The 144,179-nt window shown below is 47.0% G+C and overlaps 1 protein-coding gene and 1 pseudogene across 1 annotated transcript; one reads left to right on the forward strand and one right to left on the reverse strand.

The window, feature by feature from the left end:
• Window positions 1-8,012: 8,012 nt before the first annotated feature.
• LOC8027513 (4-coumarate--CoA ligase 1) lies at window positions 8,013-96,403 on the reverse strand. The gene is made up of 10 exons (XM_029995824.2): window positions 96,281-96,403; window positions 92,283-92,490; window positions 57,421-57,527; window positions 55,723-55,922; window positions 54,582-54,753; window positions 39,280-39,451; window positions 37,922-38,022; window positions 37,717-37,861; window positions 8,694-8,951; window positions 8,013-8,149 (listed from the first exon to the last, which is right to left on the reverse strand). The coding sequence occupies exons 1-10, from the start codon at window positions 96,401-96,403 to the stop codon at window positions 8,013-8,015; spliced, it is 1,623 nt and encodes a 540-aa protein (XP_029851684.2).
• A 39,629-nt stretch (window positions 96,404-136,032) lies between these two features.
• On the forward strand, window positions 136,033-137,638 carry LOC115333207 (annotated as a pseudogene).
• Window positions 137,639-144,179: the final 6,541 nt, after the last annotated feature.

Below are 144,179 nucleotides of genomic sequence, written 5' to 3' on the forward strand. Positions count from 1 at the left end.
ATGGCTATTTTTCACCAAGGTGCTAGTAATAGACAAATTTTAGTTATTTGTAACTTATATATCTAGAAGATACCATGTTTTGTATTTCTTTCTAAATGCTTAGATGCTTAGACATAAATAGAAACATCCGCAAATAAGCAATAAACTTCGACTATGCGCATGCTACACCGCATGTGATGATTCACCGTTTTCCTCTTTTTGTTTAATATCTTTGACCTGGGGCATTTGGTAATGGCTGTCATAGATATGTAATATACCTCTTCCTCACGGCCATCTCATATGGCGTTTATGCAGAAGGCTTCGAGATATCGTAATTTTATTTCAAGGTTTTCTTACTGGACGATCTTTGCGATTGACTGAGAAAATTATATCATTTATTTATTGATTCATTGATTGATACTACCGACAGCCGTACGGCAGCCAAGGTAGGAAGATACATCGTTCAATGTTAACAACAAAGCATACGCAAGGCGGGGTAGCGCCTTGCGTATGCTTTTGTGTTTGGTGATTGGTGAACCACCAAACAGCTTGGGCTGTTTGGTGATTTGTAGTTAAGAAGGTAAAAGCGCTAAAACACAAGGGACAAGTGAAAGAGACCGACACCGACTCCAAAATAAACTACAAGAGAGATACCCGATGCGTTCTTCATAACGAAGTGCGTTGAAGGCACGTGTATCAGCGCTCCACCGATAGCCCTGTTTGGCTCTGAGGTAGTGTTTATAAACTCTTTCGGAAAGTAAATGGTAGATAGATAAGCATTGGTGTGATAATGTTGTATTCTTTAATCACATGTCTTGATTTCACAGTCTGTATATATATATATACGTTTTTCCACGAGTAAACTTCAGCTGCAAGGAGTGAACTGTGGGTCCCTTTCACTTCTCCGTTATTTTTAGTGTCTTTACCCTCTAAACATTCCCACCCTCTTGGAAGGACGTATCGACCTTAACGTCGTCCTCGAAACCGTCTTCAAGGTCGTCTATGAGGTCGTCCTAAAGGTCGACCTTAACGTCATCCTTAAGCTCGTCCTAAGGTCATCCTAGAGACCAAAGGGCATCCGCAGGTATTCGTACAAGCCAAAGGGAGTGATAATTGCGTCTTTGGGATGTCAGATGGCTCGACCGGTATTTGATGACAGGCTTTCACCAAGTCGATGTTTGAGAAAGTTTTAGCGTCTTGTAAAGAATTCGTGAAGTCCGCTATGTATGGCAGGGGATATCGGTCAGGAACGGTGGCGTATTTAAGAGCCCGGTAGTCCCCAAACGGCCTCCAATCTCCAGGCGCTTTTTAGGCGCCATTTGGAGGGGTGACGCCCAAGGACTTGAAGATGGTCGGATAATTCCCGTCTTGAGCATGTGCTTGAACTCTTTGCGAGCTATGTTCAGGCGATCTGGAGTTAGCCGTCGTGCACGGGCATGAGTGGGTGGTTCAGTTGTAATCATATGGTGAGTGATGTGTTTACCAGGGCGCTGAAAATTGCTCGGGCGAGTTAAGATTGGGAACTCTTGAAGCAGTTTCTAGTAGGGGGACCTAGGGGTCAGGCATCCCACGCATTCAATGACGGGGGCGGTTCACGCAATTTCCGGCACACGGCAGCATTGTTGTAGCATTTACAAGAGGTGTTTTTTCTTTGTGTGTGTGTATATCAATCATCAGAATAAAGTGTCTGAGAAAATCTGCGCCAAGGATAGGATATGACACGTCTGCTACAAGAAATATCCAATTAAATGCCCTTCGTAGTCCGATGTTAAGGGTCATGTGCTCTTCGCCGTAACTGAAGACGGTTGTCTTATTTGCTGCTTATAGCATCGAATGCGTTAGATTCGGTCTTCGTGCAACCGCAGAGGGGGGTAGAGTGCTTACCTCCGCGCCGGTGTCTACGAGGAAACGGAAACCAGAGTCGCGATTAGTCACAAAGAACAAGCGGCTGGCATGGCTACCGACACCACTCGCCGCCTCTAGTGGTGGGACGACGCATTTCCCGAGGCTGAGCAGGGGAAACACAGTTGCGGGCGAGGTCTCCGAAGGTCAGGTGATACCAGCACAGGCTGGCGTTGTGTAATCTCGCTTGAGGTGCGGCTGGAGACTTGTGGCGAGAACGTTGCGAAAACCATTGGTCCGCTCTTTAAGTCGAACGGGTCGCGATAGCAGCTACTTGCGCTGAAAGGTCTCGGAATTCACGGCGGAATCCTTGTTGTATGTTATCAAGGCTGCAGGTGTTCGTAGAGGTGGTTTTTCGCAGGTGGATGGCCCGTGGTCCGTAAGAGCGGAGATCTGGGATGATGTTACAGTGGCGACATACACGACAGTTTCCGCCAGTCGGGAAAGTTCAGGTAATGCGAGTCCCGATGTGGATGCGAGGACCATGCGAACGTTGACAGGCAGTCGCTGAAGAAATGGCTCTCGTAAGACAGCGGCGTCGAAGTTCCGAGCTTTTTCTCCCAGTAGCTGTTGGAGACACCATAGTAACGGCAAGGCTTTCGGTCTCCCAACTCTTCCAATCCTATGAGTTGTTGGAGTCGTCGTTCTTCAGACTCGGAAGTTCGTTTCACCAATTTAGCACATCGAGGCAGCCGGTGGGTCAAGAATGATGTCCCGGATGTCCATGGAGATCCCGGGTGGCAATGCTGCCTCAACGCAGTGAAATCTTTGTGATTGCGAAGTTATCCTGCTAATGTTAAACTGACTTTCCACTTGGGCGAACTATACCTGCGGATCAGAGGACCAGAATTTCGGAAGGCAGAGCTGATGAATTGCTGAGATGTGGTCCGACGGGTGGAGGATCTCTATAAACGTCTATAAACGTTGAGCCAGTGCATGCAAAGTTTAACGCGATTATATACGCATTTGACCGCAACGCCCTCTCCTGTATAGACGTTGAGCGGCTACATGCAACGTTTCATTCATGAGAGAAACCCCAGCTTTTGAGTTACTACCACATCTCAGAGCGCCCTACTCGTCCCTCAGTCGTGGCCGAGTGGTTAAGACGATGGACTAGAAATACATTGGGGTCTCCCCGCACAGGTTCGAGTCCTCTCGACTGCGCAAATTTTTTTTCTTTTTATGTGAGCACGGACGCCGGACGGATGGACGGACGGACAAGGCTAGACCCTAAAAAGCTTCGCCACTAAAAAATTGACTTGAGCTTGTTCCCACGGTGGCGGAGGGTTTCAAAGCTAAAGAGGCGTATATGAGATCTCCGACACTGCGGTGGGTACAATAGGTCATAAACGGACCGATACAACCGGATAGTTCTAAAGACGTCGTCGTACCGGACAGTGAATGAAAATACAAATGGAACAAATAAAATCATAAAAATAAAGCTTAAAATAAATACAGATGCCTAGGGTCAAGACCGAGTAACGTTGTATGCAGCAGGACAGCATGGTGCGGAAGGCACAGATTTGCACCGCCTTTCAATTAAAAAACATAATATTAACGGATCTCGCATATGATTGGGTAAAATGAGCAAAAAGGAAGCAGCGGGTAGAGAAGCGCGTGTGGCAGGCTCACTGTTTGGCACACACACACACACACACACACACACACACACACACACACACACACGCGCGCACACGCACACACGCACGCATACACGCACGCACGCACAAAATAATGGTCCACTTCCAACTGCAAATACAGTGCCATTTGGTCAGGGTGATTATTGGTGTTCCCTGTTGATTTTTAGACAACGTTTTAATCACTGCAAGTGTTCCTGGATTTTTATTTATTCCTTAATCGATCGTATTGAAACGGTATATGAGATACCATTCGCGCTGCTCCCGTTCGCGGTCTGACTTAAATCCGATTTCAAGGATCTTTACCGAGAGTTTCTCGAACGATTGATGTGAGAGGCTAAGGTGTGTTGAAAGAGGTAGGCTTGGGAGCGAGTTTGAACGAGATTTGTGGTTATTAAAGCGTTTCCTGAATGTTGTCTTCGTTTGCCCCATATATTGCATTTTTCAGACACTGCACTCAAGCAAATAAACCACATTTGAAGAGTCACACGTCAGCTTCCCTCAAATTTTTAGGGAGCATTTCGATTGTGTGCCGCTAGCGCTGCTAGTGTGTTGCATTTGTTTGCAGATCAGACATCCCGGATTCGTGCACGGCTTGCATTCGTCATTTGACAATAACGAATTCAGTCGAGAGTTTACAAGTGAGTCTCTTAGGTTACGTGATCGTCTGTAGACTACACCGGGGGCGGACGGAAACGCACGTTTAAAACTTTTATTATAGTGCCGTCTCAGTATACCATTCACATTAGGAAAGTTCGCGCTGTAAGTTAGACATAGATTCGTGCGTTGTAGGTCGGGTTTGTGTGTGTGTGTGTGGGGAGGGGGGGGGGGGGGCGTTCGCAATTAAGCCCTCGCGGTTGAATTCCTTAGCTTTTTAATTGCGTCGTCAATTACATGTAATGCATTTTTATTTTTTCCCAGCATGGTCTCTATAGGTTCTGGGCGCTCGCATCGAAATCTTCCTCTTTCGTGCAAATTCGTTTGAAACGGTGGGCTTGGCTGTACGGGACGTTGTTTTTACATTCGCGAGGTTGGTCGCTCTGGTAATGAAGACAATGTTGTCGATCTGTCGGGTTTCGGTAGAGATTTGTGGATAGTTTACCATTTTCAAGTTTTACAGTTACTTCTAAGAGGTTGATATCCGTTTGAGAGTAGGCGTAAGTGATGTGAATGTTCGGGTGTACAGAATTGTAAATCTACGAAATCCAGCAGTTCCTCCTTGCTGTGTGTCCAAATAAGACAGATATCGTCTCTGTATCTCTTGTAAAAAGTTGGCGTTAGGGGGAATTCAGAAAGAAATTTGGACTCTAGCTTTCCCATAAATAAGTAGGCATAACTGGGGGCCACCTATTGTCCATAGCGGTTCCGCTGACTTGCCTGAAATATTTAACATTAAATTCAAATGCATTAAGTTCTAAGACCAGCCTCGTTAGACAGGCAATGACGTGACAATCCGGGGTATCTTGTTTCTTATGAAGTTCGTACATGTCAATTAGAACAGCTATTCCGTCGTCGTGGGGAATGTTTGTGTATAAAGAAGAAACATAGAGAGTGACCAGATATGCTCCCTTATGTACGCACATATCCGAGATTTCTGCTAGAAATTTGGTGGTGTCTTTGACATACGAATCGAGAGTTGTGGGAATATTGCTTATTAATTTGTCTATAAAGTCGGAGATAGGTTCGGTTATTGTACCTATGCCTGATATAATTGAGCGCCCTATCCACATATATATATATATATATATATATAGGTATATATATATATATATTTCTTTCTCAAATTTCTTAGCACGGTATAACGCAAAATCAAAATACTTCACAAGCTGCGCTCTAATTTCGCATTACAGAGATTTGATAACGTCTCATTTTTTATTCATATATTACCACCTTGCAGCCTTCTTGTCGAATATCTTCAAATGCAATTTAGTTACTTTTTCAAAGTATTTGTACCCTACTGAAGATAATTTGTAGCAAAAGTAACTTAAATACTACTCTAAATACATTTAAAATATGTGTATTTAATACATCTACTTAAATAATTTTGTTGAGTGCTTTGCACAGCATGGATTTCGACTGACTAAAAACAGTTTATCTACACACAGCAAAACGTTCCCTTCCATTTCCCTTACGCACCCTCTCTCCCTCGCGAGCAAGGACTTGGCGAAGAAAAACAGTAACAGGGGAGAAAGGGTGAAAACTTGGAACGCTGAAGTAGGGAGGAGCGACCTCCTTTTGAGAACGGCTTTTCTCGTGTACGCTCGTTTCCCCTTCTGTGCAGCCGCGTCAGGTTCACGATGGGAAGGGGACGGGGGAACGTCTCCTCATTTTCCAAACCTCGTCGCAACCACCCGGTACAAAGTGGCCAAGCGGCTTCCCTGACGCATATGTCCTGAAGGGTCACGTGGTATGTTCCACAGATCTTTTAAAACAATTCTTAAGAGGCACTGTTTTTTCGCGTTAAGGATTGGAGCAGAACTTACACGCCTCTCAAAAAGCCTATCGCGGATCTTTTACACCGTTCAGGAATTCTCAAAGGGTACGTCAGGCCACCTAGAATACTTAAACTGACATCACAAATACGTGAAACATTTTTGAAGCGGGCATTAAACCATTTCAAAAATCCTGGTGGGCCACGTACACAAATTTTCAATAAGGGTTTAAAGTCTATATGGGCAGAACTGTTTATCAAAAAAACTTCAGCCCTGTTTGAGACTTTGTGTTCTTCCGTCCCTTCTAGTCCCACTCTCTGAGGTTGAGTTAATAATGTTCATCCATTACCAGCTCGTTTGTGCCCTAACCTTCTGTACATGAATAACAAAGTTGAACAAAAATGTGCTATACACTCACGACAACGAAATCATTTGTATATTATTATTATTGTTTTCAAAATAGAGTACGATTGAGGAGACGCGATGGACATTGCAACTGACGGGCCAGGGCATCGCCTTACGGTCATTTGTATCGCAATCTTTTGGTTGTGAGGCTGCCAGGATGCTGTGCCGTCGTTTTTGTTTTCTTTTATTCCTCTGGCTAATGCAAAGGGTGCTTATAGGCAACATTTGGTACCGCGTAATTAAGCTGGACCTCACGGCAGCTTGCACGAAGCTTTCAGCACCTAATACGTATGAGGTTATACTTTAAAAAAAGGCAGAATATTGCGGAAGGGGCCTGCGTCGCATACATCCCCTACTCCTAGATTGAGAGCCATGGAATTTTGTTTACATATGCGAAGTGACGAAACGATGTGTTCAAATGAAGTGAAGGCCAAGATTTGCGTAATTAACTGCTTCCGAAGGCGTGCCATGTACATGGAGACGTCATTCGCTGCGTTTCGATTTTTGTTTGCATTCCTTTGCATACGTCTAAAGAACCAGAGTCCTTTGCTTTGGTTTGTTTAAGAATTATGTGCTCTAGTGGCTTGAGTGGAACTAGCCAAGCGGAGACTATCTTACTGGTAGCAAAGGTGGAGGGTAGGATTAATAAATAGCATATCAATTTCCTGGTGATTCTTAGGGCTGTAGATGCAACCACTCCGTTCCAAAAAGGCGCTCCCCTTACACAAGTATGAATTTTTAGAAACGGTCGCATTAAAAGGATTTAACTTTTTAAATGTACATCCACATCTAATGTTCAAATTAATTACACTCGCCGGGGGACGCAAACGGCTGTCCAAATGAAAGGTTTAGCAGTGTTCTTGCTTCAAGTTATCTTTCTTGGCTAACCCGTTTGTTGAATATCAGCATTCTTTTATGATACTTCCTCTTTTGTTTTGTTTGTACCAGCATAAAATTTTTATTATCTCTTCGTCGCAATTGACTTCTGAAATTACCTTGATTTGCATTTTGTTAATATCTGTGTTTACTCGGTGTATTCATTCCCCCTCCTTTTGACGTAGTTGTTCGTTGCATGTGTCTAAAGTATGAATGTAATTACATGTTTGCCGCAAAAACAGTTTTGGAGAAGTTTTTCAATATGTAGTTACACCGATCTTCTCCAAAGTGCACTTTCGTCCACGCACATTCATTGAGGATGTGGTGGTTTGATTTCTGTACTGACCTTTTAGATATTTTGCGTCGTTATCTGATCAAACGATCCCTTTTTTAAAATTAGAATAACATTGAATAAAAATATATTTATTTAATTGCTTGCAGGAACATTGTACGAATCAATGAAAATTTTACGTGAGAGTAATGCTTTGGTGTAGGTTTGAGTAGCACCACCCAATGCTTGCAACACCACTTGATTAGGAGTAAGATAGACCTGGGCCAGACCAATATGATTAATGGATTTTTATTAACTCAGCAGATATAGAGCAAATACTTAATGCATACTCGCGTTACTGATTTTTACGACGTCAAATATTATGAACTAGTAATGCTACGATTTACAAAACTTAAAGTATAAGAACAATCAAGTATAAAAGCGTAGCATCATAGGTATTTCACAAAGACTATGTTACTTGTGACATAAGAGAAATAGCTGACTAAAAAGTCAAATTCGTCCTTGAACGTGCTTCTTTACAAAGGTGTCCCTCAAGGCTCTCCGAAGGTTCTTGCCAGTTTCCGACTTGGGGATGCTGGACACGAATTCCAGCCCTCCGTGCAGATGCTTGTGGGGAGCCGATTGATCTGTTAAGAATGCAACGAACCGTCACATAAAAGTAAGAAAATAAAACAAAAACAAGTACATAAAAAATCTGGCTTAATTCAATTTTAACAATCAAGGGACCTAAATTTGGGTTAATACGGGTTTTTGTTAAGACACTACTTGGGGCCGAGGTCATTGTCTAAAATGCGCTACTTTAAGGATATAGTGCATGACAATCTTTTGTTGTCCTCTTGCTTGTAACCAAAGTGCCAAAGTGCCATATACGAACCAAAGTTTCAAGGTAACAACAGAATCACCAGTAGTGAAGCCTCACTGTGGCATTGACTCGGGGATTTATGCAAAAAGTCGGATGGTAACGTAACAACCAGACAAAGAAGCCTCACTTTGGCACTTCTTTTGTGATTTACATCTGTAGATACCCAGACTCTGACCTAAGAATACCAAGTTCGCCTCCTTGCCTAGTTCGATATTTCAAAGTCCTGAATTCTCGAACAAAAACTCAATTTCAATTAAAAAAAAAGAGGTCTACTTCGGAAGCTCTTGTCTTCGCAGAAGTCTTCTCACCCGCAACGAGCTGGAAAAGCCTCGTTCTGAGGGCCTCGCTCCCAAAATGGCCATTGGAGAGAACAACGAACGCCCTTGCAGCTTCGCCGTACTCCGGGTGAGGAACGCCGGCCACTGCAACTTCCTTGACGTCTTCGTGCTTGAGGAGCAGGTCTTCTAGCTCAGCAGGCGCCACCTGCTGATCCATGCACTTGATCATCTCTTTCATGCGGTCCACGACGTAGAACATCCCCTCTTCAGTGTAATAACCGATGTCGCCTGAGAAAATAAAATGAAATCGCTATCATACATAAACACAAGAGTGCAAAGGGCCGCGATCTTTTTCCTCTCAAATAGTTGTACGACAAAAGTATAGCTCAGCCAGGTATGTTTTTCAGAAACCATGCAGATGGCTGGATTACTTAAACTAGCGGTATATACAAGGATAACAAACCAAAGACTGTTTCTTCCCCTGTCGCGAGATGATGGAAGTTGCCCCACAATGCCAAGCATTTTCTAAAATCGGGCATATTAGTTATCAACCATTTTTTGATGGTCCGAAATATCTAAATCAGGTGGTGTCCAAACTTCAATTGTTCTTAGCGGGATAGACTCATCCGGACATCTCGTTTCTCATAGGTCTATAGCATTTTGTCTACATTTTGCACGAAAATGTCTGTATTTTAACCGGAATCAGTCAGTCATTTTATCTGCCAACACGCAAAAGCGACTACAGCGGTAAGCCGCAAATTTTACTTACTCCAGTATTTTTCTGGTTCACGTTTTACAGTGAGGTAGCTTGATCATGGTGGGAATTATGCCCAAGATCGCGCTGCCATTTTGTGTTTCTGAACATAGTGAACATGATAACAACAAATCTATGTTTACAAGCAGACGGACGATCTATAGTTCTTGTATTGCTCTTCCAGCTTCGTGATTTTTTTACCACCAAGGACGATTCGACAGAGCAGTAGTTAAGCACGTTCGTTATAGATGTAGTCAGTAGTGTTTACGTTCGCGCTCCCAGTGGAGTCAGAATCAAGACCACGATTAAACATGAAATAAAAAAGAAACACAGCACAAATATTTCTATGGCGCTACTGTCAAATTTTAATGACTACAGTCAGACTACAGTCACGCAAAACACAACGATGGGATTCAAAACATTCTCAGTCTAGAACTTTTCACGGCCCGATCACCTGAATAAAAAGTCATGAGCCATTCCACTCTGAGAAGGTAGATGACCACCGAAGCTGTTTCGCACACGACACAGACGTGACACAAAATTGTAAACAAAGGTACGAACACATTTTTTGTCTTGATCGGTGGTCATCGTGAGGAAAGCTACGCACACACATGTCGAGGACTATCGCCGCCCCGAGGAGCCGGAGGAAACTAGATACGCGCGCCGGGACCGCCAGCCGGCGGAAGGAAAGGAAACTAGGCACGCAAGCGGGCTTGGAACAAGGAGGATAGAAGGGGAGGAGAGGGCATGACGTCAGCCGCGTACACCCTTTTGTCCCATATAATTAGGGTGTGTACTTTCCGGTGTTTATTTGTGAGAAAAATCGGCGGATGTTTTTCGGTGTTTATTTATTTTTAAAACACCGGTGTATTTCGGTGGAACGTCTTACGACGAGGCTAAAATCGGTGATTATCGGTGAAAAAAAAGCGATTGATCACAGACGAAGAGTTACAGTTTTATTCACACAGTTCATACACTTCTTTTCTATGAAGCAACTATTTCTCACACTTGGTTATTAAAGTAGATTCAAGCATACTTTCATGCTTGCATCTACACGCAAGGAACATGCATCCGTCATGGCAGCACGTCCCTTGCGGTTCGAAACCCTCAATTATGAAAACGCACGCTCCTGTACGACACGGACGTTGGCAGTGTCTTCCAGGAACCACAGCAACCTCTGAATACATGGCTTGCACCGACATCACTTGGCCAGACACAATAAGGAAAAGTCACGTGAGAGCCTACCCTCCACTGCGTTAATTTTTCCACAAAAGGGGGCCATGGGAGACACAATAGGAGAAAGGCGTATGAGAGCTTAGCTTCCACTGCGTTCACTAGACGCTTTTGACCCCCAGAAAGGAGGGCGGACTGACGCCACCTGCAAGACCTGTATAAACACTGGAAGAATGCAGGATCCACGAGATAACACGTTTGATGAACCTCTACGGGGAAAGGGTTTCGCTAGGTCGGAAATATGCAACGACCGGTGTTTTTCGGTTTTAACCAGGGCGAAAATATCCAACCACCGGTGCTTTTCGGTTTTAACCGATTTTATATTTTCGTCACCGACGGATGTTTATCGGTGTTTTTCGGTTAAAACCGGAAAAAGCACACCCTACATATAGACCTTTTTCGCAAGGGCGCCGCCATCTTGAATTGTCGTCACTTCCAGTATGGGCGAAAACATTGTTTTGCCGTAGCCACGCCAACAAAAGCATTTAGGAGATAAGCGTAGCCGTCACCTGTTCTCGCTTTGCCTCCCCTCTATTTTTTTACTACTTGCAGGTTGAAACGTTTTTATATTTTTTTGTCGCCCATACCGGATATGCCTACTTGGCGGTCGGGGACGAGAGTAAGCGGAAAAGGTCTATAATGCACCCCAAAAATTCAAATTGACGTACAGCGCCCTATAGTCGAACAGTCGGCCCCAAATTTTACGAGGGGCTTGATAACGGTGCGACATAACTCATTAAACAGCTAAAGTACGCATCAAAGGCCGCGTAAAGGAAACACTGAGTTTTTGCAGTAAAGCCAAAAAAAAGATTATTTTTTTAGTAGTCAGTAATACGTACTGTAGTGTTCCGGGCCGGACGGCCGCGGAAGGGGAGAAACCCAGGCAAAAACCAGACTGTGTGCCGATCCGGAAGAGAATGAATTTTACTTGTCTCGTGCCGTGCTGCACATAGACAAGGTGGTGGCGCCATCTCATGGAAGGCGCTACAACTACGACTCGTCACAGGGTGTCGCTGTACGACACTACAACCACTCCCCCCTTGTGAGTTTATGTGCTGCTTGCACAACTCACATTAAAGCAGTTCTGTCTGCACACAAAAACAGTCGCTGTCTGCAAAACACTAGCAGTCACTGTCTGCACAACACTAGCAGTCACTGTCTGCACAACACTAGCAGTCACTAAACATAGTCCAGAAGACGTTGTGGTGGGCGTCGCTCTCTAGAAGATCGTCGCAGTACGGGCTCTCCGTCGCCTTCCTGGCCATGCATCGGTGAACTCTGTTCCACCTGTGGCGCTTGAAGTTCTGGTTGCGCACTGACCGGTGACTGGGGAGGTGTGCCCACTGACAACGTGGTGGGAGTCGACCCAGACGTGCCAGGTAACTCTGTGTTGTCATACCAAGGAGAACTCTGCAGCAAAGAGTCTTGATTCGGCCATGACTCCCTGGGCACTGCCGATGATTTCGACCCATTCCACGTCCGTCCGTCTTCTAGAAGAAACGACCAACGCCCAACGCGCTTGAGGACCTTCAGCGGTGGTCCGAAAGGGGGGGGTACCCTTTGGGCCATGAACTTGTCTTCGCACTCTCACATAGTGACCCACCTGGAAGCTCGGGGCCTTAGCAGCGCGACGCCAGTCGGCATATGCCTTACTCTTGGCCTGTTGGTCTCTCACTCTCTTGCGAAGGCGACGCATCTCCCGGGCAGGGTTGGAGTCGAGCTCAACAGTGGGAAGGCCAACGACGTCAAGTGCTGTCCTCATGGGGCGTCCGTGGAGCAGCACAGCAGGAGCCAACCCGGTAATGGAGTGTGGTGTAGCCCTGTAGATACCCAGACACTCGACGACGGTAGACTTGAGTGGACGATGTTCCAGCAGCACCAACTGGATATACGGCTTTAGCACCCTGCTGAACCTCTCCACCAGGCCGTTTGCCTGGGGGTGGTAGACTGACGAGAACGAGTGCTTTATTCCTCTTGCTTCGAGGAACGTCTCAAACTCTCTTGATGTGAACTGGCGGCCATGGTCGGAGACGATCTCTGTTGGGTAGCCTTCTCGTGCGAAGACGGTAGACCGGAAATTCATGACTGTCTGAGATGTGATGTCGCTGCAGAAGGCGACCTCCGGCCACTTTGAGTAATAGTCCACAACTGAGATGGCGAACCGGCAGTTCGCTGGTGCTTGCTCGAAGGGGCCTACGATGTCGATAGCGACCTTGCTCCAAGGTCTTTCGGGCAGAGGTACTGGCTGGAGCGGTGTTGTCGCTGTCTTGACACTCTTGTCAGCAGACTGGCAGACTGTACAGCTGCGAATGGTGCCTTCGACTTCCTTGTCTAATCCAGGCCACCAGAACTTCTCTCGAAGGCGCCTCTTTGTCTTTACAATCTCAGGGTGGGACTCGTCCGCATTCCGGACGAACGTCGCCGTTAGCTTGGCCGGAATTACGAAGCGTTCCGAGCGCAGAAGCAGACCGTCGACCACCGACAACTCGCTGCGGACCTCATAGTATGGGACCAGGTCTGCAGTCAGGTTCTTCCGAGCAGGCCACGCCGTCTGGACACAGTGCATGACGTTTTGTAACGTGCCATCCGCCTCCGTGGCACGTTGCAGGTCTTCCCGATGCACAACGGATGTCACCAGGGCCACGACCTCTTCTTCGGTTTGCTCTCCCCTTCAGTGCCTGGCGCTGGTAGTCGAGAAAGGGCATCTGCCACTTTGTTGTCGGAGCCGCGACGGTACTCAACCTTGAAGTTGTAGCAGAGTAACCGTGCTGTCCACCGTGCGATGCGAAGAGGACGCTGTCCCGTGCTTCGTGCAGAGAGCAGGGCCACTAAGGCCTGGTGATCCGTGAGAAGAGTGTACGGCCGTCCCCACAAGTATGTGTGCCACCTCTCGCAGGCCCACAAACAGGCCAAGGCCTCTCGCTCACCTGCCGAGTACTTCCGCTCGGCTGTGGTCAAAGTCCGTGACGCGAAGGCAACAGTGCGTGCACGAGGCCCGTCGACCTGCTGTAGCACGGCACCCAGGCCATATGCAGAAGCGTTTGTGGCAACTACGACAGGGAGCGCTGGGTCGAACATACTCAGCACTTGGTGCGAGGCGAGGAGTCTCTTCACCCTGGTGAAGCTAGCGTCCGCTGCGGCATCCCAGACGAAAGGAACACCTTTCCGCAGTAGTCGGCGCATCGGCTCTACCTCCTCGGCCAACCTGGGGACGAACCTGGCGTAATACTCAACGAGGCCCAAGAAAGAACGCAGCATGCCAGGCTCAGATGGGACGGCTGCGTGGGCGATCGCGTCGACCTTGGCCTGGAGGGGTGCTATGCCTTCAGCGCTGACACGATGTCCGAGAAACGAGAGCTCAGATGAGTTGAAAACGCACTTCTCAGTGAGCTTGAGTCCGGCCTGGGAGATCCGATGAAGAACTTCGCGGAGGTTCTCGGTGTGCTCTTGCAGAGTCTTTCCGAAGACTATTATATCGTCTATGTAGCAGAGGACGCCACTGCAGCCATGCAGAATTCTTGTCATCAGCTGCTGGAACGCAGCTGGGGCCGATGCAAGTCCAAAGCAGATTTTCTTAAAACGGAAGAGCCCCTCATGGGTTATAAATGCCGTGAGGTCTCTACTGTCTGGTTGAAGCAGGACTTGGTGATATGCAGCTGCCAGGACCAGTTTGGAGAAGTGACGGGCTCCACTGAGGGCGTGCAGCAGTTCTTCCGTATGCGGCAAGGGAAAGTTGTCGACGACTACGGCCTTGTTGGGTTCTCTGAGGTCGACGCAAACACGGATGCTGCCGTCTTTCTTGCGGACGACGACCACTGGGGAGACCCATTCGGATGCGCCGATTCTTTCGATTATGTCGGCAGCTTCAAGACGCTTCAGCTCTTCGGTGACTTGCTGCCGCAGAGTAAGCGGTAGACGCCTCAACTTCAGCGCGACTGGAACAACAGACTGCTTGATCTTGACTTTGTGCTGCACTCCCTTGGCAAGTCCCAAACCCGGTGAGAAAAGGTGACCAAACTCTGTCGAGAGGGACGCTGGTAGACCAGGGCTTGGAGCAAGCAGGGTCAGCTTCACGGTGCCTGAAGGACAACTGGAAGGTGTGGAGGCAAGCGTGGCAGCTCTCGGTTCTGCAGTGGTGCACAAACAGCGAAGTTCGCGCCCAAAATCTGAAGACCCAGAACTTTTACGGCGACCAGGCCTAGGAGCGATGTTCCACTGGGCGTGACGTAGAAGGTCAGCAGGGCCTCTTATTTCTTGTGTGCGACACGTGCACAGAAGGAACCACACACAGGAATCTTCTGCCGTGAAAAGTCCAGCAGGGTAACTCGCGGGCTGCTCAGCTGTACTTTGTTCTGGAACAGGCTCCGGAAATGCTCCTCCCCGATGATGGAGACAGCAGAGCCGGTGTCAATGAGGAACGTGACGACTCGCGGCGGCGACGTCGAAGCAAGTGGCGTCACGCGGACGTCGACGTAAATTCTTGTACGCTTGTCGGTGTGAACGGAAAGAATGCTGAAAACGCTCGCTGCATCCTCGTCCGGCACCACTTCATGAACTCGAGCTGAACTTCTCCCTCGGTTGTGACAAGCGCGTCGACAGACCTTCTGGGAATGGTTGCGGCGTCCGCGTCCGAAGCAGGTATGGCCACGTGCGGGGCAGCGAGACGAGTCGCACGTTGATGTGCCGCAGTTTCCACATGCAGCGGAACCGTTGGGGCCGGAGTACGGAACGACGCTGGCGGAGTTTCGTGACGCTGGCGTGCGTGCAGGGCGCGTGCACGTCGAACCGCGTGAACGGCTGTCAGAAAGACGGCTCCCTCGACCGTTGCGTCTGGTTAACTTCCGTACCCGTGAAGCTTGCGACGTGACGCGACGGACAGGGTTTGCGAGGGCTTCAGACTCACGTGCAGCCTGCTCGCGAAACTGCGCAATTTCCACTGCGCGGTCGAAAGCCAGCGTGTCTCCTTCGAGGAGCAGTCTCTCACGCAGACGCGGGCACGTGACGCCGGCGACGAACTGGTCGCACATGTTTTCGTCGGCTTGAGCGGCGAACTTGCAGGACGCTGACAGTTCGCGGAGCGCAAGGGCAAAGTCCGCTGCTGGCTCACCCGAAACTTGACGACGCTCGTGGAACCGTTGTCGTTCCACCCGGACGTTGCAGCGGACAGCGAAGTGACGTGTTAGGGTTAAAGGCCGACGTACAACCTCGGTTTTCTGCAGGGAAGATAATCTTGTTAGCGCTCCCCCCTACTAAGCTGCTAGGGGAGCCGAGTTGGGACAAGCTTAAAGGTGGAGAGGATACAGGAAAGGAGGGGACGGCAAAAGTGGAAAGCGCGAAGTGTACGTCGGCCTTTAAGATGGCGGCGTCGTACGGGTCTGGCTTGTCTGGTTTGCTGCTCTTTCCTGCCTCGTCGGCTGTTGCGGCGGCGGCTGGCGAGTTCGGCGTCGGCTGCGGAAGCGCGTCAAAATTGCGCTGTCCTTCTGGTCCCAGGCAGTGCAGGAGCAGGGCTTGCCGTCGTGCCGGGGGCAGCTCGTCGGCGCCGGAGGCGAGCAGAAAGTTCTCGAAAACTCGAAACCAGCGGGACCATGGCACAGCTGGCGTGCCGGGCGTGGCGAGGAATGGTGGCGGAGGCGCAAGTCCCGTGACGTTCATCCTCGTCGCCAGTTGTAGTGTTCCGGGCCGGACGACCGCGGAAGGGGAGAAACCCAGACAAAAACCAGACTGTGTGCCGATCCGGAAGAGAATGAATTTTACTTGTCTCGTGCTTGCTGTACATAGACAAGGTGGTGGCGCCATCTCATGGAAGGCGCTACAACTACGAGTGGCGCCATCTCATGGAAGGCGCTACAACTACGACTCGTCACAGGGTGTCGCTGTACGACACTACACGTACATTAGCTATTTTAATAAGTTTTACCACACGGCTGTCAAGCCCCTCGTAGAATTTGGGGCCGTCTGTTCGACTATAGGGCACTGTACGTCGAACTGAAGTTTTGGGGTGTATTATATGGGACAAAGGGTGTGGTAAATATATTATATATTAAAACTAATAAAAACTATAGACCGGATGGATGGATGGATGAATACGGCTGAGCCCTTTGGATCGGGCGGTAGCTTACGCCACCTAGCCATTTTGTTTTACCATTTAAGCTTACCCTTTTACAAATTTTACCCTTTTACAAATTCAGCGCCATCTACCGGAACGGTTGCGAAGCTTCGCAGGTGGGTGTGGCGCGGCGTGCGTCCGCCATAAGCATGTATGGTCGCATCGGCGCTTGCTCAACGTGCGCTACACCACCGACACCACTGCGGCCACAGAAGGTGTTGCGCGGCTGATACTTCGCCACACGCTGCTTCTGCGATGCCTTTTCATTGCTGTGTGCCGCTGCGTAAGCAAAAAGGACTCAAGGATGCTTCTGGCTCGCGGTTGGGCGGTGCGCTCGCGGTTGGGCGGTGCAAGTACGCGACCGCTGCGACGATCGAAACGGAACCGCCAGATTAGTAGCATGGAATGATATAAGCCGTCTCGTGCTGCTTCTCAAGCGCTAGCGTGACGGAAGGGAGCATGCACCTGCACCTTTTTCTTCTTGTAAACAGAAGCGATGTTGCTGGGGTTGGGGTATTGAGATAACGTTAACATTCGGGCATTTCGTGTGACCTCTCGCGAATTTGTATACTTTTTTCTTTAGAGATATCTTTGTTCGCCATACCATCCGACCCCGCTCTCCGAAAAAAATTGATTGTTGCGATAAAACGTGACGAAGGCAAGCACTTCTCCATCACGAAGTACACTAAGATTTGCTCAGGACACTTTCGAGAGGGTGGCTACATTCCGAACTTCGCTAGTAAACGTCGCTACCTCAGACAGGAGACAGTGCCGAGCATCTTCGCTTTCAACGTCGCGAAAAGGCCGCCCAGAAAAAAACCACGAGTACGACAGGCGCCGCCGTCAACGACGAAGTTTTCCGCCGCTGATGCCGGAGTGACGAATGACGCAATCGCCGATCCGAGCAGTCAAGACGCGGTGAGCGAACCCGCTAGTGAAGAGGCAAGCTACGCATTCGGCATTCTGACCGGTGGACACGCGGCACCTGGGGTGTCGAGCCAGAAAAATGCATTCGGCGAAATCGTCACTGTCAACGCTATGGAAGACTTCACCGCTGACTTCATGTGCCACGCAGTCGCAACTGAAGACAGCGTAGTGAACGATTGTAACATCGACGACTGCGTTAATGCTGCCACAGGCGCAGTCCTCGACCGGGCTGAAAGTCTGAAATGGGCGACAAACATGTGGTCCACGAAACTGTTAGACTGCCAGCAGCAGCAGTGCTCGTACTCGCGATGCCGTACATGCTCATGGCGGCGTTGGCGGCGTCTCCCTCGTACAATGTGGCCAGCCGCACTTTTGAGCACCGTCAAGATGACAATGATGATAGCTATTGAAGTGGCCAGACTGAATTTCGGAAAGGGTCTATTATATGGGACAAAGGGCGTGTAAAACCCTTTTACGCCCTTTTTTTAGAGTGTAGCCTCCACAAGCCATGCTCATTTGACGCCTCGCCTCTTTCCCATTTCCCTTCTTACCCTCCTCACTTATCAGGCCAACGTGACCACATCACGTGACCGTAGCTAGCTAGCCTTCGATCTGATAAAACCTACCGGACGGAGCGCCCGCAAGCCTGCAAGGAATCCTTCTGCAATCAACCATCCATCTCACACGTAACATGTCACCAATCGTCAGATAGATCTACGGTCACGTTGGCCACAACATCGTTTAAACATTTAAAACTAGGCTTCACCAATATTGTAACATGCCCCCTCCTAGTACATATAACCTCCTTGGCTTGAAACGATGACAAAGAGAGGGCGGTGAGAGCCCTCTGAGTTTTTAATTTTATTGACGCACAAAAAAAAAATTCCTCGGAACCCTAGCGATAAACAGCTTCGCTGTAAAAACAACACACCGTTAAAAGTTACAGAACCTATTTTTAAGCCATACAGTGTTCTTCGGCAACACAATTATTGAAAAGTGCAAAAACGGGAAGAAAAATAATTAGAACTGATATTTATATCCATCTTCGTTTTAAATTTTTTAAGCAAATCTAGAAAAAAAAATAACGTACGACAAAAACTAGAAAGTATTCAAAATAAAACATTCCCACATTTTCCTTCTTCCTACTGGATGACAAGATTAAGTCAGTCCCAAAAGTAACTCAAAACCTATAAAAAATGCTTTAAATGCCCGAATTCTCTCAATGTGTTTGTATGACAGATTTCCCTTGCACTAAAACGCAAACTTAAGAGCAAACCTGCAGCAGATAAACTGTTTCTAAGAACAGGCTTTCGCATTCGGTCTCGGGACAAAGCGTTGTGCACCTACTTCCCCATAACGCAGTTGGAAGAGCCAATCGCAGCCATGTAAGATGCACGACGCAAGAAACATATTTATATGCCACTAGTCGCCGGGTGGGAGGCGCAGACAGATCGTGGTCGGATCTAGCCTCGAACAAGGGCTAGTTCGTTCCGCGCGAACGTAGACGGCGCTCCGACCTGGAGGCACAGAGTGATATATAAGATGCAGAGAATACCTACCAGCGCACGACGTGCATGCGAAGTGCAGCCTTTGGAAACAAATGGCGGTGGTGCACTAAAATTAGCAACCTTTGGAAGCGAATGGCGGCGGAGCACTCGCTCGTGACACACCTGCGCGTTCCCACAACAATGATTGGCGGTACTTGTAAGAAACGCCATGCGAAAATTTTATTAAGCGTCTTTAGTGGAACACAGTCAAATAAAAAAAAAAAGAGGCAGAATAGGCTTACCCACGAAGGTGAGCAGATATCTAAGGAAGAAAATATTGATGCTGATATAATGACAAAGAAGCGCTCACATAATGGGGAAGAAACGGATAGATGGCCCCCGTGATACTGGCGCCATCTATCCGCGTTCAACAAAAGCGCCAGGCGCGCCGAACATAATCAGGACGCTCTGTCGGATTGAGTGACATCATCTAAACGTGTTTCTTGAATCATGCTAGAAAAAAAGCTCAACAAATGGGAGACTGAACATGTGTTTAGACTTAACAAAAGAGTCCGCGCTGTGACACTGAGCAGGGTGTTTTCCATTTTTGCGTCAAGGTAAGTGTGTCTATCTACGCAGCTATTTCTATTTCTATTTAGATTCCTCCTCAGGGCGTGAATGTTAGAGAGGGGTAAGTGGCTAAACAAAAATGAAGACACAATATAACAAATTTCAAAATACCTTAAGCATTGGTCAAGTAATAAAACAGTCTGAGACGCTTGTAACAAAAAAAAAGTCAGTGATTGAGACAACAGACCTTTCCTTTTTACCCTAGTCTCCAGCAACGTAGTTCCCACGTGGGCGCCAAAAACGAAAGCAAGGTTTTAAAACCTGAATAAAATAATTTAAGAAAATAAATAAAATAATTTTAAAGTAATAAAATATAGAAGAGGCAAAACAAAAAGGATTGACAGTCGCTACAAAATCATGAACACCTTCTAGTTACGTGGCGAGGTCAAAACGATGTTTTCCCTCATACCGGAAGTTTCACAATTCAATTTGACGACGACTACACAACAAAGGTGTGCACGAGAAGGGAGGTGATAGCAATCACAAGTCGCATATGGTATGAAGGTTTAACGAGAGACGTTGGTGCGAGCATATGGGATGCCAACTTTGTCTTAAAGGTTGTGGGCGCCGCGATGGCGCCACCGTTCAGTAGCCAACAGGCTGCGCCCTCATACGCGCTACATAACGCACCACGTGAACGAACTACGAAAAACAACGTCCGTTGCCGTCAATAAAGGTCTACCAACTCAGGTGGCACGGGCTTTTGAGCCGAGGGCGGCCATATGAACTTTCCCAAGCACACTTCTTCGATGTCGAACTAACCGTCACGTCCTTCTAACATATAGTTCGTTGTTTTCGAAATCCTGGCTTCTTGCTGGCCCTGTTTTGGGAATGCAGCAAGGCAACTTTTGCACATGGCGCCCAACGAGCTTTAGCTTTCCTCCTGTCGGAATGACATGGGGTTCGGATTTCTTCACACTGTGAGCGTTTTTTTTTTTTTTTCAATCCAATGTTTAATTTCTTGTCGCGACGAACCGCGTCGGCGTTATTTTGACTAGCGACTGCGTGACTATTAATCAACTCAGCGTCATGAAAGCCTATGTCGTTTTGGAGGCCTGTACTCCTTGCTAGTGCACGATTATTGCTCTCAAGAGCGAACGTTTGCTCGTCTGCTCGGTGTGTTTTGTTTGCTTCTTCCACCATGGATGGCTGACGAAGCGAACGCAGATTGCCCAGGTGAGGCAGACGTCCAAGCTGAGCTGCTCGACAAGGAAGCAGTCATGTGTGATGCCATCACGCAGGGTCTTGGCGTAAAAGCGGTACGTGAGCCGGAACTGCGTCTACAGCTGGCTGCAGCGAGCGCAGCTCACCCAAGAAGTCGGTCGCTGATTTCCTGGGTGAGCTAGACATCTACAAAGCCACCTCAGGAGCATCGAAATCCCTCATGATGGAGAGGATACTCCCGCTTGCGCTACTTTCAAGTGCTGTGTGCTGGTAAACGCTGCAAACTACGTTCAAAAACATAGCTGAGTTTGAGCGGAGATTCCGAGATGAGTTCCATCCCCCTGGTTCTGAATACAAAATTCTGAAGGAACACGAGTCTCGAACTCAACACGGCCGGCAGTGTTAAACCCAGCTTTACATTCGCCAACGGCTCGCACGTCTGGGAGTACAGAAGCTGCGACGCTTTCCGTTATATGTCGATTGCAGCCTACCATACAAATGATCGAAACACGCGTGAAAATTACCTTGCGTTGTTTTCCTATTGCTGCGCTTTTGGAGTCCGGGACAACTATCTAGCGTTAGGGAGGTTGCATACAAACTATGCAAATCGAGAAAAAAAATTACGCTTCCTTCATCTGACACGCCTCTGCAAGTATCTTCTTGTTTCGAAAAAACCTGCGGGGCCTAATATTTTGCTCAACAAGAAGACCCGGCGTCAGCGCTTTCCTTATCTACCGGGGCTTATTGTACACCCGTAACCCTTGGCCGAGATTTTCATAATAGGCGGGAAGACGACACTCGATTTACCTGGTGGAGGCCACCGGCTAGGAAGCCAGATGAAGCTGACTCCGTTTACCAGGCAAGATGGCTGCAGTACCGGCCCAACACTCCCGACCCATTTCACGGCAGCCCCAGTTATTCTGCCTGCAGGCATTCACGCTGCATGCTGTAGAAATTCCAGGGAAATAACTTTTAAAAGAAACAATTGAGCATGTTCGATGCTCACGGAGCGACCAGGAAAGACAGGCCTTCTGCTGCACCAAGTCGAAACCGGTGACACATCGTCCCGGAGGTGCAATCCGCGCCCCCATCAGCGAGCACAAAAGGGAACTCCTGGACACGGCACTTCAGGACATTATCGACACCGGTGCAGTACGTGAGCCAAAGAGCCCTTGAATGTTCCCGTGGTTCTCACTCTGAAGATCGCACAGCCAGATTTTGCGTAGACTACAGACGTCTTAAGGAGGTCTGAGTACGGGACAGTTACCCGTTGCTTATTATCTCCTCTGTAATGTACGCGCTCGGTAACGCGACCGTGTTTACAACGCTTGATTGGAGCCGCTGCTTCCTTCAGATCGAGATTCTCATGCTGGACGTGCAGAAAACGCCTTCATCTACCATAGAGGACTATTTGAGTTCACCCGCTTGCCGCTCGGGTTGTGAAACGCGCCAGCGAGCTTTCAACTTTTTACTTTGGGACGCGTGAAACGAAGTATTAGGGTCTTAACTGTGACCTGACCTTATACGGCTTTCGAAATATTGTTGTTTCTTTGTATTTTCCTTGTGATCGCGTTCCGTAACAGAGCAGGGATTTTTCTAGTGTGTCAGTTTGACGATCAATTGTGCACTACCCGACACAAGCATTAATACGTACCTTTTTGCAGCATCCTCTGGGGAACGCAGGAGGCCTTAAAGGCTACCTTTTGTCTGGAAGCGGTGTGTGAGTTTGCTCCTTTTGTTGGCGAGCGGACGAAAGTTTCACTGTTGTATCCATAGCGCGTTTGTCGAGGCCTCCGAAATTGTTGGGATGCTGTTGGTGTCGAGTATCATTCGGTGCCCAGGATGAGGGTGTGGAGTTCCGAGATGGCAATGGTGATTATTGATTTGAGCTTGGCCACAATTCGTAGAACGAGGGCCGTCAGGCCTGTAATTTGTTTGACCTGGATTGTTGAACGGAGCGTTTCATTCAGTAGTGTTGGGTGCGGTGATGTGTCTTGTCTGCAGAGGCCGGCGACTGCGATTGATGTTTTTCCGCGTGTATGACGCCAAGTCTTCGATGTCGACGGATGTAGACATTGCCCCCCACCCACCTCCACCAGGGGGTAGGGGCGGAAACTCTTCTTCATTTCCGAATGGTGGCTGGTTTGATTAAATGTCTGGAAGTTGTGGGACAGTATAAATATTGTCCTGTGTAGTTTGTCTTTTGTCAGATGTTCCCTTAATCTGTGGAGTAGGGTCGGAAAGACCTAAGTTCAATGCTTGCTGAATTTTGGCTATAGTATTCTGTTTTGCCTGTCGTTTGCCTCGATTTTTCGGCAACGCCAATTGCGCTGGAGGTGCCGTTGTTGGAGCATGTGGTGCGTCCAGTCCAGGGGTGTTCAACTTGTTTCTCAAATTTTGGTTTGTCTGCTAGCAAGTGGGGCAGCGGTGATCTGTAGTGATGAGCAGGCCGTTGAAGTTCTTGCAGACGGGCTTATCGGGAGAGCAGGCGTCACGGGAGCCTCCGCACTTCTTGCGGCATACTCGGCGGTGATTTGAGCAGAAGTCGTATTTCTGTGCGAGTTCATGACATTTGGTGCAGGCAACCACTGCGGTTTTGTGCTCGAACAGCTTCTTCTCGAGCATTTCGTAGCAGAGTATACCTGCTTGGGAAGTGCAGTTTCGTTCAAAGTAACAAGCACTGTGCCCTTGTTTTCCAGCGGGCGCCCCGATAGCAGGGGAGGTGATTAGCTTGAGCAGTTAGGCCGGAGCTTGCTCTCCAATGCCATGAATGACCCCATGCGAAAAGTCGCGTTGAGCTGGACGCTACAATTGCGTTTTCCTCGGAGTTTCTGCGGTAAGTAAAAATTTTCTACTCCGGAATGTTATTGCGCACATCTGTCCTCGCCGCGTCGACCGCGATGGTTAGTGATCTTGACAGGATACATACGCGGTAGTCTGACGTGAAGTGGAAAGAGTTTCTCGCACGTCGGATCAAAATTAGAATGGTTTTCAAAGGCAGAGCGGCGATGTGGAGTGTTTGCGTCGGCCGAAGAATGACAGTTTGTTCGATTTCTGAGCTTGGACGGAGGGTTGTGCCACTGGGGTTGAGGCGCGCGCGGTGTGTTACCATATTCCACGCTCCGCCGGCAGAGGAGGTGTTAAAAGCTAAAGGATGGTATTGGGAGCCGACGACATCTCTGTGTCGCTGAACGCCAGAAAATATGACTTGGTGGGTGCGTTAGGCTTAGCTTCCCCCGGCTGTCCGTAGGCTGGGCGACGGTTTTTGTTGCCAGACGGGGTGAATTGCTTCAGAAGCTCTGAGCAGGAAGCTGTGACCAATCGCTTACCAACAAAAAAAAAATGGTTTGAGGGTGCCATCCGGTGTTTTGCGGACTGCCGGCGTCGTCGGATAGGACCGATATAGGTTCTAATTCGAGCTTGCCTCGTCGGTGAGCTGGCTGACTGTCAGCGACGCCATGAAAGACTGCGGATGGTTTGTATGTCGTATAATACCGCTGTCCAGCGGTGACGTTTGGGTTGGGCCGATGGCGGTAATACTCGCAGGCCATTTCGGGGTCGGAGCCCCAGAAAGAATGCCAAATATTACTGTGCAGTCAAATAGAGACGTGAACGCGCGTACCTAGAACGCTCGTTTTTCAAACCCAGGAGAATCGGATGTGAAATAGCATATTTGCAGCTTTCCCTACCTAAACGGGACGCGCTAGTTCCTATCGAAATAGCTGCCACCAAGATGATCGCCGTAGGAAAGCAATACGAGGTTGCGTTTGACACGCGAAATGGACCTTTTTCCAGTGAGCTCCTGCGCATGCGTACACTCTCACTGCCGCCATTTTCGCAGGACACCGGGACGCGGTGCCCTGCAAAAATGGCGACAGCAACTTTGTCAGCATCTATGTTCGCGCGTATTTCGTCTATTTTGACGCATTGTTTTTTAGTATCGGTAGTATACGGTATAAAAAGAACTGAAAACCGATACAGCGGAACGATGCCAATCTGTTCTGACGGGCAGAGACATGTTTGGCTGCTCTTGCATTGCAGTTCGCAGACAACTCCCCAGACGGCACTCGGTACTCGAAAAAGGTCCATTCTAATTTTGTAAAGTACACGAGGGGGGGGGGGGGGGGGGGGGGTGTCACAAAAAAAAATTACACTCTAAAATGGCTCGCAAAAATCAAGATCTTGACGGATCTTGTAACAACTTTTCTCAAAAATGTCTTTAACTGGTCACATTGTTGTGGTAAAATTTCAAGTCGACACTCCGAGTACAACGAAACTAAGAAAATAATAACTGATTTTTTCCAACGGTGGAGCGCCAGCTGTCGGGGAGACACCGAACGACGGCCATGTTTCTTTGCCTGATCCAGAGATGGCGCTACAGATTCACTGGACGCTGACTGAACGAAAAAGCGCGCTTTTAACCGAGTTGTTGGTTGCACGGGATATTTATCAAAATAAAGTTGCTTGGGTTTTCAGTTAAGTTTCACAGAGCAGAAAGTGTCACGCCATAAATATGAATAAATATAACCGCCAATGTCTGCTCCAGAAATGACGTACCTTCGTCTGCGACGGTTCTTGTTTGTGCATCGTCTGCTTTTGCAGTTTGACGTATGAATGAGACACGAGAGGCAGCCAGGAGTGCGGCCGATAAAGCAGTGATTTGGCGGCTCTGAAGAGAGCCGTTGAAATCTGAACTGCGGTTTTCGTAGTTGCGGTCAAATGCCTCCTACACACGCACATACACTCGAAGAAAACAAAAACGTTCAGACTCCCAGCTCGACGTGCCCGCCGCGAACTTCGATGCATTTTTCCAGCGTCCTCTCGTAGTCCTGAAAGACGGCCTCCTGCATATCATCGCTGATGATCTCGGACGCGTCGATGATGTGTTCTTTTAGCTGCGGGTTGGCCCTCGATCGCAAGGGGTGAGGTCTGGAGACCGAGGAGGCCAAGCCATGTTCGGAAAACCGCGGCCCGTCCATTTGCCGGGAAACTTGTTGTTGAGCCAGGCTCTCACATTGCTTGCATACTGTGTGTGTGTGTGTGTGTGGGGGGGGGGGGGGGGAGGGGGGGCATCCTGTTGAAATATGCAAACTTCACGTTGCATATGTGCCGTTTCCAGCTCTGGAAAAATTTGTTCCTCCAGCCTCTTGAGGTACGTGTTACCGGTCACCGTTGAATCGAAAAAGAACGGGCCGACGACACCCTCTCGCCATATGCCGAACCACACGACGCTTTTCGGCGACTGAACAGCATGCTCCGTCGGCCAGTGCGGATTCATGCCAGACCACAACCTGCAGATCTGCTTGTTGACGCGGCCGTCGAGATGAAAAACAGACTCGTCTGTGAACAAGAGGAACTGCAGCTGGCTGGGGTTGGCCTGAATCCGCGCCAGCTCGTCCTCACAAAACTGCACTCGCCGTGCGTAGTCCTCCGGGTTCACTTCATGAAGGAGCTACGCTTTGAACGGGTACATTCGCCGGCGAAGCTCACACCACACAAAGGCCCGGCTAAGGCTGAGCTGACGAGCAGCACACCTGATCGAGAGGTGGGGCTGCGCTTCGAAAGCGTCGAGAACGGCTTGCTGCTGTCTTCATTTCGGCGACGTTTCTACACGGTTCGGGTACTTGTTTGTCAAGTTCCCGTCTTGCGCAAACCTTGTCACCCACTTCATGATGGTTGGCTGAGAGGGTGGTCTGCTGTTGAAGGCGGCCCGGCACTTTGTTCCGACTTGCTTGAAGCTTCCTGACGTTGTATACCAAAGAACCACCTGGAACCCCTCCTTGGAGCTCACTTGTCGCATGATGAGGCGTTGGACAAAATAAAGAAAAAAGAAACAGCAATAACAAATGAAGTTAATGGACTGAGGCAAGAGCACGAACGTCAAACTGCGAAAGGAGACGATGCACGAAACTAGAACCGTCGCAGACGAAGGTACGTCATTTCTGGAGCAGGCAGTGGCGGTTTTATTTATTCATATTTATGGCGTGACACTTTCTGCACTGTGGAACTTAACTGACAACCCAAGCAACTTTATTTTGGCAAATATCCTACGCAACAAAAAACTCGGATAAAAGCGCGCTCTTTCGTTCAGTCAGCGTCCGGTGAATCCGTAGCGCCATCTCTGGATATGGTAAAGAAACATGACCGTCGTTCGGTGTCTCCCCGACAGCTGCCGCTCCGACGTTGAAAAAATATTTTTTTTTTTTTGTACTTGGAGTTTCGATTTGAAATTTTAGCACAACAATGTGACCAGTTAAAGACATTTTTGAGCAAAGTTGCTACAAGTTCCGTCAAGTTTTTGATTTTTGCGAGCCATTTTAGCGTGTAATTTCTTTTTTTTCTGTGACATTCTGTAAAAGTGATATGAAAGCCGTACCTGATACTACATCGTTAAGGAAGGCGTAATCAAGCACCTTAGCTCGGCAGAGGGTCATCCAGGAGCTATACTCGGCTACAACTTTTCTTGGCAATGCAGTGGAAGGTACGTCCCGCGTCCCCTCACCCATTTTGAGTGTACGCAGGCTCTCCTCCTCTCCCCGGAAATGGGGGAGGAGGAGAGCCTGCGTACACTCAAAATGGGAGAGGGGACGCGGGACGTACCTTCCACTGCATTGCCAAGAAAAGTTGTCGCGGAGTATAGGAAGAGCGATTCTTACGCCGCGGTACTACTATCGCTGAAAGTTGCGAATTGAGTTAATGTGACAAGATCCTTCTATCTTGAAAAGACGGGAGCGTGAAATACAGCGTCCCCCTGAAGGTACTCGACGCTCTAGCGCATGTCGCTTATCTCCCTGTCACGTTCAACCGAGACGGACCCCGAAATAAGAGGACCCGGACGAACAGGTTACGAAATTTCACCGTATGTACACGTATTTACATAAATAAACAAAGCGAAAGGCATCAGAAACCGTGCGGTACAGTATTGTCTTAGTCCTCTAGACCCAAGTCTCCGCCCCTAGCACTCACAACCTTGAAGTGTCCCGGCTCTGGTGCGCTCCCAGGTCTCTTTCCTTGGGGAAGAACATCATCTTGCCGCTCTGACGGAGGACGCCTCGTTGGTTGATCCCGGTAGATTCCCGGGAGCGGGCCTCGGGTGGGCTTCCTCCGGAGCGTAGCCGAAGTCGCCCCGTTGGTTAACGGTGGACTCCCGGGAGCGGGCCACGGGTGGACTTCCTCCGGAGCGTAGCCGAAGTCGCCGTGCTGTCCACCGGACCAGTGCTGTCTCGTTCCTCTTGATGCTCGTTCCACACCTCTTCTTTTTTTCCTTTTTCCCCACACCACGCCTCGGTCTTTTTCTCGTCTTCTTCTCTTTCCTCCTCCAGTTCACAATCGTGACAATGCCCCCAATGTTTGAAAAATTCATCTTGTGAATTTTCTTCCTCTTCGTTTACACTTGCGTGTCCTTTCCCTGGTTGTCTTTTCTCGGCTGTCAGGGCGCGTGCCGCAGAACCCTTCGGGTATCGCTTTACTCACAGCACACGACCTGTCGTCGAAGCATCCGCACGCACAACACATTACCACACTCTTGGCACTGTACTAACCCCACCCTGTTTATCAACAGAAACCAGCACGTGTATAGCGCCACAAGATTTCCATGCCTCCCCACGAACCTCAAAACACAGCTACTCAATCGATATGCGATTGCCCTACTCAATTAACCCTGAAGGGACATTGTGACTCCTCCTCAGCAAAAAGAAAGAAAACTAATCCAACTGAAACACTGGGAAACGCTGTTTTCCTACCATTACCTACCCTCTGTTAATTACACGTTGATATCCGGCTGAAGTAATCGGCGCCGACGTTATCTTTTCCTTTTATGTACTCTATGTGGAAGCTGTAGTCCTGCAGCTTCAAACTCCACCTCATGATGCGACTGTTGTTGTGTTTAGCCTTGTTGATGAACTCAAGCGGCTGGTGGTCTGTCTGTACCCGAAAATGTTGGCCGTACAAATAAATCTTGAACCTCTCCACCGCCCACACCAGTGCTAAGCATTCTCTTCCTACGGTCGCAAAGTTCTTCTCCGCCTCGCTGAGTCTACTACTCGCGTAAGCCACGGGATGCCATACCCCATCTCGCTCTTGCAGTAATACCGCCCCTACGCTCGTGTCAGAAGCGTCAGTGCGCAAAGTGAATCCCTTCTCTACATTCGGAGCCAGCAAAATGGGTGGCTCGGCTAACGACTGCTTTAGGAGCGAGAAGGCTGCTTCATGCTCCTCACCCGACTCCACCTCATTACTTGCTCCCTTCTTCGTCAGGTTTGTCAGAGGAGCCGCTATTCCCGCGTAGTTTGGTATAAATTCTCGGTAATATCCTGTCAGCCCCCAAAATGGCCTAACCTGACGTTTCGTCGTTGGTCTGGGTGCGTCTTGTATCCGCGTTAGGATCTCTTGCCTTGGTGCGATAAGCCCCAATCCTATTCGGTGCCCCAAAAAGCTTATCTGTCGGAATCCAATTTCACACTTCCTCGGCTTTATTGTAATGCCGGCGGCGCGCAACCTGTCAAATATTTCTCTCAGCGTGTCGAGGTGTTGCTTCCACGAGTCTGTTGCTACCAGTACATCGTCGATGTAATGATGTGCGTCGGGGATACCCTCCAGCAGCTTCCGCATCAACTTAGTGAAAAAGGCTGCTGCCGTTTTCAGCCCGAACGGCATGAACTTAAATTGATACAATCCGCTTGATGACGAAAAGGCGGTCTTGGCTTTTGACACTTCCTCCATGGCTTTTGACACTTCCTCCAATAGCCTCTGGTCAAATCAAGTTTTGAGAAGAACTTTTTGCATCCCACATTCGCAAACGTTACGTCTAGCCTTGGTATGGGTTCAGCATCGGACACCAACACCTGGTTTAGACGCCTGAAATCTATGCAGAACCGGTTCGAACCGTCCGGCTTTCTCACCATTACCATAGGAGCATTATACGGTGACGTCGATCTTTCGATAACCCCCATCTTCAACATCGCGGTGATCTGTTCCTCCACTAGCTTATGTAGTTTCAATGGTAGGGGATACTGTTTGATGTGTACCGGCGTTTGGGTGGTCAACCTGATGTCGCACGTCATCAAGTTCGTCCTTCCCGGTAGATCTGAAAAGATCTCTTCGTATTCACTGATCAAGTCAAACACTTGTTGTCTTTTCTCCCTGTCCAAATCGGTATGGACTACCACGTCTCGTTTGTCTTGCTGTTTTGTCAGGGAGAGCATTGGAAATTCGTCCTCACCTCCTTCGGTGATGACGTCACTATCCTCGTCGACTTTTACGGCCACCCCACAGCTTAAGCCGACTTGTTCGCTCTCTTCCCTCTCCTCGTACTTCTTAAGCATGTTCACGTGGAATACTTTGCTTTTTCCTCCAATCCCAAGCTCATAATCTACTTCGTTTTTTCGGGCAGTGACCTCAAACGGGCCCTTCCATTGCATAAGCATCTTGTTGTTATCACTTGGAAGAAGTATTAGCGCCCTATCTCCAGCCTTCATTTCACGTTTGACCCGCTTATGGTCGTAATTTTCCTTATATTTTTCTTTCGCTACCTCCAGACATCGATGGGCCAGCTCACATGTTTCTTCGAGTTTCTCCCTCAACTCTAAAACGTACCCATACGAAGTCTTTGTTTCTTTCTTCATTGCTTCGTTGGACCAGACTTCTCTTAGGATGGCTAACGGTCCTCGTACTCTTCTCCCATACAAGAGTTCGAATGGAGAGAATTTTAAGCTGGACTGTGGTACTTCTCGGTACGCAAAAAGTAGAGCGGGCAAGTACCGGTCCCAGTCTTTAGGTCTCTCCTGACACATTCGTCTGAGCACTTGTTTTAATGTGCCATTGAACCTCTCCACAAGGCCGTTGCAGATAGGATGGTAGGGGGTAGTTAGGAGGTGTCTCATTGACAACAGTCGGCCCACCTCCTTCATAAGGTCCGATGTAAAATTTGATCCTCGATCACTGAGGATCTCTTCCGGTACGCCATATCGGGCGAACATGTTCATCAACGCCTCCGCCACCTCTGGGGCACCAGTGCTTTGCAAAGCTACCGCGTCCGGATAGCGAGTGGCTACGTCCACCATGGTCAGGATGTATCTCTTTCCCGAATCCGACTTCGGCGTAATGGCGCCAATGATGTCTATGGCAATCCTTTGGAAGTGCGTCGCTATGGTTGGCATGTTCCCCAAGGGTGCCTTACCCACTCTTCATTTAGGCACGGTGCGCTGGCAAACGTCGCAAGATCACACGTATCTTCGCATCTCACTCTGCATTCCGGGCCAGAAAAATTCTTCTGCGACCAGCCCTATCGTGTTGTTTATCCCCTGGTGACCCGACATTATGCTATCGTGGGCCAGGGCTAGCACGGTTCGTCTGAACTTCTCGGGAAGCACCAGCTGATCCGTTTTTCTTCTGGAGGTGTAGATGACACTCCTATACAACAACTTGTTTCTTATAAAAAACTTTCGCTTGGTCCTTCCTCCATGCTTAGGAAAAGTCTTACCGATGTTGTGGAAACATTTCTCGAGGCTGTTGTCGTTTTCTTGCTCCTTGAGCATCTCTTCGGCTGTCGCTTCCAGTGGCGAGACCTGCGGTACCCTCAGTTCGGCTCGCGGTTCTTTGGATTGATCTTTGTTCTTTCCTGTCTCTGTCGCGTTCGCGATGAGCATGGGCTCCTCCTCGCGCTGTCCCGAGCTCTGGGTGTTCTCCGGCAATGATTCGGAAGTGCCCTTGCGAGCTCGTTCTGCGCTTTTTTCTTGGCTTGTCTCCTGGTTTTGTTTTATGGACGTCTGCATGTCCAAATTTCCAGCTGGACTCGCCTCCTTCATTTCGTTCCACTTCGGGTCCGGATCATTAACGTCTCGCACCATCGGAACGTTACCGAGCACAAGATCGTACAGCGGGTTACTAACACACTTCGCCCTTATCCTTCCGGTGAAGTATGGTGTCCTCACCCTGATCTCCGCTTCGGGCACATACCTCACGGTCCTATCCAACAGATAGACTGGACTGGACTTCCCGGTAAATTCCTCAGGGTGAACCATCTCCTTTCGTACAACGACCGTATTACAACCGGTGTCCCTCAAAACCGTTATTTTGCGGTCACCTAGCCGTCCCTCCACTACCGGCATGTTTTCCACTAGAAACTTTGGAGCTCGTCCTACGGCCGCGTTGATCACTGGGATCTTGTCGCCGTTCTGAAGCGTGACATAGGCTTCATCAAACTCGGCCGCACTGCCGTCGCTTTGCTCAGCTAATACGCAGGACGCTTGAGGTCGATCGTTTTGTCTCGTACGTCCCACAATTCTCGGCTCGATGCCCGGGTCTTCCACAATTCCAGCACGTCAGATTTTTGAACGTAGGCGGGCGGTTCTTGCAATTTTCTGCCTTGTGGCCGACCTTATTACAGAGGAAGCATCGGATGGTTTTTCTGCTTGCACCGCTCGTCGCTTTGTCTGTCTCTCCAGCACTCGACTTCTTGGTGCAATCCTCCATCTTCGGCCTGCTCGCCCCTGTTTGCAACTGGGCCTCTAGATATAGATCCGCTTTGGATGCTACCTCATCTAAGGTTTTGCAGTCTCGTTCACGTAGAAATACCGACAAACGGCTAGAGCAACTGAGTAAGAACTGCTCCACTAATACGCTGTCTCGGAGGGCCTCGAATGTCCTCTCCACTCCAGCGATCTCGATCCACCTGTCGAAATACCCTGCAAGCCGGGCGGCGAACTGCCTCCTCGTTTCTCCGTTTTCCGGTTTAGCTTCGCGAAACCTTTCCCTGTAGCCTTCTTTAGTGTACCTGAATCTTTGCATGAGTGCAAGCTTGACTTTCGCGTAATCTAGCGCGTCTGCTCGGGACAGGCGGCCAACTACCGTCAGTGCTTCCCCGGACAAGCAAAGACTGAACGTCGTGGCCCACTTTTGCTGGGGCCAGTCGAGACCCGTCGCGGTGCGTTCGAAACGCTGTAGATACGCGTCTAAATCATCTCGGTCTTCATTAAATTGGGGAATCAACTTGTGAGGACTAAATTGGTGTCCGTGTCCTGGCGGCGCACCTTCCCCATCGCCTCGGATCCTTTCGCGACCCGACGCCGCTCCTTCCTGTACCGCTAGTCTAAGTTGTAGAACCTCTCGTTCTTTTTCCAACAGTTCTCCCTCCAACTCCCGTTCCTGTCTTGCCCTTGCCCTTTCTTCTCGAGCACTAGCCTTTTCATCCTCAACCCATTTCTTCAATTCTTCCCCTACATAACCTGACTTTTCCCCGGCCGCGATCAATCTGTCGTTTTCCATATTGTTACGTCCGGTTTCACAGATCCCTAGGTGTCCCGGTCGACGTGATTCAAGCAAAAATTTGATGGGAAAAAAGGGATCCTGGCAGGCTCGCCAATTTTTCAAGTTCAACCGAGACGAACCCCGAAATAAGAGGACCCGGACGAACAGCTAGGTTACGAAATTTCACCGTATGTACACGTATTTACATAAATAAACAAAGCGAAAGGCATCAGAAACCGTACGGTACAGTATTGTCTTAGTCCCCTAGACCCAAGTCTCAATCCCTAGCACTCACAACCTTGAAGTGTTCCGGCTCTGGTGCGCTCCCAGGTCTCTTTCCTTGGGGAAGAACATCATCTTGCCGCTCTGACGGAGGACGCCTCGTTGGTTGATCTCGGTAGATTCCCGGGAGCGGGCCTCGGGTGGGCTTCCTCCGGAGCGTAGCCGAAGTCGCCCCGTTGGTTAACGGTGGACTCCCGGGAGCGGGCCACGGGTGGACTTCCTCCGGAGCGTAGCCGAAGTCGCCCCGTTGGTTAACGGTGGACTCCCGGGAGCGGGCCACGGGTGGACTTCCTCCGGAGCGTAGCCGAAGTCGCCCCGTTGGTTAACGGTGGACTCCCGGGAGCGGGCCACGGGTGGACTTCCTCCGGAGCGTAGCCGAAGTCGCCCCGTTGGTTAACGGTGGACTCCCGGGAGCGGGCCACGGGTGGACTTCCTCCGGAGCGTAGCCGAAGTCGCCCCGTTGGTTAACGGTGGACTCCCGGGAGCGGGCCACGGGTGGACTTCCTCCGGAGCGTAGCCGAAGTCGCCCCGTTGGTTAACGGTGGACTCCCGGGAGCGGGCCACGGGTGGACTTCCTCCGGAGCGTAGCCGAAGTCGCCCCGTTGGTTAACGGTGGACTCCCGGGAGCGGGCCACGGGTGGACTTCCTCCGGAGCGTAGCCGAAGTCGCCCCGTTGGTTAACGGTGGACTCCCGGGAGCGGGCCACGGGTGGACTTCCTCCGGAGCGTAGCCGAAGTCGCCCCGTTGGTTAACGGTGGACTCCCGGGAGCGGGCCTCGGGTGGGCTTCCTCCGGAGCGTAGCCGAAGTCGCGCCGTTGGTTAACGGTGGACTCCCGGGAGCGGGCCACGGGTGGACTTCCTCCGGAGCGTAGCCGAAGTCGCCCCGTTGGTTAACGGTGGACTCCCGGGAGCGGGCCTCGGGTGGGCTTCCTCCGGAGCGTAGCCGAAGTCGCCCCGTTGGTTAACGGTGGACTCCCGGGAGCGGGCCACGGGTGGACTTCCTCCGGAGCGTAGCCGAAGTCGCCCCGTTGGTTAACGGTGGACTCCCGGGAGCGGGCCACGGGTGGACTTCCTCCGGAGCGTAGCCGAAGTCGCCCCGTTGGTTAACGGTGGACTCCCGGGAGCGGGCCACGGGTGGACTTCCTCCGGAGCGTAGCCGAAGTCGCCCCGTTGGTTAACGGTGGACTCCCGGGAGCGGGCCACGGGTGGACTTCCTCCGGAGCGTAGCCGAAGTCGCCCCGTTGGTTAACGGTGGACTCCCGGGAGCGGGCCACGGGTGGACTTCCTCCGGAGCGTAGCCGAAGTCGCCCCGTTGGTTAACGGTGGACTCCCGGGAGCGGGCCACGGGTGGGCTTCCTCCGGAGCGTAGCCGAAGTCGCCCCGTTGGTTAACGGTGGACTCCCGGGAGCGGGCCACGGGTGGACTTCCTCCGGAGCGTAGCCGAAGTCGCCCCGTTGGTTAACGGTGGACTCCCGGGAGCGGGCCACGGGTGGACTTCCTCCGGAGCGTAGCCGAAGTCGCCCCGTTGGTTAACGGTGGACTCCCGGGAGCGGGCCACGGGTGGACTTCCTCCGGAGCGTAGCCGAAGTCGCCCCGTTGGTTAACGGTGGACTCCCGGGAGCGGGCCTCGGGTGGGCTTCCTCCGGAGCGTAGCCGAAGTCGCCCCGTTGGTTAACGGTGGACTCCCGGGAGCGGGCCACGGGTGGACTTCCTCCGGAGCGTAGCCGAAGTCGCCCCGTTGGTTAACGGTGGACTCCCGGGAGCGGGCCACGGGTGGACTTCCTCCGGAGCGTAGCCGAAGTCGCCCCGTTGGTTAACGGTGGACTCCCGGGAGCGGGCCACGGGTGGACTTCCTCCGGAGCGTAGCCGAAGTCGCCCCGTTGGTTAACGGTGGACTCCCGGGAGCGGGCCACGGGTGGACTTCCTCCGGAGCGTAGCCGAAGTCGCCCCGTTGGTTAACGGTGGACTCCCGGGAGCGGGCCACGGGTGGACTTCCTCCGGAGCGTAGCCGAAGTCGCCCCGTTGGTTAACGGTGGACTCCCGGGAGCGGGCCTCGGGTGGGCTTCCTCCGGAGCGTAGCCGAAGTCGCCCCGTTGGTTAACGGTGGACTCCCGGGAGCGGGCCACGGGTGGACTTCCTCCGGAGCGTAGCCGAAGTCGCCCCGTTGGTTAACGGTGGACTCCCGGGAGCGGGCCACGGGTGGACTTCCTCCGGAGCGTAGCCGAAGTCGCCCCGTTGGTTAACGGTGGACTCCCGGGAGCGGGCCACGGGTGGACTTCCTCCGGAGCGTAGCCGAAGTCGCCCCGTTGGTTAACGGTGGACTCCCGGGAGCGGGCCACGGGTGGACTTCCTCCGGAGCGTAGCCGAAGTCGCCGTGCTGTCCACCGGACCAGTGCTGTCTCGTTCCTCTTGATGCTCGTTCCACACCTCTTCTTTTTTCTTTCTTCCCCACACCACGCCTTGGTCTCCTTCTCGTCTTCTCTTTCCTCCTCCAGTTCACAATCGTGACACTCCCACTGAAGTTTCGCTTAATTGCTGATATCCGGACTCGATTACCAATAGTCCTTCTTCAATAGACCTTTCGGAGAACTCCCGAGAGGCTTTGCAACGAAGGGAATTGTGGGGCTGTTCGAATGTACGTTCGTGCAGGCTCAAACGCTTCGTATATATCCTGGTAGCGCCACGATTCATTCTTTTCTATCATTAGTAGCTGAGAACACACACACAAAAGTAAAGCAGCGGAAAAGGTCGTCACACATACTCTGTTTTCCTTCCCTTCTGCCTTCTCTGCGTTCTGAAATCCCGAGTTGTTAAACCAATGTCAACTTCGTCTTCGCTTCTTGGACAATTTCAGCTGCCGTCCATCTGAACGTCACAATGCTCTAGCATTGTGATGCTTTACGCATCACATAAGCAGTAAAACAGAATGGGCAGAGCAGATGCCGAGGGCACCACATATTTCCGAAAAAGTCAATTTACCTGTTTTTCATAGCCAGGGAGCACGAACGCGCCCGTAAGCGCGACCAGGTGATGCTTCCATCGAGCGCAAGGCGTCACATGCTGCGTTCGATCGCGCACTAGTCACGGTCATTTACAAGCCTGCGTCGGCTTCTGTTCACGCGCGGTGATCGAGCGTCTAAAAGAAAAAACCCAAGTAAAATATTGAAAATAAAAACGCAGCTAGCCTTGTCCTGTCAAAAAAAAAAGAATACTTTTCAAGTAGCTTTCTTGATTTTGTTGTAATTTTTCCAATTTTTTTTATCCCCCAATTCGATTCTGCCAGCTTAGTGTAGGTAGCAACGTGAAAAAGCGCATTGACGTGCAACCAAAAGCAGCCGAAACGCGACCGAAAAATAGTAAATTTGTCTCGCAAGAGGCGCTTCCAAAACTTGAATGCTGCAGGACTACAGAGCTTAGTCTATGGATGGTCGTTGTTCGGATCTCCTTTAAAGGAGAACTCTGGTTAATATTTTCTTTTAAAATTTGACTTTGTGACTATTTTTAGCTAAACAAGTGTCCCTAACTTACAAGGTAAAATATATTTTGTTTTCAATATTGAGTGTAGTTTTATACATATCACGGCTCAAAGTTTGGTTTCGGGCGTCAATAGCGAAACCGAAACTATCTGCTAGAGGAATGGTAGGATTGATCAACAGTCGTATGGCCGCGATCTGACGTCACAAGGCTGCTGCGCCAGTGTTCCTTGACTAAAAGTTAACCCGCTTGCCGTCCGCTAAAGAGTAGCTGCTCGCTTCTTTAAAATCGGCTTAGTGGATTGCCCGGCCTCACTTTGACGTAATATTTCGGCTGTGATCACATATCGTGTCAGTAAAGCGATACCAGTAATTTATTTTTGTTTCGTTTTTGACCGTTGTCCTTTAGTTCATTAACGTAAATAATTGCTTCTGCCCGTTCTTCCAGAAATTGCATTAACCCTGCTTTAGACACTGTAGTAGACGCAACGTTTGATTGAACAGTATACATTGTGCCTCGGACATGGGTTCGGATTTCAGTTCGTCATATCCGGGTTGTAAAACTATTTTCGAAGCATTGAATCACTGGCATGCAATACACGGTATCATTTGTGGGCATGGAAATCATCCAAACGTCGTTCACCTTTACGAATATAAATGGTCTCTCCCAAGGACTGGCTTTGCACAAAACTAGACGCAACAAATTTCTTATTGTGCACAGCTACTCAACTCACTACGAAAATTTCAGTACCAGTGTGAAGAAACCCTTCCGAGTCATACAGCTTGGCGGTGGCTTCCGGATTGTTGAGGTATCCGCTCACGCAAGTTGGTCCCTTTACGCGTATCTCCCCGTGCTCACGGGGTCCTAGCTTCATTCCCGTATTCACGTCCACCACCTGGTAAAAAAAAAGAGCAAGTTTTTCCTACTGCAAAAAAAAAAAAAAAAGTTTACTTACTTTTATGCGTGTCATCGCGAGAGGTTTGCCTATACTTTCAGCATCTTCGGAGTTGAAAGGGGTGAGTGATACTGTTCCACAGGTTTCGGTCAATCCGTACCCTGGGTACGAAGATATGAATGGTTTGTAAGTGAGTACGGTGGTAACAACGCTATCGTCGCTTGTCGAACTTACAACGTTTTGGAAATTCCCTTCGCATTACTTAATTTACCCTTCCTCCAGCTGAAGGTAGTGTCTCTGAGGGCGGATATTCAGCCCGGTATAGTGAGTTGTGATCTCGTCCTTTGTAAGCGTGATAACGTTATCCACTTCGACTATATTTAAATCGATGACAAATTATCGTTTGTATTCTTCACACACGATTTTGTTTCTTTGTCATTTAAATAAGAGGAAATAAAGTAGTGGGCTAACCTACACCTTATTGTGACCATGAATTAATAATTTAGGATCCAAGTAATATCGATATTTTATAGTCAACGGTAAACGTTTGCTTCCAAGTGTAACAAAGTAGCCAATAAACATCTAAGCGACAACTGAATCTGTTTGAATGAACGCTTAGTCCATTTAAAAAAGCGCATAAGAAAAAAAGTAATTTGAAAGTTTTTTATTAATTATTGCCAAGTGAATCATAATCGTTTCATAATTTGTCACTCCCACTCTATACGTTTTGTATAATTGCGTAAGTTTGACCTTATCTTATATCATGATCGCCAGAGTGGGTAACAGGCAAAGCTTGCATGGCTAAGATACTTCGTCAAGCACACTGTAGGTGTAATATCACTTGATGAAGTTGATGGCATTAGGCTTGCTAGTGTTGGTCATACCGTAGGAGGGAGACGGGAGGTGGGGAAAAGGAAGTAGTGTACGTTTTACGCTAACACCCCCCCCCCCCTTACTTTCTACGGTCCGACAAACAAGAGCACATAGGGTCTTCGTAGGCTTTCGTTTTTAAGCTAAAAAACGGAAAAGGCGAACGCATCTGTTTAATCATGCTAGGACATCAGGTTAATAATTATTACCTATATTCATCACATAAGTAAAACATCTTTTATTTATGGGTAGAGCTCCCAAAATTAGCGAATATGCACCCCGAAGTCGTTTAAGTGTCTACGAAGAATTTGTAGTACATAATTTGTTTCATGACTAGATTTGTGGCAGATTCGCACAAGCTAAAATAACACAGCTTGTGCAATTAAGCATGTGATTCGCACAAGCTTCGATAATAACTAGATTCGGAAACAAATATACATCCAATAAACGCCACGCATGACATTTTGGTTGGCATTTGATCAGCACTGCGAAACAATTAGGACGGTCACGAACACGGCAAAACTTTCATGAACTAACAGTGTGGTTACCTTGTTTTAGGGCCTTGATATTAAGCTTGGTTCTTACGGCGCGTACGACAACAGATGGCATTGAACTGCCACCGCTGTAGAGAATCCGAACACTGCTGACGTCGTACTTCTCCAAAAGGGGACTCTTCACCAGCTTTTGGATGTAGGTCGGAAACTGGAACATCACAGTCGCCTAAAAGAAAAAAAAATCAAACGAATACACTTAAGACTGCTTTCGTGTAGAAAGGCGAAGCACGACGTCTAGGACGACCTTAAGGACGATATCTAAGACAACGTGCGACGTCAAGAACGGCATCTAGGACGACTTCTAGGGCGACCTCTAGGACGACGTCTCGGACAACTTCTCGGACGACTTCTAAAGCAACCACTAGGGCAACCTTAAGGACGACGTCTAGGACGACGTCGAGAACGATGCTTATAGCACGACGGCTAGGACGACGTCGACAACGACGCCTAGAGGAGGACACTTAAGGAGGCTGTGGCGTATTTGCCGGAGATGTGGCAACGGTCGCATCACAGTCCATCGCACGAAGCGCACGACCAGCACAGATGAAGTCCGAAGCGCACCTTTTGCACATAATGCTCCGGCGGTGACATCACGGTGATTACGTATGATGACGTTTGATGGCATCACGCTGATGACGCTTGATGACGTATTTTTATTACCATCTTTCGGGCATAACAACAACGACGCCGACGTCGCTTGTTTTATTACGTGTTTGACAAGTGAGGTCGTCCTAGAGGTCTAGGACGACTTCTAGGACAACCGCAAGGACGAGGGACGTCTTTGAGGATACGATTGAGCGGCGCGTGCCGCTCAGTCACATTTTATGGCCATTTACTCCGATATGTCGTTCAATGGGACAAATTAAGGCTTTCGCTTTAAAAGACAGTCACGCACATTTGCCAGGAAGAATTTCGACCACATCTTCTCATTCGTTCGTCGAGCTCTTCCTGCGAAGGAGCAGGAAGTACGGCGAATATGGTCTAGTCAGCATGTCTGGTTCGCAACCAAAAAGTCGTAATCGAAAACCGCCTAAAATTCTTGAAATTTTTTTTTAAGGCTAATATATCACTTTGCAAAGTGAAATCATTTGAGAATCCAGCGACTTTTCATTCGAATTGTATGTCATGTTTTTAATCACTTCCATTTCAAAGCGTGACGTCACGTTTCACGTGAGCGTTGTGGGTTGTTTGAAGTTCCAGCGCGAGGTCATGTGGCTGTGACGTCATAGCCCTATCGACCAATCAGGATTTTCCCGTCACGCCACTGACATCGGCTTTTCTTCTACACGAGCTCCTTAACCGTTTCTCGTTAAAACAGAAACAGAATAGTTGCGCTGCGCACAGAAAAGAACGGCTACAAAGATGCTCAAATTTTGTTCCCGACGGCTTTCAGTTTAATATAATTCGTTCTTTTGGTACCCGACCGGATAAGTCGCGAAACTTTTGAGAGTAATTATCCAGTGACCAAGGAATTCGGGCTGTCCCTCTTGTCGCTTACCAGTTTGAAACACGTAGTTTTCCCCTTCATCACGTCAAAAGAAAATTTAGAAACATGAAGCAAGACAGTATTAAAAAAAAAAAGGAACAGACACTGAAAAGTCACACGTTTTTGGAACGCAGATGATGAGCACGTCCAAGCGCGGGGCGTCTGCTGCTATCATTAATGAGAGGGAAAGAGAGAATGTTAAAATACACTTCCGGTTTGAAGTCATCCACAAAGATAAGAGGTGCGCCTTTTCCAACCAAGTAGAGGAGCTTAAAGCGATAAATCGAGTTCCGGTCCGCACACCGAAGTGACCATTCCTCACTCGATTCCAGGCCGCCGCCATAATACTCGACTATGACTACTCGGCACGTGACACAACCAAATACGTGATGTCATAATCAAGATGGCAGCACCAAGGCAGTGCTTGCCCCAACTGGGCCGGGGCTTGTCGGATGCGTTGTTCGTTCTTGTTTGTCCGAGTGAGTGAACGTTGGAGCGAGTTGATTTCAGATGCGGGAGCCGTAATATGAGGCCGGTAAAAAGTGACTTGAGAGTTCAGCTTGGTCTCCCACGTAGGTATAACGCGAAGATACCTTGGAAAAGTGGGCATTACGCTGTCACTCGGCGGAGATATTGCCATGAGAGAAACAGAACCGGGCCTGTGTTGCTCGGACCTCGGATGGATTCCGATATCGCTCGGATACAATTTGAAGGGGTACGGAAACGAAAGGTCTTGCCCTTATTTCTTTGTTTAGATGTGGTCTATGTTGGGCCGGCAGCCTAGAAACAGAGGACTAGACTAGTGTTTCTTGACTCGCGGCACAGAAGTAAAACAAAACCTGAATTTAAAACGAATGAGCAGATTTCAAAATTGCGTGTAATGGCGGTCTGTAACGCTCTGTTGTAATGCCGCGACGTCATGAGTTCCTAAGAAGCATCGCCAGTTCACGGCAGTATGTCTCGCTCGTGGAGTTACTTAGTCCTGGATATGACTTGGTGGAGAAGGCTGACGCCTTTACTATGCTCCCCTCACCAATAACCTGAGACTGCAGCCAAAGCTACAAGCGCGAGCTAGGCCGCGCTGCTGGCTTTGAGACATGCATTTCTAGCGCGAGCGCTCGTACTGCGGAAGAAAGCTTCGAAGCAGCAACCTGAATCGCTCGCCCACGGATATGACTACTAGGAGAGATTGACACGCGTTGACGCCACCAATCTGCAAGGATAGTAACTACAATGCCCTTGACCGTGCATGAACTATTGACGTCACGAGCACAATACGCATTGCGTTTTTCGCTGGCTGACCTTGAAGCAAGGTTCACAGCAGTGTTGTGCCCGTTACCGAAAAAAAGTAACGAAATAGCGTTACTCGTTATTTTGGTAAAAAGTAACGCGTTATCGAGCTAGGTTACTCTTTTACAAACGTAACGATATACCGTTACCGTTACTTTTCAAAAATAACGAACGTTACTTTTACTTTACTTTTCTGTTCAAGTACATATGTTTGGCAGAGATGTATGATAAGCCTCCTTAACAAGCTTGGATAAAGATAAAAATTTACAGAGTGGGTTTTATAGTATTTTGATGCGCGAAGCAGCTTAATTTTCGGCATGCAGATTAGGCATTGAAACTGTAAATTACCTGATTCTGTCTCCTTTAGTTGATACATTTCATTCACACCTGCTGGCCATGGCGACGGACTTTCGTTATTCATGCCCATCTCACGCGCAGAATGAGTCTGAGATGGTAGTCAATCGGCTTTTATAAACTACAGCATGCGAACGAGGACTGCAGGAACACAACCAGCCAACCAACACCCCTCATCTGTACGCCGGTTTTAGTAACAGTCCGGTTCATACTATTACCAGAGACTGATTTACTTCACTATCTCGAACAGGACACCGGTTACCAGCACACTGGCTATAATCACTTGCTGCCTCTTACCAGCAGTAGCTCTTAGTTTTTCTGTGAAAAAAAAAAGAAAAAAAAAAAGGTTTCGTGTTTGTAAGTTTTCTTTCCAGGTTTAAAACTTTTTTTTTAAATATTTTTATCATGACCTTAGGGAATTAAAGACTAATCAGGCGAAAGATTCTGCTGTGCACAAAAGTGGGTCAGGAACTTTCAGGCAGCGAGGGGGAGAGCGAGGGTAAAAATATTCCACAAAGGATGTTTTTTGTTTTTTTTTTGAAAATAGAGAATTGAGCAAATAGCTTCCACTGTTGTAAACAAATGTTGCTCCACGGCTCCCCCCCCCCCCCCCCCCCCGCTGTCCACTTCTGCTGCACAAAACAGGGGGGGGGGGGGGGGGGAGAGGAGGGAGGGGAGGAGGCTGTAACACAGTCGTTCGTTCAAGTCTTGCGGGTGGTGACACTACGAAAAAAAAAAAGAGGATGAACGGAATTAGCTGGTAGCCGAAGGTTTTTTTCGCCTGCGAGAAGTGAGTTTTTTTTTTTTTTAATCTTTACTGTGACGGATGCTGGTTCCGTGCAGCGATAAGCTGGTGCAGGATTTTGAGATAAGCTCGTGCAGGATTTCACCAGTTTTGGTCAAAAGTAACGAGTAACGAGTACCGAAATTTGACAGCCGATACCGTAAAAAAGTAACGGAAATACTTTACTCGTTAGTCATTCAGAACCCTAACGAGTACGTTACTGCGTTAGCGAAAAATGTAACGCGTTACCAGTAACGTCGTTACTAGTAACGCGTTACCTCCAACACTGGTTCACAGGGCTCGCCCTCACGTCATTTCGTTTCCTACCCCTTTAAAAGGGGTTATGAAGTTAAACCAGGTCCTGCTCCCATCTCGCCACACACACCGTCAGCCTCCAGGTAGATAGACTGATGAAAGCGGGCTACAAGTAAGACTTGGGGAATACTCTAAAGAGGCTTTTCACCTGCTACAACACACCTCCCTCTACACCTCGACCACGCCGGAAACAAATCGCTGTCATTCCGTACACGCACAGCACTGCATATCACCTCAAGTCGCTCGCTTCACGTTTCGACGTACGAGTCGTCTTCGAGTGTAAATTCAAACTAAAGCAGATGTGCGGGCCCATGTTAATATTCGTTCCACTCCAAACCCCCGCCATCGGAGAGATTAAAAGCAGTTCATCCGTTGCCGGAGAGAGGGAATTATTTCCATCCCTTTCTCTTGAGGAGGATGATATATAGACCGTTTTACTGAAAGAGGGCGAGAGAAAAAAGGGGCAAGGGCTACGCTTTCCCTCTTGCCGGTCCGTTAGAAAGAGTGAAAGTCCCGGATGAGAGCCTTCGCCGGTATTGGGTGTGTGCATTGCCCGAACTTTGTTCGCGCTTTCTTCTCTCTATTAAATTTCCAAACTCAATTAGAGCCACGAGCTTTGATGGCGACAGTCCCCCGGTCATTGGGACACCATCGCCGGGTTATAGGGTACACGAATAACGACAGAAAATGTATCGAATACTGTCCGATGACCTGTGTAGCTTGCACCGAACACGGAAGGTGCGGCTGCAATGTCGTTAAAGGAGCTGTGCAACGATATTCAGTTGGAATGTTTTTCTCTCTAGCCGAGCTCACTGGCACACCTGGGATTCAAGGATACTCACACGCAACGCCATTGGCCAAGACACTCCTTTGTTGCGGTGTAATTTCAAGGACAAAAGCGATCATTTTCATTCAATCTCTCCTTTGCAAAGTTTGATGACATAACGAGGGGATCGCAGTACACCCAAGTGACGATATTTGAATGCGGTTCATAGATTGGACCCGAGCATTGCGTGGGCACTCGACTTGGGCTCGTGACAATTGCTAGCTCAAGAAGCATTCGGGTTGTGACCCGTGTCCAATCGCTGCAACGACGACAACAGCCGAGCCATAACAATGTCTGGAACTCAGCGCGTGTCCTGCGCTTTGCCAACCCCAGCGCGTGGCTATGATCAACACTGGCGGCACATAATCGGCTCCAGATCACGTGGCCGCTTGTTCTGGCTGCGAGTTGAGGGGGTGAACGCTGCTCGTTTTTCTTAAATTTTTTCTGGGACTTCTATTGCGTCGGGTGAAAAACGAACGCGTGTTTCATAGGTCATTAACGTTAGGGATCCGTTTTAAGCGGTATTTGAGCAAAGTACAAATATTGTTGCATCGCTCCTTTAAGCTCTATCGCTTTCCACGTGACCTCGATATCCGGCGGCAGTGGGTTGCGTCCCTAAACCGAAAAGGCGTTTTCCCAATGCCATCCTCTCGACTGTGCTAGGAACATATTGCGCACACCGCACTTAACGTGGTACCGTCGATAAACATAAGGTACGCTCGCAAGGTGCGTGCAAGTTTTCTTGCTGTCTGATAATTGCTGTTTCAGCTTGTAAATTTTTGTAACTGAATTTATTTCAATATTGAAATTTTGAAGTGGTGGTGATCCTGACTCGATCTTATCAGCTACAACAACCGAAAATATATTTTCGGTTTAGGGACGCAACTTACTGCCGCCGGAAATCGGGGTCATGTGGAAAGCGATTGAGCTTAAAGACATTGCAGCTGCACTTACCGGGTTCCGTGCAAGCAACGCAGGTCCTCGGAGAGTATTCGACGTTTTCTGTCGTTGTTCGTGCAGCCTATAACCGAGTGATGGTGTCCCGATGACCGGGGGCTGTCGCCATTAAAGCCCGTGGCTCTAATTAAGTTTGGGAGTTTAAAACAGAGAAGAAAGCGCGAACGAAGTTTGGGCAATGCACACACCCAACACCGGTGAAGCCTCTCATCGGGTACTTTCACTCTTTCTAACGGACCAGCAACGGACCAGCTAAAGAAAGACAACAACACCCTAACAGCAAAGTTGATGAAAGCTGAAGCACGGATTTCTTAGTTGGAACAATACAGCCGGTTGAATAGCGCCGAGATTAAGGCCCTGCCTTCCACTGTCAAAGTAAGATCACACCCCATGTCTAAAAATAGCAGAGCCTATACAAGCCCCACTTCAGCTCGCTCAGACTGACATCGCCCCCAGTGTTCCAACCAAAAAAAAAAAAAAGAAGTCAACATAATTGCCAGGTTCATGTCTAGGTCAAAGCGAAACGTGTTGCTGGCAGCTGCCAAGAAGCCGAAACTGCATACCTCTAAACTCGGGTTAGAAATACCAGACCAGCGTGTCTATGACAATGAGCATATAATGCCAGACAATAAACAGCTTCTTGGTGCTACGATTTCTAGAAATAAAAGAGTCACTTGGAAGCATGTGTGGACAAGGAATGTCGCTGTTTTCGCACGGAAGACAGACGACTCTATTGTTCTCCGGATCTATTCCCTGACTGACTTGTCCAAAAATGACGTGAGTGGCGCCATTGTTTCATAGATTTAGTACTCGATTCTTTATACTCTCAAAGATGACACTCCTCTTTTTACACCTACTCAGTTTAATACGTCTCTGGCACTAGATACGAATAAATATTTTCAAGTTCTACACTTTAACTTGCAATTTGCCATGAATAAAGCTGATGAGCTAGCTGTTCTCTGAGACGATCTAACGGGTTCCTCGAGTTCTTTCGATGTCATTTTCTTGTCTGAAACTTGGTATCGGGCTGAGAGTGATGTTGTATGTATATTAGGGTATAATTGTTTTCATATCATACGCACAGAAACGCGTGGCGGGGGCGTTGCTATACCGATACAAAATAGCTATATCTGTGATATGCTATCTGACCACTTTCTTTCCACCTGTGATACTGAAATGCTTACGGGGAAATCTGGGCGTAATATATTTTCGGTTGTCTATCAATTCCACCTCATGGGAACTTCGGCGAAATTTTCTAGATATTTGAACGCGGAACTTTTTTTTATTTAGTTCTAAAATCTATTTATCTATCATAGCTGACGATTTTAATATTGATATGGGTAAGAACAGCCCAATAGGCAGCCGGCAACGGCCAGGCGGCGCCAGCAGGGTGAGAGGGCACGGTTATACCCTGTCTCGTTGTAACTTAGCAAACGGCGAACGATAAGCCCCACATTGCGTGCCGAAGGTTTCGAAATGCACGACGTATGCGAGCGCAACGCACACATATTGTAGCATGACGCGGCGAAAACCCAAATCCTTCTTCGGTGTTGAGGCGCGCTCCGGTGATACGCCGTCACGTTCCGATTGGCCCGCCAGGGCCGTAGCCTCCGCTCTACTGGCACGTTACGCGATCACGGCTTCCTGGGATACCCAGTAATTCTTGCTTCGGATACTAGACTAAGCGGCGCCACCAGAGTAATAGCTCATGTTTGAACAATGCAGCCGCCACTCCCAGGGGTACCCAATATTTCTTGCCTCAGTCGCTAGATGGCGCCAAACCAAACAGCATTGCAGGTTGCCTATACAGCAGCAAATGTTAGTCACACTTCATTCCACGGGTTTTCGAAATGTAATTAACAGTCCAAAGCGCATTACAGCTTCTCCTGGTTCTATTTTAGATTTAATTATTGCTAATAACAGCAACCCAACTTTTTCCAGTCAATATTCCCGCCGATTTTATGGATCACCTACCTGTCCTTTTACGTAGAGAAAAAAAAAAAACAATTTGTTCGAACGACATTGTTAAAATGAGACGTCAGCTAATGTCTCAGGAAAGACTCGGCCTTTTGAGAGTCGCATTTCCTTGGTGGATTGGAGCCTTGTTTCCAATGAGGCCGCTGCAGATGATGTCTTTAACAGGTTTCTAGAGCTCTTCACATCAGCATGTAATGAATGTTTTCCCACTGTAGAAATAACACCATACAAAAGTGCGCGTAAACCCTGGATGACTAGACGTTTAATTAGACCAGTTAAAAAGAAAATGCAAATTATTTGCAATGTTTATTAAAAAAATCCTACCTTGCTAGCAGAATATATATATATAACTCCTTACGCAACCGACTGAACAGGCAAATTAAATCGGCGAAAAGTGTATATTAAAATATTTTCCTTGGTCACCATTTTTCCAGTAATCTCAAGGAAAAATAGAGGCGTCTAAATCTGCTTCTGAATAGATATACTAATACTTAAGTGATTACGAGCTTAACAGTTAACGGAATTGAGTTATCGGGTTCAGATCTTGCTAATTCATTCAATTTTTTTTCGACTGTAAGTGGCAGCCACTACAATTCTGACATTTCTGGTTTTCTAAGTGATAGGATGGCGAAATCAATCGGGAAGTTTTAGCGAGTCGTTTTTCAAGCACACGGTTCCGAAATCACGAACGGTACAGCTGGTCCGTTCCGTGAAACCGTACGTCAAATTTGACATACTTTAGTAAATTGTGAAAGTGGCGCGATTGTGTAAACGATGACGATGATCGTGTTTAACGGTGGCGCCATCTTCTAGTAAACATGTGAAACATTCTGCAACGTGTAAATCCGTGGTGACGGTGGCGGACACCATGCATGGTGGCGGCTCGTGTTTCCGGCGTACGACTGATGTAAACGAGACGGCCGACGTAACATTTGCAGGTCAGAATTTCAAGAACTGCGAAGCTAGATAGAGTAAAAGGTATCTGAACGACCGTAAAGGTATGTGGTGTGTCTCCGTCATCTTGAACTTGAACGATCGTTCACGTTGTGTGCCGTCGAACCAAATCATTTCGTCTGCTCGCGGTCGCCACGGCAGCTAGCCTGCCCGCCGATCGCAAAAATTTACTAGCATGCGCAGTTTACAGCATTCGCGATCGCTTACCATTGTGAGCTGTCCTCGAAATGAATTGGTTTAACCTCTCGAATGAAGCAGAGTAACAGGGCGGCAAATCGCCTCCCGCTGTCCTAAGCCTAACGCTCGGCTGGGTCGGTGAAGGCGGTCGCCGTAACCACCGCCATCTTTTTTTTACCCGAGTCGTGAACGGTGCTGGTTGTGTTGCGGGGACGACTCCAGCGGCCGGGATGGGAGAAACGAACGAGAAGAGCCTCCCGACGCCCCAAACGACTCGCGCGCGCATGCGCAGTGGCGTCGCCGATGCGTTCGAGGGCGAACCGTTCGTGTGGAAACGACCTGCTAAAACTCCCTAATAGTCTGTAAACCGACTCACGAGCATAAGGTTTTTTTTTTTTTAATTTGCAAATATGGAATAGATACGAATAGCCTTGACTCCCATAAAATACAAAGTCGCCCGCTAAATATGCTTTGAGAATAATTACACCATGCCTGACACATATTTATAATGCAAGGTTTATGACAGGACACTTTCCAACAGCTATGCTGCCAGCTAGGGTAGCCGTGATTTATAAAAAAGAAAATAATAACGACTTCGATAACTATAGACCAATATCTGTACTTCCGTTTTTTGTTTCTAAACGGTACAAACAGATGATTTGTTGCCGCCTCAATAAGTTTTGCTTCAAGCACTATGTAATATCCGATAGCCATGCCAACAGCATGGGTTTACTCAAAATATATCGACGAAACATGCCTTGCTTGCCCCAAAATATTATATTTTGAACTGTTTTGAATTACAACGTCTTATCATTGGTATTTTTATTGACTTTAGTAAAGCATTTGATGCTCTAAATCATGAAATACTTTTCGCTAAGCTCGAGCGTTATGGCTTACGAGGAAAGACCCTCAACTAGAAAAAAGCATATTTAGGCTCGGGATTACAATATTTTGTCATAAAAGACTCTCGCTCCGATTCCCTTTAAATTTCCAATCTCAGGGTAGCATCCGTGGACGACTCTTGTTTAATATATATATATATATACAACGGGCATGGTGGCGGGAGGCCGAAGGCGTGGGTATATAACTGAGAAGAAAAAAACCCTTGGTGAAAACAGCAACAATGGACGATTTATTCTTCCAAGTTTCGGCCGGAGTCCGGCCGGAGTCAGGAAGAACTTTTACAGATGAACGCGGGTGGTATTTATACAATGCTATGGTCGAGTCCAAGTTTCAAAAACGGCGGGATGACGGGTGGAGTTTCCAAAGAAGCGTAGGAAGAGTTCCAGATGGGCAAACGTTTATACAATGCTACGGTCGGGTCCAAAGTTCGGCGTATTTGCGTATACGAGCCATTTCCTTTTCCTCCTCCGACGTTGAACAACTCACTGACAATGCTAACCGAGTATTTACATTGTTAGCGCAGTGGTCATTAGTCAACTCATTGAAAATAAACAAATGAAAACTGAAGCTGCAATATTTCGTCCTAAAGAAAAACTTGTAATGCACCCAACGCCCTTAGTTTTTAGTGATACCGTCATCGAGTACGTAGAAACTTTTATGGCGAATTCCACTGGTCGTTTTGGAGCGTGCCGGGATCGAATTTTCTGGAGCGAGCCTATTTCACTGGGTGATCTGGATCGAGACCGACGTGTTTCACTGGTCGTTTTGGATTAGCTCCCACTCCAGATCTCGATCTGGATCCGAAAAAAGTCGCTCCCACGATTTCGGCGGATTCAACCGGAAGCCAGCCGGGCCAGCCCTCGGCGCACACACGTGACTTCCTTTCTCGTGGGGAATCTCGCCTGATCTCGCCCATCTCGCCTCAGAAGAAGAAGATGCACGTCGCGGGCTGGGCTCCTAGATTGTCTCGACATGAGAAGAATTCGTAATGGCCGCTTGCTCACCCCTTGGCTCGACAGCCGGTTCGTTTTCCAGGAAGGAGAATTAGAGTAGGTATTTGCCGCGCTACGGGCATTGCGGCAATCTTTGCTAGAAGCGCCTGAGCCATTCCTGCCGCTCGTGCGTCGAACACGTGTTAGCGCCGCGATTGCGAAAACGTCTTCGAAACGACCCCGGCGGCCGGGGAAAGATGATTCCCGGGCAGTTGAATGACGGGAAGGCATCCGCCGATCCTGGAGCAGTGGTCATGTTCCACTGGAGATCCGTAGGCGGCGCGACCCCGTTCGGATCGTGTGCTCCAGTCCGGATCTGGTCAACTGATCCCGGCGCGCTCCAAAACGCCCCGTGGAATTCGCATTACATATCTCCGTGTTAGTTTTACTGCCTCGATGACATGGGACGTCCACGTAAAGGAGATCTGTTTTGCCGTTTCGAATGTTGTTGGAATTACCTCATGTAATAAACATGTTCTACCTGAAAAAAAAAAAAAAAAAACTCCGCATTGCGTTTTTTTTTTTTATTCGTATTCAAGCTAGTGTTTCTTTGTCTGGGGTAATACCACAGCATCCAATATTCAGACGCTTCTGATCTAGCAAAAGAAAATGCTATGTGCTATTACAGAAGCTCCATATAACTAGCCAGCCGGGCAGGCTTACCTGCAATTTAAAATGGTGGCTGTATATAATTTATTTGAATATAGATTTGTGTATGTTTACGAAAACAATAATAGCAAACAATTATATTTTTTTATATATTTCTTTCTACTGTGTCCCACAATACGCCTTATACAACCAGGGAAAAGGACACCTTTGTTTTACCTAGACGTAGAATTAACTATGGCTTTACTATGTTACGGTATATCTTGCCTAAGATTTTTGATACGGATCTATGTGATCACCCAAGTGATATGTCTTCTTGTGTCCTCCGAAACGCTTTTCTATAATTTGTCTGTACTTCAACCTCGTGTAACTTGTGCAAAATACGCGCAAAACTTTGTGTACCCCAATATGCTTTTCATTTGCTTTATATTTTATTTGTACCGCGTTTACGCTGCTGACCTGTAAGGGTGACGAGGCCCGTCAAGCAGTGGTCGACACTGCTTTTTTGCTCGCCACCCTCAGTTTGTGTTTCAAGCTGAAATAAACGCTGATTGATTGATTGATCGATTGACTGATTGATTGATATCCGTCGGAGAAGCCGCTTGACCATTTTATATTGGGCAGTAACAACTAGTGTTAAAAATTGAGGAGACGTTCTCCCGTTCGACCCTGTCATGGCCTTGGTAACGGCGACCCCACTGCTGCGTATGTGTATTCTGTGTATAGGTTTCACGGGCTGGACAAGGGACGCCCAAGGACGCCAAGTCCTCGTCCACGAGGAAGAGAGGGTGCGTACGGAGAGAATGGGAGCGGGCTTTTTTCTGTTTGTTCGAAGATAACCTGTTTTAGTCAGTCGAGATACAGCGTTCGTCAAACGCTGGTCTCTCTGTTTTTCCTCCATCAACGAGCACGAACTAAATGTGCCACAACGAGCGAACGCTCAGTGTCGGCCTCCGGTCCCATGCGTGGGACCTATCTTCAATAGTAGCTGGGTGTGAGGATCCAGAAGAATTTCTCTCAGTGCCCTGTTTCTTGCGCCTCTTCGTCGGTCCGGCTTCAGAATCATCCAGCGAGCGAAAAAGACACGGGAGAGGCCACCGCGATGGCACCAGAAACTACACCGCGATGTTCAGGATTTCTCAACTGCGGCGGACGTTGGTTTTTGGTAAACGTGCTAGTGAGGACGTGTACGTGAGCATATAGTTCACCTTCTCGGTTTTATTAATGGAACTACCATACACCTTAGGAATTTATCCAGCGGCACTGTGAGGACTTGCAAACATTTTTTTTTTTTTTTAAGAAAAAGATCTCAGTTGTGTTTATTTGGTCTGGGAAAAAGTATTTTAAGTTTAGGGACACAACCCCGCTGCCGCCGGAGATTGGGCTCATGTAGAAAACGATGGAGCTTAAAGGCATTGCAGCAGCACCTGCCGGAGTCTGTGCAAGCTACATAGGTCCTCGGACAGTATACGACGCGTTCTGTCGTTGTTCGTGTACCTGTAATTGAGCAATGGTGTCCAGATGACCTGGGGACTGTCGCCATTCAAGGCCGTGGCCTTAACCAAGTTTCGGGGGTTTAAAACGGAGAATAAAGCTCAAACCAAGCCTCTCATCCGGGACTTTCACTCTTCCTAACACACCAGCAAGAAGGAAAACGCCGGTAGTCCTTTCACCTCTTCTCTTTCACCCTCTTTTAGTAAAACGGTCTATAAAATGTTACATATCGCAGGAGATTCCTCGCTAAACGTTGCTGTGATTATGCGGTGACCTAGTGCTGAAACAACTTTCATGGGGCACTGCATGTGACGCACAGCTGTCGCTTCAATTCTCACAAATTTCAACGCTTAAATAAAGCTGGGAAAATACGAAAATCCCATGCTAGACGTTCTATAGATCCTGAACATGCCTGCGACTCCGAGCACCGCTATGGCGATACGACTGACGCTGTCTCACGAGTCACAAGTGATTTATCCAGAGCGATCTTGCGCAAAAACGCGCATAAAGTATAATTCTTTCAAATTTTCGTGTTACACTTTCGTCAAAGGTCACGAAGAACTAAATTGTCGACAACCTGCGACACATCACGACTGCCACCCACTGAACCAACTTGCATCAGCAATGTCTAGGTGCTGCCATCTTGCCGTTGACGTCATGGATTTTATGAGGTCACGTGACTAGTGGATATTTTTGCATACAACATGGCGGTGACCCTCCGGGAAAGGGGGGGGGGGGTGCCACTTTCGGACTTCCGGTGTACCTATCTAAGCCCCTTTACCTCGTTGGCGTTTTCGCAAACTACGTCAATAAATCCGGCGGGAGTTTCAAAACTAGATTGAATTATCTTTTTCTCTGAAAAGACACCTCCCAAACCCTTCATCTTTAGGGTGATAACAAGAAAACATTTCCAGTCGTTTGAAACAACAATTATCAATTAAGGGGTTTTCGGTGGCTTTTAGGCTTGATTTAGACATCCGCATTTGACTATGACTGAGAGCGTTAGGACCACCCGTTACAACTTCCGACCAGATGGTTGCTGCGGCAACCATGGTCCGGGCCTTCCACCGGTTGAAGCAGTGCGAAAAACCGAGAACACTACAGATTGCGCCAAGTGAAGAGTTGAGGTCTGGTGGCGTCAGAACAAGAATAATGTAGTTATTGTTGTTGTTTTTGGCATGAGCAGATAGACTGTTCATCCCGTACAAAACGAATAGCCGGCAATATCCGATCCAATCCGTAGTGTAAAGATTCGAGTCATAGCTCATCCGGAAGAAATTACACTCAAATATCTCATCCAGCTTCTAGCGACATTTGGTTTGGCTGAGGTGTCTGAATGTTAGTCTGTCCCCTCTGCTTACTTCACAAGCGCGCATTGCGCTGCGAAGTTAAGCGAAATTACGAAACGAAATGTTTTCCAGTGATAAGATGACGGCGCTGATTTCTATGTTATGCGTTATGTTGTTGTAAAATGCGTGTATGGCGATAAGGATACGAGCCATCAAGCGGTTGATAACAAAAAGTTAGCCGCTCTTACCCTGCAAAATCAGCCCCGTTGCCGATGTCCACCATTCTCCCGAAGCAGAGATTCTTGGTACCTCCCATGTCCCACTCAAACCTCATTGGCTTATCTCGAATTTCAAATATATATTCAATGACAAAATAAGCAAGATTCTACTGAACTACACCCAAGAACGAGGGGCGTCGTCTCACACCCTTTTGTCCCATACGATGCACCCCAGCACTTCATTTTGACGTACAGCGCATTAAAGGCGAACACACGTCCCGAACTCTAACAAGGGGCTTCGTAACGCTGCGATATAACTTATTAAAGTGCTAAAGTACGTATCGAAGCTCAATCAAAAAAAAAAAAAGGTTTTGCTACAGCGTTAAAAAAAAAACGATATTTGTTTTTAGTCATTGAGACGTGCATTAACAATTTTAATAAGTGAAACGAATCTGCTATCAAGCGGCTCCTAAAAGTCCGTTCCGTCGGTTGGACGTCAATGCGCACTACGTTGAACTGAAGTTTTGGGGTGTCTTATAGGGGACAAGTGGTCTAAGAATATAACCTTTTTTCTGAGAGTGTATATAGTATCTGATTTTTGTCGAAACGGCCAAACAATCAGAGAGCAGGCTTGAATTTATAATTAGAAAAGGTAGCGACTTTTCAGTGGTCACCTTGTATTTATCGATGGCTGGAAGAGTAATGCTAGGCTCGGATCCCGGAAGCAAGACCATGCAGGCTCCGACAGCAATCGAGACGTTGAACATGGTGAGCCCTGATACGTGCGTTAGGGGTGCAGTTCCCAAGACGATGTCGTTCCCGTCCGTTGCCCGGTGCCTGGGGTCACTGTGTTTCCAGCAAGACGAGAAGGCAATGATGCCAGGTGAGCAATATCTAGCGTTACGCGTCCCCCCGTCGATCGGCGCAAGCTCGCTGCCCTCCATGATGCTGGGGTTGAGCGCTTATTATGAAAGTTTACGCGGTGTCGAAGCCTCAGTGAACACAGCGAGCTCGAATGGAGATCTGTAATACCGACCGGCTGATGATTGAAACATGCAAATATTATTACTTAGTTCGATTTTGAGCTTTAACCGCCTCGTCAGCTCAAGGGGCAAGCGCTACCTTCGGGGTTTCAGGTGGCGGGTTCGAATCCCGGCCGAGGTGATCGCAATCTGCCGGAGAGTTATTGTGGTTGGTTGTATATAGGGAAATCCACTGAAGGTCGAAATTTATCTGCGGAATCTAATGTCTCGGTATTCCACCTTCCGCGATTTTTCTGCCGGTCCTCGTGTTTTCGTCCTGAGTGAGCTCCAAAGGAGCAACTTGTACCACGTCTGTAAAGAGCTTTGTTGTTCACAACGGTTAAATTAAAAGTTAACTTTTACAAAGGCAAACAGCACAGCACGCCTGATATAAACAGACGCACGCGCACGCACGCACGCGAACAAGCACGCACAAAAACAATATTACAAACGTACATCTCTATTATCAAACTGCTTTCTAAATTTTAAGGGGAAATTATATATATATATATATCTCACTGCCTGTATATAACAACATATTTATGACATTGCTTCTCATCGACTTCATCACAACAGCGAATTCCAGGGTATTGCACTCCTTGCAGTTGCAATCTGCAGTGCATGAGAGTGGCGGATTTTAGTGAACGCACGCCTGTCAAGATGACTGCAATCGTCGTCTCTCATTATAAACACTGTATATATACATCTATGAAGCACGTACAACTATTCCTGCGGTAGTTTGTTTTTAACTCTTGTAATGTACATATAGGACTGAAAAAGCGTAAACACTGACCTTATGATGCAGGCGCTTGCTACGATATTTTTACTCGATAGCATAACGCCTTTTGGAAATCCAGTTGTGCCACTCGAGTAGATCAGAGCCAAGAGCTGCTCTGGATCCCCACTGGGTACCGAGCGAAGCTCGCACAGGGGAGTGTTCTTGAGCATCGCGAAAGAGACCATGTTTTCTCGCTCACCGAAGATTACCAAAGTCTGCAAAATCACGAAGAAGGTTAGGTTGTTGGAACTCTTAGCTAGACTATACTGACGCATAAACTATTATGGTTAGATTAGTAGATTGAATTGAAAATACGTTTTATCCAGTTAAATATATATCAGAGGATGGGAAAAATTTGCCTAATATATTGGTTCGCTATGAATAGTATAACCTATACTTGTCAAAACAGTCTTAATATTACAAAGCCGCTTTCTCTGCGATTTGTTTGAGCCTGCGTAGCAATGGCGGTAAACTTAGCCTAAAATATTTAGCTTATTGCTTCGATACCTATATCCTTACGAAGACATTTTCGACTAGTAACGACCAGCTGCCGTATCTACTGGGCTTGAACGTAAACGTTCGGCAGCCCTCTGCCTGGTTAGGAATAGACATGAATAGAAAAATAGGGACTAAGCAAACACAAATAAACATAAACACAAAAATGTTTATTACATTTTTGGTTAGAGTCCCTATTTTTCGCTTTATATCTGTTGGGCGACAAAAGCACCGGTATAACTAGGTGCAGTAAGAGTTGTGGTGAACTAGCAACTTAAGGAAAGGCGTTGGATTACAGCAATAGTTTAAGCAAAGTATCAATCATTCATACACATCTTGAATGCATACTGGAAAACATTATTTTCGTTGTCAAGTACAATTCTACCTGCCAATAGAGTGTCCTTTTGTACTTTCTCAAAAACATACTAACCACCCGGGGAGCTTTGCATTTCAATTTTTATATTAGGGACGATGTAAACATTCATGGCATACCAGTTGAATGAGCGGACACGTTATTAAAAATGTATTACTCTCTAATCATCAATAAAAATGCCGACTCCAGTAGCGTTACAATTGTGCATTTAGCTGGTATCATGCTTTCATTACTGGATATCAGTAATGAAGTTTGACCGAATGGAACCCCTATCAAATATTAATAAATCTCACAATAAAAATACGCAACCTCTAGATATAAATAATGAATCGAGTACGAAAGTTTAATATATCAGTCACCTGAGCTGGCAGAAAGCAGAACACGGACAGAGGTAGAAATGCGATAATTGTTTTATACGCTTAGTGTCTAAAGGTAGATAGCCACTTTTTGACAAAGTACGTTTCAGGCTTCGTCATTTGCGCATTCCTCTCCATTGATCACCTTTACAGACTTTTCAGATGCTGTAAAGTGCGAGATGCGTGCAAAAATGTCGTCTGTGGCGACATTTTTTGATTGGGCCTAGTATCTGCCGCGCTTTTGGCCCGTCAGATATTTTGTAGTGCATGCACTTTGCGCTTAATACGCAAATGCATATTTTGGGGGATATCTAAAAGAAGACCGTTGGAATCTCTGAATCTCCAAAATGTTGCGGTTAACTTTCATATATCCGAGACCGACCGCTTTGCGTGTTATTCCCTCATGCCTCGAGCGAAACAACACCCGAGGTATCTCTTTTTCATCCTATTCACTAACGCGCTTTTGACGTTGAAATATTACTTTCTCACCTCCACACTTAATATGGTTGCACAGGCAGATTTAGTCTTGTCTGCATTAGCTTCATCGCAGAAGACCAGGCTGGGGCGGCTGTCTCCGAACTGATAAGTGAGTTCTCCTGAAATATTCAGTCATTTTATTTAATCAACAAAAAGATTCGTAACTGAGCGATATATTGTATTAATGTTGATATAATTACATGATGGCAGGTGGCCAAGAAATTATCCAGAAATAAAATATAGCTCGTGTATATTTCATATAAAAGCAAAAAAAAAAAAGAAAGAAACGACGGTCGCCTGCGATTATTGACACGTATTTAAAAAGTATGTCGAGAAAGCAACAACCATATTCAACAACTACAAAAAAGGTACCAAACTGAATCGCATTACTAATATATTAAACTATCGATTAACAGCCTATATAAATATAACTGACTAATTTACTACCCGATTTTTCGGTCAAATGTCGACCCTTCTATCGGGCGGTCGCGGGCATTATCCCTGTCGCTATCAAATGCAGTCTCAATATTTAAATAATTGGCTAGATTGCTGGTCCTTAGGTTTCGCCTTGTTTTCAAAGCACGCAACGTCAATTATTTCCTCGAGACCTAAATTTACTTCAGCACAATGAACTATTATTTATAAAAAAGATAAATATATATATATATATATGTTTTTTTATATCTCCGCTACTTTTGCCATCTGGCCCTTGTTAATAAACAAGGTGACAGAAGGGAACAAGAATTGAAATAGACTAGCGTTACTAAAACGCGGTGATCAAGCATCGCAAGGGCAATACAAATTCAAGCTAATTGCAGTCCCCCAATGTGCAAATACATAATCACAAATGCGCGATATATAACAATTTTACTAACTTTAATATTAAACCAATTAACTTTTTTATTCATTAAAACAAGACGGATTGCTTAGCTTATTATTCCTTATTAACGCACGGCACCACTAGCAAGGTAAGGACGGTTAAACGCTGAGTTGTTTTCCCCGTGCATATTGTCCAATGGAGTATGGAGTATGGAAACATTCAGAGGTCTTAGGGGCCACGGTTGACTATGTTTGACAGAATCCGCCAAACATCCCCATGACACGACGGAGTTTGCTGAAGAGGATGCATAGTCCAAACAGGATGTTTATTGTATTTATGTTCCACTCCTAAAATTGATAAGTCATCAGCTCCCCGACAAATAGTACTTCATGCTAACTAAAAAAACAAGACCAATGAAAATGATTTACTAAAATTGTATTGCTTTAATAATTCATACCGTTTTAATTGAAAGAAAGCGGCATGACAGTTCTATGTTTTATTTCGGAAGTAAAACGACCATCTTTTGAACAACTTTAGAATCACTTTTTTACTTAAATATTATTTGAAAGCCGTAAGCAGTGGAGTGTCATTCCATTAAGATCAAGCTTCATCTTCATTGTTCGCTTACACTAATCTAAGTTAAATGAAACCCCCAAAAGGCATCGATGGCGAAAGCGCCACTTTGCAAGTTTCGGCACGAAATAGCTTAAAGGGGTACATAATCGAAACTTGAAATATCCCCAGAACACTTTGAAATGGGCGAAATATAATCCACGGTATTTGTAAATGATAATTACAGGCTTGCATTTTCAGCGGATGGCTATAGCTTTCGTTCTAACCGACGGATTTTGGCGAGGGCTTCAAAATCGGCCATCGAGGCGGCGTCATGCGTCTCGAGATATTTCAAGTCCCAATTCCTCCCCAATTCCTCAGGGTTCCGTGAAGTCTGAAGACGTGCTGGTGGATGGATGAATGTTAATGGGTATACCCTTTCTAACAGGCGCTACCTTGCGCCACTAGCCTAAGCCTAAAAAGAGCAAACATATGATTCCTCCCGCCCTTCTAAGCCAATTTTCTCTCCCTACCTATCACCAGGCAGTGTGGGATATCACCGGGATGCCTTTAGGGAAGCAGGTAAAGAAACTAAAAACATTCCACCCGCCTCTCCCCCCCCCCCCCCTTCCCCCGCCGAGGGAGCCGCCAATTTTCCTCTGGTCTATCCATGCCGGCGTTACCCCAGCACCGGACCCAGTAGGGGACAGGGTGTAGGCTCGGGTCGGAGCCAAGCGGGAGGGAGTCCCAATTTTCTTCTGTCCCGCGTGTCTCCAGATGTGCTAGTTAGTTGTGCATCATTCAGTTTTCCCTAGATAATATCCAGCAATCGTATAATCGCCTCATTTGTGGCTGTGATCCTTTTCTCTACCGTTCTTCCATCGTCCCCAGCAAAACCCAGCCACATCGGTTACCCCTCTTCAGGGAGTGCAGAGCGAAGTCCCGTGCACTTCAAAACCAAGTGCTCTAGTGTATCGCTCTCATTATGGCAGGCACCTCATAATCTGTCCGTCTCCTGAACTTTAGCCCTGTGCGTCTTCGTCCTCAAAACTCCCGTTCTCGCCACAAACAGTAAAGAACTTCCTAGTGAATTGTCAAACACATTTTCTTTCTTATGTCCTTTTTTTTGTGTCCTGTCGATTGTTACAGCTCACTTTTTTGTATTCCTACCTTCCATATTTGTTGTCTGCCTCTTTAACGCCTGTTTACACTGAAGTAGTCTGGTCAGCCATATCACTAGTATGTAGGTATCTAAATGTAAGCTTTCGGGTTCGGTTTGTCCATTTTGTGTTGAAACTTTTAACGTATAAAACATGAATACCTTACTTGCCCACTGTTTATCATCCATTTCGGTCAATTTTACATTACTAATTGCATTCCTGCGCTCAAAAGACGACCAGCCCATGTCCCCCTGTACTTCCTCATTTGGTGTCTCGCTGTGTGCTCCCAGTGCCAATCTGCCTAATATTCTTTGTCGAATCTCTAATCCTGACTGAACCTCTGATTTCATGCACAGTACCCCATTGCCAAAGCACAGATCTGGTACCATCACTTCTTTCTATATACACCTACCACTTCATATCTCTTATAGTTTCATAGATCCTTGAGCTTCATGATAGATGAATTTATTTTCCATTTCCTTTATATATTCTCCTTATGTTCCTCTAGATATTTCCTTCCCTCATCGAGCCAGACTCCCAGATATTTGTATTTTCCTACCTGGTCCATTACAATCCCTATTGAAAAAGGCCAATATGAACTCGGCTTATTGGAAATATTGTATTCCAATGAAGATGATGGAAACCAATAAAAACTTATTGTTATCCGATTAACCCAATACGCACGATGGGAATTCATATCGGAGCACAATATCCCGATATAGTATGCGGTTATTGGTATACAACAGGATATTGGAGCACAATATCCCGATATAACTTGCGGTTATTGGTATACAACACGATATCGGAGCACAATACCCCGATATACTACACGGTTATTGGAATAGAATACGACATCGCGTGCATATTGGTGGCCGACATGGACATACTGTACGGCCACACGATATACAAATATTGGTCGTCGATCATGGGACCAAAGGAGAATACAATATGATATCGCGTGCATATATCTCAGAACGCGGGCGGGTACCAAGTTACCAACATGCATTACGTTGGCATATCCACACGGCAATACGCGAAAAATATATTGGGTGTGGATACACACATAACATAAACGTTCTGCGTTGCGAACACATTAACATTGATCGACAGTGCAAGAATGTACAGCTGTTAGTACGGCACACAGTACACACAGCCTCGCGCGCTTGAAACTAGACAACCACCAAACCATTCAGAATAACTAGCCGGAACACCCGCCGCGACCTACCTTTTAATGAGAGAGCCCAATAACGACGTGCTCATTGGAGTGATTGTTTTCCAACAAATGTTTATTGCAGTTGTAATGCAACAAAAGTTGATCGCCAAACGATAAACCCAACGTACCGGGATACAATTCGATGTTGCAACACACCATCGCAATACAACAAGAAATTATCGGTGTTGGGACACGACCACCACATCGAATACGATATCAATACGAAGTTACCGACGGTGAGAAATACAACATCATGACACGATATACTAGTTACCGGTGTTGGGACCGAAATCGAACGCTATACGTGACAATGTCGGTTCGCACGATAAAATAATGAGGGTGAATAGGTTTGACAGGTCACGTGCATGTAGTTGCTTCTTACGCGCACATTTATCGATATTGTCACGGGTGGTGACCAAAATAAAAGGAAATAAACGGGAAGAAATAAACGTTTAATGTGGCGAACTTGTGCCAAAAACTAAAGGGAGAACAAAGATAATAACAGAGCGTCGCGGGCGTCGAAGTCGGCGTAGCAGCACAGTCGAACGCTGGAGCGAAACTGACTCCGGCTTGCCTGCGGAGCCGCTTTTGTACACACGTTGGCTTCTGGAGTATTCGACGTAGAAGGTTCGACGCGTAGAAAATTCTGACCTCGAATCAGCTAGACGGTTCTCGATTTCACCAGAACATCACATTACAGTGTTAACAAAAATGCATAGCCGCGGCCAGGAATCGAACCCTGGCCCTTCGCGTGGGAGGCAAGCGCGATAACCGTTAGGCTACGGCCGCGCTGCCTACTTGGCGCGCGGCATTACTCCCCCCCGTAAAAAGTGCATCGCCCCGATGCATTTCAAAACAAAACAAAGCACATAAAAAGAACGGTAAACTGAAGAGTCACTTGAAACACATAAGATTCACAGTCCTATCGAGCGTAGTACGGCTTCAGGCGCACGACGTGGACGACTTCAGGTCGTGGTGGGCGGCGTGATGATGTTCTTGTTCCGTCGGGCATCACCTCGTAGTTCAGCTCGCCGAGGCGACGAAGTACCTTGTATGGTCCAAAGTACCGTTTCAGCAGTTTCTCACTGAGGCCGCGGCGACGGATGGGCGTCCACACCCACACCCTGTCTCCGGGCTGGAAGTGAACGTCCCTGCGACGAAGGTTGTAGCGGTCCGCGTCGACGCGTTGCTGGTCTTGAATCATGAGTCGGGCGAGCTGGCGGACTTCTTCGGCACGTTGAGCAACCGCCTGGGCGTCGTCGCTCTCATTGTCAGATGGCTCATGGGGCAGCATTGCGTCCAGCATGGTCGTTACCTTCCGACCATGTACCAGCTGGAAAGGGGTGAATCCAGTGGTCTCTTGAACCGCCGTATTGTAGGCAAACGTGACGTAGGGCAACACCTCGTCCCACGTCTTGTGCTCTACGTCGACGTACATAGAGATCATATCGGCGATTGTCTTGTTGAGTCGCTCGGTCAGCCCGTTGGTCTGCGGGTGGTATGCAGTGGTTCGACGATGGCCGGTGCCACTGAGACGAAGGATCTCTTGCGTCAGCTGGGCCATGAAGGAAGATCCGCGATCTGTAATCAGAACTTCGGGTGCGCCGTGCCGGAGGACGATGGACTCGATGAAAAACTTGGCGACTTCCACAGCAGTCCCTGAAGGCAGAGCTTTCGTTTCGGCGTACCGCGTGAGATAATCTGTGGCGACGATGATCCAGCGGTTCCCCGACGTCGAAGGCGGAAAAGGACCAAGTAGATCCATTCCGATCTGCTGGAAGGGTGTAGTTGGAGGAGAAATGGGCTGCAAAGTCCGGCCGGCCTCATCGGCGGTTTCTTGCGTCGCTGGCACTCGTGGCATGATCGTGTGTATAGGTGGACGGTCTTGGGGAGCTTCGGCCAGTAATACTTTTCACGAATACGGGCCAGTGTCCGGCTGTAACCAAGGTGTCCGGATGTCGGGTCGTCGTGGCAGGCTTGGAAGATCTCCTCTCGAAGGTCACTCGGGATTACCAGCAACCACGGTGTGTTGTTGTCGCCGAAGTTCTCTTTGTAGAGTACACCTTGTCGGATGGCGAAGGTCGGCAGTACTCGTGAGAAGACACGTGGCACGGTACTCCTGCCCCCTTCCAGGTGCTCGATTAATGCGCGCAGCTCAGGATCGTCCCGTTGACGTCGTGCCATATCGTCGGTGTTCACTGCTCCTAGGAAGCACTCGTCGTCATTGTCGTCGCTGCAGCCGGGAGGGGTTTCGACGGGGGCTCTGGACAGGCAGTCGGCGTCGCTGTGCTTGCGGCCTGACTTATAGACCACTGTCATGTTGAACTCTTGTAGTCGAAGACTCCATCGAGCGAGGCGTCCTGACGGGTCCTTCAGGTTCGCAAGCCAGCAGAGCGAGTGGTGGTCCGTGACTACACGGAACGGGCTCCCGTACAAGTACGGACGAAACTTCGTTATTGCCCAGACGACCGCAAGGCATTCTTTCTCAGTCGTGGAGTAATTTTTTTCCGCCTTGGACAATGTCCGACTTGCGTAGGCGATGACTCGCTCGATGCCTTCTTGCACTTGGATTAGTACTGCGCCCAGTCCCGCGTTACTCGCGTCCGTGTGAATTTCTGTTTCCGCATCCTGGTCGAAATGTCCAAGCACAGGAGGAGTCTGGAGTCGTCGTTTCAGTTCGTCGAATGCCTGCTGTTGCTCCTCGGCCCATTCGAACTTCTCGGCGTCCTTCGTGAGATTCGTAAGTGGTGCGGAAATCTTTGCGAAATCCCGAACGAAGCGTCGATAATAGGCACAAAGTCCAAGGAATCTTCGCACGGCCTTCTTATCTGTCGGCGCTGGAAATGCCGCGACGGCGCGAGTCTTCTCGGGGTCTGGGCGGACGCCTTCGTTACTAACCACGTGGCCAAGGAACTTCAGTTCGTCATAGGCGAACCGGCACTTTGACGGCTTGAGTGTGAGTCCGGCGGTCTGAATGGCTTGGAGAACAGCTCGGAGTCGTCTCAAGTGCTCGTCGAAGTCAGCTGAAAATACTACGACGTCGTCAAGGTAGACGAGACAACTCTGCCACTTCAGTCCTGCCAGTACGGTGTCCATGACACGCTGGAAAGTTGCTGGCGCCGTGCATAGTCCAAAGGGCATCACCTTGAACTCATACAGCCCATCCGGCGTGACGAAAGCTGTCTTCTCTCGGTCCCGTTCGTCGACTTCGATCTGCCAGTAGCCGCTCTTCAGGTCCATCGATGAGAAGTATCGAGAGTGGCGCAGCCGGTCTAACGTGTCGTCGATGCGGGGAAGTGGGTAGACGTCTTTCTTCGTCACCGCGTTCAGCTGCCGGTAGTCCACGCAGAACCTAAGCGTTCCGTCCTTCTTCTTAACCAGCACGACTGGAGAGGCCCATGGACTGCTTGAAGCTTGGATGATGTCGTCATTCAGCATCTCTTGAACTTGCTGATGGATCACCTCCCTTTCCTTAGCGGAGACTCTGTACGGCGATCGATGCACAGGGCGCGCGTCGTCCTCAGTAACGATGCGGTGCTTGGCAACCGCGGTCTGGCGCACCTTCGACGACGTCGCAAAGCAGTCGCGGTATTCGGCGAGGAGGTTAACCAGCTGACGCCGTTTAGAGTCCGGAAGCTTAGGGTCAATGTCGAGCTGCGCTGGCGACGTACTGTCTTGCTGTGGCGGCGAGGATTCGTCAGTAATCGCGGTGATTTCGGCGGGGTTTCGGAGTTTCTCGACGTGGCCCACGGCTGCACCTTTCGTGAGGTGTTGCGCTTCGTTTCGGAAGTTCGTCACGAGGGCCACAGTCCGCCCATCCTGAAGTTCAGCTACTCCCCTTGCGACGCCTATGCCTCTTCCCAGGAGCAGTTGGAGGCTTCCCTCGAGAAGAACTTCGCCAGAGGAAGCTTCATCGATCCCGGCAAGTACGAAAACACTCGACCGCGGTGGTAGGTTTACGTGGTTTGCGAGGACTCGGACCGTGGGTGACGTCGCTTGGGGTTCCTCCGCTGGTGGAGCAGGTTTTCGTAGCGTCAGCCGGTTTGTTCCGAGGTCGATGACGGCGCCATACTCGCAGAGAAAGTCCATTCCGAGGATAACGTCCCTCGAACAGTCATGTAGAACGACGAACTTGACAGGGCACGTTTCACCGTGGATCTCGACGCGAGCAGTGCATCTCCCGACTGGTGTGATGAGATGTCCTCCGGCGGTTCGTATTTGGGGTCCTTCCCACGGCGTCATGACTTTTCGAAGGCGGCGGGAGAGCCTCCCACTCAGGACTGAGTAGTCTGCTCCGGTGTCCACGAGTGCCGATGCGTCGTGGCCGTCGATGACGACGTTTAGGTTGTTGGACACCGTTGCAGGGGCGTCGTAGCGATGCGTGACGTCGGGAGAGTGGGAGCGCTCCGGCGTTCTTGGAGGCTCTTTACTCGGGTCGTCTTCGGCAACGGCACCTCCAGGCGCTGCCGTACTTAGTTTTCCCGACGAGATAGGGGGGACAGGCTGTCACGGCGCGACCGACGGAAAGGCGACGCGGAACGTCGGGGGGATGGAGAACGGGAACCTCGAGGTGCGGTGGGCGCTGGTGACGGAGGGCAACGGAGGTATTCCTCGATGTCCCTTGGTCGTTCTCCAAAACGAGGTCGACGGTCGTTTGGAGCGAATCCTCGCAGGCCGAGCTGGCGGTAGGGGCACCTCCGGTAAACGTGGTCAGCCTCCCCGCAGTGGAAGCACACCGGGCGTCCGTCATCCGTGCGCCACACGTCGGTCTTTCGAAGTCCACGCTGCTCTTGGCGCGGCGCGTACTGCGGCGAAGAGACTTCTCGTTGGGGTGCAGCTGGGTAGTGCCGAGCAGTAGGGGGCTGCGGACGACGAACAACGGCGGCATAGGTCACAGCTGGTGGTTTCGGTGCGGCGTCGGCGAGAACGTCTGGCTGGAGCGCTTGCTGGACCTCTTCTCGAACAATCTCGGCGATCGAGAGTGAAGCTGGGTGTTCGGCGGCAGGTATCAGCTTCTTCAGTTCTTCACGGACGATGTCCCGGACTATTTCTCGGATCCCCGGAATATTGGTGCTGAGGGCGCAGCTTGACGGCGTGGGTGCAGCGACGGCAGGAGCTCGGTGGAAGTGAGCGGCTCGTGCTTGCAGGGCCCGTTCAATGTTGGTCGCCTCTGTTACAAACGTTTCGACGGTGGTCGGCGGGTTGCGGACGAGGCCTCCGAAAATGTCATCTCGTACGCCTCGCATCAGGATCCGCAACTTCTTTTCGTCGGTGGCTTGAGGGTCGGCGCGAGTGACCAGGCGCAGGACATCCTCGACGAAACTGGTGATGGACTCGTTTGCGCCCTGGGTTCTCATTCGAAGAAGGTCCTCGGCCCTCTCCCGTCGATACTGGTTTGTGAAAGTTCGCCTCAACTCATTCTTGCAGGCGGTCCACGAGATCAATGATGTCTCCCGATTCTCGAACCAGTGCCTGGCCGTTCCTTCGAGCGCGAAGTAAAGGTTCTGCAGGCGCTGGTCGTCCGTCCATCGGTTGAGCTGGGCCACCCGCTCGTACTGTTGAAGCCAGTCCTCGACGTCTTCGTGGGCGTCCCCGTGGAATGGCGTCGGAGTCCGGGGTGCGACTGGCAGGTAGATGAAGGCAGGAGCGGCCGGGGTCTGTGACTGCTGGCCGTCCATCGTCGGCTTCGTCGGCTGCTTGGTCCTGGGTGGCAGAAGTCCGTATTCCGGGTGCAGACCTTGGGTGCGGCGACTGGTCCGAGTTTCAGGTTCCGCGTCGAGTGGTGTTCTCACCGGGCTCGGAATCGGGCTTGCACTGCGGGCCCTGGGAGGGGAACGCTGCACGGGCATGCGCTACCCCGCACCTCCACCAAAATGTCACGGGTGGTGACCAAAATAAAAGGAAATAAACGGGAAGAAATAAACGTTTAATGTGGCGAACTTGTGCCAAAAACTAAAGGGAGAACAAAGATAATAACAGAGCGTCGCGGGCGTCGAAGTCGGCGTAGCAGCACAGTCGAACGCTGGAGCGAAACTGACTCCGGCTTGCCTGCGGAGCCGCTTTTGTACACACGTTGGCTTCTGGAGCATTCGACGTAGAAGGTTCGACGCGTAGAAAATTCTGACCTCGAATCAGCTAGACGGTTCTCGATTTCACCAGAACATCACATTACAGTGTTAACAAAAATGCATAGCCGCGGCCAGGAATCGAACCCTGGCCCTTCGCGTGGGAGGCAAGCGCGATAACCGTTAGGCGACGGCCGCGCTGCCTACTTGGCGCGCGACAATATTGACCCACCTATCTGGGTAATCCTACGTGGTACACAAAATCCACGACGACATGCGAGCACATTTCACCCACCACTTTTCGTCGCCTGTTTCGCGAAATTCACACACTGTCCAAAAAACGACGTGAAAAATACGTGCACTTGCGCCATCAAACGATACGTTACAGCCTCGTTTCTCGAGAAAACAGTTTCCATCGCCAACACGCGCGCGCGCGCGCGCGCGCGCGTGCGCAAGCAGTTTGGACCACAGTTTGGACTTCGAACTGTTCGAACTTCGAAGGGAGCGAGCCCGGCTGGCCCGGCGCGATGCCGGCGTCGCCGGCGTGCTGGCGAGCCGCCAAGACAAGCATGCGCAGTGCGCAGCGCGCAGCGGGCGGGCGTCGGTTGCGCCACTGTCACCACTGTGTCTGTGTCAACGACTGTGTGTTGCGCGACCCGGCCAGCCTGGCCAGCCGGCGTGATTGGCGTTCGTCGCACTCTGTACTCGTGGGCATCGAGCGAAACCTACACACTTTCAATTGCTTCGAAAGGTACGTATACACGACTCTATTACTTGCAGCATTGAGTGCATTGGCGTACGCGGATCAAAGTAAACACCGAAGGACAGAAAGGAGACGTGAAGTTTTTAAATCGAGGCCTTTTTGAACGCCTGTGTCCCCTGTTGAAAGCACCTAGCTGTGCTCTGTTGCAGGCGTCATTTCGACTGCGTGTGCTCCAATGTAACGTCAGTTACTGTTCACACTCGGCTAGCTTTGCCAGTTTGTTATCTCATGTGCGAAATAGACATAGAAACCAGCGCCGCGTCTCTTTCGGATACTCAGCCTCCAGCCCCCTTCCTTCCGGCGTGCTTTCTGCCGCGCCCGTTCGGCGCATTGGATTCGCGGGCGCGTCAGGCTCGTTCGAAGAGGCGTCTGAAGCTGACGAGTCGCCGAAGTGTACCGGAGCTTCTCTTTAGGAAAGTCGCAATCGACGCTCGGCGGCTCGGCTCTGAGCTCGTACTTTTCTCCTCCCGGGTATACCATGAGTGCCGATGAACGAATTTGAAAAAGCGCTAGCGAGTGACTTTGTGACGCCGCCCAACTGTCCTTCTATCAACGGCGCAGAGCAAATAATGTACAGAAAAAAAAAACAAAAAAAAAAACGCGTTTTTTATATTTTGTTGGCCATGTTTCACCTCAACACAGAGTGAATCGCGGCTGTACGTCGGTTGACTCATTATTGTGCCTAAATTGTAACGGAACCTTTTTGGTGTGATCTTATTCTGATATCGTTATATCTCGCCTTTTCATCTTGGCTGCACACCTCTAGACGACATTCTACACATTGCACTCCTTGTCGACATGTCGTTGGTGCTTGAGACTAATTGGAAGTCACTGTTTGCTCACTCCTTGGTGCACACATTTTATGTTCAACATCAGTTATCTGAAGGAGGCTCCATGAAACCCTGGAATTTGTTTAGAGGTACCTCTACATACTGTGTTAGAGTGCTGTTTTGTGCGTTGTAGGTTCGCACAAAACCAAATTGCACCTTGTAATATACCCTTTGACTGTTTACTACAATTAAAGTTGCAATGAAACATTGGCCACGAGAGGTGACTCGGCCAACGTGGCCAACAAATTCCTCACATAGTTTTCTCCATGGGTCATTTTGGATGTTGACAAATTTTCTTGTGAATAATGAGTGTTATGCACATATGTTTCTTCTACTTTTCAGACAGGTACTTCGGTTAGATAAACCCAAGCAAAAGCAGCAAGAGAGTCTCGTAGGGTCACACCAAGGATAACGGCATTCCTGCTCGAGTCCCGGGTCTTCTCACCGAACTTCACTGAGCATAATGGTACATTCCCTTTCCCTAACTTTGTGGGAGCCAAGGGTGAAAGACGACGCAGAGGGCACGTGACAGGCGGTCGGCGGAGGAAGAAGTCACGAGCTGGCGCGAGACAGTGCGTGCTGAGCGAGGCTGGAGCTGGGCAGGAACATCGGAGCCGGGCTGCCTGGCTTGGAGCGGTCCACCAGCGAGGTTCAAACCGGACCGGTAGAAGCGGCGAGTCCTGGCCATCTAGCCTAGGCCACGACGATCCCGGGGTGGTTCCGCAGCGAGACTCGGGCAGTGATAGCCCGGGACAGCCAGCCTACGCAGCGCTGGCATGGGAAGGACGATCCGCAGGCCTGGACACTGACTCTGACTGTGAGCTCTGATCGACGGACGACAACAAGGGTCGGCGTGCCTGGACTGCTGGCTCTGAACGACGGGCAACCGTGAGGTAGTAAACTTATTCGCTGTCTTCTCGGTGCTGTATGTCACTCCCTGGGTGACGGGCGGAGCGCATACCGATTGGGCGGTGATTATTAGTAGCTAAGCGAACTCCATAAAGAAACCAGTATTAAAATGGCACATCCAACGTGAGGCTCATTCGGTATGCCTCTGCTTCTAGTCGTCCCCAGGGAGTCATACGGATTTGTTGAGCGGGTTGTTCACTAACGCTAACGATGCCCGTTGAGACAAATATGTTGGAATTTTGGCGACTTGTCTCACGGCAGACCTCAGCAAGTGTCTCCTCGAATCAAGTACCTAAAGGGCTCGAAGAACGAGGTTGAATACACGCTTTCTCGGGTACCCTAGAATAGTGGTTGGCAGGAGACGAGGAGCGCGGTTAAGATGTAAGAAAGTCGTCTCCAGAGGCAGAGGAGAGTCACGGCATGTTCGCTGAAAGGCAGGATAACGAGTGGCAGGAGGGGAAACAGCCAGGACTCATTGCAGATTTAGGATTTAGGCTTGGGGTGATGCGGTAGGCAAGTAAGTGCTTGTCGAGGCCTGGAGTGCAGATGGGTTTTTGACAGTGGGTGTTGGAAAGATTGCGGAAATGGCAGTTGACACCGGGAACACTGGCAGACGAGATTGTCAGCGGGTGTCGGGTAAACTGGCGGAAATTGCGGTTGGCACCTGGAACGCTGGCAGGCGAGTTAATGAGCACTATGATTTGTAACTGCTGGACCAAGACGGCTAGTTTCTTCGCGTCAGTCCAACAGTCGACAAAAGGCGGAGGGACGACTCTCCCTTGAGGGGGGTCGTTCCAAGAAAGCTACGAATTGATTTAGATGATTCTTTCTCGACTTCACTCTGGCCGGTCGTGGCACTGACAGCAAGACTTTTAATAAGTTATGTCGCGTCACGGCCTGGCCGGGGATGAGGCGGTAGACATTTAGGTGGCTTGTAGCTGTCCAGCTTGCCTTGAGGTGTGAACGGTTGAAGCGGGCTTGCTCGCTGAGCGTGAACGGTGGAAGAAAGCCTAAGGCCCACTTCAGACGGGGCAATTTCCCCCAGCAACTTAACGTCGCAACACCAGCAACACAGGCCGCCTGCGTTCAGACGCTGCAACCAAATTGCTACGACTTGCCATCATCATCATGAAATTTGATTTTTCTTGCACTATATAGACGCACAACTACGTGCTAAAAACATGTTTTTATATCTTTGACTGGCATTAATACTCACTCATGTTTCTGAAAAAGTTTATTTCCAAAAACGATCCATTTGAAACCAGGACCAAGTCTTCAGCTGTCATCCTCACCACCACAGGGGTGTCACGTGAAAATATTGCGTTCCTGATTGGCTGCTGCCGCTTCAAACTTTTCCAGTTTGTTCGAGTTGCGTGTCTGTTTTAAGCCGAACCTGATCTCAGAAATTCGTGCTGATCTGGGAAAACCTAGGGAATTACCCACCAGCAACCTCAAAATTGCTAGAAAAGTTGCCCCATCTGAAGCGGGTTTTAGGGAACTGAAATCAAGGGCAGTGGAGCTCTGGGTTCAAACCCACCTGGAGACGTTTCTTTTCTTTTTGCCTTTTTTTTAGTATACAGTATATATATATTTATATTTATAAATAATACTTTTTTTAAAGTTTTAACGTATAGACGTATAATTTACACACTAATTCACATTCAGAAGTGCTTTTATTCGCACACTGTGGCTCCCTAGTGCTTGCAATAGCTTCTTGCTAAGCTATTGCAAGCTCTGCAAAGGGAGGGGCATCTTCCCACCCTTTGCAGGCTGTAAAGCTGTGGCTTGCACAGCTCTAGCAGGTCGCACCTCGCACACTGGCTCCATCATCAAGCATAGGGGCTGCATGAGTCGCGCCACACGGTAAGGCTACAGTAAAACCTCGTTATAACAAAACGGGATATAACAAACTAATGGATATAACAAAGCAATCATAATTCCCCTTGCTTGCTAATACAGTAAAACCTCGTTATAACAAAGTTGAAGGAGCGGTCGTGATTATTTCGTTATAACCATTAGTTTGTTATAGCCAATGTCCATTTCTTCCCACTATTAGCAAGCAAGGGGAATTATGATTGCTTTGTTATATCCATTAGTTTGTTATATCCCGTTTTGTTATAACGAGGTTTTACTGTAGTGGGAAGAAATGGACATTGGCTATAACAAACTAATGGTTATAACGAAATAATTACGACCGCTCCTTCAACTTTGTTATAACGAGGTTTTACTGTATATACGGTCGGGTCACAGCACCTGGGACCATTCGTCGCTGCATTCAGCTGTGGTATGGTGGCATGGTCAGGGCATGAAGCAGGGGTACAACTTGGAAATGCTCATCTTCATCACATTTGAAGCACATTTTTTTATAACTTTTGTGTCGAGTTGTCAGCATTTTAAGGGTGAGGAAGCAAGCAGCAGCGAGAGCAAGAAAAAAAATTGAAAGCCGCTCTTATTGAGAATTTATTACAAGCACTAGGAAGCCGTGGAGTATTCTTAAAACGCTTCTAAAGCTGAATTAGCGTATAAATTATGTGCTAGTGCCTCAAAAAAAAAAAAAAAAACAATTTAAGTATAATTAATGAGGATAAACATATACACCAGGAGGACTTCAACCAGAACAACACAGTCTGTAAATTTGAAATTTGACGCCATAAACCGCTTGGCCACCACCCAATTTTATTTTTAGGTCGTTTATCGAGGTATATGAATTTCGTTCGCAGCTGTGGGCTGCAAGAGAGATAGCCTTATTTTCATTTACTTTACTATTCCCACCAAATATGGCAAGTGACCAAGAATAGAACGTCATTTGTCGGCCGAGGCACTGTGCTTGCATCAAGGCAAACTAGCCTGGCTTGGTAGGCTTATATTTTGTTTCATCACCCGTTTAGGATTCTGTTGTCGCTCATCAAAAGAAAAAAAAAACCAAGTCTGACTTATTCTGGTGTGCAGGTACCCTTGGCAGTAAACTCTGCTAAATGGGGCAAAATATATATTATACATTTTTTAGCAAATATGCATTGTTTTAGCAAAATGAGCTACACTATTTGACTAAGGTGAAACAGAACGAGCCTTTCCACCTGGGTCTGTTTCCATCTTTTGCAGACACTATTTCCTGGTTTTTGTGGTTTGTATCAGACTTTTGTGTCTCTGACCGGCCAAAGCATCTGTGTTAGACTCAGACTGGTTTCTTTAGGATATGTGCAGGTATTCTTCGCAGCAAATGACTGTCAATCATGAACACGAGTTTGTTCTCGGCCACCAAGAGCAAGTATTTTCAAGGTGAGCTATTGCCTGCCTATATTTTATTTATTTATTTATTTGGTGATACTGCCAGCATTCTGTGGAACGCCCAGGCAGGAGGTGTAAAAAAACAATATTCAAAGACAAGCGGAAGTAGTACAAACAAGCAGACAGCGCCACTACTCAACAAAGTGCGAGAGTAGTGCTTCAATAAAAGCATCTAATGATCTCAAATCAAAACACTTTCAAGAAGCTTATTCCACTCACACGTGGTTCTAGGAAAAAAGGATGCTTTGAACAAAGTGGTTCCACACAATGGTTCGACAAGTGTTAATTGGTGTTTGCCTCTCATGGGCCTTGTTTCGTTAAATGAAGTGTAATCACAGAGACGCAGTCGCAAATTACCCTGTATCATATTATAAAAAAACTTCAGCCGTCCTGTTTTTCTCTGGGTTGCCAAATCACTCAATCCCGATCTTGGGTACAAATCTGAAACTGATGACATAAAACCATAATGGTTGTACACAAACTGCAATTTTTTTTTTTTTTTGCACAGTCTGTAACATATCGATTGACAGCTTTGTATGAGGGTCCCATACAATACATGCATATTCTAGCATTGGTCTTATGATGGTTTTATAAGCAGTCAGTTTAGTTTCAGGTGAACACAGGTTAATATTTCGTCTTAAAAACCAGAGCTTCCGCATTGCTTTACGAGCTATAAACTCAATATGTGCACTCCATGACAAATCAGAGGTAATTAAAGCTCCGAGGTATTGATATTGGTTAACAGTATCGAGTGGTACTCATTTGATAGAATATGTAAAAAAACAATGGGGTTGTTCTTCTGCGTCAAGGCCATTTGAACACACTTTTTAGAGTTTAGAACCATATTCCATTTTATGCACAATGCATGAACCAAAGATAGACATTAATTTAATTCTTCTTGATCAGACGGGTTGTTTACCTTAGCAAATAAAACACAATCGCGTCAGCAAAAAATCGGCTTTGTACATTGGGGTGGTGTATCTTTGAATCGTTAATAAAAATTAAAAACAAAAGTGGCCCAAGGACCGAGCCTAGGGGCTCGCCCGAGAAAACGGGTGACTCGGGGGTAAAAAACAGTCAACACTAACACAGTGCGTTTAGCGTTTCACTCCTCTTGGATGCCATTTCCTATGTGTAGTGGTCTTGCATTAGTATTTTTTGTCTCCCTTCTGCAAAAACACCCAAGTTTAATTAAGACCGGGTTCTTTCTTATACATGCAGGTCTTGGTGGCAAGCACCAGCCGATCAAGGCCAGAAGTTTGCTCTTTGCCGCTCATCGCAAGTGTTTTCAAGGTGAGTGATTGATGCCTATCTGAGTTGAGTGTTTTATTCCTCATAGACACTCTATTTCCGGTCTTCATAGTGGTCTTGTGTCAGGCTTTTGTGTCTCTGTCTGGCCAAAGCATCTGTATTAGACTAAGACTGGGTTCTTTAGGATATGTGCAGGTATCCTTCGCAGCAAATGGCTGCCAATCAGAAACACGGGTTTGTTCTCGGCCACCAAGAGCAAGTATTTTCAAGGCGAGCTATTGCCCGCCTATATCAGTGATGTGATGGCTGCGCCAATTGCGCCAAACTGCACCAAGGGGCTAACCCTGCTACATTTTGTCAAAATATGGGTAATCTGCGCCGAGCCTGCGCCAAAGGGCCAATTTTGGTCGCCTTTCAAAACCGAAACTAAACTAAGTACCATAACTGAGCATGCATGAGCTAGGCGGCACAAACGGCCGCCCGACACAAAATATCCTGCATCAATCGTCCATGGTTTTTTTTTAATGGTCTTTTCCCGCCATGCCGTCTCTTCTTTCATGCTCTCGTCGTCTCGTAAGCAATAATCTCGCCTCGCGATTTTTTTTTTTTAACGATAGATGTTGGCGTGTGTGTGTGCTGCAACGCTAGCGTGCTGGGTACCAGCCATGACGTGGCGCTGTGAACCGAAACTATGTTTTGGCGCGGTGGGAGTTGCTTTTTGAGCTGAAGCTCTCGCTCCTGAAATCAACGGCCACACGACATTGCAGATATGGAGCTTCCTAAACTGAAACATAAGGACCGCCGCATGTTCATCAACATTCACGTTCTTGTTTAAAACATACGCTGCTACAAAAATCCCTCTCTAACTCAAAGACTGCTGTGTCGAAGTATTGATTACCTAGGTTTCTCTTGGTGGGCTTTCTTTCGAGAGGGACCCCGGTACGTGCAAAATGTGTTCTGAAGAAAAGTTGAAGTGAGCTAAAGCAAAGAAGGGAATGTCCGCACGCTGAACCCGCAGAGAACGCTTGTTTGTCTCGAGTTCAGTCGTTGCACAAAGCGACCCTGGCTCGCGATGTCTTGCATCAATGCGCTCAGGTTCTTTTTTTCTGTGTTTAGCTCGTACCTCGCCTGCCGCCTTGCAAGCACGCGGCGCTGGACTCTTTTTTGTCGCATGCTGGGCAGTTACATTTTGCATAGATTTTTGGCAACCAGTTGGGACGGAGCGGAAAGGCATGCTTTCGGTTTCGATTAAACAGCCGTTTCGCTCGCGCGACAAAGCACATGCACCTGCAAGCCTGCCGGAGTTGCCCTCACGTGCATGCGAACCAACGATGCGAACATAATTGCACGACAGAGGCACCAGCCGGGACGCTTGCAATTTAGTGTTTTACATTTAATTACTTTTTACGAAAATCTGGCACGTCGGCAATCAGTAAAACGGTGGCAAGCGGTTTTTCGGAATTGCTTGGCAATGCCTACTGCACTGTACACTTGTGGGATGTCGCAATGTCTCTTTGGAGACATTAAAATTGGACATTCAATACTACCCTAAGCTAAAGCAAAGCTTGCTCCAGCTTTGCAGAATGTTTCGAAAACCAAAAAGAAATGTGTCATGTCATTGGCATTTCAGTTACATCTTGAAAGACTCCCAGGTGGCCAAACTTGACCATAATTGGTTTATTTCGGCGAGCAAGATTCCTTTCACGTGTCCAGCATTTAAAACAAATATTTTAATTTTTATTAGAATATCTGCTTTAAAAGCTACTTTTGCTGCTCCAAAACTCTGTTTTGGCTGCTCCGAAAGGTGCTCCAAAACGGCTTAGGCCAATCACGTCACTGCTATATGAGTTTCAGCATTTGTCAAGGAGCGCAAAAATCAAAGCCCGGGGGTTGGCCATTGCAAAAATGTTGACTCGGAAGCGCATAGGGAGGAAGCTTTACAAAAGTATCCACCTGCCTCTACAAGTGAAACCGAAACTAAGAATGTGGGTTCCATTTGAAAAAAAAATTGTCAGCCCGAATTAACTCAAGGCGGCACGGAGCAAACAAGCCATGGTACGGGTAGGCTTGGTTCAGGCTTTTGTAAGGGTGGTCGATGACTCGGTGTTTTCTAAAAAGTTATCTTTTTCTAAAAGTGTGGTGGTCAAATATTCGGGGATGGGCATTGAGTCAGGATCTTAAGGTAAAAATTTCATCCACATGCCGGGATTCATGTGCCTTGTCCCCCTAGCGAGGGGACAACCCTATTGAAAAATATTTTTTACCGGAATGTCATTTCCAGTAAAAGTCTATTTTACTGGATTATGGGACTGTTTTCACTTCCAGTAAAGCCGTAGTTTACCGGAATGTCACCGGGTTCTTTACTGGAATGTTACCGGTTGTTTTACAGGAATATTACCGGATTTTTATCGGAATGGCACCAGATTTTTTACCAGAATGTCACCGGATTTGTACCGGAAGTATATTTCCAGTAAAAATCTCTTTTACTGGATTATGGGACTTTTTCACTTCCAGTAAAGCCACAATTTAGCAGAAGATCACCAGATTGGCCGGGATTTACCGTGTTTTTTTTTCTTTTTTCGGACGTCAACGGAAGGCACTTAGGAGGAAGCTGGTGAACTGTGGTTGGTGTACCCTACCTAAAAATCCGGTATAACTTTTCGCTATCCGGATTATGGAACCGGAAAGCTATCTGGACTCTATCCGGATTCTATTAGGTTTTCAGAAATTATTCCTTTGTCTACAATCTGGATTTTGGGTTTCCAGAAACAAATTTCCGGTTCCATAATCCGGATAGGAAAAAGTTATACCGGATTTTTCGGTAGGGTATGTTTACCAGATGCTGGACGATTCGCTAACAATTAAAGTGGTTAGTCCATATAGACCTGAGGGTTCTATGCATTTATTTAACAGGGTCGATACCAGTGAAACAATTTGCAGAGCTGTAGGCAAAAGCAATCAGACCAAATAGGAACAACCAAGTCCTTTGCCGCAAAAGATATCTTTCAAGGTACTCACAATGCCGCTGGGTAAATTCCTAGAGGCACGGTAGTTCAACTAATAAAACCGCGCAGGTGCACCACACGGACACACACACGTATACTGTCAGTAGCACGCCTAGCGAAAACCACGACCGCGCGGAACGAACATCCGCCGCCGTAGAGAAATCCCGGGCACACTCACGATGTCGTCCCTGATGCCGTCGCCGCGGGTGCGCCAGGCGTCAGTAGCACGCTTAGCGAAAACCACGACCGCGCGGAACGAACATCCGCTGCCGTAGAGAAATCCCGGGCACAACACTCACGATGTCGTCCCTGATGCCGTCGCCACGGGTGCAGCAGGCGTCAGTTGCACGCTTAGCGAAAACCACGACCGCGCGGAGCGAACATCCGCCTCCCTTGAAAAATCCTGGGCACACTCACGATGTCGTCCCTGATGCCGTCGACGCGGGTGCACCAGGCGTCAGTAGCACGCTTAGCGAAAACCACGACCGCGCGGAGCGAACATCCGCCTCCCTTGAAAAATCCTGGGCACACTCACGATGTCGTCCCTGATGCCGTCGCCGCGGGTGCACCAGGCGTCAGTAGCGCGCTTCGCGAAAACCACGAATTCGCGAAACGAACATCCGCCGACGTTGAGAAATCTTGTGCAGTCTTTTTCGCTCGCTGGATGCTTCTGAAGGTGGACGGACAGAGGCGTAAGAAGCAGGTCACTGAAAAATATATTCTTTCCATCTGCACACCCAGCTGCTTTGGAAGATATAGGCCCCCCACATACAGTAAAAGCTCGTTAATGCGAACCGCAAGAAGAAGCCGCCTCAGTTCGAATTAACGGAAGTTGGAACAAACGAAAGTGAAGTAACGGCCTTTCCTTCTCCCGACACAGCACGGAAAACAAAGTCGTAACGCTCGTGGAATCGGTGCAGCCACCCATCTGAAGCAGCAAAGTCGTCGTAAACCAGCTGCTGGGCGAAGTCCGCTGCCTCGCCAGCATGACAAGGCCGCTCAGTGGAATATCGTGTGCACGCATGTCCTTAATCCAAAGCAGAAGCGTTTTCTCGAGGTCGGGATACTTTCCGGGCCGCATCCTCTTCCTTTCGTTGGCAACTTCTGCCGCCATAGCGTGCTTTTCGGTATTGCACGCTTCTTCGCAATTTCTTGCTTAGACAAGATTCCGGCATCCGCTTCCCGCAGGATGTCACTCTTGTTTTGGCACGGTATTTGCCGCGGGCACACGCCATCGTCAAGTCGCAGCTCTGGGTCCGGCGCCACACCACCGATGTCCGCCGAAACAAACTTTAGCCGAGGCTTAACAACACCACAAGGAATCGCGACGGCCGCTACCCCCAAAGCTGAAAACAAACACGTCCGACGGAGACTGCCGAGACAGACGTGCGTGTGTGTGTGTGTGTGTGTAGGTGTTCTAAAATAGGGGGGGGGGGGGAGGGGGAGGGGAGGAGAGGGCCAATTGCGTGTGCGCACCGGAGACTTTTTTTTTTTTTTTTATCGGCGGGTCGGCGCACGCAAGGAGTCTCGGACGTCACGTGCACGTAGCACGGAGAGGAGGCAGCCGCCGCTGCTTTCTGGCCGCCTCCGCGCCGGTCCTTCTCTCGCCGTTCTCTCCGTTTCGGAGGCGACGCAGCCTCCCGTGTAGGGTAAGTTTCTAGGAAATCCGGGTCGTCTGGTATATGAAAGTGGCTGCCGGGGACATCCCAGCGAAATCTGTTTGCCGGCAAATAATCTACCAAAGACATGGTAAATTGGTTTCGGATGAAAACGGGTGAAAGTGCCCACTTTTTTGGATCGTCAAATCAGTTCACTGCACGTACTTTTTGAGGATTGCAACGTCGTCCCGAGCTAAAACTCGCACTCACGAGAATGCCGCTCGAGTGGTCTCGTACCTGCTCCGGCCCAGACTTTTGCCTGTCACAAATATCAAGTTGCCGGTGATCGCTGCCCACCGTTTTGGGTCGTCAAAACAGTTCGCTGCACGCACTTCTTGCAGAATTGCAACGTCGTTTCGAGCTAAAACACGCACTCACGAGAATGCCGCTGCATTGGCGGCCGCCATTACAAACTCTGTCCCCTTGCTCGTCTTGGCCTCCTTGACTTAAGCGGTTCCCCTTGCGTCGGCTTCCAGTGATGCTTGGTGTCCGGCAAACGAGAGTGGCTTCCGGTAGGATTCCAGCGGCGGGTAATCGAAAGTGGTTCTGGTAAGCTTCCAGCGAAAGTGGCTACACTGGTTTCTGATGAAAATGAGTGGAAATTAACCAGTTCCCGCCGAATGTTACTGGAAGTTTTTGCCGGATTTTAACCGTCAGCGGCTCCGGCAAAAGGTCCAGCGAAATCTGGTCACTGGAAGTGGCGGCCGGTAATGTTTCCACCAAAAAACTGGTCAACTACGCTGGTTTCTGGTGAAAGTGAGTGGAAATTAGCCCGTTTCCACCGAATGTCACTGGAAGTTTTTGCCGGAATTTTCAATAGGGAAGGCCTTCAAAATTTTAGGTTCGCAAAATTGGTGCGTCAGTATTGACGTCTCATTTTACATCAGGCCTCTCATTTTAAAACTCACTATAAATGACATGTCTAAAATTCGTTTGGGTGTACTTCCTTCCAGCAAGTATATGGTTCTGTCTCAAAAGGTCTAATCTGATGTTGACTGCACCTCGGGTCTCCACCGACAATTCATCAGGACGAGACCCAACCGGGACATTAGGGATGAGTGGCTTAAGCAAGGAAGGCTACATATACGACAGCTTCTTGCGGACAAGAAACGAAAATAGATAGATGGTGAGGGTTTCAATTGCTAAGCCTTTTGGCATGCACATTCTGTTTGTTATGATTGAAAATTCCTGCAGAGTTCAATTTCAACTATTGTAAAAAACCGAGGATGCGCTCAGATCGCAGAAGCGCCTACCCTCTGATTCGAAACAATCCGCAAATAAGCAAAGGGCATACCAGACACCCATACACCTGTTTTGAGCCATGCTCAAAATATTAAAAGAGCACATAAGCGCCAGGTGCTTTGGCGTCTTTGCCACAATGGCGCCGGTTGCAGAGCTGACAGACCTGTGACTGGCACAAGCCATGGCATGGCCTTTGGGAACCAGGGAATCGAGATTTAAAAAGTAGCACAGAAATTGGAGGCGGGTGGTGAAGGTGGGCAGAGTTAACAGAAAACAAGGATGAAGGAAGTTCGTCGCATGAGGCATCTATGTCCCGTGCATATAATTTTGAGTGTGCTGTAGTTGGCTACTCAAAAAAATTGTTACTTAAACGTAACTAATCGCAAATCTCTTGCAGTTTCCACGGCCCACAAGCCAGCAGGCGCCAGTTCATTCTTGTTCAAAGGTGAGGATTCTAGATTTTCTAGATTGCTCTGAAGCAGCAATACTGAAGCCAGACAAGCGGTACGGCATATTTAATTGACGGAGCCCAGAACGACTGGGGACGCTTTCACTGAAGCTTGTTTTGCTGCAATACACGCTTGTATTGCAGCAAAACAAGCTTCAGTGAAAGCGTCCCCAGTCGTTCTGAGCTCCGTCAATTAAATATGCCGTATCGCTTTTCTGTCTGGCTTCAGTGTTGCTGTAGGCGACAAAACATGTGCCAAGTTTTGTCACAAGAGGCATATTATGTCACGCACATGTAATTTTGATTTTATCCAACTTAGTCTGCTGTAGGTGGCTGGTCAAAGAAATTGGTACTTGGACGCAACTAATCGCAAATCTTTCTGGGAGTTTCCAAGGCCTAAGAGCCAGCAGGTCCCAGTTTGCTTTTCCTCAGAGGTGAGAATCCCAGATTCCCGAAGCAGGAATGCTGAAGCCAGACGACCGGTACAGCATTTTTAATTGACGAAGCTCAGAACGACTGGGGGCTCCTTCATTGAAGCTTATTTTTCTGTAATACACGCAAGCGCAATTGACGTATGCCTAGTTACATCGCAAGAGGTTATCTATGTCCCGCGCGTGTAATTTTTTTAATCTTTCCGACTTAGTGTACTTGAACGTGACAGCGCAGGAAAAATCGAACTCACACCAGACACTCAGGAAGACAAGCACACGCGCTGAACTTACAACTCTTGTGTATTCGACTGCTTCATTTTTCTCTTCAGCGTCTGGGTTGACTTTTCAGAATGTGATAAGTAGAAGAAGTAGCACGAAATACAAAGGAAAATTCTAAAGAGAAGGCAAAAGAACAGTAAAAGAGAAGACAAATAAAGAAACGGAAAAAATATCTATACGAAACACATTTACAAATCGTCCCTCTCCCTCATCGCTATCATTTAGATAGAAATTGCAGCTCTTTGGTCGACAGCGCTATAGAAGGACTACTTACACACTTGTCCTTCAGCTGTGCTATCCTTTCCGCTTCCATTATTTCTCTAGTCAATGCGTCTCTACTCCTACCTATTACAGAACAATTTTCAAAATGTGCTATACAGCCACAATCGCGACAATGGATTCCCAAGTGTCCAGCTACGACTCGGTGGGTGTTATAAAAATGCTCTCTTAAACGATCATTCAAACACGTTCCAGTCTGGGCTACATACTCTCTAACACATGAGAGTGGGACAAAATATACAACTCCTTCAGTACAATTTACAAAGCTCTTTTGGTGCTTTTTCGAACTACCAACTTCCTGGTGTGCCGATCCGTTTACCTTCCGGCACTGGCTTAGAAGCTTATTTGGTGCTGAAAAAGCAACATTAATGTTAATGCAGTTACCTATCTTTTTTAGACTGCGCGAAACTTTATGTATATATGGAACAACGGCCGTCCTTTTCTTTTCTGTATTGCGTTTAGGTCGTTCACCCCATCTTATTCTCTTTAATAAATCCCCTGCCACGGCTGTAAGTAATGCACTAGGATATCCTGTTGACTTTAACCTGGCGATTTGAGCATCAAAGCTAACCTTAATTGAATGAATACATGACTTATTGCTTTTCAGACCGCGTCAGGATTTTTGCAAGGTGGTTTCCTTGAACTGCTCACCGTATATTTTAAATCTATGTTTGCATGTTGGGAGGGTAACACCTTTCTCCATAAAGCAGGGGTATGCATTGGTTCATGCATAGTACCAGTTTTGAGTAACCTTTACCTCGCGCATCGGGGCCGGATCCTTTCACGTAGCTTAGATGCTTCTTCTGTTGTGAAGGTGTTTCGCTTTGTAGATGATTTTTTGATTGTGCTAGATTGTGCAGCTAAGGACTTTCAAATATTAGTCTCTAATGTTCTTTCCTGTTGTAAATCCTGTATAGATCCACCAGAAATCACTCATGAGCTCTCCACAGAAGGTTCCTTACGGTTCTTGGACCTCAGATTAATTTTTTCGGAGCATCATGTATGTTGGTCATACAAACCGAGAGGGAAGAAACCTCTTAATTTTCAGTCAGCACACTCCAAGCTTGTTAAGCGAGGCATTGTTAAATTATGTCTCACCAGTGTGCTTAATAAGTCTTGTATTCATTCACTTAAGGTTAGCTTTGATGCTCAAATCGCCAGGTTAAAGTCAACAGGATATCCTAGTGCATTACTTACAGCCGTTGCAGAGGATTTATTAAAGAGAATAAGATGGGGTGAACGACCTAAATGCAATACAGAAAAGAAAAGGATGGCCATTGTTCCATATATACATAAAGTTTAGCACGGTCTAAAAAAGATAGGTAACTGCATTAACATTAATGTTGCTTTTTCAGCACCAAATAAGCTTATAAGCCTGTGCAGGAAGGTAAATGACGGCACACCGGGAAGTTGGTTGTTTGAAAAAGCACCAAAAGAGCTTTGTAAATTGTACTGAAGGAGTCGTATATTCTGTCCCACTCTCATGTGGTAGAGAGTATGTACGCTAGACTGGAAGGTGTTTGAATGATCGTTTAAGAGAGCATTTTTATAACACCCACAGAGTCGTAGCTGGACACTTGGGAATCCATTGTCGCGATTGTGGCTGTATAGCACATTTTGAAAATTGTTCTGTAATAGGTAGGAGTAGAGACGCATTGACTAGAGAAATAATGGACGCGGAAAGGATAGCACAGCTGAAGGACAAGTCTGTAAGTAGTCCTTCTATAGCGCTGTCGACCAAAGAGCTCCAATTTCTATCTAATTGATAGCGATGAGGGAGAGGGACAATTTGGAAAAGTGTTTCATTTAGATATTTTTTCCGTTTCTTCATTTGTCTTCTCTTTTACTGTTCTTTTGCCTTCTCTTTAGAATTTTCCTTTGTATTTCGTGCTACTTCTTCTACTTATCACGTTCTGAAAAGTCAACCCAGACGTTGAAGAGAAAAATGAAGCAGTCGAATACACAAGAGTTGTAAGTTCAGCGCGTGTGCTTGTCTTCCTGAGTGTCTGGTGTGAGATTAATTTTGCTGCGCTGTCACCGCCAAGTATGGTTCACCAACTCGCCCAAGCTTCCATCCTATCGACTTAGTGTACTTTACGGGGCTACTCAATGTAATTGCTACTTGAACGCAACTAATCGCAAATCTCTCTCCCAGTTTGTCCCAGTTTCCACGGCCTACAAGCAAGCAAGCACCAGTTCGTTTTTCCTCAAAGGTGAGCATTCCAGATACTTTAATTAGGTGCACGGTGTAAGATAATACTCTTCAGGTGAGGACAGCGCGCTCTTGGCCACGGCCCGATGAAGTTCGCCCTTCACACTCTCTCACTTTGGTTTCAAGCAACGCCAGCAGGTGACTCGTCGACCCGTGGGCACGTTCAAGACGGCTCGTGCCGCCTTATGTACCATACGCGCAGAGCTCCAGCGAGGTTGTCACACGTGCAGAAAGACCATGGTGTACCGGGGTGTCATGACAACAAGATAATGATTTTTTGCTGTCACACAGTTCCGCCGTTTGGCCGCCGGTGACACTGTCAGTCGCGGGCACGGTGGCAGCCGAATGATGCAGTCTTTCGGATGCCCTTCGAACGAACACTATTTGATTCCTCGCGCCGCGCGTTCAGCCCCGGCGTGTCCTCACCTAAAGAGTGTATCTTTCACCGTGGTTAAGTGCAAAGCAGGAACTGTAAAGCCAGACGAGCCGATAGGTTTATTTAATTGACGGAGCTCAGAATGATCCGTGGCAGTGGAATGGAAGCTTATTTTTCCACAATCAAACGCAGACATAATTTTGAATCAATCCGGCTTAGTGAAGGATTGCTACTTGTTGCGAACTAATCACAAATTTTTATTTTGCAGTTTCTATATGGCTACAGCTAGCAGGTGCTGCTTTCATTAAAAGGTGAGGATTTCACATTCTGTTTTCAAACAGCAAGTTTTTGAATGAGGGTCCTAAACAATTAACTTTCTTTTGCAGTAAATGCCAGATCCTCCAGTTCAGGAATATGTTAAATATATTTGGTATGGATAAGCCCAGTGTTTTGCTTCTTTATTCATAATTTGACAACAACACTTTTTCTTTTATCACTCAGAAATACACACAAGAAGTGACTGCGGTGCAAAGAAATGTCGTGCTGAACGTGATATTCCAACTCGCATATAGTTTTATTGGTAGCCGATATAATATATTGGATTCCAATATCCATAATACGCTGAGTATATTGGAATCGTAAACCCTTATTGGATCCCCATACGACACATGGGGTTCCAATAAGGGTTTATACGGTATTGGATTCCAATATTTTCAGCGTATTATGGATATTGGAATCCCATAACAAATCCTGATTGTAATACAATACAATAAATGTAATGTTTTCCAATACACTGTCTATATTGTATTGCAATACAATAAAAAGATATTGTTTACCAATATCCATAATACGCTGTTTATATTGGGGTTTTCCAATAGGGAATGTCTTGTATCCTCAGGGGTCCCCTCTTCTCGTCACTGAGCGCAATTATTTCAGACTTGTCGCTACTAACACTCATGCCCAAGGTCTCCCCTTCCTCTCCACATATCACAGCTAGTTCCTGCAACGTATACTGGTTCTCTGCCATAAGTACTACGTCGTCCGCATACATCAGTCCTAATAATACTTGTACTAACTTTTTTCCTCATTCCATAGATCTCCCATCAAAACCTAAGTTGCACTCTAATTTCCTTTCCATTTCGCTGAAATATATCATAAGAGTAGAGGTGACAGTGGAAAGTCCTGCGTAAGCCCTCTTTTTATAGCTGCAAGTTGTGTAGTTTCTGCTTCCCATGGTATAACTTTCTGATTGTGCGCGTACACCTGCTGAAGAAACCTAACCAAATTTGCATCTAAGTTATATTCCTTTAGCTGACCACAGAGGTTTCAGCCTTACATTATAGTACGCTCCCTTGATGTCAAATTAAGCTAACCACAAAGACGTTTGGTGCTTTATTATTATTCCTATACATTGTGTGGTGTGAAATAAGTTACCTTTCAGTCTTTTATCTCGTCGGAAGCCATTTTGAAGCTCACCCTGTATTAGCGTATCATTGGATGTCTCGTTTCCCATAATTAATTGATTAACCCCAAGCCGTAACTTCAATTTGCTAGTTTTTTCTACTGTCTTAATGAGTTCCATGGGTAGCCCTCTGGGCCTGTCACCGTACCTGCTGAAAGTTTACTTTCTGCCTTACCCGATTCTCGTATGGTCCTCTCCATTGTTACAAAATTCTGCTCCTCCTCTACACTGCTGCTGTCAGCGCTATTAACTACCCACTCTGCTCAAGCTGGAAGAAAGCCTCTTCGATTATCTGCCTAATACATTCCCATGACTCTTCCCCTCTACTCTTCTCCCCTCCTGTGTGGTCAGTACGTGTTGAAGACCCTCTGTTTTTCTCCCCTGCGCTCTAATGTGCTCCCAAAATATTTTTGCCGCATTGCTATCTTTTTTTTTTCATCATCCTCTGCACCTCTGCACTCCCAAATTTGGCCTGTATTAAAGCTGACTTGTTCATTTTCCGCTCTTAGAAGTTCTCCCATTTTGATGCTAATTCAGCTGACAAGGCTCGCTTTTTATTTGACCACATGACATCCTTAGATGCCTCTAGGCGTCGCAATATGCCTGCTTTGACCTCATTATCCCACCAGCTTTTTGGTTTGTGGCTTTGTTTTTGCTTTCCTCGTTTAATGCCACGCTTTTCTGATTCTATTTGAAAGATTCCTACTAGATCCTCATAGTTCATCCCCTTGCTGGTTGTCTCGGTTCTATGTTCTGAATATTTTTAGATACTTTTTTTTTGTATTTTAGCTTCACTTGGTTTCGGCCTACCTGCTCGTTTCTCAGCTTGTTGTTTTGGTTCAGATGCGCAACATTTAATCTTAATTTTTTTTGTGGTTACTCCCTAAGTGTTGGGTACCTTCCTCATCTTTTTTCATAATGCCTAGCCTGTCATACAGTTTATGAGACATGAGGCAGTAGTCTACTGTTGAGTGTGAGTTGTTTCGTTTCCACGTTATTTTTCCGTCGCATTTTACTATCGCATTAACTAACATTTGGTTCAAGGCTTCACAGAAATCTTGTTGATACTTTCCGGTTGTATCTGTGAATCTGTCAAACTCTTCTAAGATAATTATTTTCTGATTAAGGCCAAGTTCTTTGATGTCCCTCGATATACGTGTAAAGTGTGCTGTATTATCCTCCCTTGAATCATTTCTTCTTTTCTAGCTAAGCACAGATCGGAAGAGTGTTCAGACCTGTTACCCTAACTTTCAGCCGCCAGTCTTCTCTGCAGGTTTCCTTCTCTCATTCCCAGTCTTGTCCTTTAACTACCATGCCTAGAGCTCCGTTTGCATTCACCTCCCCTCCGATTGCATCTCATTTAGGCTCATACGGTGGTTTCTCTTCATCTCCAAGGTGAGTTTCTGCTACCCCATACACTGTGTAATATTCAGCCTCTATTTGTTTACCCATCTCTTCCTACTTTATTCTGTGTCTATCTCCCTGCCTGTTTATGAAGCCTATGTTGAGCATATTTTTTTCTCTTATTTCTACGGGGCTTCCTTCTGCTCTCTCTGCTGCTCTTTCGGAACTCACACCCAGGAGCTTCCCCCGACTCTGGTACATCTGCGTCCCCCAGACTCTGTGGGTCCCCAAAAAAGCTTCAACATGACGACCCAGCCTCTCTCCCACCCTCCTACCTGTGTGTGGACTGCAGTGAATTCCACCCCGTGTAAAAGGGCCGGAGCCAGCCGGATAAGCCTACCAGTTTATCTATTTTACGCCGTACTCAAGTCGTGGACTCATCCCCTTAATCACTCGGTTAGCCTCAATGACCCGCCTCTCAATGTCAGGAGACTGTCCCCGGACCCGTGGGATAGTGCATATTTCCACATGCCACCTCTCACTGACCGCTTTTAATTTACCCAGTACTGCCTCTATTTGCCATTCCAGGTGCTTGCTTCCCGTTCAACACGTCGTTGGGTCCTGCGTGGATCGACACTAGGTTTTCCCCCTTGATGTTGTCCCACAATACCTTCTCCGCTTTGGCAATGACATCTATCATCTACCTTCCTGGCTGGGCTTCTACTCGCACCCTTTTCTCCTCTTTCACCTTGCCTAGCACTCCCTTCACGGTCCTTGCCACGCTGGAGTCTCCCACTACTAGGACTCTCCAAACTGCCGAAGGCGGTACTCCCCCTCCTGGCACTATGCTGCTACCCCTTTATTTACCATCGGTACCAGGTTAGGGTCTATCAATCCAGTTGTTTCCTTCTCATTTTGCGCTGCTTCGCTATAGGTCCTAGAAACCTCAATCGAGTCGGAACTGCTCGCTCCCTGCTTTTTAGCCCTTTGCACCTCTGGCACTACACTCGCTGTCGACTCAGTCTTCATATTTTCCCACCGTGCTTCTAGGTCGATCCTCTTCTTAACCTCTACCCTGAGAATACCCCGCAATTCTCCCACCATTGTTTGTTTTTCCTCGCTCTTCCCCTTCTCTTCCTTAACTGCACCGATGAGACGCTCCACTCTATCCTCACGCTCCCTTTTCCTCTCTTCTATCCCTGCCTCCCGCGCTTCCTCCTGCCTGAACTCCTCCAACTGCTTCCCAAGTAAGGCCCGCTTCAAACATTCCTTGTAAAGCTCAACCTCCATTTGCTATACCTCTTGCTTTCGCAATTCTTAGTAAGCTCCTGCCACCTCACTTCAAGCTCCCCGCCCCCCCCCCCCCCTTCCCCCATGGTCAACTCCCCGACCTGCGCCTTGGGCAGGACCCGCTTCTCCCGCTCTTCCTTAACAGCCCCTAATCAGTTCAAATCTAGCCTTCCACTGGCCTTCTAAGGCCTTCCTCGATCTTCTCACAGAGTTAGTACTAGGTGAAGCTACTTTTCTCTGCCTCAGCTACGCTTCCGAAGGCGATTTTTTATAAATAACACCACCGATTGGACTCTTCGCATTCCACCATGTTGAAATCACTCTTCACCTTTCTGCCTTTTTGACTATTCGCATAGTTACTAAAAAAAACCCGCGCATCTATCACAAATAAAAAAAAAACCTCCAAAAAACTACACAAAGACCGACCGTACTATAGATTCCCATGGCCCGCCCGGTTGCCTACGTTAACATAAATTCCATAATCCTGCCGCTATTTAAATCGACCACTATTACACCATGTACGCTTCAAGTACCGAAAATACGAAGCAAATAAAAGTACTCAGTTTCCCAAGTCCACCAGAGCTCGAAAACACGTCCGCTCTGCTTTCTCCACTTTTGCACACGCTCCCCGTAGCTGGGTTAGAAATGCAAATCATTTGATCGTAACTGGGATTATCGTTGGTTCCCTCTGAAGATCGAGATATCGTAGACTGGGCATTACCAGGACACAATTGCGCAGGTTATATAGTTCTGATGGCGTCATCCGTCTTTGATATGAATCAACTCCTAGACATATAAACCGAGGTAGCAAGCAGGCTTGCTTCGAAATTCAACGCAACCAAATCAACAGCGGTGCTGTTTTCAGGCCTGCCAGAAGCACCACTCGAAGACCTCCGGCTTGGCGTGGACAGCGTAGCTGTAGTGAACTCGTACAAGTACGTGGGCATAACACTTGATAACACAGAAGACTACCTGCAAGAACATCATGCTCACCTCCGCCAATCAGCAATCTGAGGAGCAGGCAGTCTCCACAAACGCAATTTGTGGAGTTGTAAACGATTCATTGTGTCCCAGTAGCTCTAGAAGGCGGTGGTGGTACCCGGTCTGATTTTTCTAATGTTGTGTTGTGTGTTCAAGGAGACGTTCGAGCTCATATGGAACGTAGTCAAGGGGAGATTTGGAGGGCAGCACAAGGCTGCCTTGGTACTGTAGCAAAAGAGGCCATTCAGAGATACCTTGCGTTGATTTTCGTTGCAGCACGAGAAGTGACAAATAAAATCCATTACAACGGACGCCTTCGACATATGGATGACTGCCGGTGGGTGAAGGGACTGTTCAGGTACCCCCCACTTGACTGGGCTGCAGAACCACTAGCAAACACGCCTCTACTAGCAAGAACGGAAGTTTGGCTTCCTTGCTGAGCTCACAGAAGCGTCGACAGCTACGGCGTGGGAGGCAGAAGTCAGAGGAAAGGTCCGCGACCTGGAGACGCAACAGTGGCTAAATAACACCCAATCCAAGTCTACGCTGGGTGTGAAAGTGGCCAACACGCAGACGGTCATCGCGCGGCGGTGAGACACAACACGTTACCATGGCATCACTACACAATACATGCTTAGCCTCTCACTGGTCCTATTTTTTGCATGGTGCAGCAGACAGAAATCTCACACAAATCGTTCTCCGGCAAAACGTCGAAACTGATCTCGGCGGAGTCAAACAAAGAAATCGTACCGCGAGCTGCCGTCCGTCCGGGCTCGTGAAAACAGTCACAACAACAACAAATGCTCATGCTTGGGAAATTCGGTATTGGTGTCGCCATCTCGTTGAACCCATTGAAAAAAAGATGGCGAAACCAGCCCTGTAAAATGTATTTGCACCAATAGGCAAGTACCAAGACAGTTAGTCTTCCTTCAGAGTCTTAACGTTATAAAGGAGAAACCTCTACTTCGTACTACCATTCATTTTGTCACATTTCTCTTGAGTAATTTTAACTCCGAAATTGCCTCAGAATGCGCTCAAAATAAACAAAAGGGTGGTATTTCAAGATTTTATTAAACATTTTAATCGCTTTCAGGAGAAACTCCATGCACCTCAAAAAGAGTCAATACCCTCGTGCATTTTTGAAACTCAGGTTTGTTTAGCGATATATGCCCCATTGAGTACGATCAAATGAGTCCCCCTTAAAGGGATACAGAAGCGAAACTTGAAATACACCTATTACGGTCAGAAATAGGTTCAATATGATCAATGATATTCATAAATCATAATCGCGCGTTTGTATTTTGAACGGATGGCTATATTTTTCACCCTAAGGGGCCCGATTGGGCGCGCGTTCAAAAATCGGCCGTCGGAGAGCGCGATGCGTCTTGGGATATTGGGCGCATTCGTGACGTCACTTGTGCCAGCCGGGAAAGGCTACGGCGTGGATGTTGTGGTTACGAGCGTTGTCACTTGGTAGCGCGTCGACGATTTACGACATGTGACAACGTGGCCGTTTGAGATGTGCAAGGGCTGCACGCACGCTGCACCACGGCAAGTCGGGAAGCACGGCACCACTGAGAAAACCAGCTCTGAGGCCGGATTCTCAAAGCGAACTCACGACGAAAAAAGTGCGTACGACAAATTTGAGAGAAAACCCGTACTCTCGAAACGAAATTGTCGTAACCTTTGCGCAGGTTACGACAGAATCCTACGACAGCTCCGAAGCTGTCTTACGCACTTTTTACGATCAAATCAACAAGGCCGACAGCGTCGCTCAGTTACTTGGTAGCGGCCACCAACGGACATTTATTTTTCTACGTGCTCTTCTCGTGCGTCCCGACTTCAACCAGCAAGAAAAAAGGAAGGAGTACTTAAAACAGACCACGACGATCAAGAACGCAGGATCCACAAACACACGAGAAGAGCTACAACGGCCACGATTCTGCCGACCGGGCGAGTTCGGCAGAATATAGTAGGCCTAGCAGCAACATCGACTCGGCGCACCGTTGCTCCGGCGGTCCTTGGCCAAGACCGTCTGTCCATGACCGGCTGGCCTGCTGAATGAAATATGCCCGCGCGACCCTTGTGGACCCTTCCCGGATGAGTAGTTTGATCCCTGAACTAAATTTCAGAGGTCAATATTTTCCCCTTGTCATCTCGATCTCCTTGTTTTCCGAGACAGCGGTGACGAACGCTGTCGTCGAAAAGGGACTCTCATTGATTCTATCTCCTTGTTTTGTGTGATATAGAGCTCAAATAAACGCCATACGGATTACCTTCGCAACACAGTATGTACACTTTGTTATTAGTATGCCATTTTTATTATGACACGACGCTACGTCGCTGTCGAGCTATAGCAGTTCGTACGAGCTACGCGATGTCGGTCCAACCTTTCTTTGCCGAGTGTCATGTCAGTATCGAGTTGCAATCATAAAAGATCGGTCCAGAAGCGCTTACCGAAACGCGGTCTAACAGAGCGAATCCAGCACTTCGATCGAACGCGCGTGTCCGCTCCGAGTGTGAACAGGTATTTGCGTGGCCCTTGCTGACACCCTTGTAGTTCAAACATATCCTTTTAAACGTCGGCTCGCAGCTCGCGACTCGCAGCAACTAATACCGGCCGTGCCAGAAGCATGCTCGGGTCGTGTCGTGCAAAGAGCCGCAACGAGAACGAGCTCACTGTGGCCAACTACGCTTTGGATTTCTCCGCCAAGGCTTTGCAAACGCGTTCAGGCCTAGGCGAATTCTGCCGGCACGCCGTATTGCCGCAGAACGGCGCTGCTGTTATGGCACAAGTGATGTCACGAGAACTTCCCCCCCATCCACCAGATGAGAATTTGAAATCGTTTAATTATGTTTAAAATTAGTTCTCCTGTGTTTTACAGCGCGATATTTATATTTCCGAGGTGGTGCCTGTCCCTAGCCCATATTTATGCAACAAGATCGGCGCTAAAATTTCGTTTCACTACCCCTTTAAACACGTGCAGTCCGCGGATCCGAAAAATGCTGTACTCACTTTCAGTAAGACTCGACTTGGCGAAAACCATACTGCCGCCAGCCAGGACGGTCCCGTAGAAGGCGACTACTATGTCCGGAGTGGCGTCGCAGTGCAGGCCGGCCAGTCGACCCGGCCTGAAGCCCAACTTCTGGAGACCCGCTGCCACCCGGGACGAAACCTCGAGAAGCTGGGCGTAGCTCCAGCGTTCGTCGGTAATCCCGTCAATCTGCAGAGAGTCTCAGCTGTCACACCAACGTCCACGAGGAGTTCGCGAAAAATGTATTAATTCCAACCCCCAGTGTGGTCGGGTGCAAAGGAAAACAATGGAGCTTTGTCTCAGAAATATAGCCCGTTTGCCGGGACACCTAGACCGTAAAACGAAACGCTCGGTTTCCGTGACACCCTTGAATATAGGGCTCAGGCATAAAGTCAAGTTAGATATTCGCAAAGTTAACTGCCTCTGCGCGTAACTTGCTCTTCACATATAACGGGGGAAAATATGTATGAAGAGTTTCGCTGAGCCCTATAAGTGTTGTTGAAGACGCGAAAATTCGATTCAAGGAAATGATGACATCTAGTCACTGAAAGGATGAAAACGGCAGGAAGCAGCTTCCTACATTCGATAACGCGTCGGCACGGACTTTTTCAGACAAAACACGGCCAAAGGCATCGATCGCGTGCTGAAGGCCAAGCGCTCGAAAGAGACGCCAATCAATTCTCATAGTCAGGGAACTTGAATACGCATCATCCACAATTTGGAGTCCACACCAAGGGTGTCTTATCAACGAATTCGAAGCACTTCGAAATTCCGCCACCAAATTCACATATGCTTCATACTCACACAATCTCGGTGTATCGTCCCTAAAAGCTGAATCCTATTTGCTAATTTTTTTCTTTTTTTCGCCACATTTCCAGCGTCCCTCTCTTTCACAATTTCTTTTACACTTTACATCGTACTCTAGCGCACCGGTCATCTCCTCCAGATCGCCCGCGTACTGTCCCGCGCAGTCACCTTTTCTGCCTCACTTTTTTCCCGCGCAGCCAATGACTAGAACGACCTTTCCAACAACATCGCTGCCATCACCTGCATTCAAGCTTCACGGAAAGTGACACACTTAATCTATCACGGTCAATTCATGTTACACTTTTTCCAATTGTTCATTTGTACAGCCCGCCCCCTATGTAATACCCCTAACCCGGGGGGGGGGGGGGGGGGGGGGGGTTCTCACCAGGGTTGTAAAAGTTACTTCAAAAATGTACCTAAGATACAGTTACAGTTACTCATACGAAAATGTACCTAGGTACGTATCTAGCTACTCGCTTAAAAATGTACCTAGGTACAGGTACAGTTACTTCAAAGGTACTTTTTTTATTTTCACGCCAAGTATTTTTCTGAAATTTGTCACATTATTATTAGAAGTAAATCCTTTGTATACTGGGATGCACACAAAAAAACGTTTGATAAGCATGCTTTATTGGTGTCAATGGGCCCGCCCTGTTCCCGTGCGCTAGATACCAGCGAAGTCAAAGCTAGCGCGAGCCCAATGCTCTGTGCATTCCTGACTCGCGCGTGGGCTCGTGCAGTGTGGGCACCGTTACGGGATCCATGCGCGCGCTTGTAGCTTCGGCTGCGCTCGCACCGAAGCTGAAACGAAGTATAATTGAGTTTCACCAAACTCTGGATGTAGTGCTGGTAAAGCCTCACCGCCCTTTTCGGAGCACAAAGCACTGCGCGACTCGCGCGACTGTGGTGTCTGCTCCGCGGGTGTCGCTTCTCTGCAGCGCGTCGGTGCATGCCAAGGAGCGCACTCAACGGGTTAACTCGCCGTGATCCGATCGTGACTTCGCCAGCACATCGAAAATGAATCGGAATTTTTGAAGCAAATATCAGATACCGCAATATTAGAAGCTGCTGCCCAAAAAACAACTCTAATCTGAACTAAAACATTCCACAACAATGAGGGTCGTTAGATGCTGCTGCAGATACCTGAAAAGAAGTGCAGGCTGATAAAACTAAATATCCTGTACCATCAGAACTCAATGTTACATATTTAATTGTATTTTTTTATCTGACGAGCACATAAACTTCATTTTAAATTTTTTTTGTGTTTACTTTGTTGAAATTTATATATCCTGTCTTAAAAAGGCGACAGGCGCTGTGTTCCAATAATAGAGATGGGCTTTATATAGCAATGCGGCATTATTTCATTTTCAAGTAATATGCCAACATATGCCAGACCCTGCTCCAAAAGGGCCACTACCTGCTCCAAAACAATATTTTGCCTGCTACAAGGCCTGCTCCAAAAGGTCAAATGGCACTTCCATCACTGCGTAAGGTTTGTTATGCTCCGTACTATGTGCGTTGACGTCCGTCAGTCGGCCAAGAGGGTAGCAACTTTTCGTGCGTACAATACGCCTGCTACTGATTTCTCGTTGTTCTCAACTGCGGATGTTCGATAATTGGGACTTAGAACTTTGCAGGACCCCCTCGAAACCGTTGTTTAAAGCCTGTCCCTGCGTCAACTCACTCTTCGTTTTCGACGTGTTTCGACCTATTCACCACTCTGACTTCACCTATATATTATATATGACGAAGTAGAGGTCCCTTGGTAGAACAACGGAAACTTTATTTTCGACGTTTCAACCGGAGTCCGGTCTTCGTCAGGAATGGGTAACAAAGAAAGGTTTGGTCATACTTATACAAAATTACGGTGCAAGTCCATTTTTCAGGGTGTCTGGAGCGACGGTAACAAGTCGTTACAAAGATGTCCGAGTGCGCTAGGTAAACTAGGCTTCCGAGAAAATGAACCGACCCACAACAATTATCTGTAAGCTGCCTCGTCATTGGTCATTTAGATATCGTCTTCATTTTAGTTTTACTGGAAGTAACCAATTTTTCCCTTTTTAATGCCCGCGCGTCCGGAATTTTCCGCCGCTGTTGACCATCTTTGGCGTCTGGCAGAAATATCGTTTTCGTCTCAAGTGCTAATGCTGAAACCTAGTTGGACTAGTGTCCTGCGCCGCTGAGCTGTTCCGATACGGTGCAATAAGTATTAACTAGCCATGCTTTGCTTTTTAAGAGGTCTCACAAGGAAGCACTAAAGAGTGCCGACAAGAGCAAGACGAATGTCGACGGGGTAAAACGGAAAGCCGCGGCACCCAAGGAAAGACCCGAATGTAGCACAGGGCCTCCACAACATAGAATAGCAGCAGCCCAGCCATCAGTGGCAGACTACATCAGGAGCTCGAAGTCTCCGTTCGGCCAGAGTACGAGTGCTTCGACTATCTGCCCTTGATGTTTGGATCCTTCTACTGCTGCAATAAGTTTTGACAACGAAGCCTGCCAGTTTTGTTGTGCTTAATTATGTGAAATGAACATTTACATATCTAAGGTCTCCCAATACTATTTTCCGCACGTAATTATAACTGTGACTCTGGAAGTAGTATTTGTAGGGGGTATTTTAGGAACCAGGAGGGAGTTTCTTCAGACGTCAGTTTTCAGTTTTGTAAAGTGCAAAATTTGAGTTCGATTTATTGCGTGAAAACACTACGTGATGTTAAATTGCTTTAAGACTGTAATTATAATTTATTTTCAGTTATATGTTATATTGTATTTTCTACGATTTTGACGAAGTGAATAAAAAAAGTACCTGTAAAAAGTAACTTCACTTAGTTACAAGTTTCTGGAAAATGTACCTAAGATACAGATACAGATACTGAGAAATGAAAGTACCTAGGTTTGTACCTCAGGTACAACGAAAGTACCTAGTTACCGATTTACAGTTACTTGTACCTAGGTACTTTACAACCCTGGTTCTCACCCTTTATGTAATGCAACTAACCAGGTAACCGGGGGGGTTTTAAGGTATTAGATTGAAGTGAAGAGACTGGACCAATAATCTCAACAGGACGATACCCCGTGTGGCGGACCACGCTTGAAAATTTACTTAAGTCTATAAACAAAAATTAGCCGGTAAAAGCGCCGCCCCATAAAGAATTAAAAGTGTTTCACCAACCAGTGCTGTCCGGTCCTTGAACCTTTCGCAGACAGACCGGAAATATTGCCCTAAGTGAACGTCCGGAATGTCCACATCCTGAGTTTCCGATCTGACCTCTTTCTCCTCCACGACGGCTTCCATTGTGAAAATGTGAAGCAGATAAGCGGGTAATGAGGTCTTATACCACTCAGGGGGCCTTCTCGTGCGCCATCTCATATGAGGGAGGAGGAAGATAAGAGAGTGAGCCAATTAAACAGACTTGTCTCTTTCATTGTGCCAATCCCTTATCTGCCTCCCCTTTCATATGACGACTGGGTACGGGTCGACAAAAACAAGCGCTTGTCCTTGTCCACTCCTTTGTGTCCGTCCCCTGTGTTTGCGAATAAAAGTGTACTCAGTACAATACATCTGACCCTGGCGAATATCGATACTCAAGGAAATGGTCTTGAATTATAAGGGAACTCGTGAAGTCCCCCTTCGGACAATTAAAACGTCCGGGGCCGTAGTTTTCTTGAGTAAGTTACGGCTTCAATCTTCAATTGTAAAAATAATAAAAAACGAAAACGAATATTTCTCACAATTTTTAGGAGTCAGTTTTCGGTTTCTCTCACGCCTGGATCATTTACTAAGCACGTTACGGGTGACAACCATGTTTACGGTATAATGATGTAACGAATTGAAGTTGTGCTTATGTTTAATTGTGCCGCTCATTAAAAGCTGGTTACATGTTTGGAATACATTGGCAAATCATCACGAAAGTCGATTCGATGTCAAAAGTGAGGGTAATACGGGGCGCTGTTTGCTTTTTCTCAAGCAACCCTTTACAGTACACGATGGATCTATCAATTGAGCTACAATGATTAGGAGGGTATTTGGCGAGGCACTCAAGGGGTAGAATTTCTCAACCGATGCATGAGTTCCGTTTCACTAGTTTGCGATTTAAGTTGTGGTTTTTGTCAAAAACAGTACCTAAGCCAGCTAAAACACTATACAGTTATTTTTTAAGCAAGGGAAGTGATGGCATATCTGACTGCGCGTCTCCACTTTAAGGTTGTCTTCGTTGACGTAGACAGCTCGCCGTCCTGCAGATAAAGCTTTGTGTACCCAGATAACGTCTCAAAGCGCCAGGAAATTACACACGCGGCAAAATTGACGCAAGATACGTTGTACACCTGGCAATATTGACTCTCAATAAAATATATAGACTTGCTTTTTGGAGAGGTGCATACGTCATCACAACAGTTCATTAAAATAGCCCCGTTATCTGGCTAGATTGGGTGCGGTTACCACTACGCATTCGTCAGTGACCGATAGTGATAAAATCGCATTCATAGCTAAAGAAGAGAACGGTGACCACATTGAGATTTCCTTCAATTTCTCATAGAATATAGCTTATTCACCGGTTTGTGCTTGTAAACAGGCTCAGTACCGCCTGCCATGGAAAGTCAGAAGTGCGCCAACCTGCGCACTTTTTCTTTTTTCTTTTCTTTATCGTTGCATTTTTTTTTTTTTTTTAGTTTAATGCACGAAGCGCGCGCAGGTTCTCACAGACGTCTCAAAGCATTAATCCTGCAAAACATGGCAACCTTCCCAGAAAACTGTGCGTTGCGGAATTGTAAATAAGGACGCTGCAAAATATCTGCTTTCGCCGGGAAGAACATTTAGGCGTGCTCGTGCATTCAAGTACAACCGGGCATGGGGCATAGCGAAATGTATGACACTGAGTGCTCATGCAACAAAGGCGCAGAAACGCACGAGTTACTGTCGTTCTTCAGCGCTACTATCAAACAGCTTTTTTGATCGCAAGTCTTGGTAGTTAATGTGTATTCCATAATGCAAAACAAGTTACAAAAACAGATCCACCGCCGGGGCGCGTTGCAATCGAAGGTTTCTTTGTGCCGGCTTTGTCCGTCCTCCTCCTTTTATACTGTACTGAAAAAATCTGTCTTCTTCAACGCGCCATGCATGCGATCAAACTACGAAATATTTTTTCGAAAAAACTTAGTTTTACGAAAAAACTAAGAGAATATAATGTTTATTTTATTAACCCCCGTCCCTTTATACCGCAGCTCGTGCATGCCTATAGGAGAGCGAATTATACCCCGGTGCGTGATAGATATCAGTATTTAGGGTACAGGATGCTATATGTCGTACACGGTACATATGCTCAGATAAATAACGTTCGAATTGAATTTTAACTTCTCCGCCAATTCATACCAGATATAGTTGCACATTAAAAAAACTAATAAACCAATTCATAGAGATCTATTTACATATTATTACAAAAAAAAAAACGGGCGGACGCAACTTTTTCAGAAACAAGCTTCAGGGTGGAACAAACTTTGGAATATGAAGCTGGGGAAAGTACATAAAAAAACTCAGGTGTACAGATTTATTGAGGGTCCAGCGAATCGGTACAAAACAATTAAACACTGCTTGAGAATCTATAAAAATGTCCGGACAGACACAGCATTCCATGTTTGTGTCTGTCCACCCCTTTTATGTCTCCTTCTTCGCGGTATTTTTCCCTACAGGAAGCTTGCGCCGAAGGACCAATTTCGGTCGCCTTTCAAAAGCGAAACTGAACGGAGCACCGTAATTGAGCATGCGGGAGGTAGGTGACGCAAGCTGCCGCCCGACACACAGTACCCTGCATCAATCATCCATCTGGTCTTGCATGCTTTTTTACTCCGTCTCGCTTTTCGTGCTCTCGTCGTCTCGTAAATCTCGTCTCGCGCATTTTCTAATTTTTTAATGATAAACGCGGGTGTGTCCGGACTCTTCGACGCTAACATGCCAGATACAAGCCATGCCGTCATGCTGTGAAACGAAACCACGTTTTTACGCGGCGGGGGTTACTTTATGAGCTGAAGCACTCGCTCCTGAAAGCCACGGCAGTGGGAAAGCTATATTTGGTCCCTGCCCGCTAGTCACTGTGGTCCCGCGACGTCGGGCGTAGCCGCCCCACGTCGCTGTAGATATGGCGCTTTCTAAACTAACGTCAGTACCGCCGCATGTTCATCAACATTCCTGTTCTTCTTTAAATCATACGCTATTACAAAAATCCCTCTTTAACTAAAGACACTTGCGTCGAAGTATTGATTACCTAGGTTTCTTTCAGTGGGCTTTCTTTCGAGAGGGAGTACATGAAAAATCTGCCGTGAAAGAAAGTTGGTAAAGAGAAGTGAGCTAAACCAAAGAAGGCAATGTCTGCACGCTGAACCCGCACAGGGCACTTATTTCTCTAGAGTTCAGTTGTTGCACAAAGCGCTCCAAGACCTTTTTGATTCTGGCTCATGATGTCTTGCATGGGTGCGCTCAGGTTCTTTTTTTCTGTGTGTTTAGATTGTACCTCGCCTGCCAGCCTGGCAAGCACGTGCCGCTGGACTGTTGTTTGTCGTATGCTGGACATTTTGCATAGAAGTTTGGGAACCAGTTGGCGACGAAACAGAGTGGCATGGTTTCGGTTTCGATCGAACAGCCGCTGTCTATACTCGTACGACGAAGCACGTGCAACTGCAAGTCTGCCGAAGTTCCCCTCGCGTGCGACAGAGGCACCAGCCGGGGCGGTTGCAATCCATTGTTTTACGCTTGCTTACTTTTGACGAAAATCTGGCACGTCAGGAACCAGTAAGACGGTGGCAAGCGGTTTTCCGGAATTGCTCGGCAACGCCTACAGCACTGCACACTACTGGGATGTCTCAGCAGTAAAAACACAAGTAGCCAGTTCCGTCACAACACAACACAAAGTGCCCTTCGCTTGTCCAGCACCTAAAACGAATACTTTTATATTTCAAAAACTTTCTGGTCCAAAAGTCGCTTTCGCTGCTCCGAAACACTGTTTTGGCTGCTCCAAAAGTCACTTTTGCTGCTCCAAAACACTGTTTTGGCTGCTCCAGAGGCCACTTTTGCTGCTCCAAAACACTGTTTTGGCTGCTCCGAAAGGTGCTCCAAAATGGCTTAGGGCAATCACATCACTGAACACTTCAAAAACGTGCATTCCACACCACTGAGGTTCTTGTTATTTGCAGACGATCAGCGGAAGCCTGTTAGCACGGACTGAAAAGTAAGCTAAAATATTAATGAAGAAAGGTAAAAAACGCAGGCGACCTGGTGAATGACATCCATAGTAACCCTGAGACGTAGGAAAATTAAAAAAAAAAAAACAGTTCTGTCCGCTTTTTTATTTTCCTACGTCTCAAGGATGAAGCTCAAATATGTCCTCCAGGGAATATATGAAATAATAAAGCTAATTAGATAGCTTACGCCCGTCTTTCTATGACCTGCCCCAGGAACAGCCTTGTTTTTTTTCTTTTAATTAATCGCTCCATTTTCCCCAGAAGCTTGTTATTGTCAGCTGAAATTTAAAAGCAAGAAAGTTCTGTGCCTCATAACCATGTCGTATATTCAGGGAATCTCACCCTAGCCTCCGGCGCAAAGGTCGAGAGGATTCTTGTAAGAGTAAAGCTATACGCACTATGTCGTGCACCTTGACCGGAAATGGCTATACGCACTACGCAAAACTCGCCTAAAACGAATGTTTACAACCAGGTTCCGAAGCGGTGGCGTAGCTTAGTGGTAAGGTGTCTGCTTCATATTTGTTTTTGTTGAGCATTTGGCGATATTTACGACATTTCTTTCCTACGATTAAAACTGAAAAAAAAAGAACAAAAAAAAAAAAAAGAGTGTTGTCTACGAAACATCGCGGAACTAATTGGTATGGGACTCTCTTTCCGAAGGTGCACTCCGGGACAGCAGGGCCCGCTTTACCAGCTGGAGGCCTCGAAGTGGCGTGTACGGGGAAGGGGGGGGGGGGGGGGGGGGACAAGTGCGTTAATAGTTTTGTAATTAGCAGCCGCACACTGTCGCCGCGGCGGGGGGGCTGGCTTAACACGCTCAGCAGTGATACACGCGCCGTCCGAAAAGTGTGACCCAAATGGCGCGAGCTCTACGCGTGAAGATAAAGTAAGTAGGCAGGCGAGCTGGTTGATGTTACACATTTTTGAAAACCGGAGACGACGGACGAAAAAGGGGACAACACACAAAACGTCTCAACATACAAAACGTCTCTACGCGTAGTGCCTTTAGCCATTTCTGGTCAAAGTGCACGACGCAGTGCGTATAGATTCACTCTTCTTGTAAGGTTGTGGTTAGCCTTCCGTCCAGATGGAACGATAGTTGCCACTAGAGTTCCATCTAAACTGCTACTGTCCCGACTCCGAAGTGATCTTTCTAGGGCTTAATGAGTGTCGATTAAACACGCGTGTATCACCAGGGCACGTGCTAACCTAACCACCGATCCACACCGCTTCGCGACTACAGTAGGCGGCGGCTCATTACAAAAATGTTAATTCACCTCGCCCACCTGTACACGCCGCTTTGCTGCGGCGGAGCCTCCGTCTCTCAGTTTATATAAGTTTATAGTTCCGTCTGGACGGAACTCTACACGGTTTACTCACGTTCGTTCAGTATGGACAGAACTTCAATGGCGACTACCGTTCCGTCTGGACGGAACTCTAGACACTCCCTTGTAATCCTGATCGAGAGAACGTGACAGTGATGCCAGGTAAAAACATACCGAGATATTTCTTTTTTCCCTCAACTCACATAACGATACAATACATGCAAAACGGCGGTCGGCGTAGTACAGAGTACCATTATCTGAGCGTAAAAGCGATCTGCTATAACAGTACTTACGCCCCGCGTTTAAAACACCGCCCGCCCTTTCTCCCCTAAGATATGATAATAGTGAGTTTTAATATTGCGTATACGAGCGAACGCAAGCGCTGTGCGTTTGCGTTAGCGTTGAGTGTTCCACACTTCCCGAGCGCGGAGCCTAAACTACGCCCTTGGATTGGCGCATGGCGACTTCGCGCATGCGCAGTGTGGAGAACGGAACGCTAACGCAGAGCGCTTGCGTTTGCTCATACACGCAATACTAAAACTCACTAATAGGGAGTTTTCGTAGATCGTTTTCGCCGTCCCGCAAGGCCCTCCGCAACCCGCTACGATAGCGGGAACTCCACAGTCAAGGCTATCGGCGCGCAGGCGCAGTAGCAACTTTTTCGTTGCGGAACGCTTAGCGGAGGGGGCAACGCGGTCTACGAAAACTTCCTAATAATAGGGAGTTTTCGTAGATCGTATTTCCCCCTCCGCTAAGCCCTCCGCAACGAAGAAGCCGCTACTGCGCCTGCGCGCCGATGGCCTTGGCTGTAGTGTTCCGGTTATCGTGGCGGGTTGGGGAGAGCGCTGAGGGACGGTAAAAAAGATCTACGAAAACTCCCCAGTATCTGCACAGTGACCGTACCTTAACCCAACTGTCAGTTGTACCATTTGCTCAATAAACGTTTTACATTTAAGAACTATGAAGCTGAGTTCTTACTGGAAACTCAAGTGAAAATTTTTGCAAGTGGTACCGCTTGCAAGTGGTTTATTGAACAGGCACCACTAGCATTTGGTACCAGTAGCAAGTGGTACCACTTGATAGTGGTAGTACTTGCTACTGGTACCACTTGCAAACGGTACCTGTTCAATAAACCACTTGCAAACAGTATACATTGTCATATAGTTGCACAAAAGCAAAGCCAGATGTTATCCTTCTTACTTTATTTTGCAGTTGAGCGCTTGTAACGCTGGTGGAACCGGTGACGCTCCAGGTAGATGTGGCATGACTTTTTCATGCGCGCGCTGAGGGTGTCGACAGCCTCTTATATAGATAGACGTCATATCTCGTCGGAGTACTAGAAGCGGCTGCCGCTGACGTCGTTGCTGGCAACGGCACAGCGACAGCGCGGGGGGAAGGCAGCGTGTCGAAGTCCCGTTGACCCTCCACTCCCAGGCAACTTTAGAGTCGGGGCTCTTTGTAAAAGACCGAAAAATAACTAGTCCCCTGCCCGCTCCAGCGTTAGCACTGCAGGCCCACTCCCAGGCAGTGGGAGCGAAATCCATCGCTCGCAGGGAATTTTAGACTTCCCTGGTTTACTCAAGAAGTTTTGAGGAGGTTCGATGCCGAATCCGCCGTCCATCCCGCCGTCAAAGGAATGTGGAGTCTTCGATGGACCCGGCGGGTCGGGAAGGAACGTCTAGTCACCTGTGCTGTTCTCATGAGACTCTTTATTGAAAAATGATGGTGATGAAGAAGAAGTAAGTGAATAAACACATAGCATAGAAGACGAAGTCATCAGAGTATTTGAAAATATAACAATGAAGACACAACACTCTCAACGGGTACACGCAGTACACGTGGCGAATGACGGCTTAAGAAATGCAGGGCGTGACTCGTCATCTTCCTGGTTCGTGATTGGTTCTCCGACGGTCATGTCGGCTAATGTCGCATTCTCATTGGCTATTAAAGGGGCCCTCCAACAGTATTTGAGCGTCGACTTTTTTTTGCGGTTTCTACACGCTAGTGGTTCCGGAAACCCAGTGGACAACGAAAGAGTTTGAAAATATTAGCGCATCATATTTTAATTTGACAACTCGGAAACACCTCCTCCGACGGTGGCGCCGCGAGGTGCCGAATGCGCGCGCATAACGGCGCTCCCTTTCACTATACGTCACATTCTCTGGGTTTCGTGATTGGCGAGAGCCGTCCCAGGAATTTTGAAGCGAAATAAAGTATATCACACGTTAACCGTCATTATTTCTCTAACAAGTCATTTTTATAGAGCTAATAAAGTGCAAAGTAAAGTTCAAAAAGGGCGAAAACAACGCCTTGTCGCTCATGCGCGCCTCCCAGCGGCGTCTGCGACGTACCATCGCGAGCAGACGACAAGTGATCCCTGCAGACAATGCGCATCGTATTTTCACTTGTGTGCCCCGGTCCCGGTCAACTAAAAGCAGTAAGAGGAGCCAGGGGAACCCTTATTTTCTTTTAATGCTGTGACAGACTTTTCACTGTTCGAGTGAAGTGCGGCGACGGGACCCAGCTTTTGCCCAACGGGACCGCTCACCAGTTTGTAACTCCAACTCGCCGAGGGGGCTCCGGTGGCGGCGTTGCGGGAGACGAGTCTTCCGCGGCAGTCGAAGCGGACTGAGGCAGAGACGCGTCGCGGCGCTTGCGTGAAGTGTCCTCGTACGGCGCGACGCCCAGCTCCGCACTCAAAATCCGATAAGCCCGGTAAATTCATCGATGATGGCAACCCGATCCCAAAGCTACGATGGTTGCAGCTAGGCCTAATGGCCGACGAGCCGACCGGGCCGACGCTTTGCTCCAATTGGCCAACCGCTTTGTTCCAATCGCTAAACTGTTTCATTTTACGTCATGAAGAGCGATGTTTTGCTTATTTAAAGTTGTTTTCTGCAATATTTAGTTTTCTAATAACTCATAAAATATTGCGAATTTCTGTAATATTTTTTTTCCTCGGTGTTCCTGCTTTCATGGAGCTCCGCTTCAGCGCGAACTTCAAACCGGTCAAAAAATTGTTGGTGGGCCCCTTTAAGGGATTACGAGACACTCAAGACTCGCCCTGCGTTTCTTGAGCTCGAGCTCAAGAAACGTTATTGATTTTTTTTTTTTTTAGATTTGTAGATTTTTTGTGGACATTTTCTAGATTTAACTTGGGGCAACAGATTTCACTTATTTTATTAGTGATATTTGTGATTTTGCAAGCTGGTGCTATTTGCAACCCAAGTGGTACCACTCGAAGCTCAAGTGGCACCATTTGCAACCAAAGTGGCACCACTTAAGCCCAAAAGGTGACACTTGGCTTGCAAGTGGCACCACTTGACTTGCAAGTGGCACCACTTGACTTGCAAGTGGTACCACTTGACGTCCAAATGCTACCACTTGACTTCCAAGTGGTACCACTTGAGTTGCAAGTAGCACCACTTGAAATACAACTTCATATTTTCAGTTGGGAAAGCCCATCACTAGAGCAGGGAAGGAGCCCTTGTCCTGCTACAGCACGTGGACTATGGTTCCTTCAGCTAGGGGAATTGCCGAATCGCACAACTCTTCTATTTAGACGTCGCCGACAGTATCATACTTATTCTCATCCTCGAAATAGACGAGTACAAACTCGCCGTCGTTGCGTTCAGTCATGTTGCGTTCGGTTACAGCAGACAAAGAGAACGGTGAACACAAAATGTTTGGACTGCTCAACAGATTAGATTGGCTGGTGTCTTTTTACATTAAAACCTTTTTGTGCTTGAGCGATGAAAACGCACAAAAAAGCCGAAAATGAATTTTACTTATTAGTATATTAGTTCGACTAATCAAATTTTACACTTTGTTATACTTCGTGCTTTTTGTGACGAGTAATTTTTTGTTTTGCAATTTCGGTTTCAAAGTACCGGGGTGTCAGCAAAAAAGAATCCAGGGTGCGCCACGGTCGATCCGCCATTTTTAAAAGGTACAGGGTGTCACAAAAGAAAATTTACACTCTGTTTTTTACTGCAAAAAAAAAATAGGCATCGCCGAACGCTCATTTTCCAACCAAAGGTAGAGATAGAGGTTCCAACCAGATGCCAAAGTTTGTGGGCAACCTGGCGATTCCAAGCGGTTGGCCCAGGCTTCCCCTCCGACAATCATAAGTGGTCATCTTGACCACGAGGGGGTCAAGGGCAACTGGCCACGCGAGCGGCGCTCCGCCGCTGATAAAAGGCCGTCGCAGCGGATGCGCGGGGGCTGTTGGGATCGCGGCGCAGGCGATAGCGCTTATTAAATGTTTACGTGTCTTTGAACCGGTGTCTGTGTCATTCTCCGAGACGGGTAGCCGCAAGGGAAATCCCACACTGGCGCCCAGACGTGATATGCTGCTCGTCTGGGAGGATGGCAGCAAACTGGTTTCGTTCTTACGTTTTACATAGTCAATTTTGCGTTCCTGAGTTTGCCCACAGTTGAGGGGGCGTTTCTTCGCTAGCCTAAGTTCATCGACCTGTGGAAGTCTCCACTACAACACGATGCCGTCTACAGAGGACGCCGACAGAAACGTGAGTGAGGACGACCTTTTGACGCTCGGTGCACTCGCGGATAACGCCGCCAGCGACATAAAACAAGACGCTAAGCCTGCAGTCTCATTCCCGGTAGGCGCATCATTAGAGGGTGGTCTAGCAGAACTAAGAGTGGCCATGACCATGCTTCTTAACATACAACGAGAGCAGATGATGCGCTCAAGACCCACTCCTGCTGGAAGTACGCCCCCCAGGGACTTCCTAAGGCTCTCGCTTAGCGTTCCGGTTTTTTCGGGGTACGCAGATAGAAAGTCAGTTGCGATGTTCGTCTCGGAACTGCGGGACTACCAAGCTGCGTCGGGAATTGACGACGAAACCATCCTCACCCGCCTTTTGCCGGTTGCACTGACAGACAGTGCAGCACTGTGGAGGCGAAGACAAACTAAATTCACAAGTATGTCAGATTTTGAGGCACGATTTAGGACGGAGTTCCTGCCTCCGGATTACAGCGTGCGGATTAAGGACGAGCTGCGCGCGCGCACACAGCACCCGGAAGAGTCACTTATTGAGTTTGTAAGGGCTCTCCAGGGCCTGTACGATATCGCCGACGCCGCGGCACCGGACGCGGAGAAAGTACAACGCGCCATCCGCCAAAGCCACCCGCGTTTCCATCCCCATCTCAGGGGACGTACCTTTACGAATTTAGACGAGATGGCACGGGAGGCGATCACCATCCAGGCCGACATCCTCGCGGCCAGCCAGGACACATACACCGGGACTGCAGCGAACGGCAGCTGCCGCCTCAGACACAGGCAAACGGCTACGGCCGGCGGTGGTAAGAAATTTCTACTCTCCGCCGGCCGCGTCGAAAACACAATCCACGAGATCGAGCCGCCGCAGCCGCCTTCGGGCCTCCCGGAGGCTCGCACGGGCTCCGGGGACAGACTCTTTTCTATCGACCCTGGGTGGTCCTCCACCACATTTTCTTCCTGATAACACCCTCCGTTGTGAGACTCCCGGTGTGTCCCATTTTGCATGGACACCCGGACGCCCAGCTCACACCATTCGCGGTGTTGAGACTCCCGGCGTGTCTGCTCTCGCATCGAGAACCGGGCGGCCAGCTCACAACACTTTCCGTCATGAGACTCCCGGCGTGTCGGCGTTCGCTTTGACACCCGGGCGGCCAGGTCATAACACTTTCACTCTTCGTTGTGAGACTCCCGGCGTGTCCGATTTTACATGGACACCCGGGCGCCCAGCTCACACCGTTCGCGGTCTTGAGACTCCCGGCGTGTCTGCTCTCGCATCGACAACCGGGCGGCCAGCTCACAACACTTTTCGTCATGAGACTCCCGGCGTGTCGCCTTCCGCGTCGACACCCGGGCGCCCAGCTCACACCGTTCGCGGTCTTGAGACTCCCGGCGTGTCTGCTCTCGCATTGACAACCGGGCGGCCAGCTCATAACACTTTCACTCTTCCTCGTGAGACTCCCGGCGTGTCGGCTTTCACACCGACACCCGGGCGTCCAGCTCACACCGTTCGCGGTCTTGAGACTCCCGGCGTGCCTGCTGTTGCAGTGACACCCGGGCGGCCAGCTCACAACACTCCCCGTCATGAGACTCCCAGCGTGTCGGCTTTCACACCGACACCCGGGCGCCCAGCTCACACCGTTCGCGGTCTTGAGACTCCCGGCGTGCCTGCTGTAGCAGTGACACCCGGGCATCCAGCTAACAACATTCTCGGTCATGAGACTCCCGGCGCGTCTGCCTTTGCACTGATCCCCGGGCGAACAGCTTCCACTGTTCCCGGTCCTACGCTACCCGAAGCAACTGCATTTGAGTTGGACCCTAATGCGATTCCCTTTCAGCCAAAGGCCGGCCCGATCCCCAGCGTCAGAGCCGCTTTGAAGTTCTCAACACCAAGGATGGTCGCTCTGGATGGCCGGCCGCTAATGGACTCGCACCAGCCGACGGGGGTAGGAACAACCTCACTAAACGAGGAACCGACAGTGCTCATCCAAGCTGTGAGTAGAATCAAGGCTACACCCAAGTCTCTTGAACCTCGTATGACTGTGAATGTACTAGGTATACCAGTAACCGCTCTTTTAGATACTGGAGCAAACATATCGCTTATTGGGGATGCTGTATTTGCGGAATGTAACAAGAGAAAGATACATCTTCGGTCAGCAAACGTGAAATTGCAAGTAGCATCGGGGTCCGTACTGCCTGCTGCCGGCGCAGTCAGGTTACGAATTTCCTTTCATGGTAGAAAACGAAGACAACGGATCGTATACCTCCCGGAACTGCCGGTGCCCATGATCCTGGCTAGAGATTTTATTGCAGCGGAGCGGGTTTTGCTCGACTTCGCCCAAGCTGGATATTGGTTGGGTGGCGAAACGAAATTAACGCCGTTTACCAGACGGCAGGATTGTATTCGCGGCCAAGCGTTCCCGTTAAACTTTGCCGGGCAGATGCCTTTACTTCCAGACAGCGTGCTCAAAGCCGTGCAAAAGTGTTCCGGTGAAGACAAACAGAAGCAGCTCCAGCAACTGCTGGAACCCTTCTCGCCGATGTTCACGGAAAGACCTGGGAAAACCGATCTCCTACAGCACCGCATCGAAACCAAGGATGCACCTCCCCGGAGGTGCAATCCGAGACCCATAAGTGCTCACAAACGCGAACTTCTTGATGCGGCGCTATTGGAAATGATCGACACAGGCGCAGTACGTCAGTCAAAAAGCCCGTGGGCTTCCCCGGTGGTCCTTGCTCCAAAGAAGGACGGCACAGCATGGCTTTGTGTTGATTACAGGCGCCTAAATGAAGTGTCAGTCAGAGACAGTTACCCGTTTCCTAGTATTTCCTCAGTAATGTATGCCCTTGGAAACGCGACTGTTTTCACAACCCTCGATAGCAGCCGCGGATTTATTCAAATCGAAGTTCATCCGGCTGATGTAAAGAAGACCACATTCATTTGCCATAGGGTGTTGTTCGAATTCACTCGCCTTCCCTTTGGTTTGTCCAACTCTCCCGCCAGCTTTCGAGGCCTAATGGACGTTGTCCTCGGTGACGCGAAGTACGAGTTTGCGATGGCGTACATGGATGACGTAGTGGTCTTTTCACGAACATTCGAGGAGCATCTTGTGCACCTTCAGATCATACTCGAACGAATGCGTCAAGCCGGCCTCACGATTCATCCAGATAAAGTACAGTTGGCATCGCCTGTAATCAACCTTCTCGGATTTGTTGTGGATAACGGAACGCTGCGGCCGAATGAAGATAAGCTCCGCGCAATAACGGAGTACCCACCCCCTTATGACGTCAAAAGCCTACAGAGATATCTCGGGATGATTGCGTTTTATAGAGATTTTATTCCGCAATGCGCTGAGATAACTGAACCTCTGAACCGATTGCTCCGCAAAAAAACGAAATGGTGCTGGGGGCAAGAGCAGCAAACCGCATTCGCGTGTCTTTCAAGGGCTGTGACTGAAAACGCGTGTTTAAACCTGCCCGACTTGAATCGTCCGTTCGTCTTGCAGACCGACGCAAGCGATTACGGATTAAGAGCAGTCCTTCTGCAGGAACATGACAGCGTTCTTCGTCCCCTAGCTTTCGCCAGTCATAAGTTAACCGGAGCCGAGCGCAACTACTCAACAACCGAAAAAGAGTGCCTGGCAATTATTTTGCGCTTAAGAAGTTTGGCATGTACCTTGACGGCGCTTCGTTCAGCATTCAAACTGACCACATGGCTCTCTCGTGGCTCAAAGGGCTTCAAAACCCTGCAGGACGACTCGCTCGATGGGCCCTTTCGCTCCAGCGCTACAAATACACAATCGAGTACAAGCGTGGAGTGGCTAACCACGTTGCAGATGCGTTGTCCCGTGCTCCACTTCTCGGGCAGGAAATGCAGGTGGATCCCGACTTGGTGGCACTGGCCAATGCGGCGCCCATCACACCAGAGTCGCGGTGGGGAACCCTGGTGAGCAGAGAGGAGCTCCGAGCGGCCCAGCTGTCCGATGGACTTTGTCAGAAGGTGATGCACCAGCTGGCAGAAGAAAACTCAGCCGACGCTGGGAATCCCAGAGACTTGGACTCATACCTGCTGAGCAGCGACGGCATCCTGCTGCGATACCTCCCCCAGGCGGACGATGGGTCCAGCGGCCCGCCATTCCGGTCTGTAATACCACGTAAACTGCGTAAGTCATTTATAAGATATATGCATGATCCCGCCTTGGCAGGCCACAGCAGTGGGAGCAAAACTTACGAAAAGTTGTCCCAAATTGCAACGTGGCCAGGTATGAGGCAGGATGTGATGAGGTACGCACGCAGCTGCCCGGTTTGTCAGAAGGCGAAACCCCGAGGTGGCCAACCACCAGGTTTAATGCAGTCGGTCGAAAGCAAGTACCCCAGGGAGTGCGTTGCCTGCGACGTTGTCGGTCCCTTTCCCCGTAGTCCACGCAGCAATCAGTATTTGCTACTAGTGACCGACCATTTCACAAAATGGGTCGAAATGTTTCCTTTGCGCAAACTACAGGTTTTCCCGCTCATTTTAATCCAAGCAACGACCAATTTAATCCCGGGGTCACTCAATTTAATCCAAGCGCCATACAATTTAATCCCGGGGTCAGTCAATTTAATCCACAATATATATATGCACTTATTGTGTTCAGTGGTCGTGTTTCGCTTACACATTTGGTAACTTAGAACAATTGTTTATTCAATTATAATTTTTGGGGGCAATTGAGAATTTGACCACTAATGTGATTACTTTGAGTTACTAGTCCCACTATTGACGAGGCTTAATTGATATGTTGGTTACTCTTTTTACAGCGCAGCTCTTAGGCAGCCGTTTCCGGCTTAAGCGGCGTCGGCGTCGCCGTCGGCGTAACCACGCGGTGAATGATGGGAAAATTCCCCTGCTAAATTTACCGGAAATATTTCCCCGCTAAATCTAGCGGAAACTTTCCCTGCTAAATCTATCGAAAAATTTTCCCAGCTAGATTCAACAAAAAATTTGCCCCGCAGAGTCTAGTGAAAAATTTTCCCCGCTAAGTCTAGCAGAAAATTTTCCCCACTAAATCTAGTGTAAAATTTTTCCTGCTAAATTTACCGGAAAAGATTTTCCCGCTAAACCTAGCGGAAAGTTTTCCCCGCTAATTCTAGCGGAAAATTTTCCCAGCTAGATTTAGCGAAAAAATTGCACCGCAAAGTCTAGCGGAAAAGTTTTCCCGCTAAATCTAATGGAAAATTTTTTCCGCTACGCCTAGCGGAAAAATTTCCCAGCTTGATTTAACGGATAATCTTCCCCGCTAAGTCTAGCGGAAAATTTGCCCCACTAAATCTAGTGTAAAATGTTTCCACTACAATTAGCGGAAAATTTTTCACACTAAATCTAGCGGAAAGTTTTCCCCGCTAAACCTAGCGGAAAATTTTCCCAACTAGATTTAGCAGAAAATTTGCCCCGCAAAGTCTAGCGGAAAAGCTTCCCCGCGAAATCTAGTGGAAAGTTTTTCCCGCTAAATCTGGCGGGAAATTTTCCCCGCTAAGTCTAGCGGAAAGATTTCCCAGCTAGATTTAGGGGAAAATTTGCCCCGCCAAGTCTAGTGGAAAAGCCTCCCCGCTTAATCTAGTGGAAAATATTTCCCGCTAAATCTAGCGGAAACTTTTTCACGCTAAATATAGCGGAGCAATTTACCAGCTAGATTTAGCGGAAAATTTTCGCCGCTAGGTCTTGCGGAAAATTTTCCCCGCAAAATCTAGTGTAAAATTTTTCCCACTAAATTTAGCGGAAATTTTTTTCCCGCTAATCTAGCGTAAAGTTTTCCCCGCTAAATCTAGCGGAAAATTTTCCCAGCTAGATTTAGCGAAAAATTTGCCCCGCAAAGTCTAACGGAAAGTTTTCCCGCTAAATTTAGTGGAAAATTTTTCCTGCTAAATCTAGCAGAAAAGTTTCCCAGCTAGATTTAGCGGAAAAGTTGCCCCGCCAAGTCTAGCGGAAAAGTTTCACCGCTTAATCTAGTGGAAAATTTTTCCCGGTAAATCTAGCGGAAAATTTTATCCGCTAAATCTAGCGCAAAGATTTACCCACTAAATCTAGCGGAAAATTTTCCCAGCTAGATTTAGCGGAATATTCGCCCCGCCAAGTCTAGCGGAAAAGTTTCCCCGCTTAATCTAGTGAAAAAATTTTTCCCGCTAAATCGTTCCCCGCTAAATCTAGCGGAAAAATTTCCCAACTAGGTTTAGCGGAAAATTTTCCCCGTTAAGTCTACAGGAAAAATTTTTCCCGCTACATCTAGCGGAAAGTTTTCCCCGCTAAATCTAGCGGAAAAGTTTCCCAACTAGATTTAGCGAAAAATTTGCCCCGAAAGTCTAGCGGAAAAGCTTCCCCGCTAAATCTAGTGGAAAATTTTCCCCGCTAAATCTAGCGGAAAAATTTCCCAGCTAGATTTAGCGGAAAATTTGCCCCGCAAAGTCTAGCGTAAAAGTTTCCCCGCTTAATCTAGTAGAAAATTTTCCCCGCTAAATTTAGCGGAAAATTTCCCCGCTAAATCTAGCGGAAAATTCTCCCCGCTATATTTAGCGGAAAGTTTTCCCCACTAAGTCTATCAGAAAGTCTGTTCAGCTAGATTTAGCGGAAATTATTCCCCGCTAAATCTAGCGGAAAAATTTTCCTGCTAAATTTAGCAGAATATTTTCCCTGCTAAATATAGCGGAAATTTTTTTCGGCTAAGTCTAGTGGAACATTTTCCTCGCTAAATGTAGCAGGAAATTTTCCCCCCTAAATTTAGGGGGAACTTTTTTTCCGCTAAGTCTAGCGGAACGTTTTCCTCGCTAAATTTAGCGGAAAATTTTCCTCGCCAAATTTAGCGAAAAAATTTCCCGGCTAAATCTAGTGGAAAAATTTCCGTGCTAAATCTACCGGAAAGGTTTCCCCGCTAAGTTTAGCGGAAAAGTTTCCCCGCTAAATCTAGCGAAAAATTTTCCCCGCTAAATTTAGCAGAAAATTTTCCCCACTAAATCGAGCTTAAAATTTTCCCCACTAAATCTAGAGGAATATTTTCCCCGCTAAATTTAGCGGAAAAATTGTGGGGTTCAGGAAAGACGTCCGTCGGTGCAAATGAACAAACTGATCTTAATTATAACCGCAATAGACCTTTCCGGAATTCAGTGCCATCTCGTGACTGAAATGGCAGTTTAACTTTTACCGTACTAATGGCGGCAATGAACCTGTGGTCTGCAGTACTGTATGGGGCACCGTCACTTTCGCAAGTCAACGGTAAATAAGAATGCGCGAGTCACTGACCATTTCTTTTTAAATCTCTTGAGTGTCGATGGCGAAAAAGATGTATCCAGTCAGAACGAAGTGCCAGCTCACATAGACGCCTTGATAAAATTCTATACATCAAGGGGCTTTGAAGCCGAGTGTGCGCTACTAACAGATTGACTGGGCTCGAATTAGAAATGAACGCTCACGCAGCTCTTGCATCCGATTCCTGCTTCATGTCGCGCTAACATGTAGAATGTATAGGCATCGAATCATCTGCTTAGGAGCATCTTCAACTTCTCTTTCATCACGAAACAGAAGGCCGCCATTAGTATAGCACATATGCCATTTTTCAGATGATGATAGTGACCAAAGTTGCCAGTCTGGATTCCGAAAAGGGTCTATAAAAGTGAAAAAGATCATCAAAAGTGGGCTCCGCTGAGACCGCCCTGCTGCACCGTCGAACGCTGCCAGTCTCGTGCTGTTCTGTTCGAGCCCGGAGCTCGGTCCCGTCGGTGCTGCTCGTGCCGCACGCTTAAAACGTAAATAGGGAGTTTTCGTAGGCCGTGTTTCCCCCTCCGCTAAGCCCTCCACAACGGAGAAGCCGCTACTGCGCCTGCGCGCCGATGGCCTTGACTGTAGAGTTCCGGCTAGCGTAGCTGGTTGCGGAGAGCGTTGCGGGACAGCAGAAACGATCTACGAAAATTCCCTATTAGCTCCAGACGTTGCGTGAGCCACCTCAATAAGTGTCGCGCTTTGGCACTACAAATTTTCTCCCCTAAATCTAGCGTGAAATTTTCCGCTAAATTCAGCGCAAAATTTTCTCCACTAAATTTAGCGAAAAAATTCCCCGCTGAATTTAGCGGAAAATATTCCCCGTTAGATTTAGTGGAAAATTTTCCCCTCTAGATCTAGCGAAATAATTTCCCCGCCAAGTTTGGCGGAAAATTTCTCCTAAATGGAAGGTGAGCAAGAGAGGAGGAAAGGCAAAGCTCCCTCTCCGCACCTTCCCCTCCTCCTCCTCAAGAGCTGCGATCTAATTCGGCCTTACAGGGTGTTGTAAACGGCTTTCTTTTTTTTTTGTTGCCTCGAGTTATTGCGCCGCACTCGAATATACTTAAGTTGAATGGACGTTTTGTTTAATCTTTTTCATTACTCGACATATCATTGGTACAATTCAGATGATACAAGTACTATTGCAATTTATGATAACTTCTTTGATAACTTCGTGCTAATATTGACACACTGATATTATTTCAAGTTTAGTTGAGGTATGGCTTCAACTTCTAATCATTTCGACCTATTAATAACACAATCTGCATGATACATTTCAACAAGCATTATGAAGTACTCTGTCAATTGCTTTGACGAATTATTGGTAAAAATATAACTTGGTAAAAGCTCATTTGACATTATGCTTACTTTTTGGTTATATAGCTATATTAACGCGAAAAAATGTAGAGTAGCAAACATTTTCATTACTCAGTCGATTAGTTTGATTTATTATTGACAAATGCGACGACATATAACTTCAGCTAAGACTTTGATTAGTCCTTCCATTACTGCGTGTTCTTAATTCCACAATTGACATTAAATTAGCCCAGTTAACTTAGTAGTAAATTTTTATCTTTACCCGATATATTAGTCACAAAACTGAGTTAATATGTTTTATTGACATGGTGATTACTTTGAGTTACTAGTGACCCGTTTGACTTTTTTTAATCTAATTACATATTTCCTCACTCTTTATGACTGAGTTTTTATATCAATAAGCGATTTATTCTCAGCTCAGGCACCATTATGATCACTCTTTTCATTACTTTCACTTACTATTCACCGAATGAAGTTTTATTCGGCCTAATTGACATCATGACCACCCTTGTGATTACTTTGAGCGAATAATAAACTGATTTTTATGAGCCCAAGTCAAATCATAATTACTCTTTCAGACTTTGATTCGGCCAAACTAACATCTTGATGACATTTGATTAGTTCCAGCTAATCAAACAACTGATTTGTTTTGAGTTCCACCGACGTTTTGATCAGTATTTTGATTTCTCGAGTACTATTAACTCACTAGACTTTATGTCAGCTTAAATGACATCTTGCAGATTCCCTTGATTAGTTTGAGTTATTATATAACTAATTGATAAGCCATGAGCTCAATTCACATTATTATTACTATATGACTTTAGTTACATTTATTTTTCACAAATGAACTTAAATTCGGTCAAATTGACATTCTTATGACTCTTCATTACTTTGAGCTAATCTTCAACCAATTGATTCATTATGAGCCCAAGTGATATTCTGTTACTCTTCTGATTACTCTAAAATTACTTTTGACATTAGACATTAATTCGGCCTAATTGACATTTTGGCGACTTTTTATTAGTTCAAGCCGTTACACGACAAACTCATCTAATATGACCCAAATTACCATTCATATTACTCTGTTGATTACTTCAAGCTACTAATGACCCAGTGGACTTTCATTTCGTTTAGTTTACATTGTGGTGAACATTTTGGTTACTTTAAGCTAATATTTCACAAAATACCTTATTATGAGCTCAACTGACGTGATGACTACTCTCGCTTAATTTGTTTTACTATTGGCCTAATTCACATTTTAGTGAATCTGTTGATTATTTCGAATTACTAGTGCCAATTGATCTACTATAAGCTCTATTCAGATTAATATTAATCTTAATTTTAATATTACGACGATTGTTCTGATTATTTCGTGCTAATATTTAACAAAATTATTTATTATTTTCTCAATTGACACTACGATGACGTTTTTACTACTTTGAGTTACTATTGACCAAATTGACTTTAATGCGGCCTAATCGACATTTTGGCTACTTTTTATTACTTCGTGTTGTTATACCTCCAATTTAACTATGATAAACTCAGTTGACATTCTTATTATTCTTTTGATTACTTCAAGTTATTTTTGACCCAACAAACTTTAATTCAATCTTACTGACATGTTGATGACTCTTTTGTTACTTTGAGATAATATTCAACAAATTGAATTTTTATTATGACTATTGACGTGATTACTCTTTTGATTACTTTTAGTTACTATTAATCCAGTCCACTTTATTTTGGCCTAACTGACATTTTGGTCAATTTATCTTTTACTGCGTGTTATTATAGCTCCAAAATTTCGTTTGTGAGCTCTACTCACATTATTATTACTCTTTGGATTACTTCGAGTAACTTCTATTCCGGAGGACTTTAATTCGACGTAATTGATATTTCGGCCACTCTTTTGATTACATGTGTTATTTTACCACCAACTGATCGATACTGAACTCAGTTGATATTATTATTACTCTTGTTATTACTCCAAGTTATATTTGATCCAATAAACTCTAATTTAGCTTAATTGATATTGTGATGACTCTATGATTACTTTGATTTGATATTCAATCTATTAAAAACATATATGATGTTTATTGACATTATAATTACTCGCTTTGTTACTTTAAGTTACTATTAATCGAATCGACTTTATATTCAACCAATTGGTCTTTTAAGAGCTCGGTTTACATTGTACATTGTTATTACTCTTTTGTCCCAACTAATTTTAATGTGGCTTAATTGAAACTGTGATGATGCTTGGTTATATTTCGCTAATTTCCAACCAATTGATTTATTGTGAGCGTAATTGACATCACGATTAATCTCTCTTATTCACTATTGACCCAATGGACTTTAAATCCGCCCAATTGTCATATTGGTACTAATTTTGAATACTTGGAGTTATTGCGCCTCCAATTTATATATCATGAGCTCAATTTTAATTGCTATTACTCTTGAATACTTCCATCTACTACTGGCCCAACGAACATTAATATGGCTTAATCGACAATTTGATGATTCTTAATTACGTTGAGCTAATATCGAACCCACTGTGTTCTTATGAGCTAAATTTGCATTATGATTACCCTTTTGATTGGTCTGAGCTGCTACTGACCCACTAGACCAGCCTGCCGAAATGACAGTTTGGTGGCTATTTTGATTACTTTGGCTCATTATACAGCCAATCTAATGATTATTGGTTAATTTGATAATTTGATTACCTTTAGATTACTGCTAGTCATTTTGAGCTACTTTATACTTCACTTCAACTACCGCGGACATCAGAAGGCGGCGACGGACGAGAAGTCCTTCCAGTGAGCTCTTCTCCTCGTCCGACGGCTCCCTTTGGTGTCTGCGATACCTCCGAGGCAAGCGATCTTTGATTCCGTTATTAATAAAAAAATCGGCCAAGCATGACTTCAATGCTTAAATTTTAGGATATTTAGAGCCCATAGATTAAGTTATGACCAGAAATGAACTAACGCAGAAAGTGTTCCAGTGCCCCTTTTAGCTTATGTTGAACATGCTTATGACATTGATGTGGACTGGAATAATAGAAAAGCTTAAAACCTCAACGCAGTTTCAGCATAACGCAGCGAAGGAAGTGCAGATCACAAGTCATTATAATTTTGCTCATAATGGGTAAGTTGAATATTTTTAAATTGTTAAAGCTTTTGTAAGCTATGACACATTTTATTAACTTTGTCTGGACTAAAAGCAAGTATATTATTTACGTGCTTTTTGTGCCCCATTCCTTAAAAAAGGTTGCGGCGTTCATTTCTTGCTTTTTTTGTTTTGCGAATCGAGGTAAACTATAAAACCGCATGCAAGATTATTTTTCCAAGTTACGGGCGACCACCCGAGAATGCGAACGGGTTTTTGTGAAGGAGGTCCTGTGAGAATATCAAAACGGCGGCCTTGTTTCGGTCAGTTACATATCTTATCGAAGGAATCGAAGGTCATATTTCTCTGAAGATGGTATACAGTTCCGAGTTTTTTCGCAATACTCTTTCCCGAATCTGGGATGTTGACTATTCAATTAATTATTGCTAAAACATTTTCAATTACTTAATCTCTTAGCATTTGTAGTCTCAGTTTGTATGCCTTTGTGTCGCATTACTACGTGCTTTTTTTTAAATATCGCAACAGGAAGTTTAAGGGGGGAATATTTTCTTGGGAAAGGAAAGTAGAACGGCACATCCACGAACGAACAGTTTTTTTTTGTATTGATTTTTAACATATATATAAAGCACACTTCAAGTTGTTAAGTGAATGCCATCTGTCCCTACACTGCTTGACAAAAAGGCACACAGTATCTTCACTCAAATACATGTAAAAAGACACGGCGTGACATTGCTGCGGTCTTCTACATGTCTGCTCCATCCAGCGCTAGAGCGACAAATTCAAAGCTGTGGCGATCGTAGGCCCTGCAGTCGGCTTAATGAATTTTTTGCATCGCATCTTGAGTGGCAGATTGAAGTAGGCGCCAACGATGTTCCTTGACTGTGATGTTGTCGGGCCGTGTGAAAATCTCTTCGCTCCGCTCCCGCATGTAGGCCTTGACCCCGAGCTTGAATTTAGAAAATAACTCTTCTATAGGATTAAAAAAAGGGCTGTAGGGAGGCAAGCACATTACAGTGTGCAGGTCAGACACTGCGGCATCTTTTGCCCTCCTGTGAGCTGGGGCATTGTCCATAATAATAAGCGCCTCGCAGTCTGGCTCAGCGGCTATGATAGCACGCGACGCATCCTCTAGAAACTCATTAAATGTGAGCCAGGATACTCGATCTACCGTCTTCCACAGAATTAAACCCTCGGCCGACATGCAGGCGATAATGTTAATATTCGGCCCTCTTGAGGCTGTTGTTTTTTGTACGGCCTCCGTACCACGCTTAGACCTTCCAAACTTGCGGGAACACCAAATGTTGAAGTTGGTTTCATCCACGTAAAACCTCAAAGTTTGGGGGCCGTCTTTTTCAAGCCAAGTGGCGAAGACTTTCCGTTTTTCTTTGACGTCTGCTCTGTTGCGGTCGGCCGGCTGCAAGGAAACTTGCTTCAGGCTGTATCCATGTCCGTCCAAAAGGCGGTCGATTGAAGACGTGCTAATCGCCAGCCCGGGCCGTTGTCGTTGAAGCTCACTTTTGAGCTGTTTCAGGGTGTAGGTTGGATGGTCGTTCACCAATTTCGTCAAAGAGGTCAGAACGTCAACATTAAATTTTGATTTTGACCCTCCCCGGGCCTTCGGAAGATCCCTGTCTGTTCGCACGATAGATCTGGCGGTTTTGATGTTGATTCCGAGTGTTCGTGCGAGAGACGGCAGATCGCCACCGCGTCTTGAGCAATCAAGAAGCCTCGCTCGGTCTTGGGCAGAAACCATGGCACACTTTACGCGAACGTCATTGTGGCCTTTGTTAGGCCTACCACGTCGGCGACCAGACGAATCATTCATTTTCGAAGATTCTTTCCACAATAAACATAGACGCAGAGGCTTCAATGTGGTCGTGGTGTGGCGATACCTTTGACGAACCGCGTCGTCTGCTAACAGCTTCTGATATCCCGCGCCAGGAAAACCAGAAACTTCAAGTGGGGAAACGAGAGACATTGTCACTAAAATGTGCAGAAAGTGAGTGTCAATCTTATTGCCTTAAGAAATTATTCAATATAATTTACCTAAATACTAAGCAATGGTTAAGAAAATATTATAATAGTATTGTCTTCCAATTTGAAGCTTCGGGTTTTCTAGCGCGCGGGATATCCGAGGCTGTTAGCAGACGACGTGCTTCGGCAAACGTATCGCCACACCCCAGCAGCTTTGAATCCTCTGAAGTTGTCAACACAGTTATCAGTATAACAGTCAGACCGAATTAAAGTCCATCGTGTCAAAAGTACCACGAAGTAATAAAAACAGCAATAGTAATCAGATTTCAGCTCGTGATAGATTAATTGGTTGTATATTTATTCGAAGTAATCAAACGTCACAAACATGAAGAGTCTGAAATAACCAGGCCCGATATAAAATTGGCCGTCAAAGTCAACGCTCCTGCACGTAGAAACATAAACTTTCTGTCAAACTTGTATTGTGCAGGTTGGTTTTATCTTGCAAAATTGCAAGGCGTAGCTTCCTTTCTTTAAAAAATGGGGCCAAAAAATTTTCCAGTTTCAACGCCGGACGGCAACACAGACGACCGAGTCGAGTGGCGGGTGCGTTTGGCGACCGTATTGATAAGTGGCGTCGTGAGCAGCGTCGGAGTAGCCGACCAGCGAAAGAAAGCAGACGACACGCAGATGAAATCCGTTGGCAGGAAAGGCGCCGTCGTTTAGCAAACGCGTTTTTTTTCTTCTCAAGTTTTGTTTTAATTGTTTGCATTTGTATTTAAAGCAAAGATATAAAAAAAATATTATGTTCTTTTTAACAGCCCATGGTCGTCGGGAGCAGTCTCGATAAGGAGGTAGTGCCATTTATCAACACGCCAGGACAAAATAATGTAGGTGTGCTGTACTGTAGGTGTTGCGTACCAAATACTTTAGGTGTTGCGTACGAATGCGGATAAATTGCTGGGGCACGTTTGGGGGGGGGGGGGGGCGGGGGGCTTCCGACGTGTTAGAGTTATATAAACAGGACTACTACGTCACATGGAAGAAGAATACTGGGCCGGTCATCTCGTTTCATTTTCTCCTCACTGGGCTTTTTAAATTATTTGTTAGCCCGGGGGTCAGGCTGTACTCTGGAGTTGTAGTCCAGGCTGCCAGAAAAGTATCGGACGTGGCCGGCCCTACTCCTACCCCTCGCCATGTCTAGACAAGTCCTTACGGCCGCTGGAGGTCCGTGGCTCAACGGGGGCTTTAACGAAGATTAATGGGTGCATTGCAAGCGAGCGCTGAGTTTAGTTTTATGGGGTGCTGAGATGCTCTACTTCATCAACAGGACAATCGAAATCGACACAATCACAATGGCACTCCTCTGGATGGCCAAAGAGGTCCCAAAATGCAACGTGCGCAGTATTGTATGCAAGAATTTTGAGAGGTGGTCTCTTGAGTCAATAGTAAATCAACATGTTTAACAGTAGTCATAATGCCAGTTCGGCTCACAATAAGCCAATAGCTTGAATATTAGCACAAAGTAATCAATAGTCATCACAAGGTCAGTTAGGTCGAATTAAAGTTCAATGGGACAAACAATACTCGAGGCAATCAATATAGTAATAGTGTGAGTCTTGCTCATAAAAACAATTGGTTTAATATATATCACATCAAAGTAATCAGAAGACCCCCGCATTGTGAAATAGGCCAAATTAAAGTCCTTTCGGCCATAGTGACTAAAAGTAGTAAAGAGTAAGCACAATGTCAATTAGGCAACTAATAAATCGATTCCTTGAAGACAACGTTCGAGTAACCAACCGTTATCACAAAGCCATTAGGCCGAATCAAGTCCATTGGGTCAAAAGTAACCCGAGGTAATAAAAATAGTAATTTGAATGTTAATCTAGCTCATAATAAATTCATTTGTGTTTCAATAATTCGAAGTAACCCAAAGTGTAACCAAAATATTAATTAGGCCAAATTAATTACGATTGAGTCAATAATAAGTCGAAGTAATTCAAAAAGTAATCATAATGTCAATTCAGCTTTTAATAAATTACTTTGTTGAAAATTAACTCAAACTAATTAAAATAGTAATTCCAATATCAATGAGGCCGAGTTAAAGTTCTCTGGGTCTAAAGTGACTCCAAGTAATCAAGAGTAATAATAACGTGAATTGAGCTCACAAGCGATAAATTTGTGATCAAAAGAGTATTCAGAATCTCAACAAACATCATAATTTTTTAATTGTTTGAATATTAACCCAGAGTAATCACAAGAGTCATCGCAATGTCAATTAGACTGAATTAAAGTCCATCGGATCAAAGATAATTCGACGTAATTAAAAGAGTAATATTAATCTCGATAGATATCATAATATAATAATTTGTAATATTATCACTCGAAGTAAAAAGGATGCACCGAAATTTCGATTAGGCCGAATAAAGTCAATGTAGTAAATAGTAAAACCAATTAATAAAAACGTAATAATAGCGTCAGTTGAGCGCATAATAAACCAGTTTATTAGAATAATAGCTCAAAGTAAACAAAAGATTGATCACAAAGTCAACTAAACCAACTTAAAGTACATTGGGTCAAAAGTACCTCGGAGTGATCAAAAGAGTAATTTGAAGGTTAATTTGGCTCATAATAAATTAATTTGCGGTATACTAAATTGAAGTAATCCAATGAGTAACTGAATGTCAATTAAGCCGAATTAAAGTCTACTGGGTCAATGGTAACTCAAAGTAATCCAAAAAGTAATCAGAATGTCACTTAGCTCATAATAAATTACATCGTTGAATATTAACTCGAACTAATAGACCTATCTCACCAGGCACGAGCCCTTGCATGCACGATCGTCTGCCTCCCGTGAACTAAAGTTATGGCAGCGTCACGCATGCGCTGAATGCCAAGTGAGATCGATCCATTAAGAGTCATCAAAATGTAAATTCGGCCGAATTTGTGAAAAATAAATGTAACTAAAGTCAAATAGTAATAATAACGTGAATTGAGCTCGTAGCTTATCAATTAGTTATATAGTAACTCAAAGTAATCAAGGGAATCTGCAAGATGTCATTTAGGCTCACATAAAGTCTAGTAAGTTAATAGTACTCGAGAAATCAAAATACTGATCAAAACGTCGGTGGAACTCAAAACGAATCAGTTGTTTGATTAGCTGCAAATAATCCAATGTCATCAAGATGTTAGTTTGGCCGAATCAAAGTCTGAAAGAGTAATTATGATTTGACTTGGGCAATTAAAAATCAGTTGATTATTCGCTCAAAGTAATCACAAGGGTGGTCATGATGTCAATTAGGCCGAATAAAACTTCATTCGGTGAATAGTAAGTAAAAGTAATGAAAAGAGTGATCATAATGGTGCCTGAGCTGAGAATAAATCGCTTATTGATATAAAAACTCAGTCATAAAGAGTGAGGAAATATGTAATTAGATTAAAAAAAGTCAAACGGGTCACTAGTAACTCAAAGTAATCACCATGTCAATAAAACTGATATTAACTCAGTTTTGTGACTAATATATCAGGTAAAGATAAAAATTTACTACTAAGTTAACTGGGCTAATTTAATATCAATGGTGGGATTAAGAACACGGAGTAATGGAAGGAGTAATCAAAGTCTTAGGTGAAGTTATATGGCGTCTCATTTTTCAATAATAAATCAAACTAATCGACTGAGTAATGAAAATGTTTGCTACTCTACATTTATTCGCGTCAATATAGCTACATAACCAAAAATAAGCAGAATGTCAAATGAGCGCTTCTACCAAATTATATTTTTGCCAATAATTCGTCAATGCAATTGAGAGAGTACTTAATAATGCTTGTTGAACGTTTATCATGCAGGTTGTGTTATTAATAGGTCGAAATGATTAGAAGTTGAAGCCATACCTCAACTAAGCTTTAAATAATACCAGTGCGTCAATATTAGCGCGAAGTTATCAAAAGAGTTATCATAAATTGCAATTGTACTTGTATCATTTGAATTGTATCATTGATAAGTCGACTAATAAGAAACGTGAAACAAAACGTTCATTAAACTTAAATATATTCGAGTGCGCCGCAATAACTCGAGGTAACAAAAAAAAGTGAAAGCCGTTTACAACTCCCTGTAATGCCGAATCAGAGCGCAGGTCTTGAGGAGGAGCAGGAGGGGAAGGTGCGGAGTGGGGGCTTTGCCTTTCCTCCTCTCCTGCTCGCCGCCTATTTAGGGGAAATTTTTCCGCTAAATTTGGCGGGAAAATTTTTTCGGTAGATAAAGCGGGAAATTTTTTCCGCTAGCGGGGAAATTTTTCGCTAAATCTAGCAGGGAATTTTTCGGCTGCGAAGAAGCTTTTCCGCTGCGGGGAACATTTTCCGCTAAATTTAGCGGAAAATGTCCCCACTAGACTTAGCGGGGAAAATTTTCCGCTAGATTTAGCGGGGAAAATTTTCCGCTATTTTTAACGGGGGAATTTTTCCGCTAAACAGCGAGGAAAATTTCCCGCTGAATTAAGCGGGGTCATTTTTCCGCTAAATTTAGCGGAGAAAATTTTACGCTAGATATAGCGGGGAAAAATTTCCGCTAGGCTTAGCGGGGCAAATTTTCCGCTAAATCTAGCTGGGAAGATTTTCCGCTAAATTTAGCGGGGGACATTTTCCGCTAAATATAGCGGGAAATATTTTCCGCTGGATTTAGCGGCGAAAATTGTCCGCAAATATAGCGGGGCAAATGTTCTGCTAGATTTAGCAGGAAAAACATTCCGCTAGATTTAGCGGAAAAATATTCCGCTAGACTTTGCGGCGCAAATTTTCCGATACATCTAGCTGGGAAAATTTTCCGCTAGATTTAGCGGGGGAAATATTCCACTAAATAGAGCGGGGAATATTTTCCGCTAGATAGAGCGGGGAAAATTGTGCCGCTAAATTTAGCGGGGAAAATGTTCCGCAAGATTTAGCAGAAAAAATTTTCCGTTCAAATTAGCGGGAAAAATTTTCCGCTAGATGTAGCGGGAAAGCTTTTGCGCTAGACTTTGCGGCGCAAATTTTCCGATAAATCTAGCTGGGAAAATTTCCGCTAGATTTAGCAGGGAAAATTTTCCGCTGAATATAGCGGTGAAAAGTTTCCGCTAGATTTAGCAGGGAAATTTTCCGCTAGACCTAGGGGGCAAATTTCCCGCTAAATCCAGCTGGGAAGATTTTCCGCTAAATTTAGCGGGGGAAATTTTCCGCTAAATATAGCGGGGAAAATTTTCCGTTAGATTTAGCGGGAAATATTTTCCGCTAGATTTAGCGGGGAAGCTTTTCTGCTCGACTTTGCGGGGCAAATTTTCCTATAAATCTTGCTGGGAAAATTTTCCGCTAGATTTAGCGGGGAAAATTTTCTGCTAAATATAGCGGGGAGAATTTTCCGTTAGATTTAGCGGGGAAAATTTTCCGCTAAATTTAGCGGGGAAAATATTCCGCTAGATTTAGCAGGGAAACTTTTCCGCTAGATTTAGCGGGGAAGCTTTTCTGCTCGACTTTGCGGGGCAACTTTTCCAATAAATCTTGCTGGGAAAATATTCCGCTAGATTTAGCGGGGAAAATTTTCCGCTAAATATAGCGGGGAAAATTTTCCGCTAAATTTAGCGGGGAAAATGTTCCGCTAGATTTAGCAGGGAAAATTTTCCGCTAGATTTAGCGGGGAGATTTTCCGCTAAATTTAGCGGGGGAATTCGCCCATCATGCACCGCGTGGTTACGCCGACGGCGTCGGCGACGCCGACGCCGCTTAAGCCGGAAACGGGTGCCTAAGAGCTGCGCTGTAAAAAGAGTAACCAACATATCAATTAAGCCTCGTCAATAGTGGGACTAGTAACTCAAAGTAATCACATTAGTGATCAAATTCTCAATTGCCCCCCAAAAATTCAAATTGTATAAGCACTTATTCTAAGTTACCAAATGCGTAAGCAAAACACGACCATAGAACACAATAAGTGCATACATATATTGTGGATTAAATTGACTGACCCCGGGATTAAATTGTGTGGCGCTTGGATTAAATTGTATGGCGGTTGGATTAAATTGAGTGACCCCGGGATTAAATTGGTCGTCGCTTGGATTAAAATGAGCGGGAAAACCTGTAGACTCTGAGAAAATCTGGGACTGTCTTCTCGAGACGTTCGCGCGCTTTGGCTTTGCCGCAACGCTTATTACGGACAACGCTTCTTATTTTGTTAGCAAGGTGTTCGTGGATGCGTGTAATGCGCTAGGCATACGGCAGAAACGGACTTCGCCATACCATCCACAGGCGAATATCACGGAAAGAGTGAACCGTAACCTGAAGCAGATGCTTGTATCGCATACAGAGCGACACAAAGACTGGGACGCGAAATTAGCAGAAATGGCATTCGCTACCCGCACAACAATCAACCGGTCCACGGGTTTTACTCCGGCCCAACTTAACTTTGGGAAAGAGCTCGTGTTTCCCCTGGGAAGCGGCCTCCTTTGCACAGATCCTGCAAGCATGCAGCGCACAACCACGCAGTTCGCAGAAGATCTCCGGAAGCGTTTCACGGAGAACCTGCGTGAAGCTCGAGAGAGACTCGACGTCTCGAGACTGCAGCAGGCAAACCAGTACAACAAGGGGAGGCGAAATCTGCAGTTCAAGGTAGGAGATATGGTACTGAGGCGAACTCATCCGCTGAGTGATGCTGCTAGAGGCTTCACGGCCTCTTTAGCAAAGAGGTATGATGGCCCTTACCGTGTTAGTAGCAAGCTCTCCAACCTGTCTTATGAGCTGGTGCATTGTGAATCTGGTGAAGTGTGCGGGTCTATTCATGTCGCCGACCTAAAAGCTTTCTATGAACCCGAGGAGGTAAATGTGTCGCAGGTTCCAGATTACGACTATCCGGATCACCTCTCGGAAGATACCACACCGTCCCTACCACGGTACAACTTGAGACGGCGGTGAAGACGACCGGGAGTAGCACGAGTTCTAAGTGCATTATGTTCATGCCCTCTTCGGTGTTTTGGGGGGGGGGGGGGGGGGGGGGGGGGGGGGAGAAGAGAGAGGGTCCGCGCTCCCGCATGCACAGTGGGGCAGGCATCTTTCGTGTGCGCGGCTACTTTTTCCTACCGCGCCATGGCCTCATGTTGTTTTTAATTTCTAGTTCCTCGTGCCACACAGCGGCGACGCAGCTCCAATCATCAGACCACCCCCCATGGCTGCATCGGTAGTGTCCGGGAGTACTGACGTCGGACCCGTGCTCGCTCATCTGAGAAGACCCTTGCTGACCCAGAAGGAAGGCCCCCCCGAAGACCATCAAAGACGTCCTCTGTTTTCGTTTTTGGAAAGGGGGAGATGTGTGGGCAACCTGGCGATTCCAAGCGGTTGGCCCAGGCTGCCCCTCCGACAATCATAAGTGGTCATCTTGACCACGAGGGGGTCAAGGGCAACTGGCCACGCGAGCGGCGCTCCGCCGCTGATAAAACGCCGTCGCAGCGGATGCGCGGGGGCTGTTGGGATCGCGGCGCAGGCGATAGCGCTCATTAAATGTTTACGTGTCTTTGAACCGGTGTGCTGTGTCATTCTCCGAGACGGGTAGCAGCAAGGGAAATCCCACAAGTTTCAGCCCGATACGATAACTTAATCAAAAGTTATAAGTGATTATCTGAAAATTTCAATGGAAAAATGGAGTCCATATTCGCCCGTTTTCGGTTTCTGGTGCCGTAGAGTCCCATGTGTTCGAAAACTCCGTCGGCCGCCATTTTCCCATTGAAATTTTCAGAAAATCAGTTATAACTTTTGATTAAGTTATCGGATCGGGCTGAAACTTTGGCATCTGGTTGTGACCTCTAGCTCTACCTTTGGGCGGAGAATGAGCGTTCGGCGATGCCTAGTTTATTTTTGCGGTAAAAAAGACCGAGTAAATTTTATTTTGTGACACCCTGTAGATATTTTGCTGTCAGCCTTACATTAGACCTACCAATTGTGGCTACAAAGCCCTTATAGAAAGCACAGCAGATGTTCAACGCAATATTCTTTGCGTGCACGCGTGAAGAGGGGTCGACACGACACCTGAGGCAGCATTCAAGCTGTGAATGCAGAACGTTTCGTTCCTTCCGGCGATGGTTCATTATGCCGTGTGGGCGCAGCAACTGGACCAAGAGAAGTCGCGACGATTAAAACTCTACGAGTAGAATTCTTCTCCACCCCCAAAGTTCCTGAAAATCAGCGTGCGAAAATAGCAGCCCTCACCGCAGTCACAATTGCGTAGAATTAGGCACGTCAACTTCGACGGTCTTCCCATCATCTGCTAGTCGTATGGCTACCGCGTGTCTTTTATTACGACTTTGATATTATTTATTGCATTTGGGAGGTGGAAATGTGCACGCGTGCTGGTGTTGGGTTAAGGCTGACGCCCATGCAACTATAGTGTGCCCACAACAGCTTCAAGGAAGATAAGAAATGCATTATGTGAAACATTTTTGTTTTGACAACTAACAAGTCAGATGAGCCACAACGGACGGAGAACGCCTGAATACGACGACGCCTGCTCCCTGCGAGGTCGGTGCACCGTTTTATGCGCAGCGTCGTCTGCTACTCGCGGCGATGGTTGCGTCGCCTTTCTCTCGGCTTTCAGAAATGCATTGTTGCTTCACGAACGAGACTGGGCGTTCGAAGAAAGGGAAAGCAAATACCAAGAAGCGTACGTACTTTATTTATTGACTAACAACCACGAGACGCGTTTCAGAAAGCAAAGAACTCGCGGCCGAGGCGTTTCCCACTGAGATCCGCTTGCTCGCCGCATTGGATGGTGGATGTTGGCTGTTGCTTTTATATCGGGTGGTAGCTTACGCCACCCTGCCCTGAATTATTTAATTGAAACATGTTTTCTTTTTCTTCTTACGCCACCCTGCCCTGAATTATTTAATTGAAACATGTTTTCTTTTTCTTCTTTTTCTTTTCTACCTTACTCCTTTACCTCCCTGCAACTACAGTGTTCTGGAGAGTTTTAGTGGCAAGAGGGGCGGCCGCCGCGTGAAGATTTTGCGCGTAGACGACACCGTAGCGCTGCTGTTCTGAGCCCTAGGAACGTGCCCCCGTCAGCTTCGTCGTCGGCGCTGCTCGGCGTGTACTTCTGTGGTTCGACTGGAGCTTTTCGCGACGCAGAACAATTGCTAATGTGAAAAATTGTGGGATTTCCTTTGGACTAGTGCCTCTAGAGTGTGTGCTATCCACTACTTTTAATATTCGCGTGTTTTTGATGGAGATCGTTTGATAAATATCGACTAAATGCCCCCCCCCCCCCCCGTTCCCAGTACTGACAGGTCGTTCAGCAACGCTATCACTTGGGCTGCACGCTTAATAGCTGCGAAAGAAACCACGCGATGCTGATATAACAAGAAAAAAAATGGTGTAACAAATCTCGATAAATCTCTCTTTCTTAATGCTGAGAGGAACAATAATCTGGTGTATTGTTTTTTGTCATCATGTTGCTGATGCGGGGACTAGCGTTGTGTAAGGTGCAAGGCCGAGCGCGTTTGGGAACGGTCAAGCTGCCACTGCAACTGGCGAATATTTAGCAATGAAGCGATAACAGGAAGCAATAAAATACAATATGAACACAAACTTCAACAACCCTTAATATGAAAAACAATTATTATCGACTCACTGCTTTATAAATTCTCAAAAGTGGTAATACACTTTATCGACATACACAGCAAGCACCTGACAGATATCCAACAACATACTACGTAAAAAGACTACAAAATTGCCATAATATATTGCGGCATAGAATCCTAACCGCGTCGCCTTTGACGATGTGCACATAATCCTGAAGGATAAGGCGCGGTTATAAATGCCTTTCGCACACCGTTGATGTCTCGGCGAGGCGTTTATCTTCTGGATTAAGATTTTTTTTTCGCACTGTAGTTTGCGCGACTCCCCTTTTGGCGCACGAAACAGCGACGGCTTACCATCGCTGGTGCTCCGGCTGCCCTTGTTGACCGGGTAGCCCGACTGGCATCCCGGCGCGAAGCAGTGTGTGTGTCCGTCTTTTTCCTCGCATTTATAACCGAGACGGCAACGGAACGGGGAAGACACCCCACCACTACACCATAAAGAAAAGTGCTACGGTGCTATACGCTCGGAAGAAGCGTAACGCCTCAGCTTCGTCGTCGTCTTCGCACATCTGCCATCTGCCAGAAATTTTCTTAGGGCTCAGAACTCCAGCGCCACTCGCGGCATCTACGTTGACCGTCGTCACGCGGCCCATAGTAAGCGGCCGCCGCTCCTGCTACTACATTTCCTAGAACACCGTACTGCAACCAGGGATGGGCAGTATTTTAAATACAAGTATTTGAAATACGTATTTCAAATACTTTGTGTATTTTGCATTTCTATTTAATTACAAATTGGGTAATGTATTTGACGTGTGTATTTAAATACTAAAAAGTGGGTATTTCAAATACAATTGTAATTAAATACAATTTTGTGGGCGAAAATACATCCCTCAAATTTATTGTCACGACTCATTTTGGTCATCCTAAGACGTGTCCAGAGCAGGAAGAAAACTACGTTCTGCACCGAATGTAGTGCCTCTCAATCAAGCACGATCGTTTAGTGACTTTGTGATTACTGTGCTAGTCCAGGGCAAGAATTGTGACGAAATCGACGTTCACAGGCAGACTGGCTAAATAAGTGCCTGTGACAACTTGTGATGCTTTACAGCCTGATTTCCATCCATATTTTTGCCTGGAACATTCTAAATGCGCGGGTCGTCCAGATTTTCGCAACTGGTGTGAGTTGCAACAATAAAATATTCTCTAGCTAGTGCTGCGCGTCTTGGTCGTCTCGGTTCTTTGTCGGTCTATACCAAAATGCAATCGACAAAAAAAAAAACTGCTTGAAGCTTTGTACGTTTTTCACCTATTTCGTCCAAGCTGATTACATATTTTTTGGTGATTATATTCCTATTACGTTACTAGAGCCTCGCACACTAACTCCCGAGTGTGCGATGCAAAATTAAAATGAGATACCCAAAAACCCGGTGCAGGTGCCCTGAAGTCGCTGACGCAAATTTTGAGGAATGTATTTGGAAACGTATTTGGAGCAGACCAAATACATTTGGTTGTATTTGTATCTTGTACTTAAATGCTTTTTTGGAAATGTAATTAGATTTGTAATTAAATACATTTTTGACGATGTATTTTGTATTTGTATTTCGATACATATTTGCATGTATTTTGCCCATCCCTGACTGCAACTATCACCGGGCGGGTAGAGTACTTTCCAGTAAGAGCTTTGCGCCGACTGGTCTTGTTGCCGGGAAACGGGGCGCAATTCCAACGCAATTACCCAGCTGCCAACCCATTCAAAAACAAAATAAATCTTTAAAAAGTCAAAAAGCAGTTATATTTTGTATAAATAAAAAGAAATGCCTTACCGACTTTGTTATTTGTGAATGAAGACTGCTCCTAATAAAACACAAAAAATTCCCCCTGGATTGACTCGACTGCACGTGGTTTGGCGCCGCCGGCTGTGGCTGGCGAGGCGGGCGGGCGGGCTGGCTGCAGCTGCACACGGCTGGGCGGGCGTCGAGAGAGGCCTTAGCGTGGAAGCGCTTTCACCTGGTCAAATGGCACGAATGTGTCATTGTTTGTGGCTCTACTAAAGGTCGAGTTACCCGTGTTGGCATCCTGGTACTTGGGTCATACTGCCAGCCTTCCAGAATGAACAGGCAGAAGCGCGGCCCCTACAAGAAGTACAGGGTGTCACGAAAAAGATTTGTAGGGTTTCTTTTTACCGCGAAAATAAACTAGGCATCACCGAACGCTCATTCTCCGCCCAAAGGTAGCTCTAGAGGTCACAACCAGATTACAAAGTTTCAGCCCGATCCGGTGCCTTATCCAAGAGTTATAAGTGATTTTCTGAAAATTTCAATGGGAAAATGGAGCCCATTTTTGCCCGTTTTCGGTTTCTGGCGCCATAGAGCCCCTTGTATTCGAAAACTCCGTCGGCCACCATTTCCACTTTGAAATTTTCAGAAAATCACATAACTTTTGAATAAGGTATCGGATCGGGCTGAAACATTGGCATCTGGTTGTGACCTCTAGCGCTACCTTTAGGCGGAGAATGAGCGTTCAGCGATGCCTATTTTATTTTGGCGTTAAAAAAAAACCTTGTAAATCTTTTTGTGACACCCCATATTTGACAAGCAGCAGCGAAGTCGTAAGTACCTGCGTCACTCTTTGTCACGACCACTCAAGCGGATCGTTCAAGTGCCGTCATACGGCGTTCAATGCGCACATCCAAGTGCCGTCCTAAGATTTTCGATGCGCGCCGCCGCGGCAGGAAAGAAAGCGTCTGCCGCTTCTGTAGACTGAACCTACTGCATGGATGATTCAAATTTTTTCGACGTTCCAATCACTACCGGGAATCCCGGACAAAAGCTCACCGGGCAAAGGATTACCGGACAGAAGCTCGCCGCACAAAAGCTCACCCATTTGTTCACAAACCCGGACAAACGCTCACCAGGAGAAAAGTTCATGTTGGTCTTAACACCTGTGCGGACAACATAGGTGCATGCGTGCGACAATAAAAGTGCCACGATAATTTAAATCTGTCAGGCGCATGGTGTTGCTTAGAGTAGAAACAAGTTTATTTATCGATTGGTTAAAAGCGAATGCAGTCCCCCACTAGCTTCAGCAGTCTTGGTAGATCTGGGTGTAACTGTAATCCCTTGAAAATATTTTTCACACCATTCTGCAGGCGCAGAGTGGTATTTCGCGCCCGCTGCTCTGGGGGTTCACCTCTGCGGGCTTGTGTCAATGCCGTGGCAACGAACGCCTGATATTCCTGTGGGCATTCGATCAGCATCCAGTCGCATGGATGCATGGGCGTGGCCGACAAACGTCTGGAACCTGGTATTCCAACCTTCGCAGGTGTTATGTCCGGTCTTTATCTTGAAGAGTGGCGCCGTACATATTTCACCGTTCCGGGGGAAACTCCGGTCGTTGTCGGCACACAATCAGGCAAGGGAAGAATTCGCCCTGGGTGCCACCGCAGAAGGAGTAGAAGCATAACGGAAGGGGCCGTGGACATACGTGCAACCAAAGTAGTCCGGCAGGTTGCCGATGTCACCAGTAGACTTTTCCATGATATAGGTTAGTCCTTCAGGCACAAGCTGTGGTGGAAGGAGCGCGGGCCTATCCAAAATCCCGCACAGCTTTCTAAATTGGTCATCTGTCCAAAAGGCCACACTCCCTTTCCTTAGAATTATTTTTAAAACTTCGCAACTCAATGGTTTGTATATTACATTTTTGCTTCAGTTTCCTTTTCACAACACCCTGAGTTAATCCTTGATTTCAAATACATTTACGAGGCTCAATGACGGAATGAATTTCCGTCACTGAACCCCAAGACCCTGAACCCCAAGAAAACCCATTCATTAGTAATGAAGAGACATTGTGCCTAACCTTTACGTGCGCGTTTAGCGAGATATAAGAACAATGAAAAAGCGCGGTAGACAAAGGGTGACTTCGCTCCTTCGGTCACTCTTCGGGTTCAAAAACTTCGGCTCACGAAGTTTGTTGGGCATAGCACAAGGGTGCTCCGGCATACCCTTGAGTCCAGCAAGCTTGATCTTATCAGCTCTACTCAGTTTCAGTGACCTAAATTTTGGACCCAAATTGCTGCTTCTCTTCCTGTTATGGCTTACCTTTGCAGGGGATGAGATTCTAGTTCTTCTACAAATGGTGCAATGTCCATCGTGTTTGCACTTTATCCCAGCCCGTGTTTCGCCCGTAATAGCAAAAAAAAAAAAAAAAAAAAATGAGGTGAGCTTTTGTCCGGGTCTGTGAAAAAACGGGTGGGCTTTTGTCCGGTGAGCTTCTGTCCGGTGAGCTTTTGTCCGCTTACCCACTCCCGGCAGCGCGACAATTTAGGGGCAAGGTTAGAAAGGTTTTCATTTCTAGTTAGACTTTAAAGGTTCATCGCTGCTTTGTTCTATTGAGGAGAAGGGGGGTTAGGCCTTGGCTTAGGCTAGCGTACTGTTACTATTGCACAGTACGTCGTATATTCGTAGTACCAGTCTACGGAGATTTTTCGTCAGCGTGTAGGAAATGATACCTTGCTGTGGCAGATAGCTTACGCTGTACAAATATGTAATAACTATATTACCCTGTGAAATACGCAGATTAGAAAATTTTATCAGGTAATTATGCTCAGGAATCTTTTCGGCAACCTTATCCAAATTGACAGTTACAATTTCCACTCAATCCCAGTACGCATGGTACCCATATAGATTGACTGCAGCTGGCATGATGAAGACACAAAGAATGAGTGCTGCTAGCAATTTGGATCCGAGCTGTCAGCTGGCATTTTTGTGCCAGGCCTATTTTGCCATCTGCTGGCACAGTAACAACCGCAAAAATATGTCAGCAGTAGTCGCATGATTAATGCCAGTCAACGTAGAACCACTGCCGGAAATTTTTTTTTCTCTGGCTGCTACACCCTATAAACCCATGTATATAATGCCGGCCATATAGTGCCGTGTTCGCAGCCACCACATGGAAGGGAACTGCCAGCATTTGTCCGCCGGACAACTCCGCCAACCGCCGGCCAAATATAGGCTCGTCTTTCTTTCCTGAAATTCAAACGAAGTGAACGTCTCGGGAGCAAGCTGCTTGCTTTGTATTTGTCATGCATCTGCACAGGTTATAATAACAAAAGAAAGTGAAACTGTTTACAAGACACAGAATTGAATCTGGATAATCAACGCAGATAAAAGAAAAAGATTCCTAGCCCAGCATGCTAACCGCTGCACCATCTGAGCTCATTGTTGCTGAGTTCTTGGTGATAGCAAAGTTGGAGCACGGAAATCTACTGAATGTTCGCCTGTGCTACCATGAAATTATGAAACTGCATTTCAAAGGCTCATTTTTTTTAGATATGTTTAAAATTCAAGTACTCGTAAAAAATTAATGTTTTTTTTTTTTCAATTTGATAGGTCTCACGACGTACCGAAGCTCGTTGGGACCAGCTTTCTGAAGATGCAGGTTGTCCCGAACCTCCAAACAGCGCGAGCCCTGATCAGTTTGCAAGCAGCCCAATTCCTCTTCGACAAGAGGGTGGTGCAGAGGATGCAAGTGATACCGAAGAAGAGAGGAGCTTGTGCTCGGACATCAGTGTTTCAAGTTTTGATGAAGCTGACGACGGAGACAGTACCTCCTCCGGTAAACAACACCCAGGTGACACCTGTGTAAAGGAAGGTTTGGCCCACACCCCGCTTTTTGATGGGTGTTCTGTCCTGCATTGAAGTTTGTGTCATCCTGATGAACTTGTCCTTTAATTTCAACCTCACGCGAGAGTTTCTTTCAGCTTTGTTATTTGCTCTCAACTCATTTCTGCCCCGCCCACATTCTCTTCCGTCAACGACGTACACTTTTTTCAAGCTCCTTTCCAAGTATCGATCCGGTGATCCAGCAAAAGAACATTTCTTTTGCAAGAATTGCCACACCTCTGTTTCCACTGGAATCGCATGCTGTCCATTGTGCACCAAATCACTTATCAACTGCGGAAGATTTTTACAGATAGAGTTAGCTCCAACGCTGCGTTCATTCTTAGAGGATGAAAGGATGTATGAATACTTCTCACCACCAGACCATGGCACTTCTGATGCCTACAGTGACCTAACAGATGGGGACAAATATAAGAAGGTGAGATCTGGAAGCGGCAAATATGACTTCTCTTTATTCTGGAATACGGATGGTGTTAAGGTGTTCAAAAGCTCAACCTCTTCCTTGTAGCCCTTGCACTTGTAATCCCTGAACTTCCCCCACGACTATGCAACAAATTTCAGCTACTGACTCTTCTTTGGTACGGCTCAAAGCCTGATGTTAATACCTTTCTTCGGCCGTTTTGTATGGAAGTGAAAAAAACTCGCATTGCAGGGTTTGAGATGGACTCATCCTATAACTGGGCGACAACTGATATCCCGTATTTTTGCACCAGTCACATCTGTGGACGACGTAGCAAAGGCTCTGCTGCAGAATATTCGCCGGTGTAATGGCTCGCATGGGTGCTCTCTATGTGAGACCCCTGGCAAAACTTGTCAGCGCAAGGGCTCCTCCCGATCATGAATTTACGTTCCTGGTATGCGTGCTTTGCGAACGGGGAATGGCATGAAACAGCAGGACGCACAGGCTGTGAATAGCCAAAGTGTAGTACAGGGCGTTAAAGGGCCGTCTGTATTGAGTTTGATTCCCCGTTTCGATTTGGCGTCCAGTTTTGTGATAGATTACGTGCCTTGTGTACTGCTAGGGATAGTGAAAATGCTAATGGCCACCTGGTTTGACAGTAAGTATCATGCAGAGTCGTGGTACCTCGGACCACAGTTGAAAACAATCGACGAGAGGCAGCTGGTCATCCAGCCACCCGATTTTATCACAAGAACGCCGCGCTCTGTCAGGCATAGAATGTATAGGAAAGCAAGTGAGTTCAGGGCATGGCTAATTTTTTATTCTATTCCAGTACTTTCTAGCATTCTTCCACTGGCTCATCTGCAACGTTTTGTTCTATATAAAGAAAAAAAAAGGGGGGGAGGGGAGGTTGCGCTGACCTAGAGGGTAAAACCCGCCAGACAAGAATGCCCAGCACCGACAGCTCTCCGCCAACGAATATCGGCCAGCGCAAGCACAGACCGGACACAAGTGCCGCATCATCGCGCCGGTTGGACACGAGTCCCAGCATAACACCGACACAACACCCGCATCCGATCAGCAGCCCGCGCCGGCCGACACCCAGCGACGGAAAAACTATCAGCACTAAGGCGCTCCCAGCCAACGGGAGACAGGTCACAGGTGCCAGCCATCCTCCCGGGATATCAATTGACAAAGTTTTTTTTTGGAGTCCCTCTCCTTAGGAATCACTGCGGTCAGTTCCGGGGGTAGGGCCAACCAGAGCTCAGCGGCTCGTAGGAGACATGTTCTCCTGTGGCGGAGAGTGCGCGCCAGCACCGTTTGCAGACGACCAGTAAGCCTGTTGAGACGCGGTGTGTTGGGGCGGTCCATGTCGTCCGCACTCATAACACGACAAAACACCCGGATGGAGGCGACGTCTCTACGATGTTGTAGTGACCGCCAGTTAGCGTTGCGGAGGAGGGGGTCGGTGCTAACATCACGATAACTGAGGAGGCTACTTCTGGGGGTACTGCGGCGGTAGAACGTAAATGCAGCCCTTCTTTGAATGCTTGCTAGGGCATTCAAAGAAGGGCTGCTTCAACAGCATATGGATGGCTCGCTTGACATGCGCGTCCATGGAGTTTTACAGATCCGTCTCTCGTCTGTTTTGAAAAATTAACACTCCGAATTCTGTTGAGGACAGAAAATGCAGCAGGGCCCTTCGTCTCTGCTGCATGGAGTTTGCTGTTAAAGGAGTTTGTGAGACGTCACGAAATTGATCTGGCGGAAACTTTTCTTAGTCGCTTTGTTGAAGAGACCGCATCACTTTATGCACCTCAGTTTTTAACCTTCAACATGCACTAGTTAACATATCTCAGTCTTTCTGTAAGACATTGAGGCCCTCTCTGGGCGAAGTCTGCATTCCTTTTCGAAGATAGAAATGGTGAACTAGTTAGAGCTATCCAAGGTACTAGGGCAATCGATAAGCAACTTGCTACTCTTGTCGGGATCGGAAATGCACTTAAATCAATTGAGCGACGCATGGATAAAGGCTCTGTTGCATTTTGTCTTGAACAGAATTCGGAATGTAGTACATGACCTCAAATGAAAATTGAGCCAATTTGATCAAACCATAAATAATTATCTCGGTACACGTTATGTATGTTAATGCACTTTTCGGTAATTCGAAATACAATTTTGGTTATGTATTTCTTCCTTCTCACGTGCTTTTCACATAAATTTACATGCAAGATCATACTAATGTAAAAAAAAAAAACTGAGTAGACTTGTTGCGAAAAAAAGTTTTGCAGTCTTAGAACTGCAAATTTTTAATGGAAGACTGGTCATAATTGTGCATCTAAAAAAAGACTTCTCTATCTACCCAAACAGATAACTCGACGAGGAAAAAAAGAAGGCAAGAATATTTAGTGAAAATTTATCAGCTGTGATTATTCTATTTTTTGAATGAAGGGTCATGTCTCCTTCCGCCTTGATTTGCTTCAAAGCAGCTTTTATTTATCAAAATAAAAAGGCAAGGCAAATAGTGCAAAGTGGCTGCTGTCATATTTAGTTGGGCATTCGAGGGTGAAGTATGACTGCCATAAATAAACTAATTCATTTACATAATTAACAATAAAATATTGACACAGTTCGATACATACTTCCTTCAATATTAATCTCATGAAAGTGATAAGTTACATTGCATACTGAATTGGACAAGAGCTTTTTGAATTGTTTGCTGAGAAGTGAAAAATAGTTCATTTTCCCAAAACAGCTAGCCTTTTTTCTAAAACAATTCAAAACAAACTAGAAATTATTTTCGTCCACTTATATAGCACCGAGTACACAATGTAAAAGCATCACCTTCCTAACGATAATATTAGGAAATACAAACACAGGACGAATATTCAGTCGTTAAACATCCAAATTATCTTACTTACGTTTTGCCCTGGAATGCCAAACAGAAAAGATACTGCTGTATATGACTTAATTTTTGTAAACTTGGCGAATAACCTAAATTCCTGAAAAATGGGTCTCCCGAACAATTCGGACGTAATGTTACACTTTGAAATAATTGGCTACGTTGAAATCCTCGCAAAAATTAGCACAAATGATCCCAATCTTAAGCTTGCCAAAGCTGAGGTTTGGGATTATTTGTGCTATTTAGCTCGCGAACAATGAGTCATTTACAGTTAACTAACAAAGCAGTTTTTAAACTTTTTTTTTTTTTGAGCGCAGCTCTTAGGGGCGCGCTTCCGTCTTGAGCCGCGTTGCCGTCGGCGTAACCGTAACGCGTCGCGTAACGCCTTTTCGTGACGCGTCGGCGTCGTCGTCGCCGTAGCCGTAACGCGTCGGCGTAACGCTTTTTCGTGACGCGTCGCGTAACGCGTCAGCGTAACGCTTTTTCGTGACACGTCGGCGTAACGCGTCACGAAAAAGGTTACGGTGACGCCGACGCGTCACGAAAAAGCGTTACGCCGACAGCGACGTTTCACAAAAAAGCGTTACGCCGACGCGTTACGGCTACACCGGCGTAACGGGTCGGCGTGACGCGTCGCCGTCGGCGTAACCGCGCTGTGCATTATGAGAAACGTGCCATAATGCACCGTGGTGACGCTCGCGTTGCATTATAGGACATTTCCCATAATGCATCGCGCGGGAGGGAGGAGGAGGAAGAGAAGAGGGGAGGAGGCGAGGAGTAGATGAGAAGGGGAGGAGAGGCGGATACCGTCCCCTCCGTATCCTCCCCCCCTCCTCCTCCTCAAGAGCTGCGTTCTAATTTGGCATTAGAGAGTTGTAAACGCCTTTCATTCATTTAACTTATTTATAAATATTTAATTAAAAGTCGGCCGCTAGATAAAGCTGTATACGACAGATAATGAAGTATATACCCCAAATAAAGCGGTATATATGCCAGATCAGGCTGCATACATTCCAGGTAAGGCTTCATATTTGCCAGATAAGGCTGTATATACGTTATATCAAGCTGTATATACGCCAGGTAAGTCTGTAATACGCCAGATAAGGCTGTATGTAGGCCGTGTATAATCATATAATGTTTGATATGGCCCGATATGGCCCAGATATAAGATTTTCATACGGGGAAAGATACCTATCATACCTAGCTGCCAGTTTAGTACAATAGAGCACCGGCATCCGAGGCCACAATTGACAAAACATTATTTTATTTATTGATTAGTTGATTGATACTACCAACAGACATGGGACAGCCAAGGTACAAAGATACGCCATTCCATGTTCGCAAGAAAGCATACAGAAGGTAGCGCAGCGGTATATAAATTGAATAAAATAAAAACAAAAATACATCACATCACATATACAGATCAGGAACACAGACTGAGCAGAAAAGTAGTTTTTTTAAGGGTATGTCAATGCTTAAAACATCAAAACTCTGACAATTTAATTATCTTGACAAAAAGTATGTCATACATCTTTAAGATAATTTGTTCGGGTTGTGAATGAAAGAGTATTAGTAAGTCAGTCCTGCACATTATTGCAGTGATTGATTTACTGTCTTTTTGTTTTCTTGTGACCCTAGAGGAGTGAAAATAAAAGTAATCTTGGTAATCTAAGTTTTAGTTTCTCGTTATTAAATTAGAATAAACTTCATTCGAGTCACCTGGTCCACACACACCTGAGGACGAATCAAAACCTACATGTCCTTAAACGCGTTCAACTACTTCGTGAACGACAAGGCATCGCCGGTGGTCACTCACCTCCCCCAGGCGCCGAAGGTAGGCGCCCAGCTTCCCCGCCGGGGTCGCCGAACTGGGTCTTGGCTTTAGCAGTCTTCCGAAAGATTTTATTAAGTTTCCTTCAGCGCGACGAAAGTCTCTGTAATGCCCAATTTTCTAAAGTTTCGAATTGTTTGCTTTGCTATTCGAGGGTTTCTTTCCCAAAGCATTGTGCCAGCTTGCATTTATGCGTGCAGTAATGGCTCTATTGGCACCTGTAGCCTTGTACGGAGATCGTTGTTCGAGGCACCGCTGTCGCCGCATCCACGCGTTTGTCGAGTTGCGCCACCTGTCGGCAGCACATAGAAGTAGGCGAGCACCGTCTACTTCACAGCTGCCCTCCGAGCCTGGTGCACGTGAAGCCACTGGAAGTTCGATGCTTGTTTCGGAAGTCGGGCGTCTGCTGCGCTTCCTGGTGCATTCAGCCGATGTTTTGGTCCATGCTTTTTCGCCTCTTTGAGTGGGTTTTAACTAGCCCGTTTTTAATTAAATCTCGAGAACAAGGCATTTGACCGTGGGATATATGCACACTTGATCAAATGAAATCTCAATTTGGTTTCACGTCGCACGGCTTTCCAGGACACTTTTCGGGTCTGTATGCGCCGTTACTGCTCAAAAAGCAGCTCTCTTTGAGAGGACAAGAAAAAATCCAGCGCCCTGAACGCTGTTTCAACGAACACTGGGAAGCGTTGAGAAGCCTGTCAAGCGCACACTTCCATGGCAAGCCACTTACTTCCGGTAGCTTCAGAACTGTTTGCTCAACGCCGCGCCATGGAGATCAGTGTTCTGCTTACCTGCGATCAGCGAAACTCTGCATCGTCAGTGGCGTCCCTCGTCTCCAGATAATCGAAATAACTTCACTGGTGACATTTTGTTCCTGACGGTGCGCATCGCCAGATTAAAAGCACGTAGCTGGGGCATTTCTAGAGCGTATAGCTCTCGCGCAATTCCTCGCTGGTGAACCAGGAGTCGTCGCGCACTCACCCAAATTCAAGGAAAACATAGGAGCACCGGAAGTATCTACCTCCGCCTGTCATGGCGTTCACAAATGGCGTGAACACCCTGTATACAATGCGCCACGTCAGTGTTGTCCTCAAAGTAGGTACAAAGTGAAGCTCTAAATCACCAAGTAGAGACCATGCACGTGATGTTTCTAAGTTTTTTTTGTGTAATTAACGCGTCGCCAGTGATCTGAGCCCACGGGGACCACCTATGAGACCACCAATGTCCGCGTCAATGCCCTGCAGTTACGAAGCGGCCACAATGCAGGGTAATGCATGAGACATTTCCCTCTAAATTATTGTATTAACTATATAACTCATTATACCCCGAAGATGACAGTGCAGCGGGAGCTACGCAATCGCCGAACCAATCAACCGCCTTTTCCTCATCCATGACCACTTAGATAAAAAAAAAAAAAAGGCAATAGTGCTTAATTTTCAACGTTAGCCTAAAGAGGCGATCCCGAGCCCCGAACTACACGCGTGTGGTGTCCGCCTTCGGCTAAGACTCGTGTCCAATCTGTCAAGTTACGAGTCTGAGCCCAACTCTGACGCAGCACTCCTGTCCAATCCGTATCCCGCGTTCACCTCCTTTGGATGACGTTGGAAATGCAGCACTATGGCCACTATGGACTTCTGATCCAAACCTTGTAAACTAACCATTTCAAAGCACTTTAGACGGACCGCTAAAATCGGTTTCCCAACGTATCGCCCTGAAATTCACTACAGAGGTGCGAGTAGGAGGTGGAAGTTTACGGTAAAAAAATAAACAAATTAATTTACATTGTGCAAAGAATAATAAAATAAAGTTTTCTGACAAACTAACGCAGCCACTTCGCAGACGATGTACGCGTAGAGACAGGAGCTGCCAACACACGGCGTGCGCAGCGTCGAGGGAGCGCCTGCCGATTCGGGATCATTTGTAACATCATTTGCTATCAACCCGAATCTGCCGGCGCTCCCTCGACGCTGCGCACACCGTCTCTCCGCAGCTCTTCTCTCTAGGCGTACATCATCTGCGAGGTGGCGGCGTAATTCCGCAGAACACAGTTTATATCTTTTGAACGAGGAAGTTCATTGCTTCATTTTTTTTTGTCACTGTAAAATTTTACCACCTGCTTGCACATCTAGCAAATTGCAGCGTGATTCGTTGAGAAACCGATTTTTCGAAGCCGTCCGAAGTGAGTGCCTTAAAACTCGTTAGGTTACAGGCTATGTGGAGCGCAAACTCGCAGCTGCCTCTCGCACAGCGGTTGCGATGATGCCAGAACGCCGATTTCTGATTGCCTGATTGAAGCGAGTAGAGGGTAGACCTCAAGGTATCTAACATTGAGAACTAGACAATATCCTTTTAAATCAAAGTGAATCAGAGCTCGACGTAGTTCTGACGTCACCGCAACTCCTGGACAAGAAGCAGACGACTTGCTCTCCGTATAGGTGTTGCCCGATCCCCCTCTTCGTGAGTGTGTATGGATAGAAGCCAGGTCACGTAGCGAAGATACACGTATGCTTCACCCAATGAGCATGTAGCTTCCAGCACACTATCAGCTTAAAGGGCCCCTGAAAAGAAAAAAAAAGTTTTTTAAAAAAAGTCTGGTTGAGACACGCGTGTCAAAAACTGAATATTACGCGAAAAAAAAAAAATTTAGAGCAATATTGACTGCGCCAGACGAAATTTAGTCGGTAGTCACCTCCTTTCCACCTTTCTCTCTCTCGGCATTTCGGGCGCGTCGAGGAGAGGTAGTCCCCGCCTCTTCGTAGTGGATCGGCTTGGCTGCTTTCCTGGCTTGGCTGCGCCCCGCACGAGAGCCATTGCTACTTCCTGGCCGTGTTTTAAAATTTACTCGATCTTACCCCAGGGTAAGGGTTTTGTACCCTTGGCGTTCTAAAACCTACCTACGTACAACGTTTTTCAATCTGTGCTGTCACGTGATACGATCCGCCGGAGAAACTCGGATCCATTTGGAGATTTGGAACACAGCCCCTGGCCGCTGTGTCTGCCGGTCGCTGGACGTACCGCGTCGTATCGTGCACGTACCGTGGTCACCGTGGTCGTACTCACAGTACATAGTCGTCGCGGTGGACCCCGACCTGAAGCGTCGGTTGCTTCAACGCTGCCAGCAGCGGGGCCTTCGCCCGTACGAGGACACGCCTCGCCAGCAGGAAGGCGTCCGCTCCAATCGCCGCGAGACAACCGCTCGCGAGGCACCCGCTTCGCCGCGGCGAAGCGGGTGCCTCGACGAGTTCGTCCGAGCCGCACGATCCTTCAAGCCGCCGCGAGGACACGCAGTGGTAACTGATTTTTTTATTAAACGTTGAGTGCGGTTCCGCGTGCCTCACTAAACTCTTTACGGGAACCGACATCTAAACAAAAATTGGCACTGGCGCGCGCCAGAAAACACAAAAGATGGGGTAAACGGGACACACGAATCGCTCAAAGAGCAGAAAAACAGAAACCTGTCACCCCGCGCCACTTCATAAGTACTTACGATGACTGACTAACTAACACAAGCAACAAGCCCTCTTCAGAACGCGAGACGCGAAGACGGCGACCATGACAGAAAACAAAATGGCGAAGCTTTTGTTTGTTGTTTTGTTGTAGTATCCGAACAGAAGTTACGATTTTGTAAAACGTTTGTAAACAATTGCGACATTCATTCGATGGATTGTTTCTTAAACCTAAAAATATGTAATTCAAAAGGCGATTTCAAGAGATCACGAAGATTTTATAACCAACATCTAAGCTGTCACTCATTCTATTGGCCAATGAGAAGCCGATTTGAATGACCATGGTTACCAATGAGAAGCCGAGCTGAATGACCTGGAATATGCGCGCAAATTTTCAAATAAATATCTCGCCGTCAATATTGCTCTAAAAATTTTTTTTTCGCGT

The sequence above is a fragment of the Ixodes scapularis genome, unplaced genomic scaffold, assembly GCF_016920785.2.
Source record: "Ixodes scapularis isolate PalLabHiFi unplaced genomic scaffold, ASM1692078v2 PGA_scaffold3__209_contigs__length_174095766, whole genome shotgun sequence".
Classification (NCBI taxonomy): Eukaryota; Metazoa; Arthropoda; class Arachnida; order Ixodida; family Ixodidae; genus Ixodes; species Ixodes scapularis.

Excerpts from the sequence above, each read along its gene's own strand:
- LOC8027513 (XM_029995824.2), bottom strand. The coding sequence starts at position 96,403 with ATGGAAGCCGTCGTGGAGGAGAAAGAGGTCAGATCGGAAACTCAGGAT. Across the intron at positions 8,952-37,716 it reads GGAAGGGTTTCTTCACACTG|GCGACATCGGTTATTACACT; the intron begins GTACTGAAATTT and ends TTATTTTCTCAG. Across the intron at positions 8,150-8,693 it reads GCTTTTCCAGCTCGTTGCGG|ATCAATCGGCTCCCCACAAG; the intron begins GTGAGAAGACTT and ends CATTCTTAACAG.